The sequence below is a fragment of the Cryptomeria japonica genome, chromosome 4 (assembly GCF_030272615.1).
Source record: "Cryptomeria japonica chromosome 4, Sugi_1.0, whole genome shotgun sequence".
Lineage (NCBI taxonomy): Eukaryota > Viridiplantae > Streptophyta > Pinopsida > Cupressales > Cupressaceae > Cryptomeria > Cryptomeria japonica.
Window position 1 is genome coordinate 232,408,812 of NC_081408.1, and position 144,179 is coordinate 232,552,990.

A 144,179-nucleotide genomic window follows, 5' to 3' on the forward strand; every position below is an offset into this window, starting at 1 on the left:
AAGTGAGAAAGCATAATTAATAAGATAAATATTCAGTACAGAGCTAAGGCGGATCAGAAAAGGAGAATAAGAAATTTCACATTGGAGAAGTCATGGTTCATTTGAGAAAAGAGAGGTTTCCAATTGGAAAATATAATAAGTTGAAAATGAAGAACTTTGGGCCATGCAGAATCATGAAGAAGCATGATTTAAGAAATGTTTATGAGGTAGAGTTGCTAAGTGGACTCAACATTTCACCTATTTTTAATATTTCGGATTTGATAGTATCATGAAGGAAGTATTGAAGATGAAATAGTAGAAGCACATTGGAATGTTCCAGCAACTACTTCAAACAAGGATGAGATAGAAGACATCTTGGATAGTCGTATCGGTAGAAGCACAAGAAACAAGCAGTATGAGGAGTATTTGGTCAAGTTGAAAGGAATCATTGTTGTTTAAAGCAGAGGTTGACCATCTTGGTTTTCCTCTAAACACCTAAGATGTGACAAGGTCACTTCTCAAATTACCCGGAGTGTCTGATGTAGGAGTATCCAAGGTGTAGGGGTAATCTTGCATCATCCAAAGAGAAATATTGTATTTTCTTTTTTGTTTTATGGTTTTTCGTTACTTTTCTTGGAGCCCATTATGATATTTGCATTATATAAGACATATAGAAGCGAAAAATAGCCAAAGTTAGTCACACGCAATTTTCAAGACTTGCTCATTTGAGGTCATATGGACATCAAAACAGGTCCGAATGAGCGAAATTGAAAAATAAGATGATTGGTGAAAGAATCATCTCAATACCCTATACGTTTTAAAAGATATCAAAGTTTTCGTCCAAAGCAATTTTTTCAATGAAGCTTAAAACTCAAAATTGAAGACCTTAGAGGACCCAAAAGGTTCAAAATCCAGACAAATAGATCTTCAATGTATATGACATTATAGATCTTTTCACGAGCTTTCCAACAATATGTTATAATAGCGAATCGAACGTCTGAGTCAAAAGTTATGTTTCTTGAAAGTTGTGCCACCAAAACTTAGTTTCAATGAAAATCCACCTAGGTAGGAAAAATGAACTAATGGACCACTAAGTGCCAAACGGAAGAAAAGTTGCACTTTCCAAAACATTCTAATGTGGTAATAGGTTCTATATAAAGGGGTGAACGAGGATTACAAATAGATCTCATAGTGCAAATTGTGGCTCTGCCTTGTAGATTTATGTAATAAGAAAAGCCCATGTGGCTAAAGCGTGTTATTTTATAAATGTTGTAATTCATTTCCTTGAGATAATATAAAGCATATGTTTCTTTCTAGCATTTTCTGGTTATTTCTCTATTGTTGTTGTATGTTTGGGTTTGTAAGGGGAGTACCCTTCATCAATATAGCAGTAAACAAATAGAGTCAACCATAAAATAATTAAGATTGTAAAATTTTAAACAAAGGATGTCTTCCTCATAGATGGTTGATAGAATCCATGAGCACCCCCATTGTTCATCCTTATGTAGGTTAACCTTTTTGTAGAAGTTTGTATTGGTGCTCCAATTCTATAGTCTAATCATATGATATCTCCTACAACTATGAAACTATTATTAGTACTAGTGTTCCTAGTTTAGCTAACAACTTGAGAATTATGACCATTTTTAGTGGTAGATGCTAGGGATAACCCATCTACTCTAGAATCATTTCTACTTCTTTTCCTTACCAAATTCTAGAATTGGTTTTGGGAGCATCTTCTCATTCTAGCCAAAGGGTGAGGGTAATCCCTGTCATGTTAACATTTCCAACATGAGCTTGTATACCCTGGATGTATTGTTCCCCTGCCTAGATTTATTCCTTGTACTATTAGTTTAGATTTTTGCTTAGGACGGCATTTACCTTTTAGCATTCCTATTGGTGATTCTAGCTAAAATGATCATGGTTGTTTTGGTAGTGTCAATTTATACGTGTGCATGTGTGAATGCATATGTGTACATCCAAGCATGCATGTGTGCATGTCTGCATGCACATGTGCATGTTGTACATGCATGTGTGCACAAAAGCATGTAACAAAGTTCTATCCATATATTTTGTACTTATAGTTGTAGAATTCGTTAAAATAAATATTAAAATGCCCACCTAATTAAAAAAATTAATATTTTATAATTTTCAAGTTTATATAAATATATAGAAAGTATGTAGATAGATGGACACGTTGACTTTTCCTGCAGGAATTTGCACGCACCCAGTAATATTTTTTTTTACAAAAATGGTAATAACTTCAGAGAAAAATTTATGTATCTATTGATGAGGAATTAAGGTGTTCTCTAAAATAACTGCATTCTAATTCCAATGCTAGAAAATTCAAAAAAAAAATTTTAACCATAAAAACAAATATGGAAGATCCATATATCTAAATAAAAGAGAATATGATGAGGTCCAAACTCCAAACCATTGACAGCATAAAATGAGAGATTCATTATCTGAATTGTTGTGTTCTACACACGAGTTTGACATAACACATATATTTATTACATATTATTTTACAATATTCACATAACAACGTGTAGTGTGCACATGCACACACACACACACATATTGCATATTATTTTACAAATTGAATTCTTCAAACTTTAATGTATGTGTCAAACCTATCATAGATACATCTATCACTACCAAAATTATAAAATCAGATTCTTAGAAACATCTAAAAACCTTGGAGCAAATTGAAATCTTATTAGATACTAATACTAACCTTCAGTTGCAATGATTATAGGGCATTGTCTGTTATGCAACATTTAATTCAAAAGTAACAGCAATATCAACTTCAAGCAATTTTTTTCGCCCGACCATGAGAAGCTAATGTTTCATCTCTTCTTGAATTTGAACCCTCTGGTTTCTTGGCCCACACGGGAGCTCGATCTGGCTCATAACGGTAGTCATAAAAGAGCTCTTCACCAGCTGCAATTCGTTCCTTGGCAAAAATGCCTACCCTATGATCTCCAGCAACCATGATCACCTATAACATTAAAAAAATGTTAAAGTAGCTGCAGGAATTCCCTCCATGCCATTACAAGCTTCCTCGTAGAGAACTCTGTAATGTTAATCTGCATTGTCAACATTTCATACCTTTGCATAGCAATTTGGATTTGGTGAATGATTGGCAAATTTCAACTTGTCTCCTTTCCGATATGCATCGAGAACAAACTGAAGACCCCACAGAAGAATAGCAAATTAATTCCACAAGTATACAAAACATATTCCACCCCCATTAATCAGGGAAGTAGTGCATAGCATAGTTCAGAGACTAAATTCGCCCAAAACATGCAGACCAAAATTTTGACTCCAACTTGGGATTTGGCCAGAACTCAGCACATCAAAAATACATACATTCATAAAATAAACTAAAGAAAAAAAAAAAGGTGTTTAAAAGAATAAGAAATGAATTTAATTTGTGCATAGATAGGAAAATTGTTACAAAATTGTTCATAAACACAAGAAAGAAAGAAAGGCAAAATGAAAATAAAGAGGGAAACTTTGGGGGAAAAAATGATTTTCTGCTAGCTGGAGAACTTCTGGAGAAAATTCGGAAAAACTATTGTGAAAATAACTATCCTGAGGTATTTGACTGACAAGTTGGCAAGTTAACATACTGAATTTTTAAGCTATGGTGCAAGGCAACCGGTATAGCCAAAACTGGCAAAGCTTACATCTCATGGGCCAGAACGAAAAAAATGATGATTACTAAGAAAAACCCATATAATTACCATGCACATTACAAATTCCTTAATGAAAGAAAAAATAAATGTATAGATCTGAAAAGATGGTAGAGAAGCAGATTCTCTTACAATACAAACATCCCATCTAAAACAATCAATACAAGATGCACATAGTATAAATGCTGTATTCATGTTTGGAGCTATCGCTAGAGCCACAAATTTTGATTAAACTGTAAGTATGTCATGTAAAAGTACAAGGAGAGAAGCATGTGAAACGATCGCACCATAAAACTTGTTTTCTATGTCTAAGACTGACTTGAAGAGAATCAAGACAAAAGGCAACTTGAATAAGTTAAAAATCGAAATTGCACAACTTGCCTGATCATTCAAATTAAATAGGAATGAAGAATCCTCACGATCATAGATTTTTCCACGTTTGTCAGCTTCTTTATGTGAAATCAATTCTCCAGTATACTCTCCAAGGTAATCATGTTTATTTACAGGATTCTGATCAAAACAGACACTTTGTTCAAAAGAGTACATGTATATAAAAAAAATACAAAATATTTAAGAAAAATTCATCTCTATATTTGCAAAGAGGTTGAAGTTGCATTTGAAGGAATATACCCTTAAAAATGCACCCCAACCAGCAACATCGGATTTTCCAAGCAGCACCTGACACAGATTTTAATTCATGAGTTCAATCCTGATATATCACCAGCATTGACCATTTGAAAAGTACATAAATAGTACCTTTGGCATAGTTAATGACAAGAGCTTAATAGGGAAGCATTTTCAACACTAGATACAAATGACAGATCTTTCCATGTAACATGTAAGTATTTGAATTCCTTCTCAATCACCATCTTCCATCACTAAAATGAGTCCTTATCCTAGGAACACTTCATGGATTATCATTAACACATAACCATGATAGAATACCTAAATACAAGGCAAAGGCAAGAGGGAAAGTTCTCACTCGTTGCTGTTGCTTCAGGAGAAGCTTCATGTTTCTGCATTCATAGTTATCTCCTCTCTGAGGTGGAACACCAAAAGATCCATCTCCACAACTGAAACATATTCAAATGGACAAATCTGATAATTGCTGTGTGAAAAAAAGCATGCAGAAAACCTAATAAAGACCTATGTAAAAATGAACTCCTACCCTGAAAGGCATGAAAGACAAGAAATTCTACATACAAGTGGCAGAATGTAAAGTGAAGGAGGTAGCATTACATTAAATTTCAACAAAGCATTATCATAAAGAAGCTTTGCTTTTTGATACAAGATTGTTTCAGTACATGTAAACAGTCAGTTCTCATATGATAAAATTAATCAATACACTTATTGACATGTCTTACTGACTTACCCATAATCCTTTACACTTCATAAGACATGCATGAGATGTTCAAGCATAGCATGCATTTGAAAGAGCCAAAGTGGACAACAATGCTGAAGTTTGAAATCTTTAAAATAAATTTCCATGCATTCACAATGCTTTCTACCATTTTAAAAGACATTGATATGGCATCTTCATCTTTCTACTTTAAATCACTTTTCAATTGAATCAATCAATAAGTCACCAGTCTCTCTGAAATACCAAAACTTATTTTGCTAAAGATAAAGGAATTGATTTCACAGGATAGAAATATGCTTAACTTGAAATCAAAATAATAAAATATATAGTTCATTAGTAAATAATAATACCTGACCCAGCAATTCCGACACACATCTGGATCACATTCACGTCCAGCAGCAAAACAAGGGCACTGCCGGCTTCGGCATTGACTTTTTGCACAATGACATCCTCGGAAACGATTTTTGCAACTTTTTGAGCAACTACAAACACAAAGAAAAAGTTTATTTTCTTAAAAACAATGTAAAATGTTAAGCATATAAGAAATAATAAGCCAAGTGTATGAATGAATTCAACAGGTGACAACAAATGCTTGGCAATTACTTGTTAATACTAAACATTATATAAATTATTGAATTCAGAATTCTAACAAAAAAAATATATTAACATATATCCTTCAAAAATAAACCATTTAGAAATCAAAACAGATCGTGCTCATATAGAAAGGCAAATGAAATCATCAGTACATCATTAAAAAATAGCTTATATGCCCTGGACTCTAAAGATATAAGTCTATCCACCAATCCTAGATATCAAACTTGCAATTGCATTGTTGAAAAATTCAAAGTACAAACTGCAGTCTCTTAACACAAATAGGAGTACAATCATGGAAACCAGGCCTACTCTGGATCTACTATCTAATGCACAGAACTGAGAACCTAAAAATCTTCCCCAGGACCCTGATGGTTATAATTGTTTCTGTATGTGTACCCCTGATTGTTTTTTTGTTGGATTTGTTTGCAATTTTGAGAGAAAAAAAAGAAATGAATAATAGATAGTTTGCTGATAGGAATAGTTTCAAACTTCACTCATTGATTTTTTTCATGAACAAATTGCAGGATTACAAAGTATTGAGATTGACAACACTAAAGAATATGATAACAAAATGTCTTCACATTATCGCTTCACCATTCACAATACAAATTAACTTAAAATGGAGCAACTTTCAATACATACAGACCTGTAGCAGCAGGTATATGTAAGTAACAGTCACCTTATAATTCTAATTTCTGATAACTTAATTCAGCTCACTTATGTCAAGGCATAGAGGTGGCGACCTGCTCATGGAAGCTTTCGAACACCACACACAACCCCTCCAAAGTGCCCAGATCAATTTCTTACCATCCAATATGCATTAAATTGGCTCTGAAATGACTGAAACTTAAACAAGGGAACCCTACAGCAGCAACTGAGTGCAATATTGCACAAGGGAGACTTAGCTGTGAAGCTGAAAACTCACTCTTTCTTGTCAACAAGACCTGCATTTTGCTTTCTCACCCTTCTATCAACCTAGATGCCTCCAGTGATACACCTTGCATCCACATTTATTAGCCCAACAATCTGAAAATGAACACATGACACCCTAGGAAACTTGGCTGCCTGCTTGTGGGGCAACTCTTCTTGGATAAATTAATACCATCAGCAAACACTCCAAATTTACCTGGGAAATAGTCACCCAGCTGTGAGAAATTGTTTCAAGTAATACCTAGAAGCGAGAACTTAACACCCTAGGAGATACCATTCAAAAAGAGGGTCAACCTAGTGGCTGGAAGTGTACAGCTGTTTACTCTCAAAGAAAACTGGTTTAGATTATGCGGAGTAAACAGGAATAGAAAATAATATTATAAAGCAACACAACATAACTGTTAGGTCCTGGAGACAACTGAGGGGGGGGGGGGTGAATCAGTTGTCAAATAAATTCAAACCAAAAACAACTTAACCAACCTTAATGCTTAATACCGGTAAACCAAACTTTATGCCGGTAAACAGTTTATAAGTTAATTGCAGTACCGGTAAAGATTAATGCATGAAACAGAAAGACAATAACATCCACAACACTTAACACCAATATTTGTACATGGAAACCCTGTAAGGGGAAAAACCACGATAGGAAACCTTACCCACAATCAGATGATACTACTGCAGATAGTATGTGTATACAAATGGGGTCTGCACATGCAGAAAGGCCAAGCACCTAGAGCTCACTGCTCAAACACAAATAGGAGTCACACTGACTACAATTGGATGGTTAAATCCAATAATGATGTACTACTTAAAATAGCATCTTCATATGCTAGATTCAGTACCGGTGTAGTTCAGATTGCCTTCACAAAAATCTTGCTTCACCTTCAAATGATGTCTACGTGTATAGCTCTGCTTAATCTTGCATATACCTTCTTCCAATTCCTTTCCCTAATCGCATATCGATCTTACGAATAAGATCTTACATATATACCATAACCTAAGACCAATTTTAGTAGGTCGGCTCTAAAAGATATTACAATAAAATAATTAAAAGTAACCGATGCAATATCCGATTCAACATGTCGGCTTAATGCATTTACAATAACAACAAAATCATTTCCAAAGCGTGTCGTGCTGATCTGGAATAGATAGGCCTGCCGGTGCATAACCTGGACCTATTTGCTGGTAACAGCAAATAGGCATATACGAATAATCCAATGAACAAATCTCCAAGATAAAGTGTCCAAACGACGTCTTCGACATAACCAAATGTTTTCCAAGTCATTCCAAGTGCCGGTGAACAATATATCCTACTGGTGTACCAGATACCGGTGACTGTGCATAAAGTCACTTGCTTGCCGGTGACCATTGTCAATTCTCCAAGGTGCCAGAGTTGATAAGTGTTAATAGGTGTTGACATCAATGACAAAACCATATCAATATAACCAAAATACCAACAATAACAATATCAATACGAGTATATGGCCAAAAAGATACATCATTTATTTCCAAAATGTAATATGCACATCGCATTAACTAGTTTCCAAGGAAACAATGAAGTACATATATAGTACCTAGCGGTTGGTTAAGATTACCAACCGCCAAGAACTGCCAATAACTACTCAAAATCAAATGTCATTACATAGCCAACTATAACTTTATTACTTAATCAATCATTATTTAGTAACTACAGAAAAACTGCCAACTATATCAGTCCCTCCAAAGAGAAGTCATCTTCCAAACGACAAAAACATACTTGGGCCTATGTACAACAACAAATTACTGAGAAGCAAGGTGAGAGAATGTCCTTGGAGAAGTAGAGGATGCTAGAATGGATGTAGCCCCGGAGGTGGAAAGCCTCTAGCGAAGATGTTGCACTTGCTCTGTACGAAGCCTTAGATCGCATTTTGCCACCAACTATCATTCCCGTGACCTCTTCACCACTTGCATTGCCTCCATCAAATCCTTCTTGAACTCCTCCAACTCCCGAGCCATAACTTTTTGGCGCTCCTCCAATTCTGCCAACATGACATCCTTCCCTACCAAGATAGCATGTTGCTTCTCCTCACACTTTGACAGCTATGCCTCCAAAGCCATATGATGCTCCCGCTTAAAGGTGGTGAGTTGTGTCTATTGAGTAAGATGCTCCTACACAAGTGCTATCTGAGTAGATAACTCCCGCATAGTCACCTGAACTGCCTCCACCTGGGTGAGTGCATCTGCCTTCACTGTCTCAACTTCCTCAAGGGAAGTGTGTGCTCTCTTCATCCAATAGAAAACATCCCAAAAAACAATTCTCCATATTGTGGAGTGTAGAGAGTACTTGACCATGCTTACCCACTATGGTGGGCCTCGCTAGATGCCATGCCTCCTGCATCTCTAAGGTCTCCATAGCAAGCCATCCATAAGAGAACTCCCTCTAACAACCTAGCTTCATAAAGCTCAAAATCTTCTCCGCTTCATTAGCCACCAATGGCGCATGCCCAATGTCCATCTGTCATGACAGCTCTACCACCTCATGTGTAATCAAGGCAGTATCCTCTAGTTCAAACAAGTATCTCTGCATCGTATATCATGAGGATTTGGTTTAGAAATCTGGATATGCATGCCTTGTGTCTCGTCCTTGCTTGAACCATCTAAATCCCCACCTACCGGTGCCTTGGCCTTAGCATTGACCAACTAGGAAACAATGGCAATCTCCTATGTGGTAGGGCCACTAGGCTCATCTACTTGCATTGTCTCTAAAAGCTCGATAACATGAACTGTTTGCTCCCCTACCACTACTCCATGCTCCATCTCTCCTGTAACCACCAAGTGCACGGCTTTCCCCTCTTTGATTGGCAAGACCACCAAATCCTTCAATAATCTAGGAGATGGCAAAGGAGGGGGAGTCGGTGTCTCCTCGAACTGGCTGAGTCAACTATCCACCCTTGCATCTACTCCTTCATGCTTTGATGGTGTGGTTGTGGCATCCATGGCGACTACCTCCATGGTAGCAGCAACTGGCACCATGGTGGGTGTGGCAATTGTGGCAGGTGCGGCGGCAATGGTAGGTGCAATAAACGGCATTATTATCCATTTCCAGGTTTTGAGTATTGCTGCTATTATTTGGGATCAACTAATGTATCATAAATATGACTTATTTAAACTCCTGTACTCAGTTTTAGCTACTGATAATTATATTCAATTAGTCCATTTACAGATTTCAGACTACTATTGGGTCATTTCATGAAGCTGGAGGGTCTGATTTTCTATTCCAGTAGTCTTGACAAGGTATGACAGCCATTAACTTATCCGTGTATATTTGATTTTGGATACAAGAGAGTTGGGAAGAGATCTGAAGTTTATTTACAGCAAACCAGTCCACCATTACCAGTCGTGCCAACCTTTTGAAGCATCTTCTAGACAATGAGAACTTAAAGTAGCATTCACAGATATTTTGATGTCATTTTTAGCTTGAGTAATGTTTCATTTCAAGCCATTATATTAGCTAATATAGTTACTTTCAAAAGTCATTGTGAACTCTGAAAAATCAGTTTTGTGGCTTGTATTTCAGTTTTCATGCCTATTGTTTGACAGAATGTCTCTTATCAATTGATGGCTATATGTTTGTTATAATTCACTATCAGTTGCTGTCACAATTGTATCTTGACATTATATATGACTAGGAGTTGCAGATTCTCCAAAAGTTCAGTGGCTCAGAAAGATTTTCGTTCTTGGATGGGTATTCAGGCTACAATCAGATCTTGGTCCAAGAATCATACCAATACAAGACTGCATTTACTACTAAGTGGGGTACCTATGCTTATTGTAAAATGCCCTTTGGGCTAACCAATGCAGGTGCCACATTCCAAAGAGCAATGGACATGGCTTTCAAGGGTGTATTAGCAAAGTTTGTGCTTGTATACCTTGATGACATAACTGTTTATTCGAAGCATACACCTGACCATCTTGGTCATCCTGAGCAGGTGTTCATGAAATGTAGGGAGTATGGTGTGTCCTTGAACCCTAGCAAGTGTGTGTTTGCTACTGATCAAGGAAGATTGCTAGGACACATCGTACCCAAGGAGGGTTTGACCATTGATCCAGAGCGAGTGGAGGCTATTCTTTCTATTCCACTCCCCAGTCACAAGAAAGGATTGCAAAGTTTCCTTAGTAGAACAACTTTGTGAGGAGGTTCATTCCCAACCTTGCCACCATGGTAAAACCCCTCACTTCCATGTTGAAGAAAAACTTGGCTTTCAGTTGGACCAAGGAAGGAAGGGCCTGTTTCAAAGAAATCAAACAAGCAATTGCTCAGGCCCCTACCCTTGTCAATCCTAATTATGAAAGGGATTTTATCCTCTATACCTTCGGAGGAGAATCCAGCATTTCAGCTGTCCTAACACAACTGAACGATGATAGGTTGGAGCAACCTATTGCTTTCTTTAGTGAAGGGCTAAAGGACTACAAGCTTAAGTATAGCTATGTAGAAAAGCAAGTCCTCACTGTTGTAAGGGCATTAAAAAAGTTCAGACACATGTTGTCCAACAACAGGATCCAGCTCTTAGTTCCCCATGCAAGTGTCAAAGATTTCCTTCTAGACAAGGACATGAGTGAGAAGAGGGTTGGGTGGATAACCAAGGTCATGGAGTATGACATCAACATCAAGATCACCAAGCTTGTAAGAGGCAAGGGCCTATGCGAACAGCTTGTCTCATCTTCTGAGACTACTTCAGAGGTCGCCCTTGTGTTACAAGAAGATCAACCAACTGACAACAACACTCAATTAAGTTGGGTAAGTGACATGACCACCTTCTTAATGGAAGGTAGATACCCCCAAGGTCTGGACCGGACCAAAAGAAGACACTTCAGGTTATAGTCCATTCCCTATAACCTACTGAATGGCACTCTTTTCCAAAAAGACCCCAATGGAGTCTTACTAAGATGCATCGAGCAAAACCAAGTTAGCAAACTGTTAGAGGAATTTCATGATGGCTCTTCAGGGGGCCACTTCTCTGCAAGGACTACGGCTATCAAAATAATGAGGGCTGATTATTACTGGCCATCCTTATTCAATGACTCACATAGATGGGGGAAGAATTGCAGGAAATGTGCTCTCTTCTCTGGGAAGCAAAGATTAGCTGCCCTACCTCTTCATCCCATCCAAGCAGATCAACCGTTTGCCCAATGGCGTTTAGACTTCATTGGCATGATAAACCCACCTTCTAGTGCCGGCCATAAGTGGATCTTGGCCGCAACAGATTACTTCACTAGGTGGACAGAGGTAGTTGCATTGAGGGATGCCACTAAGGCCTCAGTGTTGGAATTCCTTGAGGGAATTGTGACAAGATTCGGTGTTCCCTTCACCATCATATCAAACAATGCCAGGGCATTTGTTGGAACCCAAATCAGTTCTTGGGCAGTTAAGCATGGTGTATACTTGAAGACATCATCTAACTATTACCCTCAAGGTAATGGCTTAACTGAATTTTCCAACAAGAACCTCATCGAGATAATTAAAAGAACAATTGAAGACAATCAGAGGGCATGGCATATTAAGTTGACAACAACCTTATGGGCTGACAGGATCACACCCAAGAGGGCAATCAATAACTCCCCTTTCATGCTAGTATATGGGAAGGAAGCAAGACTCCCAACTTCCCTAGAGTTACCCTCTCTTGAACTAGCACATCAGCTAGAATTGATAGAAAATGATGCCATGACAGTAAGGCTAGAAGAGCTCATGGAGCTAGAGGAGGTTAGAAATCGGACTATGCATACACTTGAGACTCATCAAAGACAAGTCAAGAAATTTTTTGACAAAAAGGCGACTAATAGGGTCTTCAAAGAAGGAGATCTAGTTCATAAGTGGGATGCAGACAGAGCCAAAGCTGGGCGACACTCCAAGTTTGATGCTATCTAGAGTGGCCCATATGTCATCACTAGTTGCAAGGAGGCCAATGCATTTCATCTCTCTAGGCTTGATGGCGAAGTTTTTCCAATCCCAGTGAATGGGATTCATCTCAAGCCCTGCTTCTGAAGAGGGTGTTGATAACTATATAAATATTAAAATAGAAGTTGTTTTGCTTTCATAAGTGCTTATGCACATGCCGCATTCTCCTTAGGGTGTGCGCTCTAGTTTTCAGTTTTCCTCCAAGTGATGGCACGCACAAGTTTTGGGTCTTTTCAATGACTCAATGCCCAATGGATGCTCAAGGCTTCTGGACTTCATGCTTAGCAGGCAAGCATCCCGCAGAAATCGCCAAAAAATGTTGTCATTTTATGACACCCTTGGTCCATCAGTGAGAACCGATCAAAGATATGTTCCATGGACCAGCGCTGCCCCAACTGATCAAGGAGAGAAGAATCATGAAGTGTAAAGTGTTTCCTTGTCTGGAGGAAGTTCCTCCCTTGGCCTTTTCATTTTCCCCGGAAGCCCCAAGTTCTGAGGTTCTTTTCTCTTTGCCCTTGTCTCTTTCCTTCTTCCTTTTCCGGAACTCCAGAACCCCGAGGTTCCGAAGTTCTTTGCCTTAGCCGCATTTCTTTCCTTCTCCGTAACTCAGGAACCCCGAGGTTCCAAAGTTCCCTTCCTTCCCTTAGCTTTTCTCCACTTCTCCAGAACTCCGGAACCCCGAGGTTCTTTCCTAGCTTAGCCCCTCCTCTCCTTAGCTTTTCTATCTTTTCCCCCCGAAACTCCGAAACCCCGAGGTTCCAAGGTTCCTTGTCCCTTTTCTCCTTCCCTCTTTGGAACTTCGGAACCCCGAGGTTTCAAAGTTCCTAGCCTTCCTCTCCTTCACCTCTTCTCTTAAGTTTCTCCTTTAACCTGAACTCCAGAACCCCCAAGCTCTAAAGTTCCCCTCCTCTTTAGCCTTTCCCTTTCTTCTTCAGAACTTCCCCAAAACTCCGGAACCCCGAGGTTCCGAAGTTCCTTCCCCTTTTGCCTTCTCTCTCTAGTTCCTCCAGAACTCCAAAACCCCGAGGTTCCGAAGGTCTTTCCCTTCTCTTCTTCTCTCTATCTCGGAACTCCGGAACCCCGAGGTTCCAAAGTTCTTCCCTTGTCTTCCTCACTTCGGGAATCCAAACTTCCGAAGTCTCCGGGTTTCCTTCCGGATGGCGTGATCGACACTCAAGGCTTTTAATGCTCCGACAGCTTGGTGACTTGTACACTTTCTTTTGTGGAGCCACAAGGGTGCATTAAATGTTTTGGCAAGGTTTCCATCAGGAAGGTACAGGGCCATGCTAGGTGACTTATGTCATGTCTGACTTTGGAAGGTTAATCAATCTATCCTTCTCAGGATTGCCTTTGGTGGTATGGCTAGGTTGCTTGCGTGTACAAGCCAAGTGCATGCACTTCCCTGCACTTCCAGACTGACATGCAGGGGTCATGATCACCATTGTAACCCTTTTTTCTATATAAGGCTGTTAAGCCTCATTGTAAAAGGTTCTCTCCCTGCTGGCTTGAGCTTTCTTGTGCTCTTCTCTTCTCTTGAAGACTTGTAATTATTTTTGCATTTTTGCAACTGTAAGATTGGCTTTTGGCCTTATGATTAATTGAAAATCTCCATTCTTGCCTTCCTTCAACTTATTTATGATGTGCATGTGTTCTTACCTCCATTATAAGTGTATGTTTGTGGTTTCCTTTCATAGGTATGCTGTGTTAACTTGTTTTCTGAGTGTGACTTTGTGGGAAACCTTCTCCCCTCTTGACACTTAGAAAATTCTAACCTCCACACATGCGTTTGGATCACTCATGCAATTGAAGTTGGTGCATCTCTTGGGCTTTTCAGTTGATTCCTTGTGCTATTTTAGGTGGGGAGAGAAACAATCTCTTCTTGGTGCATCACCTCCTTTATTTCAAGCATTTCTATCTTCCCTTTACCTCTGCAAATTGTTAGGATAGGTTTAGAAGTCAGTTTTGAAGTGTTGAGTTGGTTCAACACTTGCACCTAGATTGAGAAGGAAGTCAACCTTCTCCGGAGATTCAGCCCCCCTCGTGCAAGGTCTCACACTTCGGGGTTGTTTCCATGTTTCAAGAGGTTGCTGAGTTGATAGCTTAGCAAGGGTGCAAGCTTTTGTGATAACAGTAACATATAAGTATAGGAGGGGAAAGAGATTGCTAGAAGTTAATTGATAATATATAATTTACTGTTTTGCGGACTCCATCACCAGATTTGAAACACCTTATCCAGATTGAAGAGGCTGGAACCTGCACCAGAACAGGGGAGGTTAATTTCCTTTGTTTGTACTGTTTAGGACAAAATGTAAGTTTGTAATTTTGTATTTTCCCTGGTATCGTAGTGCAAAATGAGTCATTTTAGTGCTGTTCTGTCTTTCATCTGTGTGAGATTTGTCTGTGAATATGTGGAATTCAGACCCTTGCATTAGTTTTAAAACATAGTGTTGATATTGGGTTTATTCTGACTTTTCCAACCTGTCTCTTGTTGTAATGGTAGTAATGAAAAAATGGTGATCTGATTGTCCATGCATGTATGTAGTGGAAATATTCTTTGGTGTTTGTTTCAATTCCAGCCTTCAGTAGGGTGGAGTGAGTCACCTCGGATGTATTTGCAGCAACTATAAAACTTGTAATGATCTAGTTGTTTTAACTACAACAAGCACAAGGAAACAAGCTAGAGTAGTGGAAAAGGAGTCATTTAAGTGCTGCTACCAACTTTCATCTATGTGAAATTTGTCTGTGAATGTATGGAATTCAAGGTCCATGTGTCAATTTTAAAATGTTGTGTTAATATTGGGTTTATTATGACTTTACCAACTAACCTGTTTCTTGTTGTAATGGTGGTGATGAAAGAATGGTTATCTGATTTACTGCACATTTATGTTGTGGAAATATTCTTTGGTGTCAGTTTCACTTGCAACCTTGAGTAGAATTGTCTCTGTCATTGGATGTACTTGCAGAAATATAAACTTGTAATGATCATGTTGTGTTGCCTACAACGACCATAAGGAAGTCATTCTTGTGATGTGTGATGACTTGCAGCAACTATTGTGTTTGTCTAGTGTCTCAAGTGTGTTAGGGCAAGCTGCAAGTAAGGATCTGTTTAAGGCAACATTTTGTTTATGCTATGCTATGTGTTGGAACTGCTAGTGAGGAGTTGTGCAGCTGCATGTGTAAGGCTGGCTGTAACTTGCAGGTTAGAAATAGTCTTGCTTTTGTCTTACAGCATGTGGGTTATCAAGCATTTGTGTGAGGCTGCTTGGTTGGACTCTTGCTAAGTCAGGTCTCCCACCTCAGCACCATGTCAAAGGTTTGAGAGGAAGCATACTCCAATCCATCTGCAGGCTTCCTTCCTGAGTAACTCTGTAGAAAATGAATTAAGAAGAAAAGTATGACAGTTTCCTAAAGAATTTGTTTGTGCTCAAAATCAACTTATGGAGCTCTTGTACTTATTGTCAAAGGAAGGATAATATGATATGTTGTGGGGGGGGTTACCAAGGTTTGAATAAGATAACCAGTAAGGATAGAAAAACTCTTCCACAAGTACACATTTTGTTTGACTGGATGCCTTGAATAGACATATCTAGTATTAGTAACATTGTTTTATTGATATGTGAATGCACTCAAATGCAGTGTGTCAATAGCAGGGCAACAACTTAGTGTCCATCAATCCATCACATGCCAATGAGTGCAATTTCCATTATGTTTAAAAATTGTCCAAGCAATCACGCAGTTCCTTTATAAAAGCCTACATGTAATACATAAACAGCAGAATGACAAATAAATGCTAATGATTAGGGCTAAAAATTGTCATAGGTGTTGGTGTCTGTTTTATCATCTACCAAACATTAGAATAGGATACCCGAAGGTATTCTATCCTCTCCTGAAAATTCACTACTGATTCCAAGGTCTATATGTGCAAACAAGCAACTTTAGTGGAATAGCTTCTTGGGTAGTGTATGCTGAAAATCTCAAGGGGACTTACGTTTAACAACTGTCTTGAACAGCTGGACTTAGATGGATTTAGCAATTTTGGACAACAACCTCGGACACATCAATCTGAGGGAATTTAAGAAGCGAATGTTTGGTCTAGACAACCTTGTGCCTACCAAAATCGCACGAAAGATGATAAAGAGCGGGATCGTGCACGCTGCTGGTTTTCTCCCCACCATGCAATGCACTGAATTAGTGGTTGAATGTGCTAAAAATTACAACCCCACTAGTAAGGACATTGTTGCGCCTGATGGAAAAGTGTTGGCGAACATCAGTGATGAGGCCATCAAAGAGGCCTTCAGGACCCCAGAGTATCACAACACGGTGTATGTGACAAAGGACGAAAGTAACAGTCTGTATCAGGACCACCTGGAGGAATATGATGCCATAGTCAACCATTCCTAGCTGGACAAGCCAAGGAAGGGCGCCTCCAAACTTCAGAGGAAGAGCCTAGTGCGAGCATACTTCAAGGAGGACATTGGAGACATGATCGTCCTGCTCAACAGAATAATGGGAAATCCTCTGGGAGCCCCATTCGAACCCTGGATGTATTATTTCATTAATGAAATAATGAATGGAGTAAAAATGATAGACTGGGCCAGGATGATTAGCGACAACCTAGATAGCCACCTGAGGAACCTAGAGGCGAATAGGACTTTCTTCATGAGTTCGTACCTATTTTATTCCTTGGCCAGGACCTACAGATACAGAGGTCTCACTTGCAGAGGAGAAATAGGGAACAAGGAGAACCAGTTTCCAGTGTATGATTGCTATCCCCAGCTCCACATGGAAGAGAAGTTCCATTTTAAAAGAGTGAATGATACCTTCTTCATGCACATCACTCGGACATTCCAAGGTGGACTGCACTAGAGACTCTCTCAGGAGTCTATGGACTTTATCAGTCGATTCGGGTATTGATATATCCAATATCCAAAGTTCACTTACCTCCGAATTCAGGGATTCTCTGGGCCTCCCTACATGCTTCCAACCTACCCTACCAACCGAGTTGTGTTACTCAAGGTTGTTGTTAATGCATTAGTAGCTTCTGCAAGATAAGACTTTCCTAACCCGTTAATCTCCTCTATTCTGTTTTGGTTTACTCATCTATGCTATTAGATTATCTGATTTATGCTTTCCGAACTGAATATGTTTATCAGACTGTAACATTGATCATGACTATGATATTGACATTGGATAAAATCGACGACTTGCTTAACATAGTTAAGCGTCGATCTAAATGCTATCGAGCTAGTAACCCGATAGCATATTAATGTCGATTCATTTATGAATCGGCATTAATATACTATCGGGGTATTAACCCAATAGCATATGTAATGCTATTAGTTATCGGGCTTGTTTGCTTTGATACCGATTCATTATCGGGTGTGTTTATATCGATTTGTTATCATTTACAATGGCACTGATTAGTTATCATAGACATCGAGTGGATTGGTTGACATTTGTAAGAGTCACGACCAAGTGACATCTTGGTTGGACATGTCTTTAAAAGACATGTCCGATCAAGGTGCCACTTGATTGTGACTACCTTACTATATATGCATCATTCAAAAGAAAGGGGATGACATTGAAATCGATACATGTTCATCCTCCATACCTGCAGCAAAAGAAAGACAACAATATTATTGTCATAGTCATAATACCAAAATCTTAAATACACCATCTTCCATATAACTTGTTCATTAAATTGGAAATTGCAATAACATTTACATGGTATCAGAGCCAAGTTGATCGAACTTGAGGCTATTCAATTTTGTGAATAATTTAAGAACAAGGTTATATACTACATCACATTTCTCCAATGGCCAGCGCTATCAGATTCGAAGACAGACTCGGAGGTGGCGATGATTTTTCAGCCAGGAAGTTCAGAATCCAGATGATCTTAAAGGAGAACAAAGTGGATTCATTTGTTCAAACTAAAAATGACCAACCTGACAAAACAACATGGATTGAGGGAAATGAAAAGGCCATAAAAATAATAGTTGATGGGGTGAGAAACAACATAATGCCCATCATAAGAAAACATCAAACAGCCTATAAAATGTTCAAAGCATTTGAAAGCACATTTGAGATATCAAATGCAAGTCGAACTCTGGCATTAAAACAAGAAATACATCATATCACCATGAACAAGGGGGAGACAATCAATGCCTACTTTATGCAGATATCAATTCTAAGAGATGAACTAGCAACTTTGGATTACGAAATCCAAAGCAAAGAGTTAATTAACACTCATTGCTCTAGATGGGTTGCCTAGTGGATGGAGTACATTCGTCCAAGGCATCAGTGCAAGGTCCAAGAATCCTAAGTTTGAAAGATTAAGGAACGATTGTCTCCAAGAAGAATCAAGATTGAACAAGATGGGAATAAAACAAAAGAACATAGACAAAGACCTTCAAGTTCTAAATACTAACACAAATAAGACAACCAAGAAGAAGCAATTTAGGAAGAGGAAGGGTCATCAAGGCAAGAACACTTCAAAGAGAGACCTATCACATATTCAATGCTATAGGTGCGATAAGTTCGGGCACTTTGTTGCAAAATGTCCAGTGAGAGCCAAACAAGCCACGTTTGCCAGAGCAGGAAAATCTAAAAGAGAAGATGACTCCCAGAACTATGTCCTCTACTCAGCACTTACAAGCCATGCATCAAATAAGTCTAACTCCTGGGTGATCGACAATGGCTCATCCAGACACATTAAAGGGTTTAGGGAAGTGCTAGACTCCATGACAGAGGATGATGATGAGGAAGTAACCATCGGAGATGATTCCTCACATCCAGTTAGAGGAATTGGTTCTTGCACCATCAAACTGAAGACAGGCATATCATTGCAACTCGAAGGAGTACTATATGTCCCCGGCATCAAGAGAAATCTAGTCTCCATATCAGCCCTAGAAGATAACGGATACAAAGTAACCTTCATGGAGAACAAGGTGTTGGATTGGCCAAAAAATTCTTCCATCAAGAAAGCTAAAGTCATTGGTCAAAGACAAGGCTATTTGTATGAGCTGTACATAGAGCCTAAAATCTATATCCCCACTCCTAACATAGAAGAAGATCCCACTCCTGAGCTTCAGAGGAAGAATCTTGAAGAAACTATAGGTGAAACTCCAATCCTACCTAGAGAAAACCTCAAGAAAAGACCTCTATGGGCCACCAAGACTGTAGCAGAAGCTCAGAAGTTTGTTGCTCCTTCGGGAACCTTCAGGGAAAGCAAAAGACCTAATAAATTCACTAGCTATGTTGCTCTTATGAATGATCTCTCTAAAGCTGAACCAAACAACGTATCAGATGCACTTAAACATCAAGTATGGAAGGATGCCATGTCTGAAGAGTATCAGTCCGTTGTGAAGAATAATGTTTGGGAGATCGTTCCTAGGCCTACTAAGAAATTTGTTGTTTCATCTAAATGGCTTTTTAAAATCAAACATGGTGCAGATGGCAGTATTGAAAAGCACAAGGCCAGATTTGTAGCTAGAGGGTTCTCTCAAAGGGAAGGAATAGATTATGAAGAAACCTTTGCACCTGTGGCCAAATATACCTCAATAAGAACAGTACTAGCCATTGCAACAGCAAAAGGGTGGAAGGTGCACCAAATGGATATTAAGACAGCATTTCTTAATGGTGAGATCTCAGAAGAAGTCTACCTAGAGCAACCTGAAGGATTTGAAATTCAGGGTGCAGAGTCTCATGTGTGCAGACTCAAGAAAGCTCTCTATGGGCTTAAACAGGCTCCCAGGGCCTAGTATGAAAGAATTGACACCTATCTCTCTAAACTAGGCTTCTCTAAAAATGATGCAGACCCAAATCTCTACTACAAACAAAATAAAGGTGATATGATAATATTGATTCTATATGTTGATGACTTACTAATCACAGGAGAAGATCACCTCATAGATCAATGTAAGAAAGATTTATCTAAAGAATTTGATATGGACTTGGAACTCCTTCATTACTTCCTAGGTTTGGAAATATGGCAAAATTCTGAAAATATTATACTAAACCAAGGAAAGTATACCTTGGACATTTTGAAGAGATTCGGAATGCATAACTGCAGACCTATGACCTCTCCCATGGAAACAAATTTACATAAACTTAAGGAAGCATCAGCAGAGTCACAATCCACTGACCCTACTCTCTACAGACAGATGATTGGGTCTCTGATGTATCTGGTGAATACAAGGCCAGATATCTATTATGCGGTCAATACCTTAAGTCAGTTTATGTGTGAGCCTAAGGAAGTCCACTTGATTGCAGTGAAACACATTATGAGATACTTACAAGGTACTCTAAACCTTGGTCTCAAATATGAGAAAGTCGATCTAGACCTACACGGATTTACAGACTCAGATTGGGCTGGGAGTGTGACTGACAGGAAAAGCACTTCAGGGTGTTGCTTCAGTTTAGGATCAGCCATGATTTCTTGGATCAGCAAAAAACAGTCTTCTGTAGCACAGAGTTCCATCGAGGTTGAGTACATTGCAGCTTCCATGGCTGCTCGAGAGGCAGTATGGCTTAGGAAGTTGCTTGTGGGACTATTTGGTGAACCCATGAAACCCACTGTCATCCACTGTGACAACCAGAGCTGCATAAAGCTTTCTATAAATCCAGTATTTCATGACAGATCTAAGCATATTGAGATTCCATACCATTATGTATGAGACATGGTAGACAAAAATGTGATCAAATTGGAATATGTTAGTACAAGAGATCAGACTGCAGATATTCTGACCAAACCACTTTCCAGAGTGAAGGTTAATCACTTCAGAAGAGGCTTAGGTATGATAGAAAGGTAATCTGCTTTGTAAATAAGATGTTTAATGTGTAAACTTCTTTTGTCATATTGAGACATTCTGGGTTTCACCCCCTGTGTTCATATCTAAGAGGTGACGATCTCTCAGATTATGAACACTTGTATGCAGACATCATAAGGTGACGATCTTATGATTCTCTAAACCAATTATCATGTTGGATCTCTGGTATGTCATGGATGTGCCATGATGGTGTTGTGATAAAACATTTGTATAAAATGTTTGTGACTCCTACCAATAGAGTTTGTAGTGGCTGCCATCCAAGTGCTTTTACCAGCCATTTGTCCACCTCTCCATGCTGCATCACCTCACCAACAACCTCTATGCCTCACCTAGGAGTTCTCCTCTTTGCCTCTCTCCCTAGTCTTTTGGCAATCAATGGACCATCCCATGGCCCTAGACCATCCCTTTGGCCCTTGATAGACCTTCCTTGTCTGCCTTCTTGCAGCTAGATGGACAAGCACCTTGCAACCAAAAACTCATCAGCAAAAACCAAATAACAAATCCTTCATGGCTAGGTCCTGGTGTGGATTGCCTCCTTTGGCACTCTATCCACACACTCAGGCTCTTCTAGCTCTGATACCAATTTGATGCAGAGCATCATGAAAATCCATAGAACCTTCATTCAAGGGTAAACTTTAAACTTGAATCAAGAGACATATAAAAAGATAAATCACTCTTCTCAACTTCAAAACAATTTCAAAGGTTATATTACATCCTTAAAACCCTTCATTCAATATTTCAGATCATAACATTCACCATAACATGAGAGAACAAATTCTTTATTGCCATGGAATACCCTAGTTTAGGGTTTCATCCCTTAACAACTGTTTTCACCAAAATAATCACAAAATATTCAATTCTTAACCAAATAAAGTAAGACCAAAAGCACTGGAAAGAAGATTCAGAGACCTTTCCAACACATATATCCTTCCTTCAATATTATCCCTCATGTGACCACACCAAATGCTACAACCGGATTGTTTGTGCCTTCACCAATCTGCTTTTCACCGTGAACTGTAACAAACAGTCATCCATAAAATTTTACATATTTATCATAAAGAAAATCGCTTCGGTCAGAATTTATATTACGGAGTTATACAAGTTCTCTCAAAATTTCAACCAGATCCAACGGTTGAATCAAAAGTTATGATCATTTTTCCAAAACTGGGTAACCCTTGGCAGGGTTTTGACAATCATTCAAAAAAAAAACATATCTTGCTAAATACTCCACAAAAATGCACAAGAAAGGATTCATCTGAAAGATATTTCATCAATATATCATTAAATAACATCTATATATAAAAATTACATCAAATGTGATCCTCCATGGATCTATGACAGCCATAGATTCCTTAAAACCTCATGACAGTTTGAGGGTTTGATGGATAATCTTTGTCAAATCCCCTCCAAACTGATCTCCCTTCTTGATTTCGACCAAACATGGTTTTATAAACCATTTCCAACTCCTTTCTAACTTCTCCAACCACCTCATAACCAATGTATTTCATTTTTACACTTTTGTTGCACTTTCTAGCAATATTGCAACTTTGCAATTTTTACAATTTTTGACATAAATGACTCTAACTCTTACATGGACACTTTTAAAACTTCAATATGGACCAAATATGATATCTTTGGACAAAATGGCTCATTTAGCCTTACATATTATGATTCAATTGACTCAAATAACCTTAATACATTATGAATGACTCAAATACAATAAATTGTTCATATTATGACTTTTGACCTCCTGGTATGCTTGTGTGCTTAGGTGCCTCTGCACCAAAGGAGTTGGTTGGAAGCTCCGTAAAGGTCACAGGGAAAAAGATTGGAGGTGAAAGAAGGGAGTCCAGTGAAGGCCAATCCATCCTAAGCGTCGCTTCTATTATGCCCGATCAGAATGCAGCTGGGGAGCAGGAGATGAATATGTCCATGATTGATGATGAAGTGAGAGTGCCTTCTCCTTCAGTTGAGGAAGTTATGAAGGAAGTTGTCCAAAGTCCGAACAGAAAGCAAACGGAGGCACCTGCAGTCTTCTTGGATGGCATACTTGCAAACCCAGGAGGGACAGATGATGAATTTGACCAGAACAACCTTGGAGCAGTCAACTATCCCGAATTGGCTAAGGGAAAGAATAAAGGCCAAGGTCCCCAAGGAGGCCTATTCTGAAGAAATTACAACAGCATTTCTGGAGAGGGTAAAAGAGCCAGCTGTAGCCAAACCGCCTAAGCCTGCCAGAAAGTTTTCTTTAATCCAGAGAGACAGTGCAGGATACAGGACAGTCCAGATAGCAGTGCCTAAAGAGGGAAAAACTAGGGACAACGTCGTTGCAGATGACTACAAGATCACTACCATAGAGCTGGGCAAGCCCACCTAAGACCAAGAGGTCCAGTATTTCGATGACTCTTGTAACGCTCTGAAGGCAAGTTTAGCTCAAGAGAGAGAGAAGAGAAAGAAGGTTGAAGAAGAAAACCAGAAATGGAGAAAGTATGTTCTCCATCTCACCAAGCCACTTAACCATGAGATCTCGGTTACCCCTCCACATCCTCTTCAACAGGAATCGATGAAGGATTATGAGGATATGAAGGGTACATTCACACAGGCCAAGGAGTGGATTTCAAGAGCCTCAGCACGTGCAAATATACTGGTAGAGAATTTAGTGTCAACACATGAGTCGGCCTCTTCACTTGTCAGTCGTATACAGGACTTAGCTGCCAATTGGGAGGACGTGGAGGAAATTCAAGATGAAATACTTCCCCATCTGAAGGTTATCTAAGGTTTGTCGAAGAGAAGTCTGGTGGATGCAGGTGTCATACAGGCTGGAGATAGGTATGACTTCAACACCTGGTATTATGCCTTGGTCACTCGGATTGAAGTTTTGAAGAAATCCGAGACCAAGTGCTTTGAGACAGAGGAGAGTGTCAGAGAGATTTTGAGAAAGGCGTTTCTTGTAGCATCCGAGATTTGGAAGAAAGAGAGTATAAGGGAGAAGCACTTGCAGGCAGAGAACCTGAGAGCCAAGATTCAGTCAAGCTTCTTCAAGGATTCAAGGATGATTGACAAGGGTGATCTTTCAAAGATTGCAAACTTTCTCTTCATCGATGAAAACTTTCTTGCCCAGGTGGTTGAGTGGGAAGGCATCCTCGCCACATCCACATCATCGACTTCCAAATTAGCAGTTTGCCAAGTGTCACGATGGAGGAAGTCAAGCTCATTGTGTCCAGGTACATCGAATCTAAGAAGGAGGATAATAGGTGCTCACCCCAGTGAGATAAGCAGTTGTGCCATGTGTCACTTTCTTATTCACTCAAACTAATGGTGTTTTGGGAAACCCTAATTAGGGTTTATTGCTTTTAATCTTGGCCCTTGATCACTGTTCGATTTCGGCCGTTTATTTATTTTTGAAAACTATATAAGGCTACCTCCTCTCATTTGGAGGGTGTGAGGTTTTTGATGTATTGTTGCGTAAGGTCATTTCCAGATAATATATTGCATGTTCGCTTGCTTTGTAATCCCTATTGTTTGAATGATTTGCATGGTTGCAATTTCCTCAACACTTAGAATTAATTTAGATTTGCTTTCATTGTTGTTAATTTGAATGAAGGATTTTGATAAGTGTCAAATCAATGGTGTATCTCCGCTCATACTTTTGGTGAATGGATGATTTCCATTTCACCATGCAAAGTTAGTCTGAGCCCATCCTCTATGCACCCCAACATCTTAATCATAAGCACAATCCATTGAAGATTGCACCGGCTTTGTGTAGTTGTCCCTAGTGTGGCGAAGCAAGGTTTGGTTTCTCGAGGGCACCCAATTGATACCGTCTCCGGAGTTCATAGGATTAGATTAGTCTTCCTAAACCCTATCTCTTTTTCCCTTTTTGAAAGTCTAAATCCCCGAAAATCCAAAAAAAAGAAGAGCCTAAAATTGCGAAATCCATCTAAGGCTAGCCGTTCAAGACAGTTGTTAAACATAAGTCCCCTTGAGATTTTCAGCATACACTACCCAAGAAGCTATTCCACTAAAGTCGCCTGTTCGCACATATAGACCTTGGAATCAGTAGTGATTTTTCAAGAGAGGATAGAATACCTTCAGGTATCCTATTCTAATGTTTGGTAGATGATAAAACAGACACCAACAATAAGTATGTGTACTTATACAAGAAAAAGATCAATGTTTCTAAGTTGTTACATTTTTATTTTGATCTAGCTGATTTCACACTTCATCAAATAAGTTTCTGATTCTTAACCAGTTGACTCCAATTTTTAGTCTAGTCCACCATCTAAATATTTTCATGTTTTAATCTATCTTCTAGAAGACTCAATCCATCACTGTCTCACTTAATCTTTCCTTGTTCTTGATCTATTCTGCCATTACAGTTCATCTTTTATGCTCATCCAAAAATTTATTCATGAATCCATAATATATATGTTCTCAATACTTCCTGCACTTATAATACCACACCGAAATATAATCTTAGAAAAGGAGAACTCCAAATCAATTCGCAATAAAAATAACTTAAATGGACTATATTGGAAACTCAGATAACATGTACAATAGACAGCATATGTATCCTCAATGAAGACTCTTAACACATGCCATCCAAAGAAGTCCAACTGTAAATGTCAACAGGAGGCACTTAAAACCAATACCAAACGGAAAACAAATGTTAACAAAAAACCGAAATCAAAAAATCAAAAATACTTTGACTATGAATGGCAATTGGCAAGTCATTCAATTCAATGTATGGCCACACTTGCACATACACAAACAACTTAGAGAACTTCAAACCCTAGTAGCAAACACAATAAATCAACATACATGTATAATGAGGCTAGTTTTGGGTTCTAAAGGAATAGTCCCAAAATAGCCAAGAAAATATCCAAAATCCTAAAAGTTCTAACAATATAAAACATTTACAAAAAAATGAATGTGAGGCTAAAATTTCTATGGAGTTTCTATAGATCCCTAGGCCCCTTAGTGCACAGGAAATATTTAATCACAATAATTGGACCTAAAAATCAAATAATGTTATAATAAGATAATGTCATCATAATGAAAACAAAAACTGTATTCTTGTAATGTCCCCTTATGGAAATTCTTAGAAGTAGGGAAATATTACTTACAAATCAATTGCAAGAGACTTCTTCTAATCAAAAATCTTATCGAACACAAAAATCCTTAATAAACCTCATGAGAATGTGTAATGTCCCACCCCAGGTGGAACACTGTCACTGCAACCTGCCTGTTAATTTTAGTTTAATAAACTATATTATCCTGTGTCTTTCAAAACTAGACAGAAGTTGCAGAAATGTGTTTTGATTTGAGTTTGTAGTTTTGAGAGAAAAAACAATTGAATAGCTTTGCAAATAAGGAAGCAAACTGAAACTTATTAAGAGATTACAGCCAAGCTTACAATTTCAATCAGATTGCTGCTGTAAACTATTTCACTAGTTCATAAGGCAAAGATGCTATTACAAATAAGAGTCTTTCAAATCACAAACATACCCAGTAGTTCCTTGTATCAAGGTAGTTAGCAAGCTGATTTGAGAGTAAGCACACAACCAAGAAGCTTACTCAGAAAATAAATTACAATAGTATAAAAATCAGTCTTCTTCTCCAATCTGCTAGCACATAAAGGTCTGATATACGATCTTGTGTTGGCTAATATACATTGTGACTAGCCCTTGAGTTGGGGCTGTTTAGAAACTCCACAATCCTCAGCTGGTACGGCCTGTTATAGGTCTGATTTATGTGTACTCAACTCTTAATGACTGCTGCAACCCTTGTTTACTGATTGTGTGCATTGGTAAAGTGATTCTACTAAAGGGTGGCAGCTTAGAATGGAGTTTGGGCTGGAAATGACCCTCCAAAGTGCTGCAAATGTTGTCAGCTAAGCACACAAGCACCTCACTCAGCCAGCATCAAATAAACTCAAAACAACTGATCCAAATGCCTCTCCAATCTGTTGTAAAGTCTTCTACACATTGGTATGAAGTTTTTGATAATAAACTAAACAAAAGATGATACTAAATCGGTATTTTTTGAGCTTCTTCTACCTAGAAATGGTACGGGCACACAAGCAGGTAGCTCACTTAGATTTTGCTGCAAACAATCCTAAACGTTGATGCCCAATGGAGATCCCTGATCTGAAATCTCTCTTGCCACCCTTGAGAGATGTTTCACCCTTGCAAGTAGCTGAATCTCATGGAGGTTATCCTCCCCATAAGCTGCTCTCTTGGCTGGTCCAAGGACCCACTGCAAAGCAGAAATATTTCTTCATAACATGCCCTCCAAAATGACTCCTCAAGCCTTCTTATTCTTTTCCCTCCTTGGGATCCCCTAATTTGGGTTGAAACCCTAACATCTCAATGTCCATTTATAATATGACTTTTAACTTCATATTATTTCCCATTTAATATTTCCTCACTAATGATATGGCTAACTTAGAGTTATATGGTTTGTCTTATGTCCACACCTTTTATCTCTCTCTTCCCCATTCACTCTCTCACTAGATTAATCACTTAAGACAATTGATAACTTAAAGCTCTAAGTGCATTTAAGTGATCCCAAAGAGAAGTTATGAAATTCATTACAACTTAACTTGAGTGATTAAGCTTAATGCTCTGGTAAGTCAAGAAGGAAACCTCCTAACACATTTTTGTGAAGACCAACCTGCTTGAGTCCTCTATCCAACCTGTTAGTCTACGAGGACCTAATAATAGACTAACCCTGAAAACAGAATTGGCTAAGGAGGGGACATTACATTATGATAATTATGATCTGCTATATAGTTATATCCAATTATACAATTGATATCAATATGATGTTCAAGTATTATTTGATGTGACGAGAGTCTTGATATACAAATCTGCAATGTATAACCCTGAATGATTAAAATGGAGTATCTTGCTGTCTCTGATATTTCTTTGAACATTATGCAACGGAAATCTGATCTGTATGTTACTTTGATCTGCAATTAGGGAGTTATCTCTGCTATTCCTGATATGGCGATGTGCAATATGCTGTGAGCCTTCTCCTTGTTACTTGTAGTGATAATGCTATAATGATGTCTCTGATTTTGCTATGAATATATGCAAGTGTGATGGTGCTGTTCCAGATTTCTGACTTTGAATATATGCAACCTGAATTTATGCACGAGGCTATTGCTCCAAGAGTGATCCAATACTAGATGTAGATGCAAATTAAAGACAATTCCATGATGCCTCTGACTTGATGTTGGATACTCCTTTTACACCTTTATCTCGTAAGGTCATGCGCCTTTTGGAATAGCTATTTCTTGAAGGGTCATGTCTTGTTGTTTAATGACCATTGTTCGTTAACATAGAAAATTGGCTTAATGATAATCATTAATGACACCCCCTTTAGATAATTGCCATCCTTTGTAATATCTTAGTCATAATTAATATGAACCAATGCTATGTTTGTTTGACTAACAGATCATATAATCGGACTTCCTCTTATGGTAACATTGATATGGATTGCTTAATGCCTTCATTGATTCTTCCTTGGCCAGCGATATGAATTTCTTGGCAATATATATTACTCTTTGGAAGCATCAATAATAACCTTGCACAATCAGATCTGGAATTACTAATTAGGATATCCAATGTTGTCACTTATTATATTGCTTTACCAATTTCTTACTGTATGTTATAATCATCCTTTGATGATCAAACCGATAAAGCTTCCACCCAAATCAATAATAATTGGTGGGTGAGTATGATGATTGTTTGACCATGTTATACTTGCTATCTCCATTATCTTCTCTTTGTACGATGGATGTTATGGTGGTGAAATTTTACTATGATAAACAATCCCACACAATCAATCTTATTATCCATTCTTCACTTGATGCTTTATGAAGATGCTTTGAGAAATGACTATAATGTTTGTTTAGATGGGGACATCACAATTCTCAAGTTCTTAAATCAGTTCATTCTATCGTTAGCATAAACCTGTATATAAATTCCCAAATCTTGGCTATGTTTGTATTGTTTAATGAACTTGGGTGGCAAAGACATGCCAAAGTACAACACACTAAGCTACTTAGAAATTTTATAAATTACACAAAACCAAAGGCGAGAAAACTAGTAACTTCCCCTGACTTTGTCAACTACTCTTCATGACCTCTTAGCTTACAAGAATTGAAACACCCAAGTGTCTTCATTTCCATCATTTTTTAATATAGAAATAATATTATAAAGATATCTAACATTGCTACTCAACTCATATTTATAAGTGGATACTACCTTATTTCTCCTTTCTATTTTTTCAGAATACTTCAAATTAGACACTCAGGAAAAGCCAGAAAACGAGGAGACTAAAGGATTGCAACATTGATAAAAATTTTCAATATTGACTTCCTAAATGGAAAATTCTTAAGAGTTGAGGACATGGAAAGCAATGAAGGGTGGCATTAACAACAATACTAATGTCAAGGATGTATTACACAGCAAAGTTAAATATAAATTAGAATACATATTTGCAAGGTACACTTTGACAAGACCAACAAAATGATTTGATGTAAAAGATGTTGTAAAAATCGTTGCCATCAACATTACTATCATCAGACAGAAAACTTAATATACATAACAATAAGATTCTCATTATAAAAATCTCTGGAAGGATTTTATCAATTGATTTTAATGGAAGAAAATGTTTACTTTGAGCCTTTCAACCGAAAAAAAAAGACAACAAGAAAAAAATCAGTACAAGTAATAAAAACCTCATCCATGTATATTGTGACAGTAGTTTTCAACTCTGAAAATTCAAAAATAGTCTTACCCACAATATTTTTCACAACAGGTTCCACCCCGGAGACAAGCACATTGCTTTCCACATGTTAGTTGGCAACCACATGGAGTATATTGTTTACAGGGCTGTCCTTTCCCATCTGCCATTCTTTTCCTGATTGAAGGATGGCCTGCGGACTTCCATGTGTACTTTAATCTGCGCACTCTTCCTCTCCTCCTCCAGAATCTTGATCTTGTACGAACTTCTATCTCCTGCTGCATGCTGAGATTAATTTTCCATACAAATAGAACCAGGACCAGTCTAAAGGTCAATAAACATACAAAGAATGTGGAAAATTTAAGGATAACTTACAAGTGTATCCATACAATCAGCCTTCCCACTGCCATCAGACCGAAGAGTTCGTAAATCACCATATTGCAGAATAGACCCATTGCGGGACATGTATTCAGCTACCTCTGAGCATGTCTTAAGACCACTTAGCAAGTTTCGTGATATCAGGCAACTACAAAGAAAAAAAAGAGTAAGGGATGCTTTCCCAGCAAGGTGAAATAAGCAATGTGAGATTACAACCAGTATTGAATCTATAAAAGCTCAAATCACTTGAATTTTTAATGTTTGAAAATAATAATCAACAAATATAAAAAAGGCACAAGAAAGATTTGGAAAGAAAGCAATAAAGAAATAAAATTAAAGGGACAATGAAGTAACAATATGTAAGCGACGTTAATACCTATTATGATTAAATATTTTGGATAACTGTTAACATGATGAGAAAAAATCATTTTATACTAAAATAGAATGACAATGTTATTACGAATTGAGTGTTTCCATATTAAACTCTTGCAATGTGCATCTAGAACGAACTTGACATTAGATCTCAATTTTATTTTACTCGATGGTGTATAATCATGTAAATACTTTATTTTGTAATTAACCAGTTTCAAGATGCTTTGCTTGAACTTCTCAATGAAAATAGCTACAAGATTTTCACATATATAGGAACTTATAATTATCTTCCTATCTGCATTATAAATGTGCATGAATTCATCCATTCAATATTTTAAAACATGAACACACTAGAAATGAATTCGTAACTGAAAAAAGGAATTGAGAAAGAAATTCAAAGTAAAGATATAAGATGTTCCATACATCTTGGGTGTTAACAAACAATAGTTTGAGTTTGCAAAGCTCGGCAAAATTAAGTATTTTTAGGTACTAATTTGATTCTCTTAAAATGCAAATGTGCCTCAACTAATTTTATTAGGAAGTTGAGACTCGACTTGATAGGGAGAAAGAGTTGAGACTCGAGAGATACAAAACAAAAGTCACTATAGTTCTCAATTCCATCTTGCTGTTAGTAATAACAAAATCAATAGCTCTCAACTCAACTGATAGGGAGAGGTAAGCAAAAGCATAATTATGTTGGATTTCTCATTCCATAGAAGAGAAAATAAGATCTTCAAATTGATTACTTGTCCATTGTGCCATAGTGCCACGTCCCCTTTTTGACCAAAGATAATCAAGTCATCTAAGCCCATTATTTTGTTTTCTATAGGCTTATGGGTAAGGTGAGGGTAGTAATTTTAAAATAATAACTTAAGTTTGTCCAAGTTACTTTATGTTATAACATTTTAAAGGACAACTTGTCTTTAAAAGAATGTATTGTTAGGGAATTGGACCTAGGGGTATTCCTAGAATTTAAGTTAGTCCTATTATTAAATGAAAATTATTGTGAAGGACAACTTCAATTTTTATTTTGTATGGGCTGCCTAAATGGGGAACAATAAGGCCATTTGGAACTTTTGAGAATATTTTATTATTTATCTATCATCAAAGATGGTAATTACAAGCTTAAATTAGGAGAGAATCTCAATAGCGGAGTTACAAACTTCAAATAAAATAGTGGAGGCGTACAAGAAAAGAAAGAATATTCAATTGTTCCCTCAACAATGTAGGAGCTACAAACTCCAAGATCACATGTAAAAACAAAGATGCCTTTCACAAGAGAGTATGTAATATAAAGAGCTTGCTTAAATATTGAAATATGAGACATGATCGGATGATGATCAATGGGGATATGTTACAAATGTACTAGAGCCTTGCTTATAAAGGCAAGTTGTGTTGTAGTATGACCAACATGACACAAACATTAAATGACCTAGGACAAGAAACAAATAAAAGTCATAAAGATGGGATATGGATAATATCTTATTCAGACAACTAAAATTTCTAGAAATAACACTTAGGACCTAAGTTAACATGTGAATAAGTCCCTACTAGGAATTTACTTGGTACAAGACATTATTCAAACTATCCCACCCCCTTAAGTGCAACTTAGGGGGAAGAAATTATTATTCAAATGATGCAAGAAGCAAGCATGAGTCTCGGCTACAAGGCGATTTTAGGTACCCATGTACAAATGATCTCTCACATACAAAGGAAACGAGAAAAACCACTAGGGACAAAACCATTGTTCCACGACCATTGGGGACGAAGAGACGGGGATGCGGGGATGGGCTTCAGGGAAAGGGGGACAAAGGGAAAAAGTTTTAGGGACAGGTTTCAGGAACGGGGGGCCTTGGGCCTTAGGGGGAACACGTTTTCGTGGAACACTGGAGAAAACCCCTCTCCAAAAGAGAGAATGCAATGAAAATCATGTATAAGTGATAGAATGAATGATTTATAGAGGACTCATCAATAACCCCCAAGAACCACATCCATCATGAAGATACAATCAATATCCCCCCATAAGAGGGAAAGAGAGAGACTATGTAGCTTCCCCCTCCCACCCCACAATGATTTATCTCCTGGAAAAAGGGTAAGTGTTTGAGGACAAAACATGATCCAATGTTGACAAACAACTTGTCTCCCCTTAGGAAGAAACAATTTAACCAAGTTCAAATGCAGGAACACTTTCGATTGAGGATAAGAATTGAAAGAGAGAAGCATGAAGCAAAATGATGGTGTCTCTAAAAATTGCTGATGTGTCTCCTTGTCCATGAAAGATGATGACGCCACAATCCAATTAGGTACATGTCCAATCAAAGAAGGTCTGATGTCGAACAAGCTAATTAGTGATGGTTTGACAATAGGAGTGAAATGGCTATCATCAAAGAGAAGATATAACCCCTCAAATGTGTCCTCCAAATCTAAAACAAAGATGATCTTGATGAACTAGAATGATGGAAGTCTCATACAATGACTCTACACAAGGAATCACTGAAGGTGAAGGTAATTTAACAATCTTTGAAGGAAAATTACGAGCTTAAAAGGAAAATTACGAGCTTAAAGCAACTTTGTTTTCATCTTCTAAAGTTTCAAAGTACTCCAAAGAATCAAACTCCTGAATAGTATCACAGTCATAGGGCATCCTTTCTGAAAAGTGAACAGGCACAAGACAACTTGAAACATGATCATCTAGGAATGGCTAAGCATCAGGATCTCCATTCTCTCTCAAATTTTAGTCCAAAGAGCATGAGGACACAAAATCAAGAATAGACTTCAACGTGTCATCATTAGCATGCAGTGCTATAACTCCTAAGACATGCTCTCTCTTACAATTCCAAGCAAATTTCTTACTATGCGTACCAGGATGGAGAACAAGACCATACAAATGTGGCAAAAAATGAAGCCAATGAAGATGTTTTATGATGCCATCTCTCCATTATTTATAGTTTCCTCTTTTTAAGATGATCAGAGAAGGATGAAATGAAAAACCCATCACAAACTATGAATTTCTCCAAAATTACAAAGATAGAAACCCTCAACATGAAATCTAAGTTACAAATTCAAGTTCAAGCTTGGGTTCAGGTATGTGAACCCAATTTGTGGGTTCGAGCAAAAAAAATTTTGCCCTTAAGTACGTGAACTCGATTCGTGGGTTCAGGCAAAAAAAAATTCGCCCTTTGGGTTCGCGGGTAAGTCCGTCCGTATATGTATGCATGTATGTATGCATGGATGTATGTATGGATGTATGTATGTATGAATGTATGTATGTATGGATGTATTCATGTATGCATGCATGCATGCATGTATGTATGTATGCATGCATGCATGCATGTATGTATGTATGCATGCATGTATGTGTAAATTGTTAGGCGGCAATTAGGAAAAAGTCTTAAGTTATAGTTTATGTTAATTTTGTTATGTGTGGAGTCGGTCGTGTGGGTTCCTGTGTGAATTATGATGGTTGGTACTTTGGCCAACTGCCAAGTAGTATATATTGCCATGTAAGGGAACCCCGGCAATAATTATGATGTACCAGTTTTTGGAATGCAATAAAGGAAACATGTTTCTGCCATATTGTTGTGACTGTTAATGTTAATTTATATTCTGAATATAATTGAAGTTACTGGATATATGTTCTGTGTGTATTTCTTGTTTATTTCGTGAACTTGAACAACTCACCATAGGAAGTAAACATTTTGGCATTGTTACCGATTCAAATTCTGGAGATCAATATGGCGGCAAGCGGTAACCACTAATGGGCCGACCATTCGAACAACAATTGATAGTCACTGAAGCTGATACGCATGAAGAAGCCAGACAAGCGGAAGTACGAGAGGATCAACTGACGAAGGATTTGGTGGAACTGTGGGATGTTTCCGTCACTCAGTACGTGCATAGGGAAGCTCGAGAGAGAGCAGTCCCTGAGGGCACGATACGTGAGGAACTCAAAGTAAATTCTATCATGTTTGATCTTCCTAGGAGCCTTCCTAGACTACTGGCACAGAACCTCATTGGACAGCAAGAGCAGAGGGAAGAAATCAGTCGTGAATGTTGTTGGCAGCAAATCCTGCAGTAGTAAGAAGAACGGAGCCATAGGGAAGAGGAAGAGAGGGATATGAGCAGACGTCGTACCCCTGGCAATTAATGCCCCTACGTCCCAACAAAGACTGACGGCGTACTGGTACCAACGGAGAGGTAGGAGAGGGGTTGGTAAAGAGATCCCTACGTATCAGAGAACAAAACGAGCGGAGACGTCAACTAAGGGAGATTGCTGAAGGCTCAAAGAGTCCAGAAAGGCAGAGCAAGAGTCAAATCGTGAGTCGGAGCCGTAGTCGGGAGAGGCAAAAACCGTGTACGTGGGACCAGTTGGTAGAGGTTGCGAGCAACCTATCACTGTCGAACGTAGCAGAGAAAGATCTCGCCAACCAGGCCGCTCACTCGACATCGAGTGAAGAAACCGAAACTCAGTCTGAGAGCAATCCGACTGTGACAAAGAGGTTGCACGAGACCTGCAGGGTGAGGTTGCCAAACTCTTTGAAAATAATCTGTATGGAATTGGGAATTTGTCTCTCACAGAATAGTCAAAAATAGGAGGGCAAGAGCCAAAAACCCCAGGAAGGAGGGACTATAGGAGTGAGGGTGACCAAGGTGTCGAGAACAAAGGGGGACGCGTAGAAAGCTCACGTACAGAGCCGAACGGTCCAATCTAGTTGAATGCATACCGTACCTTCCAGACAACATATAACACCTTCCAAGCGGCACATAACACCTCCCAGGCGGAACAGAGCACCTTCTAGGTAAAAGCAATGGCACACAACCAGAACACTCCAAAGAGACAGAAACTTCCAAGATTCATGGGCGACAGGTCAGAGGACCCCGTACGGCACTGCAAAACATGTGTAACCATATGGGAAGTGAATGGCCAAGATGACCAAGATTACTTGTTGAAAGTGTTCCCAGCCACTCTCCGGGGGATCGCGATTGACTGGTATACGGACCTTGATGCCCAACACAAAACAAGTTGGAATGCTTTGAAGAGGGCCTTCCATGAGGAATTCAAGCTCCTGAGGGGTGATAATGAGATTGTGGCCGAGATCTATAGTACTAAGCAAGGGAAAAGTGAAAGTGTCCGGGCCTATAACCGTAGGCTAAAGGAGTTGCTAAACAAGATGGAGAATCAACCAGCCGATGGGTTGAAGAAAAGATGGTTTGTAGAGGAACTCGTATTGTCCCTTAGGAGGAAGATGAGGGTGGTCCCTCCACCGTCATATGAGGAGGCTTACAACAGGGCAATGGATATTGAAAGTGAAAGAAAGACATCAAAAGGGAAGAGGAAGGTGAGCGACGACAATGGTACGAATGAAGATAGTGATGGCGAGTCCAAGACCGTACAGGTCCTCCATAGGGATATGATGCAGATGATGAGGGAGTTGAAGGCCAACAAGGAGAATGGCAAAGAGGGTAAAGAACTCTGGTGTACCGACTGCAAGGTAGAAGGTCACACTAAGGGGACATGCCCACGGAAATCTTTTTGCGACATCTATCAAGTGTTGGGGCATTCCATCAAGGAATGCCTGTACAATCTAAAAACGAGGAGCACACAAGTGCTCCTCAACGAATCGAAGCAAATCACTCCGCCAGCACACCACCCAAACCAGCAAACCCCAATGCTTCACCAGGGGGCTATCACAACAATCAGCGAGGGAACAATTGATCAATACCAACACGCCAAGGAGTAAAATCCAATACGACGCAAAAGGGCGACCTATGATTCAATGTCGCAAATGTAATGAATGGGGCCACTTTGCTCGAGAGTGTCAAAATGGGAACAACAATGACGGTTTGTTGTGTAAGTGGTGCGGTCCTGGGAACCATGAGGACACAAAATGCCCAAAACAGAAGGGGGTAAATATGCTAGATGTCAAAGAGCCAGACGAGGAGGTACTGGCAATTACAAGATTACAGAGCAAAAAGGCTGTGTACCCTGATCCCTGTACGAAGAAAGAAAGGCTCCGGGAGGCAAAGGCTGATGTTGAACGAGCAATGGCAAAGGAACGACGGGCCTCACATAATGCTGCTAGTACCCCACTTCGGTCAGAGTTTGAAAGAACTATAATCAAACAGATGTTGCAAGCCAACGTACCTGTACAGGTATCTGACCTTCTGCAGACAATGTCGCAATTGAAGATGACTCTCACAAATGTAGTCGGTAATAACACTATCGGCCAGGAATGTAACCAGCCGACAACGAAATCATCTAGCAAGTCTGCCACGAACCCACAGGCAGGAGAACTACTTGGCATGTTTGTTGCGGATCCCATACTACTTGTTGTGAGTATTGGCCGGTGGCCAGCAGTAGTGGAAATGGAGATCATGGGACTGAAACTAACGAATACCATTGTCGATGGCGGCTCTGGAGTGAATGTACTACCAAAAGAGACATGGAGGGATCTCGGCAAACCAACCCTCTAGCCACCAACATTCCACCTTGTCGGTGTCGACCAGCACGGCATCAAACCCCTAGGAACGCTCATGGCACAAAAGGTTGTGGTTGGCACACAACATTTCTTCCTTGACTTTGTGGTCATCCCATTGGAGAGAAAGGCCTATGATGCCCTCCTCGAAAGAGGTTGGTTGATCATGGCGAAGGCAAATCATAATTGGAAGAGAGGAACACACTCTCCATTGAAAGTGAAGGGTGTAAAAATGTGATTGACCTGAAGAACCAGGAGGTAAGCAAGGAACTAGCATCATCTGATTCTAACTCGGATGACTCGCATAATTGGGAATGGGATTCACAAGATGACAGGGAAAAGATGGAACCCAACGACGAAGGGATATTACAATTGGAGGGATGCTCAGAGGACGAAACTAGCTCTTTGGCCGGACTCTTCCACTGGCAGATGGAGGACAACGAAGTGTTTCACCGTGATTGCCACATAATACAGATATGTGAGATTGAGGAGTCAAGTGATGCTACGTAGAACACAACTTTCCCTCTAGAGTACGGGGAGTACCGTGAGGATGTCGCCCGGGTGGATAATACACCTATGCACCAGTTTGAACGGGATAAAGCCATCAAGTACAAAGAATCCAACATCAAGAAAGTCAACTTGGGGGATGGTGACCACCCAAAGGTGATCTTGGTCAGGGACGACTGGAACCTCGTACTGAAAGCAACTTCGCTTAAAAACATTTCTGGAATACAAGGATGTGTTCGCATGGACGTATAGAGACTTAAAGAGAATAACTCCATAGTTGTGCGTACACAGAATATCCCTAGTACTTGGTGCCCAACCCATACGGAGGAGGCCATGCAGAATGAATAAGAATTATGCAGCAAACGTGAATGAAGAAATTGAGAAGATGTTGGAGGCTGGCATCATCTTTCAGATGGAAACCAGTGATTGGGTCTCACCAATCATTATCTCCCTAAAGAAAGAAGCAAATCAGATCAGGATATGTGTTGATTTTCGCTGCCTAAATGTTGTAACAATTAAAGATCCCTTCCCAATTCCGTTCACTGACAGTATTTTGGAACAGGTGGCTGGTCACAAGATATACTCATTTCTGGACGAATTTTCCAGATATAACCAAATCAGCATTGCAGAGGAAGACAAGCTGAAAACAACATTTATAGTGGAGGACAGAGTATATGCGTACAATCGGATGCCCTTTGGCTTGTGTAATGCTCCTGCCACCTTCAAGCGGATCACATTGCACATTTTTTACGGGAGGTCGGTTGGAAGCTTCAACACATTCCTCGATGACTAGTCTATCAACAATAAGCAGGAAACCCATTTGAATGCACTCGAGGAGTGCATAGAGAGATGTTAGTGGGCCCGGCTGGCCCTGAATCCCAAGAAGTGTCGATTCATGGTACTGGTATCACAAAAGCTCGCACCCTTGCTGAGCTATCAACTCAACAACCTCGTGAAACATGGAAACAACCCCGAAGTGTGGGACCTTGCGCAAGGGGGTTGAATCTCCGGAGAAGGTTAGCGTCCTTCTCAATCCAAGTGCAAGAGTTGAACCAACTCAACACTTCAAATCTTACTTCTAAGCCTATCCTAACAGCTTGCAGAGGAAAAGGGAAGAGAGAAATGCTTAAAATGAAAGGAGGTGATGCACCAAGATGAGAGATGTTTCTCTCCCCACCCAGAGATGACACAAAGAATCAATCGAAACACCCAGGAGATGCACAAACTTCAGTTGCATGAATGACCCCAATGCATGTATGGAGGTTAGAATTTGCTAAATGTCAAAGGGGAGAAGATTTCCCACAAGTCACACTCAGAAATAAATTAACACAGCATATATGAGAGAAGAGCCACAAAACATACAACTATGATGAAGGCAAGGAAACATACACAACATGCATAAGTTGAAGGAAGGCAAGAATGATAATTTCAATTCATTCAAAGGCCAATGGCCAAACTTATAGTTGCAGAAATGCAAAATATACAAGTCTTTAAGAGAAGTGAAAGAACATAGAGAGCTCAAGCAAGCAAGGAGAGAACCCTTTACAATGAGACCTAACAGCCTTATATAGAAAACTAGTTGCAAGAGTTGTTGGAGCATTAAAAACCTTGAGTGTTAATCACACCATCTAGAATATTGCAAGTCGGAAGGAAGTTGGGAAGACTTGGGCTTGGAACTTCGAAACCTCAGGGTTCCGGAGTTCCAAGGAAGGGAAGAAGGCAAAGGAAAGGAACTTTGGAACCTCGGGGTTCCGAAGTTCCGGGAAAAGAAAAGGGCAAGGGAAAGGAACTTCAGAACCTCGGGGTTCCGAAGTTCCTGGGAACTGGAAAAAGGGGCTAAGGAAGGAACTTCGGAACCTCAGGGTTCGGGAGTTCCAGGGAAAAGGGAAAAGGCAGCAAGGAAGGAACTTCGGAACCTCGGAGTTCCGAAGTTTCAGGAAACTAGAGAGAAAAGGAAGCAAAGGAAGGAACTTCGGAACCTCAAGGTTACGGAGTTCCAGGGAACTAGAGAGAAAAGGAAGCAAAGGAAGGAACTTCGAAACCTCGGGGTTCCGAAGTTTCGGGGAACTAGAGAGAAAAGGAAGCAAAGGAAGGAACTTCGGAACATCGGGGTTTTTGGAGTTCTTCTTGGAAGATTCAGCTAAGCCATTACCCTAAGGGTAATAATTGGATGATGTCTTCAAGTATACACCATGCTTCACTGCCCAAGAACTGATTTGGGTTCCAACAAATGCCTTGGCATTATCTAATATGATGGTGGAGGGGACACCGAATCTTGTCACAATTCCATCAAGGAATTCCAATACCGAGGCCTCAGTGGCATCCCTCAATGCAACTGCCTCTGTCCACCTAGTGAAGTAGTCTGTTGCGGGCAAGATCCACTTGTGGGCAGCACTAGAAGGTGGATTTATCATGCCAATTAAGTCTAAACCCCATTGTGCGAATGGTTGATTTGATCGGATGGGGTGAAGAGGTAGGGCGGCTAGTCTTTGCTTTCCAGAGAAGAAAGCACATTTCTTGCAATTCTTCACCCATCTATGTGAGTCACTGAATAAAGACAGTCAGTAATAACTAGCCCTCCTTATTTTGATAGTTGTAGTCCTTGCAGAGAAGTGGCCCCCTGAAGAGCCATCATGAAATTCTTCTAACAATCTGCTGACTTGATTTTGCTCGATACATCTTAACAAGACTCCATTAGAGTCTTTTCGAAAAAGGGTGCCATCCACTAAGACATAGGGGATGGACTGCAACCTGAAATGCCTTCTTTTGGTCCTATCCAAACCTTGGGGGTATCTACCTTCCATTAAGAAGGTGGTCATGTCACTTACCCAATGGAATTGAGTGTCGTTGCTAGTTGGTTGATCTTCTTGTAACACAAGGGCAACCTCTGAAGTAGTCTCAGAAGATGAGACAAGTTGTTCACATAAGCCCCTGCCCCTTACAAGTTTAGTGATCTTGATGTTGATGTCGTATTCTATGACCTTGGTTATCCACCCAACCCTCTTCTCACTGATGTCCTTGTTTAGAAGGAAATCCTTAACACTTGCATGTGGAACTAAGAGTTGGATCCTGTTGTTAGACAACATGTGTCTGAACTTTTTTAATGCCCTTACAACAATGAGGACTTGCTTCTCTACATAGTTATACTTAAGCTCATAGTCCTTTAATCCTTCACTAAAGAAGGCAATAGGTTGCTCCAAATTACCATTGTTCGGCTGTGTTAGGACAGCTGAGATGCTGGATTCTCCTCCGAAGGTATAGAGGATAAAATCCCTTTCATAGTTAGGATTGACAAGGGTAGCGGCTTGAGCAATTGCTTGTTTAATCTCTTCAAAACTGGCCCTCCCCTCTTTTGTCCAACTAAAAACCAATTTTTTCTTCAACATGGAGGTGAGGGGTTTTACCATGGTGGCAAGGTTGGGAATGAACCTCCTCACAAAGTTGATCCTACCAAGGAAACTTTGCAATCCCTTCTTGTGACTGGGAAGTGCGAGAGAAAGAATAGCCTCCACTCGCTTTGGGTCAATGGTCAAGCCATCTATGGATACAATGTGTCCTAGCAATCTTTCTTGGTCAGTAGCAAATACACACTTGCTAGGGTTCAAGGACACACCATACTCCCTGCATTTCATGAACACCTGCTCAAGATGACCAAGATGGTCAGCTGCATGCTTTGAATAAACAGTTATGTCGTCAAGGTATATAAGCACAAACTTTGCTAATACACCCTTGAAATCTTTGAAATGTGGCACCTACATTGGTTAGCCCAAAAGGAATCTTACAATAAGCATAGGTACCCCACTTAGTAGTAAATGCAGTCTTGTATTGGTCTGATTCTTGGACTAAAATTTGATTGTAACCAGAATACCCATCCAAGAATGAAAATCTTTCCGAGCCACTGACCTTTTTTGAGAATTTGCTCCATGGAGCGAAGGGGATAATGATCCTTGAGGGAGGCTTTATTAAGGTCCCTAAAGTCTACACATAGTCTGATTTCCCCATTCTTCTTCCTTACAGGGACAAGGTTGGCCACCCAAGAGGAGTGCTTAATAGGGAAGATGATATTGGCTTCTATGAGCTTGGTCAACTCCTTCCTCATTAGTGGCTCAATCTTGGGGTTTATTGGCCGTTGCTTTTGTCTAACTAGCTTTGCATCCGGATTTAGCTCTATAGTATGCTGGGCTAAGCTAGGGTCAAAACCCTTCAAATCTTCATAGGTCCAAGCAACTATGTCATCATATTTTTGACAAAGTTCAACAAAGGCCTCTTGTTCGGTTAAGGAACATAGCTTGCCCAATTTTAAAGACCTACCCTCGGCAACAACAACTAGCTTGTAATCACCCTTCTTTGCAACCAGGTTCATCTTCTTCTTCAATTGATCATCCGAGTTGAAAATGCCTTCCAAGGTAACTAGACCTTTAGGCAACTTGTTGGAGTTGAGCTGCATGATTTGATCTCCATACTGGTCTTGCAGCCTAGACTACTTTTAGCAAAAAATTCTACTTCATTTTGCAAGAAATTAACAATCTGCTGATGACTTTCGAATACTTGCCAATTTGCCTGATTGTCTGGGACAGCAGGCCTCACAACAAGCCTGATGTGTTGCTGCTTCTCTCTTGCAACATGCGTTGGTATGTCTAACTAAGCACCAACTGCTACAAGCCTATCAACATGCTTGTTTTGACTTCTAGGAACACTCTGGATGTTGAAGGCCTTGAATCCTTCAATCAAGTCCCAAACCCTGTGTTTGTATGATTTGAGTAGGTTATTCTTTGTTATACTTTGAGCTCGGATATGATTAACAACCAACTCACTATCTCCAAAAACTTGCAAAGATCTGATCTTTCTATTTTGTGCAAGTTGAAGACCTTGGATCAAGGCTTCATACTCGGCGACATTGTTGGTGCAACCAAACTGAAGCATGAAAGAAAAGAAGTATTTCTCTTGCTCAGGAGAAACAAGCATCACATCGGCACCTGCACCGTTCTTGTTTCTTGAACCATCAAAAAACATGCTCCATAACCCCTCTAAATCTCCTTGTGTCTTGATAAGGTTAGGGATAGGAATATCCTCCTCATGGATACAATAGGTACCAAGCACAGTCTCTTCAGTCTCAGCTAATGGATCAAATTGAAAAGCATTGGCCCATTCATCCAGCAAACAATCTGGAACCTCTTGCAAAAGAGTAGCAGACTCAGGGATAGTACACTCCTCCCCCTCTTCGTGCAAAGTGCAATTCATGTTTATAGGGATGGGGGTGTAGGGCTCAATGTGGTTTTGCACAATGGGCTCTACCCTTATGGTAACCTTGGTACCATACCTTGTTTGAAATAGCATGTGGGACCAATCAAAAGACAGGTATCCACCTATCTTGGCGGTGAAGTCTCTAGACAGGCAGATGGCACAGAAGGCAGGGAGGTCGATGATTGATACGTCTTGCAAGACAATGCAACCAGGGCATGCATGCAATTTTAACTTCAATTTTTTAACAACCCCTACTGTCTTAATAGAAGTGCCATCCAATTGGACCACCCCTTTAGTCACAGGTTCATATTCTATGCCAAGAAGATCAGCTACCTTCTTAGGCATGATTGAGCTACTAGCTCCTGAATCTATCATGCAGTTGTGAACTAAGTTATCTCCTATGATTAAAGAGAGATAGAAGGGGGGAGGCTTGCTGATCTTGCTTGAATCTTCCTCCATGGGTTGTACCAAACTGGTGGAAACTACCCTCCTGTTGACTGCTGCCTCATCACCTGACTGGTTGATGTATTTCAATGCCTCCTTGAGCAAATCCCTTTGAGATGGGATGGAAAGGGCCTCCCACATAGTGACATTGAGGTTGGCCTTCTTCATCTGATCTACTATGTTGAAAGGAACACTAACTGATTTTGGAGGCCCCCTTGAAGCTACAAGGTCTACCTTTTCTCTTTGGACGACTTGGGCCTCCTCCTGCCTCTTGCTCCCTTGCATGGTATTTTGGCTTGTATCCTAGACAACTACATTGGGCGTTGGATCTTGGGCTAATGTTGAAGGTGAGGCAGCTTCCATGGCTCTCTTCTTTGACCTTGTATATTGTAGCATAAACTCATCGTTTGTTTCGTTCATACCACAGAATTTTGCCTCCTACCAATTGACAAAGGTAGAATCTCCTTGCAAGTAAGCCTGAGTGCCAACACTAGGCTGATTTGGGTCATATTGCTGGCCAGAGGGGGTTGGCTTATTCTGCACCACTAAAGCTTGGACAAACGCTCCATTTTGGCATGCACCTTGGTTGTCTGGCTGATTGCATGGTTGACACCAATCTTGCTCCTGGGCAAGGTTATTTTGCATTGGAACCATTGCCTTTGAGTTGCTTGCAGCTATGGGGTTCACACTATTCAAAGGCCTAGCATTGCTCCATTGGTTTTGCCCTTGAAAGGGTGGCCTATTCTGCTGATAGTTCTGATTTTGTGCTTGGTAAGGTTTGCTATGATGGGCTTGTTGCCTCTTTAGTGTCACCAACTCATTGCCAAAGTTTTGTAATAGAATCTTGACTTCATGGAGCTCATTAGAGGACGTAGAGGATGTGGATGGTTGACCTGCGGGCGCCATGGGGATAGGAGCCAAGGTGGGTTGTTGAGTACGAGCTTCTGGGAAAAGACGCGTTGTAGGCCTTGGAGCTATCCTCCCGGCCTGTATCAAACAATTTTTTGCCCTTATGGTTATGTCATATGCACCCGGTAGAGAGGCTCCACCCATTGATTGTATCATGACAGCTATATCGTTGTTGCGAGCTCTAAGATAATACAAGAAAGCATGATTTGGAGATGGCTTCACTAGAGCAAGACTTCTATTCCATGTCTTCTGGAATCTGAAATTGAAATCTCTCATGAACTCATGGGGTGCCCTCTTAATTGTAGTCAACTGCTCCACAAGTGATAGATGATCACTTTTGTCCTCAAAATAGTTGCACAACATCTCCCCCAATTTATCCCAATTGTGAATGGAGCTAGACAACAACCCTCTATACCACTGCAAAGCATTTCCTTTCAAAGATGTGGCTAAGAGTCTGATAGCATGCAACATCCCAATTATTTTATTTTTATTTTTAAGGCCAACAATAGTCATCAACAAGAAGATAACCCGTTAAGGTTAGAAATCATAAACTAAAACATGCTGGGAAAGTAACCCTTCCACTTTCTGATCACCAAGTGCCCAATGTGGGAAGGTGAGAGCATTCGGTGTTGAGGGGATCATTAGCTTAATTAACTGATAACAATGCAATGCTTGGGTGGCAAGCCAGCCCCTTCCGCTTATCCAGCGGGAAAGCAAGAAAACTTGGCAGAGAACCAGCCAAGTGAGATACACAAAACTACGAATCACTCAACCGCAATATTTCAGCGGGAGGACTGAAATTATATAACAATCTCAACTCGACCGCTTATGCAGCGAGAGGACCATTACACTTAGATATACTCGACCACTTATGCAGTGGGAGGACTGAAATTACAATTTGCTTGATAATAGGTGGCAAGCCAGCCTCTTCCACTTTTCAGCGGGATGAGAATTACAAAACAGAACTGGTTAGTAGTACTACTACTTAATCTTACAAAAAATAGATGATATGAGAAGAGAGTAATGCTGATTATCCCAATAGGAACATGAATTTCTGCTAATATCAAATCTGCAGGCTGGAATTGCAAAACCAGCACCCTAAGGAAACTCTAAAAAGCTCACAACTCTCTCAATACACATCCAAATCGCCCAAAATCAGTCCCAAACCCACACTAGACTAACTGCGATGACAACCAACCAAAGACATGATACCATAACTCCCTTATTCATTTTGCATGCATCCCAATGCACTTCAGAAACCCACGCCTAGCTTAGGAATTTCGATTTTGTCTAGAAAATTCAAAGCTCAACTAAAGATGCCACAAACTTACAGTGTATATCGCCAGTACGGGGAAGGATGAAAGAGCCAATACCCATAACGGTCAATCGCTTCAGCAAAGAGGTGTGATCGAAAATGCACTTCAGCCACAGGCAAACCAGCAAGTTCCCAAAATCGTTCCAACACCAAAAATGACTAAGACATGCTCTGAGAATATAGTAGATTACAGCACACAGCTAGGTACTATGTTTCAAGTACGAAACCGGGAAGCACTAGGGAGACGCACTCCGAAGCCTCAAAAGTTCTATCGCCAAACTAGCAGCATAACATTGCAAATTTTCAAGATATCCAGAATGGGAGCCCAAGGCTCTTATTTATAACTTCACACCACCAAATTCAAATGCAAATTGCTTCAAACTCATCCTTCTCCATTTGCATTTCATTCCATCTCACGTGGACCCCAAGAGTGGCGCCATCTCACAAGTCAAACCTCACGCCAAAAAGCAAGGACCACGATTTTCACTTGGCAAACATTAGAGATGAAAATAAAATAACATCTCCCTTATTAATTTTGACGTCCCCTTCTTAGACATAAATTTCGCCTAGCACTTAGGAGATATCAGGCATTATTCCCAAATTCAATAAATCAGTAGTAATTGATCAAATTAATTAAATATTAAACCTTAGGATAAGGAAATAATATTTAATTGTGTCACATATGACTCCCATACTGATTACTGTCAAAACCAGAATGAAACTGAGCCAGGAAGACCACTGAACTGCTGCAGGATCAGGACCCTGTCCACTGCCAAAAATAGAATTATGCCATACTGCCACTTACTAAAAATAGTAAGTCATGAACTATTGCTCCGAAAAGCATGATCTTCGCACCCAGTGACAAAGCATGGAGAGCTCAGTAGGGCAGTATCACCAAAATAGCCATTCCCTGACTTACTAAAAATAGTAAGTTCTCGCCTCATCGATGTTGGACCCTTATTCTTCATTCCACCTAGCCTACGGGTCTCAGGAATAGGCTAATGGACCACTGGGAGGTCATCAACGAGAAGGGGACATTACATAGCAACATCATCCTAAGTGCCATTATGGACCGAGCAGATGTTTGCAATGTCCTAAATGCGCTCAATGGGGGTAGTAGTTGTTTCACCAATGAAGTATGGTATACTCTTTAACGCAGCCATTGGTACATCATTCCATTGAGTCAGAATAAAAGGACTCCCTCCATTGAAGGTAACAAAAACTTGATTTCTGGCCATGTGAAACAATGGTCTATTGATATGAGTGGTGGGAGCCCTAGATAGTAATGGTCTTGCAAATGGAGGGGTAGAACGAGACCTAGGAGATGGAGTGTTTACAACCCTGACCCCCCTGACTAGTGACAATGAAGGTCTACCTCTCCACCTTCTAGAGCCTGAAGATGAGAGTTCTTCAAACTAGAAACTACCTCTAGAAGACGCCCTTGTATGAATTTTGGGCATGAAATCCAAAGTTGCAACAAGTCATGAACAAGAGTGGACCTGTGAGCAGGCACTTCGGAACCTCGGGGTTCCGGAGTTGAGGACCTAGGCACCTCGGAACCTAGGGGTTTTGGGGTTCCGAACTTGGGAACTTTGGAACCTGGGAGTTCTAGAGTTCCGAAGTTGATGTCTTGGGACCCTGAGGGTTCTGAGGTTCCATAGTTAGGAACTTGGCGTGAACAAAAACTAGACTTGTGAGCAGAGTCGCCAAGTGCTTGAGAGATGACTACCTCTAAAGGCTGAGACGCTAAGAACGGCACTGAATCATTAGCATGTATATCGAAAGTAAGTCCCACCGGGCGTGCCAAAAACTATTATCACAAAAGCTTGCACCCTTGCTAAGCTATCAACTCAACAACCTAGTGAAACATGGAAACAACCCCGAAGTGTGGGACCTTGCGCAAGGGGGTTGAATCTCCGGAGAAGGCCGACTTCCTTCTCAATCCAAGTGCAGGTGTTGAACCAACTCAACACTTCAAATCTTACTTCTAAGCCTATCCTAACAGCTTGCAAAGGAAAAGGGAAGATAGAAATGCTTAAAATGAAAGGAGGTGATGCCACAAGATGAGAGATGTTTCTCTCCCCACCCAGAGATGACACAAAGAATCAATTGAAACACCCAAGAGATGCACAAACTTCAATTGCATGAATGACCCCAATGCATGTATGGAGGTTAGAATTTGCTAAATGTCAAAGGGGAGAAGATTTCCCACAAGACACACTCAGAAATAAATTAACACAGCATATATGAGAGAAGAGCCACAAAACATACACCTATGATGAAGGCAAGGAAACGTACACAACATGCATAAGTTGAAGGAAGGCAAGAATGATAATTTCAATTCATTCAAAGGCCAATGGATAATTTCAATTCATTCAAAGGCCAATGGCCAAACTTATGGTTGCAGAAATGCAAAATATACAAGTCTTTAAGAGAAGTGAAAGAACGTTGAATAGCTCAAGCCAGCAGGGAGAGAACCCTTTACAATGAGGCCTAACAGCCTTATATAGAAAACTGGTTGCAAGAGTTGTTGGAGCATTAAAAACCTTGAGTGTTAATCACACCATCTAGAATATTGCAAGCCGGAAGGAAGTTGGGAAGACTTGGGCTTGGAACTTCGGAACCTCAGGGTTCCGGAGTTCCAAGGAAGGGAAGAAGGCAAAGGAAAGGAACTACGGAACCTTGGGGTTCCGGAGTTCCGGGAAAAGAAAAGGGCAAGGGAAAGGAACTTCGGAACCTCGAGGTTTCGAAGTTCCAAGGAACTGGAAAAAGGGGCTAACGAAGGAATTTCAGAACCTCGAGGTTCCGAAGTTCTGGGGAAGAGGGAAAAGGCAGCAAGGAAGGAACTTCGGAACCTTGGGGTTCCAAAGTTTTAGGGAACTAAAGAGAAAAGTAAGCAAAGCAAGGAACTTCGGAACCTTGGGGTTCCGGAGTTCCGGGGAACTAGAGAGAAAAGGAAGCAAAGGAAGGAACTTCGGAGTGTTCCGAGGAAAAGAGAAAAGGCTAAGGAAGGAACTTCCTCTAGACAAGACAACACTTCACACTTCATAATTCCGCTGCTTTTCTCTTTGATCAACTGGGGCAGCGCTGGTCCATGGAACAGATCTCTGATCAGTTCTCACTGATGGACCAAGGATGTCATAAAATGACAAGAAGTACCACAAGGTAAGCTACTAGGGCACATTGTGTTCAAGGAAGGGTTGACGACGCACCCCAACAAGGTAGAGGTGATTGTGAACATGGAAAGTCCAGTGGATGTCACGAGAGTAAAATCCTTCCTCAAACATGTCGAGTACTATAGAAGATTTATTAAGAGTTTTGCACAAATCACTTGTCCCTTGGACAAGCTCATGAGAAAGGGAGAATCGTTCGAGTGGGGAACAGAGCAAGAAGAAGCCTTCAATGAGCTAAAATCCCGATTGGCGAGTGCACCAACCCTAGCATACCCTGACTGGGACAAGGAGTTCCATGTTCACGTGGATGCCTCCAACTATGCCATCGGTACCACTCTGGCATAAGTAGGCATACAGGGATTAAAATACCCCATTTTCTTTGCCAACCGACTGCTTTCTAAGGCTAAACGAAACTATAGCATGACAAAGAGGGAGGCACTCGGGATGGTGTACTCCGTAGAAAAGTTCCGCCACTACCTCCTTGCGACACCATTCACTTTTTATGTGGACCATCAAACCTTGATGTATTTGGTAAATAAGCCAATAATCCAGGGACGAGTAAGCCGATGGCTATTATTACTTCAAGAGTTCACCTTCACCATCGTAGTACGGCCCGAGAAGAGTCATGTAATTGCTGACCAACTGTCAAGGATCAAATCCGGAGTACCCGTGGAAGGAGTAAATGAGGACTTTCCAAACACTCACTTATTCCAAATAGCAGTACTACCTCCCTGGTACGAGAGCATTGGCAAGAACCTGTCCACCTCGACATTCCCACGAGACATGCTGCAAGGGGAATGCCATAAGCTGGCATTAAAGAGCAAAACCTTCCAAATGATCAATGGCCTACTGTACAAGATGGGACCTGACCAGATCCTGGGCATATGCGTGATGGAGGAGGAAATTTCGAGTGTACTAAAAGAAGCTCATGACGGGCTTGCGAGAGGCCACATGGGACCTGATGCTACCGCATGAAAGGTACTATTGGCAGGGTTGTGGTGGCCAACCTTGCATAATGATGCATGAGAATGGGTTGTGGGATGTGATACATGTCAGTGTACGGGAAAACCACTGAAGCAGGATTTCATGCCCCTATTTCCCTCTCAGTCACAGGAACTATTTAAAAGATGGGGATTGGATTTTGTAGGGCCTTTGAAGGTGAGTAATATGCACAGATGTCGGTACATTGTCGTGGCCACCGAATATCTCACCAAGTGGGCCGAAGCGAGAGCTCTCCCAGACAACACTTCCATGACTACGGCAAGGTTCCTGTACGAGCAAATTGTGACCAGGTTTGGGATTCCAATTCAGATTACAAGTGATCGAGGAGTTCACTTTGTTAACCAGGTCATTCAGATGATGACGACAGAATTTAAAATCTTCCACAATCTATCCAGTCCGTACTATCCACAGGCAAATGGTCAGGTGGAAACTACGAACAAGATACTCGTATCCATCATTTATAAGTCATGTGGAGTGGAACAGGAGGACTGGGTACAGCGTCTTCCCGTGGTACTCTGGGCATATTGTACAACATACAAGGTGACGATGGGACACACCCCGTTCCAACTTATGTACGACAAGGAAGTCGTGGTGCCAGTAGAGTACACCGTACCAAGCCTACAAATTGTTGTAGACAATTGGCTAGGAGACGAGGAGAGTCTGAATGCTCATCTTATGAACCTCACCAAGTTAGATGAACATCGGATGATGGCGCAATGGGCGACAGAAGTGGCCCAATGCCGACGGAAGTTCAAAGTTTGTTGGTTGGGGCCCTATAAAATCAAAGAAGTGGGGAAGAATGGAGCAATAAAACTTTCCACCCTGGATGATAACCCAATACGCGACCCATAAACGGCTAGTACGTGATGAACCAATTCTATCAATCAACACGCTGGGGTACGAGACGAAGGGGGACTGGACCATTGGAAGGAGTAAGGAAGTAGAAGAAGATTTTGTGGTCGTTGCAGAGCCTAACAGACATGACGAAGATTGGGCCAAACCACTCATGTTCATAGAAGAAAGGTTGGTGCCAAAGCAAGTCGAAGGCATCGCAGTGCCTCAAATTCATAAGCAACTAACGAATGCATATTTCAATGATCTGACCGTGTGGATAAGGCTCACCGAACATTGGAGAAGAAGGGCCCCGTATGGAGGACCTTGTGAAGGTTACATTGCATATGACATTGATGAAGAAGTGGAAGCAAGAAGGAAGGAGGAACTCATTGGAAAGGAGGAAGAACCAGTCGACTTAGAAGAAGAAATAGACATGGAGGAGTATAGCGCAACTCTCGGACCATGTTTGTAAATTGTACTAAAGGCTGAGGATTTGTTTGTAATAGCATCACATCCTAATGAGCAGGAAGCAAGCCCCAATTCACTCTACCGGGTAATCCCTAACCCTGCGGACCCACCTCAGGTTGATGGCGAAAAGGTGACATGGTACAAACAATACGTGGGACGGTATGTAGACAAACGCTACAAGGGAGTGGGACCGGCAACACTACTTGATAAAATCTAGGACCTAGAATGTGGGTACGTGTTGCTCAGAGGAATGTTACAGAAGGCCACCGTATGTGTGCATGTGGCTACATGACTCTAAAATTAGAGTGAGACCTGAGGGAGATCCCACTGAGTAAAAAGGAAAATGTAGGACCTGGAAAATGAGAATGATACTGAAGAAGGACCGAGCAAAAAGATAAGGGAAGAAGGAATTGGCAATAGAGTAACCCTGAGGAAAGGGGTGAAATGTCAGGTACAAAAAGCAAAGTTGCTAAAATGGAAGAAGACAGTACGAGCTCTGGAAGAAAAGGTGGTATAGGGAGGCGACAAAAAAAACACCCAGAGGAAGCAAATTGACAAGCTCCAGGGTAAATTAAAGGTACAAAGGCTAAAATTTAAAACGTCTTCCCAAGTTAAAATGTTGAAAGAATATTTGAAAAAGAATCTATTACAGATAGAAAAAGCAAGGCAAATATTAAAAAGTAAGGGGGAAGGGTTAAGCAATATTAAAAAATTAAAACAACGGGGAAATATTATTTAGTAAAACAAAAATTACATGTGGTAAAAAAAAGAATATTTTATATAAAATTGAAGGTATATACCCTAACCCTAAAAGTGAAGGGATTTTATAAAAGCCTTGACCTGACCATTTTAAGCACATCAAGCAAGCGGAGAAGTCTTGGCCAAGCATCCGGCAAAGTGCAATGCGATTTACCGAATGGAAGGAAAGAGTTGAACCCATATAGGCACGTACAACCAAGGGAGACAAGATCGTACAGATCCGTAGAGCCCGTACAAACAAAATCAGCACAATCAATTGACGGCATAGGAAGGGAATCAGATTGGTCATACGTGACCGTACGACAATTGGGAGAGTGGAGCAATTGGCAGTCGTACAATCCCGTACAGATTTTGCAGGATTCCCCGTACGATTCTATACCATTAGGCAAATCTAGAATTTTAAGTTTGTATGGACTCGTACAACAGCTCATACAGGAGGCAAGAATCAACGCTGAGTGGTCAGGAGTGGATGGTACGATAGTCGCAACAGCTCGAAATTGTACGAAAGACAACCGTATGAGCATAAAGGGGATAGGAATTCATATGTTGCCAAGCAGGGGAGAAATCCGTACAAGGGTGGATGACACAAATTTTGTACAAACAAGAAAATCCATACGAACAGTGCCTATACAGCCAAAGAAAACCGTTCATTGGGATCCAAGCATCACCGTACAGCTGGGAGAATCCGTACACCAAAGACAGCTCGCAGAATTCAACTGATTGCGAAAACGGTTGCAGTAACGGTTCTGACAGCGAAGTGTACATTTGGCGGGACAGTTGGAAGAAGACAAAAAATTGAAGCTTGTAAAAATTGATCCCAGTATGCCACAAATCGCTTTTGGAAACCCCAGCGACAAAGGCAAAATAATTCACGCAGGGAATATGGCTACACCAGGAAGTGGCAAGGGGACGAAGATCAAGGCACGAGTGCAAAGAGACAAACTTGTGACGATACAATCTCTGACATGGGAAGGTTTGAATGGTAGCGACTGTCGCACATGGTGGGAAGAGACCGATGACGCCAATGTCAAGTAGAATTTGAAGAGAGCAAGCGTCGATAAGATTCTGGCCATGCCTGTATTTAACATCAAAGAATTTGAACCTGTGCTAAAGGGGATGGTGGCAGGTTACGACAGGCACACACACAGGTCGATGGTAAGATATGGTCGCTGCAATATGACCATTTCCTTCTCGGCCACAAAGTTTGCTAGAATATTTGAAATTCCGAACCAGGGTAGTCTGGTGTTCAAAAGGAAGATGACCCTTGAACAGAAACAACAATTGGTACGGTTGGTCTGCCGCAGAGATTTGACTCAAAGAGAACAAGATAGTATCTTGAAATCTGGAAGTAGTTGTGGTGTGAAGCGGACATTTTGGCGAATGTAGAATGGCGATGTATAATGGATATCACCAAGAGCAGGTTGACAAAAGCCAATAGACCGTCAGACATCACCGTGTGGATGTTGTACCTAATGAATGGGCTAAGGAATGGCACGGTGTTCAATTGGGCATCCTTCCTCTCTGAGCACATTCAAGAATGCCTAGAGCTATAGCATAAGGTCTTTTACATGTCGCACCAGGCCATTGCTATGTTTTTGGATGTCGTCCATACAGGAGTACTTGCAGAGAAGAGGGGCAACTTGCAGCTGCTAGCAAGAATGGAGTCGTACAAGCCACCCATGTTTTTATGGACACATTTGGAGACCATGACGATTGGTGGGGAACCGCAGAAGAAGCGATGGTGGCAGGATGTGGGACATTCCGCAAGTGCAGAAAGTGAGGCCAGTGAAGAGGAAATCATGGAGGCGTCCACTTCTGATGAGGAGAGTGGAGAAGAGGATACATTCCGAGTGGCTCCGATCGAGGCACGCACAGCGGCCGAAGTGGAAATTGCTAGAGACAAGCCAGTGGCCAAAGGAGTTCGAGAGAACAACATGGCGGTGGAGGCAACGATGGCAAAGAATCCTCCTACGTCGTTGGACATTGGCCAGGATAGCCAATCAACACCACGCAAGAAAGAACGGGCAAAGGAAGTGCCATCACAAGTGATTGATGTGGTGGAAGTAGAGGCTTCACCACCACCACCACCTAGGGCACAATCTGGTCTGGAAGTAGCAGTGACACAGCTAAGCCCCACTCGTACCGATCATCAGGAGCAAACCATAGATTCATGGCTATTGAGGACTCTTGGGGTAGGAGTGAAGGAATTGCAGGAGGTACCACTTTCACCTAGCGGGAATGGCAGAATGGACACTGACGGAGGAGATTTGAAGAGGGAGAGGATCCGCAGATGCACCAGAAGGCATTGGAGGTGAACAAAACAGTTCAGGAACATATGGGAGGAGAGGAATCTTCCTTTGCTCATGGAGAGGAACCGATACTTCGGTTGGCAAAGCCCAACCCAACGGACCCACTTCGCACCATGCAGCAATACGTGTCTCAATTGGAGGGAATGGCGAAATTCTTGAATCATGTCAGCCACATTGTGAAGGATGTGGAGTTTGGACATGATCCCAGGGTGGCTCGAGTGGCTAAGCGGCAATTAGGAATAAAACTCTTAAGTTATAGTTTATGTTATTTTTGTTATGTGTGGAGTCGGCCGTCTGGGTTCCCGTGTCAGTTATGACGATTGATACCTCAGCCAACTGCCAGGTAGTATTTATTGACATGTAAGGGAACCCCAGCAATAATTATGATGTACCAGTTTTTGGAATGCAATAAAGGAAACATATTTCTGCCATATTGTTGTGACTATTAATGTTAATTTATATTTTGAATATACTTGAAGTTGCTAGGTATATGTTCTGTGTGTATTTCTTGTTTATTCCGTGAACTTGAACAACTCACTGAAGGAAGTAAACATATATACATATATATACAAAAAGTTAAAGAAACATACAGAATTAAAACTAAATTGATAGTATGATAATTCTTCATTAATCAATGCTAAATACCAATTGATAGTTCAAAATTGAATTGGAAGATGGAACAATGCAAAATGGCGGAAGAAAAACAGCAAAAGGCAATTGAAATGCCTAGGGCGAACCCGGACCCAAACGTACCCGATTCAAGTGTGGGGACCAAAACTAGCGAACCTAGTAACATAGAATGAAACAGATACTCCCAAATATGATCAATACTACAAATGAAGCCTTCCCAAAAAGGCAAAACCTCTCCAAGAGATAGTGTCCCAGTGATCAATGACAATGCCATATGGAAAAAAACTTGAATAGAATATACTTGGGGCTGAATCTAGAAAAAGTACACGGGCACAAGGCATCCTGAAATAAGATCATCTACGAATGGCTGAGTATCAAGATCATATATCTTCCAATTTTTTAGTCCAATGAACATGAGGACACTAAAAATGAAGAATAGACTTCAATGCATCATCCACTGACAAATTTCTTACTAGGTGTACCAAGAGGGCGAACAAGACCATACAAATGTGGCAACAAATGAAGCCAGTGAAGATATTTTATGATGCCATCTCTCCATTGTTTATAGTTTCCCCTCTTTAGGGTGATCAGAGAAGGATGAAATGAAAAACCCATTACATAATATGAGATTTCTCCAAAATTACAAAGATAGAAACCCTCAACATCAAATAGAAACTCCCAAATATGATCAATACTACAAATGAAGCCCTTCCAAAAAGATAGAACCTCTCTAGGAGACAATATGTCCAAGTAATCAGTCACAATGCCATATGGTCAAAAAATTGAATAAATATATACCTAGGGCTAAATATAGAAAAAGTGCATGGGGTCAATGATATAGCTCCTCAATACCTTTCCAACACCACAAAAGTCACAAAAATTGGAGATCATGGCAAAAAAGTTATGAGATCGGAGGTCCAAAATTGAAAAATTTGTCTTCAATGAGCAATAAAATTAACCTATAGCAAAATCTAGAAAAATCACCTGCACCACTGCCAAGTGCTCAAAACCAGCTTTTCATCAATATCTCATTTCCAAAATTTCAATACTCTAGCAAGAAGTGATGCCCCATTGGAAAAAATTGCCTATTTCGGGCTCTAGGGAATCAAATTAGGCCTCTTGGGGTCTGGTAGACAATCTTCAATATGACCATAGGGCACGGTGAAGTTTTCAAAAAAATGTCGCAAAGCGGTGACAGCGGTGACCAAACAGGCAATAGGTGGGCAGTGTTCACACACCTCCTGCACTTGGCGCTTAGCATTGGTTCTCAATACAACCATCCTTCAATGAATAAGGAACTTAAAGAAATTCTAAACCAACAAAAAATAAATTTAATTTAATTAAAAGTCGACTGAACACCATACCAATACGACACAGTGACCTGACTTCTGTAGTGTGTAAAAATCATACTTGATGCAATAAGGCTAACGCAAGATTAGAATGTCATAAAATTAATTGCTTTTTTTGTCAACCCATTGGTGATACCTGCATACAAACCATACAAAAATGTGAGACCTATGAAAAAACCTCTAGTGCCCAAGGTCAAGGTGCCAAATTTTGACGATTCGATAGGTGTTCCGTGTTCCTAAGGTTCTTGGGCCTTCCAGATGCAATGGCAACATCTGTTTTGGCCCAATGTGCTTCAAAAATTTAGCTACCTCCAAGATCTAGTAACCTCCTCCAGCTTGAAACCCATGTAACTTTGGCAAAAAATGTTGTATTTAAATGAAATGAAAGACAATCCTAACCTTCTTAGACACCCTAGACTCAATGGTGAGCTCAGATCTCCTCCAACACGCACCACAACCTAACCCCAAATCTGGTCTTCTTTTCAAACTTTTATGATTCTCCAAGTCACCATACAATGCAAGAGAAGAGCATACTCTACTAAAAACAACCAAAATCTTTCATCTAGCAATAGCTCTACCCTAAAAATGGTTCTAATTCTAATTCTGAAATGTTTTGTACTTGAAGTCACCAAGGTTTCAAGCTGATTTGGTAAACTTAATTCTCCTCAAATAATTGATTTTGTCCATCTCTATCATCTGTATATGTTTTATTTGATTTTCTTTTCCATCATTGCATCCTTAGCCAATAAACTTGGTATATGAAGCAATAAAATCATGCACAACTATCTCCTACCTTTTCTTAATGTGGCTAAGATTATTTTCCTACATCATAATCCATTTACCTACAATTATCCATCACATCTAACCCCAATGTCCTCTTCCTTTAGCTTCTTCACCATGCGATCATGCTAAAACTATGGTTTTGGACAATACCCCTGATTTAAAGATTCTTTTGTTCTGACTCATGCAGGAAATATAACTCATGTTAGTCCATCAAGATAGTATTTCACATTGCTATCTATCTATAACTATACATCAAAACTTAACCACAATTTTGCATACAATTTACTCAAGTTTTTATGCATGTCTTACATCAGTTGATGTCATACAACAACGCAAACCATGTTTAGTCTCTACTTCTAGAATCAAGATCTACTTCAATTATTGAACACACTCTTAATATCTTGCTGTAGCAGGTTCAATTTGTTTCCAAAAGGTTTTTCTTTTCTAGCCACGTTTTAAAATGGGCTCACTTGTTCTATATACCACTTCATAGAAATTTCTTGAGAGGGGTGCAAGGAATGATCACAACAGATGCATTTTATATGTCTGACCATTTGTTGACCAAACAGTTTCACATCTTGAATTTTATGATATTTTGTGGAGTCCTAATTTCCATCCCCACTAAACTTAGACAATTTTTCCTATCAGTCGGTAGACTCCACTCCTACCTTTCCCTCTAGCATCTATTAGACTATAAGATCATCCTCTTGTTGAATAGTATTTTCCATTCATGTGTTCATGTCGGTGCCCCCTCATAAGAACTAATAAACATGCCTTCACCAACTCCTATGCCTTGGAAAATCATTAGATTCATTACAGCCTGCTTGGGCATGCCATAATAGGCCTCACAGTGATGGTCTTGAGCAAAAGTGGGGGAGAAACATGTTCAAATCCTGAAAGGGATAGTATGTGACCCCATAGTCTAAGCACAGATAAGTGCACGGACTGATCCCATATGCAGATATGCTACCTAGTAATGGCTGGGACAATACATAGTGGATCTTGTATGCACATCCTTCTTGTTTCTAATTGTACCTCCAACAGGATTCAGCAATGAGAACTTCAAATTATTCCTTTTGCTCAAAATTGCTTGCAAACATCACCAAATTCTATTCTCTCTTTTTCTTTTTTCCAATTCCATGTTTCACATTCTATTTCCATAAAATTTTGGAATTATTCAGGCAAATTTGTTTTCCATGGTTTTGTGACATTAATTTTGCATTTGATAAATTTCATCTGGGTCTGACTAATGGTGAACAAATTTTTAACCAAAAGCATAAAGATTCTTATGAATAAGGCTAAAGAATACTGCTGAAATTGTACTTTCACGTGACAGAAACAGAAATTTTTATACATAAAAATGTCAACTAAACAACTGTAAGCACTTTCTTATGATTAGTTTATATTGATATAGTCTGTAGAAATAATTCATGCTGGAATATACACATTCAGAAATAAAACTAAACCATGCATATCTATTCTTCCAAAAAATTATTAACACTCTTTCCATATTATCACTGCTTTACAGTTCTCATTCAGTTGAAAAGTAAATTACAGAGGGCAAACCAAGTAATGAAAAGTAGTAATAATGAAATTAAAAAGAAACAAAAAGAAATGCTAACCTATTCTTTCCAAAGATCTCAATGCCTTTAAAATATAACCCCTTCTCTAATGCACTCCACCCATTATCCCAATGCTTATCAGCACTTATTTCTACCTTTGTATCCTTGTTGTAAGTACCCCGTTTTCCATGTTTCTCTACTGAAACAAATTGGATGTCATTTACAGATCTTGTTTCATCCCCTTCTTCATCTTCCTCCTTTATATCATGTGCTTGATCATCATCTATATTGCTTAAATCTTGTTTTCTGGATCGTTTTGTGACTGAAATAGTCCTGAAAAGTTTCTTTTGAGAGATTTTGGATTTACTGCTATCAGAACACCTTGTGTTTGAGCTGAAATTAACATCAGAAGGTGGGGTACTTCCACTGACAATAGTATCCATATCTGAAACTGCAATTGTTTTTTGTCTTTTCCTCATGGAAACTAATACTTCTTTAGCAGTTCTCTTATAATCTTTCCTTGAAATACCTCCACGTTTTATTCGTCTTTTACCTCTCCTAGAAACCTCTGCATGTTGCAAAGTCGATGCTTCCTTTCCAGCATTAGAGTCTCCTTGATTGCTCTCAGCTGTAACTTCTTCACCAGAACAAGCACCTTCAGTCATGACAGTTGTTGGCCTTTTAACACCTGTGCAGCTACTATTTGCACCTGAACCTTCCTTTGGAAAACATTCCATGAAGATATCTTTTCTAGTTCCACGAAGAGGCATCACCTCACAAGCATCAGGAGTAGAAGAATCTGCAACAGTGATGTTTTCCGTAGCTTTCAGTGCCTGAACAAAGAGCATATCTCCTCAGCAAGGAGGCATAAAACTCCAAAAAGGAACAGAATAAGGTTGGTTCCTACAACATCAAAATAGAAAAGCTAACAAGAAGTGCATGTTAAATTAGCAAATAGTTTTATCAGCAAAACGAAATTCCAAAACATACTACATCTCTGAGCTTAATCCAGACTAATAACAGTATATGCCTGACTAGAAAATTTTGCTGGCAGAACAATATTATCTGCTGGTGATTCTAGTGAATGCCTGAGGGTATGCAGCATATAAGTTCTGACGAATAGAAAGTAAAATACCAGTAAATAACAGTGGATCCCACATGGTGTTTTGTTGTCTTCTTCAGGGTTGCTCCATGGTGACTGTTTTTCACTCTGCTCCAAAAAGCCATTAATGTATTAAACATATCCAGATATACCAACAGAATGAACTATTAAAAGAATAAAAGAATTCATCTTACAGGTAAAACGAGACCCTGAGAACAACCATGTAACCGACAATCAAAAACCTGTGTGCAGGAACTTGTTAAGCAAACTTTTAATATGAGAGAGAGAGAGAGAGAGAGAGAGAGAGAGAGGAACTTGTTAAGTACACTTTTAATATAAGAAAGAGAGAAAGGGGTAACATTTTTGTAAAGAATTCCTGGAATTACACATAACAATAAAATATTATATAATTTGAATTGGATACTGAGGAGCGATACCTACCAAACAACGTCTGCAAAACAAGTTGTCAAAGGAATCCAAAGCAGCATCTAGATCCTTTCCAAGAAATATGTCATCACTAGAAGCTATATTTTCTGCAGTTGCTGCAGCAGTTTCAGAGTTCTTCACTTGTTTCTTCTTGTCTTGCTCCGTAAGAAATATATATCTTGCCTATATAAGATTGTTCCAACTTTGACTTACACCCCGTCAAAAGAAGCAAAAGAACAAAAGTAGAAATAAACAATTGACATGGCATTATAAAGAAGTGAAATTGCAGGAAACAGATTCATTAAGAACCAAAATTTTGTAGCAACTACTTCAAAATCATACTTATCACACCTATCATGAATAATAAGAGAGATTTTTTAATTGCCAGAAGTCATGCCATTATGATATACTGTTACACCCCTGCAGATTTTTTATTTTTTTCTAAGACTTCCTTTGTCCATGTTCCACAGAGCCATTTGTCATGTTTCAGTAAGAGCTTTAGATGTCATATGTAGTGCCAACTCTCATATGTTGCATATCCAATTTTTAGGCAAGGATGTTTGTCTTCAGGATCACCTTGTTCATTAGTATCATGCCATGTGCAAAAATAAGTGATGGTTAAGGTGATTCAAATATGAAAGTGAAACTTGCTGAGCTAACATGGTATCCATAAGCTGAAAATAATGCAGGACTACTGCAGCCATTTTAGATGATGATAAAGCCATTTGAAGGTGGGCTTGCCTTAGGAATATTGTTTGCATCCTTCAAAGTGGCAAATGTGTTTGGGATTGCACAATCAACATGTTGCACAATGGCAAATATATTGAAATTGCATGACCAGATGTTATACCACAGCAAACACAAGATGAATCCTGCAATAGGCTTTCAAAAGATGTCAAATAGAATATAACTGCACAACTGGGTATTTCATGGTGGCAATAAGTAATAAACCACATGATCAAGGAAAAATGAGTGACAGGGTGGAGCACTGTGTGCGAACCAACCATTTAAAGCATGATAAGTTAACACCATCAAGGACGCCGGCTGCAGAAAACAACTGATAATCATGCAATTAGGGTTAAAAAACATTGGCCGACAATTATTAATTAGGCAACACAGGTTCATTAGTACAAGATCATAAACAGTGCAACAGCATAGATTTAGATAGGATAAGAGTGTAAATCATACAAATAGGACTAGAGATGGCGTAGGCAAGAGAATTACACAATAGGTATTCAAGCAGCAGCCATCAAAAATTAAATCACCCCAGCATCATGTTCATCAGCAACTAATGCAAAATCTCACCCATTCAAGAACATGAAATCATACACCTAGAATGCCCAAACCAATATATGAGCCCATGAAGAGGCTCCTAGAGAAGAAATTGGAAGGTTAAATGATATGAGAACAGTAAAAATAGCAAAGCTTCTGTCAAGATGAGTAGTGGTCCTAGGGTTTTCATATACAAGGGTTAAATTCAAGGATTCCATGGCATCTACTGGTCATTTGTCAACCTCACAAAGATTTTAAGTTTGATCATATTTTTACCCAATGTTAAAGAATTCTTGTCATGTCCCCATCTCAATGATAAAAAGAGTTAATTAATGACCCAAACCCTATAATTTTTCCCGTAGGGCAAGGGATAAAATAAGAGAATAATAATAATAATATTTTAAGTGAGTCCAATCACTCTATTTTCAAAAGACCAACTTATATATTTATTGTAGGTCCTATGTAATGTTTAAATAAGTGTTTTTAAGTTTTAACACTTTATTCAAAATGTAAGGGGCCATTGGATGTAATTCAAAGGAATTTTAAATACTTGGAGGGAAAAATAAATTAAATAAATTGAGGGCCCAAAGTAGGTGTCTATAAAAGATACATCAAAGCTCATATCCAAGAATCCATTTTGTCATTTTCGATTAGTCCTACCAATTTGGAGATTGAATCATTCAAGGGCAAAATTTCTTGCTATTGGAGATCTAGAGGATGAAAACTTTCTTGGTTTTCCATACTGCATATGGAGATGAAAACCCTCATCTCCATTCAAGGCGATTCTACTCAAGGATCACATTTAGGCTTATTGATCGCAGTTATTCAATTCATATTTGCAAACAAATTGTGTAGTATTTGTCAAATTAGCATTCTTCATAATTTTTTGTAATGTCCCCTTCATATTATTTTTATTATTTATACTTTTTTTTTGGTATTTTCTGATTGTTTGAAACAACAAACAGAAACAGAAAACTGATAATTGAAAATAATGATGGAAAATACTTGACCAAACACTTCATCAGCAAAATTGGAACCAAATTTTGATAAATTCAATGACCTATACAAACACTAGGTCACTTCAAATGCTCAGATCAGATTCGAACATAAACTTGGAAACCCTCAAACTCTGATTTTATTGATTTTGCAATGATTACAAGCTGGAAATTTCTCTAAAATAAAAATCAGATTTGAAATTACAATTTGAACTCACATGGACCTTACTAGAGTGGTATGGCTGGCTGACCGAGTTAAGGGCTGTATGAACTAGTACAGCAGCTGTAAAGCTATGCTAGGATTTACCATGGCCAAACAAACTATTTTTAACCCTCCTTGCTGCGGTTGTAATGTAGACAGACCCTAGAAACACAAATTAGAACTCAAGTGCCAAATAAACATGTTAGGACTGTCCTCGCAGCTGGTACCTCCCAAATCAGCAATAAATATCTCAAAAAATGGTTCGCCACCATTGAAAAATAATATGATTTTTTGAACAATTAGGCTAGCTCCAAAAATAATGGCATACCCTCCAATGATGTCAACCAACCAATAACTAGTATGACTGACAACTCAAATTCAGCCCTTCAGGATGCCCAAGAATTTGCCAAAAATCTAAAACTCAATATATAAACCCTCAAATATGCATAGCTGATGAAATCTTGATTTTTGTTTGCCAAAAACACTATAGCAACATTGTAGCAAAATTCACATCCAACACAAATCAGCACAATCATGATTCCTAGATGGAATCACCCAATATTGGAAATAAAGTTTTTCATCCTTGATCCCAAATGTGGAATTCAAAAAGGTTTTTGTCCTCTCAAACCCCAAACAAACCAAAGGTTTTTGTCCCTGGATACCCTAAATTAAACAAACTGCTCAAATCTGAAAAGTGGATGCAAAGAGGATAACTTGATTGATCATGAAATGAGGAAAAGTGCTATTTTTATAGTTGTCTTTTTCAAGCCCTCCATTTATTTTTATTTTTTAAGTTAAATTTGATTTTTTCTTCAAGTATTAAATATACTTTTTATATTTAAGTGTATAAATTTTTTAAAAGAATACTTTTTTAATTTATTATTAAGGGATGGCACCAAATGTTTACTGCTCTATCTGATAAGTTAAATACATGAATTAATAATAGAGATGGCAATGCATATTAAATACAGGAGTGAAATATATCTTTATTTGCACGTGAAATTATTACAAAAAAAGACCAGATATGACTGGCATGGGATATCAATTGATCCGACTAGATCATACTACTTTCCTTGACAAAACACGATTAGTTAAGGACTTGATGATTGCTAAGAGGAACACAATTGTCAACCAACCGATGCTTATAACTACCCGACACATATAACTACTCAAAGCCAACAAACACTTGAAACAAACAATTAATATATTGTCGGATAACCAATCTTATCAAAGCATAATAATAGACATTGTACACTAATTACACCCAACTTAAATATTATGTTGGATTATTGTCATTGATGTCAAAGGGAAAAATTAGTGGCATAATGATTCGAGAAGTTGTGCCAAATTTATGGCACTCAGATCGTCATTTCATTGATCAATATGAGAAACAATTTAATTATTAAATTGCATAAATATTTAATTATAGGTGTCCAAGTTGAAGGAGAATTATTTAAGGTAGAAATAATGTTTTATTTTTGACAACCTCTTAAGATGTGTTTTTTGGCCAACCCTACAAAGTTTGGCGCCCATATTTGGATAAATTTAAATGTCTCCAAGTGGGCCGACCTCCCTTGAGTCTAGAGCACATTTTTGTGGCAAATAAAAACAATAAATTGCCAGCCGACCTTGTCAACAAGACGTAACCATCGGGAAGACGTGCTTTATGGGGTATAAATAAAGGTTGTTTAATAGACAAAAAATATATATCATTTAAGCGATTATTTTCAGATGTATGAAGGGCAGAGTCAAGAGAATATTACAGCAGATCTCTATTATTTATGTGAGCAGAATTTATGAGATTAAATTACTCTAATGTGTGAAAATTCTATGGTGAAATTGTGCAATATTTGTAAGTATATGTTGTAAGATTTGGAGCAGATATAGTGCAGAACTTTGTGAAGATATGTTTCAGATTTGTGAGCAATCATTGGAGACCTCATTGCGGATCTGAATAGAGGTGTATTGCAGACTTGAGAGAAAAGAGTTTTAAGGCAGATTTTGTTGAATTGTGAGCAGTTGTTGAAGATGATTTAGAGAAGAACCAAAATATTATTGTCATATTGCATTTTGTTGATGCCTTCTATTTTGCGAGATTAGAAGGTTGGTGCCTCTCACTCAAAGAGATTGGTGTTTCTTGCTGAGTTGGTGCTCAGTGGAGGGGATTGGTGTCTCCTATGGGTTGGTGCCAATAAGCTTGTAAAAATATATATATATTTTCCCATGGTTTTCTCTCACAAGGGTATTGTTGTGACGTTTTCACACATCGCCCCATTGCAAGTGGGGACCCCCTACTTTTTAGGTCCTCTTGGTCTTTTGGTTGTGTTTCTTTGGGTCTTTTCGCAGCAATCCCTTCGATCTCCCCGGTCTGCAAATGTTTTTGAATAAATTTGAGTGAATTTTTCTTAAGTCTGGAACCTGTTTTGCCTATTTAGGGTTTTGCCCTTTAGACTTAGGTTTGAGGTTTGTTCCTTAGGGTTTTTGAAAATCTGAACGTTGCAATGAAATTAGAGCCCTTCAAGAAAGCTACCAGTGAAATTTGAGCGAATTCTAAGCACTTACTATTTTTAGTGAGTCTATTTTCAGTAAGTTTCACTACGTCCTGGATTGACCTAATTTTGCCAAAAATCAAACTTACTATTTTAGCAGTTTCTATTTTTAGTAATTTTCTATTTTTAGTATCATCCTATCCCAATTTGCCCTAATTTTGACATTTTGAAGTACTAACTATTTATAGTAAGTCTATTTTTGGTAGGTTCTTCACAAGCAAGGGTCCCAGCACTGAAGACTAAGCATTCCTGAACATTTCTAAATCCGGAAAGTTTGAAAAAGAAGGCAGTTGATCGAAAAATGGTTGTGTGGAAATCATTCCAAAAGTGGAAAGGCATTGAAAATCCTCCCAAGGCAAGAAAATCACTTCAATTCCAAATATGGTATCTTGATCCGGAAATGAGCAAAAATGACTAAGTCAAGCGAGAAAGTTGAGAAAATCCTTCATCCTGACAAGGCAACAGCCAAATCAAGAGGGGCGCTAAAATGATGTCATGGCACTGTAGAATTGGCGTTCAAGAGGGAAAATGGGTGCTAGAATGGGGTGGACTGTAGAATTGGCCTTCAAGAGGGAAAATGGGCGCTAGAATGGGGTGGTGGGGAATTTTTCCTCCACCCCCAAAATTCCTTGACCATAGTGTTTTAGTGCCCAAGCTGGGGGGTGGAGGAATTTTCCTTCACACCACCTTTTCCTGCATCATACCAAAATTCCGCCCAAGGCCAGTTCAGGGCACCAAACAGAGATGGTAATGGAATTTTGTCCAAGGCATAGAAATCCTCCACACCATAGAAATTTCACCCAAGTGTGCATCACGGTGCCAAAGTGAGGGAAGGGAAGGATTTTTCCTTCCAAGGAGAATTCCTCCACAAGGTTATTCTAGCGCCCAAGATTAAAGGTTGAATTCCAAGGCATGGAAACTTGAAGACAAGGATAAGATTGAAAAAAGAAAATTCCCCTCGGAGAAAAATTTAAAAAATCCTCTTTCAAGCATGAAAGGTCGTCCGAATTTCAAGATGATGGCAAATTTGGCTAAGTGAGAATTTTCTATCTCTTGGACCCTGAAACTCAAATTTGAAAAAATTCCTAAAAAATTGGAAATGTTGAAAATTGATGAAAAATCTCCCCTCAAGACATGATGAATTCAAAAAACTCAAGAAAATTCTTCCCGGACAAAATTCTTTCTCCAAAATCAAGAGGTACAGGAATCCTTTAGAAGTGGAAAAGATTGTCAAAATTCTTCCAAGGTAGGAAAATCGTCCAAAGTATCTTATATAAGCCCGGAATGGAAAGATTCTTGTCAAGGATGGGTCAGTGACATGCAAAGAGAATATTCCAAAAAATTATAAAAGTTCCTATGACAGCAGGGTCCACTTGCATGGTGAAAATCAATTGAATGCATGGTAGCATGGTGGTGCATTCATTGCTGGAATATTTGACCAAATGGTGGTTGAGTCAATGCATGGGGAGATAATGGAGCATTTATTTGCATGTAGCCATCACATTTAGGAGATGATGGGGCATTTATGGCACCATGGGCGTTTTGCATGGAGGCATAGTTATTGCATTTATGATTTATTGGGTGAGCTTGATGGATGATGGTGCATTTAATGCACAAGTGGACACCATTTTTGGCACGCAATAATTAATTGTTAGGGGGTATAATGGGCATTTAATGAATATTCCCACCTTGTTGCATCATGTGTGTGGAATCTTTTAGGGCAAACCCTAATTAGGGTTTTGCATGTAATCATGGCTTGAGGCCTATATAAAGGGGGTGACGCCTTCATTTGTAAGCAAGGAGATTTGTATGAAATTGTAGCGATAAGTTATTGAGATAATAACACTGAAACATTGTTCTCTAATGGTGTCCACTTAAGTTATTTTTTCAAAACTTGTATGGTTTCACCTTCCTCACTTAGAGTAGAAGTAGAGTAGTGCTTTGATCTCAATGGAGAATGTAATGGTGTTTGATGAATTTCCACAGTTCATGCTTTTTGCATCTTGTTGATTATAAATTGCAATGTAAAGTTAGCCTGAGCCACCAAATTTGTTCTAAGTTCGATTGTGGATAGTCGTTTGGATTGCACCGTTTTGGGTATTCAAATGCACTTTCTCAATGTGAAAATCCTTCAACATTCTTGGAAGATTGCACCAGTTCTTGTGGAGTTGTAGTCAATCTTGGTGAAGAAAAACTTGGTTTATTTGGAATTCATCGACTAAAGCACTATCTATTGATATCACTGCCCTTAGGAGTAGATTTAGATCCTTCTAACCCTTTCCCCTTTAAATTTCAGTTCACTCGGAGCAGAAGCATCACAAAATTGTTATATCTGGTGATAAAGCTCCAGCCACAACAAAGAAGTGAAAGAATGATCCAAACATAAGTCCCCTTGGATTACCAACGTATCACATCAAGCCAACTGAGTCACATCCATTGCATAATCTGAACCTTGGAGTCAATTGTTTGAACTTATTGCAATCTTAGCATACAATTGAACTTTGATCAAGAGAGAGTAAAGTGACTGCTGGAAATCTTTATTTTGTGTTGCGCATGGTCACAAAATGCACGTCAACAGGTATCCACATAAAATCGTGTGTGCATCTTGGGTTCTTATTGCTAGATCTTACTTGTGATTATTAATTATTTTTAACCAAAAAAGGGGACATGAACTATATTTTATTGGTTGGATAACAACGCTTGGGTGCAGCCCTTGTTCTACACCACCAAATATAAGTCAAGACAAATATTTTAAGGCTGTCGCGACCTTATAACTTTGGAACACAACATGGTGAAAATAGAGTGCAACATCTTTGAGACATTTTGGGAGTTGTCATACACCTTCTAGACAATATTTATGATGTTGAAATAGTCATCGCAACTTGTAAAGGTACCACACCATAATACTACATGAAATTTGGAGTTTGCTGATAATTATTAGCAAGTCTGATTGTGCTATTGTAAGGAAATCTGTTGGTAATATTTCATAATATACTATTTATCACCATTGAAGGAGATTATCTAATAATATAATATTCATCAGCATTAGAGAAGATATGATATTGTGAGAAAACTGTTGTCTGGCTGTATAGGGTTTATAATTAGTCTAATGTTTAGCTACCACGGATTCGATCCAAGCATAGTAATTGTCCTAGGAATTTATATATGTTGTTCACAAAAAATTAGTTACAAATCAACTATCATACTTGAGCATTTTGGCACATGAAATTCAAATCTGTTCAAGTCTTCCATCGCCTAATCAGCGGTGGGAGGACCTAAATCAATAGTCTCCAAGTCATATTCTTCTATCGTGATCTCGCCTTCAGGCTTATCTCCTCTCGGAGTGGCAATTTGTATCACTCAAGATCCTGTACCGTCTCTTGTCATCTTTGACATCTTAGTTGCTTTCTTCTTTTCAGCAGTCTCTTGAGTTCTGTTCAGGAAGCTATCCAAGTCATAGGATCTTCCTCTGTTATTATCACCTCTTTTGTCAATCTCTCCCTAAGCCATGCTGGGATAGCAGATTTCTCTTCTCCTACTTACACTTCATTGAGCTATTGATCTTCTCGGGGTGGAGAGGTTACTTCTTCATCTTCATTTTCAAAGTCCACATACACATCTTTGCATGTTTTGTCATTGATTTGCTCAAGTGGAACTGAATTGTCTTGACTTAGTGATTGCTTACCCTTGTCTATCTTTTCGCATATGCTATTCTAGATTTTAGACTCCATGGATTCATTCACTCCATGTTCTATGCTCTCTCTAGGCAAGTGACTTTCTTGGCCAGCTACTTGATTCATCTCTACTTTGTGTAAGGAAGAGGTACTAGTGGAAGGGCGGCCTGAACCTAATTTATGCTTCTTGTTTGAAGGCTCTTCCTTGTGACTTTCTTTTCTCTACGATCGTTTGGAGTGAGATGACTGGGTGGCACTTCCACTCACGCTTGCACTTTTTGTATCTTCATCAAAGGATTTTGTTTCTCCCATTAATTCAAAAGTCAACTGTGTATCTTGGCTCTTCAACTTCTAGATCTAGATGTCTACCCATCGTTTTGTATATGCTAAGACTAGCTTCATCAAATCTTTCAAATTGGTGATCTCCACATCAATCCAATTGACCTTCACCTCCTTGTCTTTCTTTTGCTCATATATCGGTTGAAGGCATCTTCCACTATCTAGCGCTTGATTTGGAATGTTGAAGACCTTGCATGTCCTGACGATGTCAATTGAAAGTCTTGAGCTCATTCTTCTTCTTATCTCGGAGTCATCTTGAGCATTCATGAAATGATCTTCCAATTGTAAATTGTGTTTGTGCCTTCCTCGATTAGATCTTTTGATATTGTTGTAAGGATCAAAGGTATCTCTAGAGAAGTATGGAATAAGAAGGAGAGATTTCAATTCTTTTTCTACTTTCTCTGCTACTTGTGAGGACACCAATAGACACACCTCCAATGATTGCCCAACTAAAATGGGAAAAGGGATTCTAATCTTGTGTCAATTCTTCTACACTTTGTTATATGTCATTAACTGCCTCACCAACTCAAGCAATAGTACCTTGTCGGTAGGATATCACGGTAGCATGTAGGGCAGACAAGAGCATCCTTGAATCCTTATGTAGGTGAACTTGGGAAACAGAATATACCAAGCACCAAACTTCTTTATCAACTCCTTTGCTTGTGGGGACAACCTTTGATGCATGATGCCTTGCAAGGTTCTTGTCAAGAGCATAGTTAAAGCATTGTTCACCCTCCTCTGATGTGCTCTGCTAGGATAGTGCATTTGTGAGTATGACTCGCACGCTCTCAACTCTCTGGCTCCCATTCCGACTAGACCTCTATGCATTAATCCTACGTACTCATGAGCTCTGGCAAGCGAACATATGAGATATGAATTTATGTAGCACATCCTGGTTCGTGCAAGTCACTTGAGTTGTATGTCAAGGTTATTGTAATAGGCTGCCTAAATTGAAGAAAATAGTGACTGAATTTTTTGTGTTCACTGTGGACTGCATCACTGCTCAAGGCAGATATTTCTGAATTTGTAATATTTCCCATCCAATTTATTCCAAAACCTTGCTTAAAGAATTTTAACAAACAGTTGGCATGCATATACCCACGTACTGATTTTAACTTCTTCACTTAATGTAGAGGTATGAGTTTGTTGAAACCTGGTGCGTTTTTTATTTGAAGCATGCAATCATTCCAATACACATACAAATAGCAACCAATGCAATTTTAAAACTAATAGCAGTTTAAACTATTACAATGGCATAAGACGGTCAGCATTGACATTAATGTCCATCTTTCCAAAGATTACAGCTATCTTCTAACTCTACGAATAATGCAGCACCAAAACAAGCTTACATTAACCACGCCAAGGACAAGTAGAACCTGTTTGCAGCATTGTGAATGAACAATGACCAGTCACAGAGATGGCAAATACTGCAGTTCGTGCCCAGCTCTTCTCTCGTGTACACGTCCAGCCACTAAGTTGTTCGTGAAGCTTGCACTACTTGGTCAACTTAAACCATAGACTCTTGCCGCAATCCACACACAACACCCTGCAGCTCCAATGTTCAGGCCACAGGAAATCATGGCATCATATCAGCTGCTACGTCCCAGTTTGAATGAACAGTAGCCACGCTTAACTAATGAGAACCTCTGGTGTACTGTGACTGCATTACGCAATACAAGACTCCTTCCAATTTTGCACTCCCTGTGATCAACCTCAGCGCTGTGTAATGAAGTTCTCCAGACATTATATTCTGCAATTTCTCCCTTCAGCAAAGCTAAATTAGTTCGAACCGTCCTTTCAATATCCTCTTATTCCTTCAACGTATTCTTCAGCCAACCAATAAACTCCTGCAAATTTCCCAAACTGAACTTCAACCCTGTGAAGTTAAACATGATATTCAATATCTGTTGTTGTTTTTTAAATTTCCTAGGCCTGGTATTGCGCAGGTGTGGGAAATGTTGCTAATGAGGGATTTCGTCCCCAAAAGCCATAGGTTTTCAAAACTGATTTCCAGAAAACTCAAATTCCAAGGATTTCCCAATTTCCAGGATGTCCCAATCTGCATTTAATGCTTTCATTTATAACTCTCATTGGGCTCATTTCCCAAGAAACCGCGAATGTGGGATAAAAAACTTCTTTTTAAATATCCCTTCTCTCTTAGGTGAATAAAGTGTACCTTTTAGAATTAAAGTGACTTTATAAATAATGTACTTCAATTTAATAGTCACTTTATTAATTTGAACTCCTTTTTTCCTCTGAAAATGCCTCTTTCAATAATATAATAATATTTTGACACTTAAGGTCACTGTTTTATGCACCCAAGATTTAAAACCTTTCGCCCCGGTTCCAACGAGCTATAACACTAAGGTTGGAATTAAATATTTTAATTAAATTTAATCAATCTTAGTAAAATAATTAAAATAACTCATTAATGCACCAAATTTGCGAAAACGTGTCAAAACACATCAGAATCAAGTTCCAATCGCACCGGAGTGATCCTGATGACGAAATATAGCAAACAAGGCCAATCAGCCGACTTACTAAAAATAGACAGCTTCTCCAAGATTCTTAGAGACCAATCCAAAGGCCAAAAATCACTTCAAAAAGTGGCGTACAACTCTACGAAACCAGTTGAACACATCGGAAACATCAGATTACTCATCTGAACAAGCTGACGTGAACCCAGAGTGTCAGCTACTAAAGCTTGCTAGAGAACCTAAAAAACTGGGGACATTACAGTTATTGCTTATAATTCTTGCCCAATTGATTTTCTCTCTTCCAATTGATATTATCTCCATAAAATAGAACATCCAATTCTCGAACTGGGACGCTTGAGAAATTCCCATAACTCGGTTGAGCAAAGTGATTAAATCTCTAAATTCTTCCTTGACATCAATCCTGTGAAGCTTGGCGGGTAACTTAGATATGCTAGGACTGCACTTTAGTAACCAATACTTGTTAATTATGCCAAGGTATTTATCGAGATCATCGTCATAGAATGCCTGGGTTGCTTCCTTCCTTTTGTAAATCATGTCGTTGGATTCTTGTATGTGGAAAGCTTCACCAATAGCTGTCTCAAATAGATAGGCAAGTTCTTTGCCATCAGATGCTACTACTGTTCTTTTATTGGCATCATAGTGTTTGGCACACTCGACAATCAACTCATTGCATTGTATAGCCGGAGGGAAGTCTGCTGCTTTCACTATCCCACTCTTGATCATCATCTTCGAAAATCCAAAAGGCCTGGTGGTATATAAGGGACCTTGGAACTTCTTGTTAATTTGCCCAAGGTTGGTGTCTCCTACATTGCTCCAAAACGATGTAATCTTGGACTCCAGCGCCTCTCCTTTTGAGTCTTCCTTGATGAGGGCCTGCCATGTACTTGTTCCGATCTTCGGGGCTGCCATGCTTTACCTGCAAGAGCTGTCTAAGTTGGGGTTTTGGTATGATTACAATGTCAACAATGCCAAAAATCCCTCTAGGTTAGTAATTCCTTTCAAAAAGGTCATAAAATCATCGAAATCATTGATGAATTACTAAAACCCAAGGCATAGATATAAACCCTAGACATATCTAAATCTGGAAAAAGATCATCTAATCAAAATACATTGCATTCAAGCATACTAGGTGATCGAAATGTAATAAAAGAAGCATCTTATGAATGAATTCTCTTAAACATGATTAACCTAAAGTTGCACCAGCATCTGATTTTAATAAAAATGATCAATTAAAACCCAATTCAGACCTGCAAACAAGTTTAGAACTGGCTGGTGATCTATAATTTTATCTCCAAATTGGCAAAATAGCCCTTATACTGATGCGTTTTCACTGTGACAATGATGTCAAATGCTGATGTTTATCTGATTATTGATGCAAAATCACTGTTCTTGTGTGTTGATCGCTGTTCTTGATGATGTAATGTTGCTGATGTTAAGGTTGAACTTGTTGACCTGAAAGCTATGATTGCTGATGCTGATTGTAGGTAGCACTCACTGATGTTTGAATGTCAATTCATCAAGCAAAATCGTTAAGTGCTGAAGCTTGATCAAAATCGCTACCAATGGTGAATAAATTTGCTGTCCTAGCAATGATGATCTTGGTAATATTTTGCTTGGAGTGGAATCACTGCTTCCTTGATCAAAGTCGCTGCCTGATTGAGACCACTCACTTTATCAATTGTATGTTGATCAAATGAAATGATCAACGTCGTCTTTATAGTGGCTGAAAGGAATGCAATTCCTTATCACAAGGTCGAATTGTGCCTTTCATTTAATGTTTTGTAAGTTTGATTTCCAAGGAACAAAGCCAACTTGCCTTATCAATTCAAAAAAAACGTCTCTCTTCATTGTGGGGCCCCTTTCTCAAGGTGGCACGGAAACTTAAGTGCCTCTTCCTTTGCCTTGAATGCAAGATTGCACTTTTGCTTAGGTAACGGAAGTGCTCATGTGGAAAGTCACACTTTTGGACCCGTACTGGAAGTGATGGGTTGCACTTTGAGGAGGCAACTGGAAGTGGCAAATGAAAGATCGCACATTTGAGTGGATACTGGAAATGATAGTTCGCACCTTGGAGAGTCAAGTGGAAATGCCAATGATAAAGTTCATGCTTTAGTGGGGATACTGGAAGTTCGCACTTTTGAGGCCCGATTGGAAGTTGCAAGGTAAGGTCGCATTTTTAGACTATCACAAGAAATTTGCACATTTGGAAGGCAACTGGAAGTGATTCGTTATAGATTGATCAACTTGCTACCACATTCACTTCCTTGACTTGATATTGATTAGGGTTGTGACAACTTCCTGGCAATGTGCTGGCAAGATTGTGATTGTCTTGAAGCAATGGAAATGCACAAGGCAAAGTTCGCACATTTGGAGTCCAACTGGATGTGTCAAAGCAAAGTTCGCTAATTTTAGCTCAACTGGAAGTTTGTTGAATTTGGGCTCAACTAGAAGTTCACAGATTTTGGGCTCAACTGGAAGTGACCACAAAATAACAACTTTGTTAAGTCACCTTGCCCTGAGCTTTTTCATGATAATTTGGACTCCCTATCTTCCCCAAAGTATTGACTCTCTAAAACAATTTGCCTTAGCCAAATCTATCATTCATCTCTGATTAAGCAAACAAAAGATAATTATCAAATGGAATGATCAGCATGAATTATTCATTCCTAAAATGTTGTGTAAAATCAACTCAAACTTATTCCTCCTAAAGGATCACTACTAGCAATCTAACCTAAAACCTAAAACTGGAAGCAAAAGAGGGGGTCCCCATTTGAGATGGGGCGATGTGTGAAATGGTCACAACACAAACTGCCCGTGATATCTCCCATGTTTCTTCGTCCACTAATTAAAGATTCAGGACTGCTAGTGCTGTTGTTCAATGACGATCCTTGGTGGATACCCAAGATATTTGAATTTGTCTCACCCTCCAGGACATGGGCAGGCTGCCACTGTCTTCTTATCTTCCTATTGTAATATCCTCTCTCATTAACTTTTCACAGGCTGGCAGGTTTTACCAGCTCTGATACCACTTGTAATGTCCCTTGTAAGACTCTTTCTAAATTATGTAATTTAATGAGACAATTATGGCTATGATCCTGATGCAAATTTCAGTATAATGTTTCAAGAGAAAATTGGTTATCAAATCAAATATAGATTTAACATATAAAAGTCTGGTGATATATATATATATAGGCAGAAGCTTCTATGATTGCTGTGTTTAAGAATATGTCTTTGATCTTCTATTTATAAGGTCGCTGTGCCAGAAAGATTCTTTTGTAACATGTGATTAAATACTATTTTTCTGATAAAAGAATCAGAATTCTGATCACTCTTCCCATTATCTTTCCTTGTGATCATGTAATCTGGGCCATCTGCTAAACCTGCTCGTCTCCTGCATCTTCACCTTGTAAAGGGGCAGGTATATACCACCTCTTACTCGGTTGTTAAGGCTCTTCTGACCACTTCTAAAATGAATTATGAATACAAACAAACTCCCATGCTTTGGAAAGACTTGTGAACACCCTTATGTATTCTGCAATGAGATATGTTGTAAGAAGTTGCATCTCAACTTCCAAACCTTTGCAACCATTGACGAAATCGTGCCTCTTCTTTACAATTAATTTGTCATTAGTTAACTAACTAATGAAGATTGCAATTTTCCTCCTTGAACATCAATATTATAGAAGATAATCTCTTGTTCAGGGGTCGACCTGGAGTACTCTCTTGACAGCGATTATGTTGAAGGATATTGCTTGGTCATTCAATATGTATTGTCTCCTTATGGACAGTGATTTGATCTGTTTCTCCCCTCCCATTGACATCAATCCTATATTGTAAGCTAATTAAGATGGAAATGTCTTTGGCCTGCCACACCATTGGACCATACAATACTCTTTTTCTTGTTTTGTGTTAGAAATTGGATGGGGTCATCTCAAGTTACCCACTGTAAAGATAACGAAGAGTAATTAGCAATTTCCAAACATGTGATTCAGCTGTAGAAGATCCAAAACACCATCAGTTTTATTAGCCAGAAATGAGACGAGAGTTTTGTTCAACCTACAGGGAAATGCCCCTTTCAAGAAAGAAGCCATCTTGAATATCTGCAATCCTTGGGTATATGAAGTCAATAATAATGAGAGTTAATATAGTAGCTCTCAAGGTAAGGCATACTTACATTAGCGTGTCCTTCCCATTGTTATTTGCACTTTCAGAGCTTAGTTCTGTACATTTTATGTCTTTTGTCCTTGTTTTCTGCGATGTATATTTCATATGAATTACTTCATTAGATAGTTTGTCACATCTATCTTTAGGTTCTCGGAATAAAATAAGGCATTTTGGTATCATACTATGCTTCATGTCCATAACTAGCTGTTATGTAATATAAAATAATAAATGTGATTATTTTAATATTCAAAATATGATTGGTGGTTGTGCACAGGATGTTCGGCCTGTTTTCACCAACCAACTTGCCTGTCACAGGAACCCTGTATGAGCATTGTCTTTGAGCTGTCTTGTATTCACTCCATATTGGAATTATGGAGCTATAGTATGTTGCAAATGTGCCTAATGAGATGAATTTCATTTCCATTTATTTTGAGACTATCACTAAACTATTATGATGTTCTGTTGATCTGCACAATGTGATGTGTACTTCACAAATATTGTATACTCCTTCGTGTTTGGAATTGTTTTCTCTTTGTGCTTCACGATCTACACGCTTCACCTTTATTTTGTATTTCAAGTATGTTTTATTTAATTTTTCCAATAATTAATACATACATATATATTTTCTTTCAGTTTTCCAATATTTAAAAATTAAAACATATTTCTTTTAAATGATGTCCTTGGATGAATACAAATTAAAGGTTGTCGTTTCCTACAACAAACACTAGAAATAAACATCCAGACCAACATTTTATGTGTTGTATAATGTATGTGAGTGCATTATTACCTCAAGCTCAGAAGGTTTGGCTTCAATACACTGACCAAGGCTTGTGAACACTGCCTGGGATTGCCCATGCTCCTGTATTGTCATTCTGCAATGACACGGATTGAAAGAAACATAAAAAACTGAATGACTAGAATAGGAAAACATTAGAAAAATAGTCAAAGTATACAAGAGTACAAAAACTCCCCAATATGATTATAAAACATGTTTATCATTTCTCTAATCATTTAAAGCAATCATGCCCATAGCTCACTATAAAATGAGGAAACTGTTCAGCTAAGAAACCCAGTCTGAGCATTATTTATTCTGCCAAAATATGCCTGAGAAATGCACCAAAACTTGTCCAATATTTTCCTGCCTTATCATGGCCACTTTAACACAAAGCATGCCTGGTAGAGCTTTAACCAGGGTCACCATCATGGCACAGTTTTGCCTTACCACTAGACCATGGCCCACTAAATACAACATATTTACCATACTGCTTTCAACATTTTACTGAGGTAAACATAAAAACTATTAAATCATTTCATGACCTTTTAAGACAGTTTTGAAAGAAGATTAGTTCAAGAGATACTAGAATGTATTTAAACGAATGTACAATTTCATCTGTACCAGAAATAAACCCTGTGATTTAAGCATAGTATCCTGTAGTTGAATAACAGATTTTGAACCATGACATTTTTCAGCAAAACTTTCTGTCTTACTACCCACAGAAAACAATTCACCATGTCACACAACTCATTCAGTTTCGTGACATACTGCGAACCCCAGAGCTCATATGACTCTGCGAAAGACATTAAACCATTCCTCTAAAGGATAATGGCTCAAACACTCCAATTAATCTCCTTGCATTCTTGTGTTGGACCAAAGATTATATCATTCTAGCTGTCAAATTGATCCTTCATGGATGTATTAAATTTTGTTTTCTTTGCTCTATATTTTGTAATTTGGTTTATAAGATGCAGTGTAGCACTGGAAGTAATTGCAAATAAGCCAAAGCAAAACCAAACAGCAATAGGAACAGTTGCAAGTCAAGACAGAGCCTAGTTGCAAACAAAACCCATCGGTGAAATAATGGTAAAGCAAATGGTGATGACACACATCATAACAAAATGGAAATATATCACCGTTCAAATTGAGTAAATGAGAGTAGAAGGGGCCCTCAGCCAGTTGCATACAAATGAGGGCCACTCCCTAGGCACAGAATACAGGCACTTCACTTTCTTTGGATTGTTTCATTAAAGTTTGCTCATACCTGGAGATTACACAGGGGTTCCCAGAAGGATTTGAACCCGGTTCATCGTCATAGTAACACTCCATCAATACCGCTCAATTTAGCACATTGGACTTTGGAAACACATACATTGTATCCAAGTTTGCAAAGGAATAACTTAGATATTTATCAGAAACAGAGTAATAACCATCACAAATCAAATTTATTCTCCAATAACATATTGAAGAAAATTATTTAGTGCAGTATTGTGGTAATAAACATTTTTGTCCATATTGCATTAAGTTACTGGTCCTAGTATGGGTGCAAGTACAGGTAAGGGTATCGGGTATGATGGTATGGCAATATAAAAACAATAATACTCATAATTACGAATAAACAAAATCTTTAAAAAGCTCATTCATAATTTGCAAAAATGAAAATGCTCGTAAATTCATAGTTCAATGATTTTTCAACTTAAAATGTCAATACACAATGAAAATCACAATCAATATTTAATAATCAATCACAATCAATATTTAATAATCTTCATATTGCTCTTCATCAAAAGCATCAAAGTCAACATTTGGTTCAAGTCATTTGAAACAAAATCAATTGGAATGCCACTCCCACTATTTGCGCCGCATGCAAAAGCTGACTCATCTATAGAAACTTCCACACGCTCAGCACACTGAAGACTTTGATTTGAATTCTTTCTCACTTCTTCATTGTATTCAAGTGTCTTATGTGACAAGAGATGAAGGTCGGAGTGTACAAAGACCAAATCCTCAAATTTTTTTGCACTCAAACAGTTGCACTTAACCAAGAGGATGGAGAGGTATGTACTCCAATTTTTCTTAGTTGAAGAACTCACAACCTATTGAATTTGCATACAACATTTAGTATTATAAGACAAAACATTAATTATTAAATTATAATATTATAATATATAGCATTATAGCGGCAAGTAAAAAATGAGAAAATCAAAGATACATACTTTAGAGAGAATTTTAATTGCAAGAGGCTGCAAGTAAATAGAGTCTTGGCCATGTATGAACCACCATTCATGAGAATCTTTCATGTACTCATCTCAAAGAGCGCAAACATCACGATTCTTGAAGATATGAAGTGACCAAACTCACTCAAGACAACACTTTGGATAATCCACATCTATAAATATTCTTCCAAATGTAATCTTGTAGCCAGTAGCAACCTCTTCATCCCTATATGGTAGCACCCTTCTCAACAAGGAAAGTATCACTTTCCCATAATATTTTGGGGACAAATGAAATGCTAAGAGATGTAAGGGTGTGTTCATCTTGTTCCAATGATCAATGATGATCTCTACACACTTTTGAAAAATGTTTACATTGGGTCATGTTCCTTGGTTTCTATTATGGTTCTTAGTTTTTCAACCATAGAGTCCATGCCATCATAAATTTCACCCAAACATGGGCGATTTGTATCAACATAACTAATCATGTTGATGATGGGCTCAATGAAACTCAAAACATATTCCACATTGGCCCACCACTCATCATCTAGGATCAATACTTTGACCTTTTGGGTTGTCTCTGACCCTCTATAACTGATTGCCTCCATAGACTCCAAAGACTGTTGATGACCATAGCACTCAATGCATCTTACAACTTTACAAGTTGTCTTAAGACGATTGTGTGAGATGCAAATCAAGTTTCGACAACCTAACATTTTATAAAAAAATACATGTCACATCAAAAATATAAAATTAAAAAATACATTTTAAAATGAATTAAAATTACCTTCAACAACTCCAATTTGGAGGTGGTCCTAAAGAAGCCTTGTGACAATTATTCACAAACTTTTGAATGCAATGTCCCTTTTTGGGATCACCATATACTTTGCCCTAAATTCACAAATCCAGAATGAAATAAGGGCAAAACATAGTTAGGGATATAATCTTCATTTAAAAATAAGATGAGATAAGCCTATTTTTTGAAAACCGCAATGAGATTGGACAACAATGTAGATATAATTCATGGAATACATCCAATTCTAGGGTTGGGATATCTACGCAACCCCCTATCAACAATTACATGTAAACTCAATCATAATGAGGGTTGAGTTGGAAGACATGATGAGGTGCCCAAAGTATCCTCTACCCTAGGCCCAACAACAAGACCTTATCCTCTATGGCCTCATGTGGTCCTTAACCGATGGTCCTTAACCATCATCATGAGGTGGTGTACCTAGTGAGGGCTCCCCTCCATCATATCAACCTCTCACCTCTTGAGATTGATTCACTTCAACAATAAGGTGCCTTTGACCCTCATCTAGACATCATCCAATGCCTTAATGATTTTACTTTTTGTATTTGTGAGCCATGGGGGAGAAGAGGAGAAAGAATGCGGAGAGTGCCCTAGAAACCATCTCTTCCTAGACCCAAAGACCATACCCTTTGTACTCCTTTGGCCTCTATGGGCTCATCTTGTACCACTTTGAGGTGGCATATCTAGAAGGATGCTCATACACCGTACCTCTCTAGCAATGCTCTCACACCCTCCTCCACCATTGTGTATATATTTAATATATGATATAAGTGATGAAGACACCAATGTACAAATTATGATAGTAATTGGCATTTGCTAAGCCCATTCATCAGATTGATATTCACAGTGTCATTAAGAACATTATATTGTGTTGTATTGTTCGTCACTATTTTATTTTACTTATATTTTATCATATGTCATTTCAGTATTGTATTACATTGATACTATTTAGCAATATTGTATCAGATTCTATTATCATTATCTTGCATTACATTAACAGTATTAACTGAGTATCATATTATATTAGCAGCACCTTATTATATAATCATATTGTAATATACTTACCGTATTATTGTACTAACCATATTAATGTGTATTAGTAGTATTAATACTGAATTATATTAACAATATTACATTGTATTAGCAGCATCAATATTGAATGGTATTAATTAGATTTTATTGTTAATTGTTTTAACCATACTGAATTGTACCAATAATACTAAACAGCATCATACAAAATCACTACCAATCTGCACATTCATACCGTAGAATTTCCCAGTCAATATGACTGCTGTTATTTCCTACCGTATCTTCCTCTCCTTATTATCCCGTGTGTGTGTAATTCTGGAGGAAGGGAGGGTTGATGGTATTTAAAACAATTGACTAGTTGTGACTTTTCCAAAGAGGCACGATCCCTTGGACATGTCTCTCCCTTCCAAAAACAGATTACGTGCCCTACCATGATTTATGGGTCACGTCTATTCCATCCAAATACAGATCGGAACCTCATGATGTATAGTTATATTAAATAAAAATATCAATTATAGAATTAATAAACAGTGACATTAATAATAAACAAGGATAATAATAAACAAGGTTGTTAATAATAAGTAATAGATAAAAATAATAATTATAAGTGAATGGGAATATTTAAAGCAATGAATATATATATATATAAAAGGGTCATTACATCGTATCTCCTCGGCCTCAATCTAGATTTCTTTGACCCACTCAATTTCTCTGCCAATCTTTTGTAATATCAAATTGAGTGCGTGGACTACACATGATGTCCAAACAATATAACCATACGTACCCTTCACTATAAAACCAACTATCCTACAATTTTTAACAGTCTAATATGACTTGGACAACATTTTTGAGGCCCACCATTTCAATAGATTCTATGAGGATATTGGTAATGAAACTTGCATCCTTCACTTGCACCTCACAATCCAATGCCAACAAAAACATTGCCCCTTTAGGGGACACTACTATGATATCGATCAATGATCTATTTTTTGCAATCTTTTTGTCCATTAGAAATGATGGATACACTTCTTCTGGGCCATGTATTCTTGATTGCTCTCAATGATGCCTCTACCGATGTTTTCTCCTTCACCAATAAGGTGGTTTGCACATTTTCATACCAAGACTAACATAATCAAAGGTGTATTGGCAATAATCATCACCATATACCAACAATACAATCATCTAACGAGTTTAAAGGAAGCCCATTGCTACAACTGCAATGAACAATACTCTCATCTACAACCTCCCTCACTTCATTCTTTAAGGCCTTTTCCAATGGACCACTTTTACATGAGACATTCTCTTCTCTAGAAGTTGGTGGCGCTGGCAATGGCATGAAAGGATATGAGCCAACTGGTTGTTATAAACCACTAGGAGGTTTGTGCAAGCTTTTCTTGGCTAGTGTTTATTGCTCTATTTGATAAAATGAATATATGAATTAATAATAGAGATGACAATGCATACCAGATACAAGAGTAAAATATCTCTCTTTTCGCACGTGAATTTATTACAAAACAAGACCAAGGATGGTCAGCCAAGGATCAGAGTGATCCTGCTAGATCATACTGCTTTCCTTGGCGATACACAACCAAATTAAAGGGCCCAAAGGTTGCTAAGAGGAACACAACCATCAACCGACCAGCCCTTATAACTACCTGAAACTAGCAAACAATTAATACATAATCAAATAACCCATATAATCATAACATAATAATATCATTGTACACTAACTACATCATCCCTCCTAAAAGAAAAATTCATCTGGAAGATGACAAGTAAACATTAAGTAACATTAGGGAAGACTTTCCAAAATAATGATGATAGTGTAGACAGAGACTTGTGGACAAACTTGGAAGTGCAATTTGTAAACTTGGACCATGGGAATAGTTGGCAAATCAAATAATTCGGTGGGGAAAAGATGGTAGCCAAATTGTTTTATCATCTTTCCCATTTCCATCCAGATTGTTTCACAAGTTATACAATGTCATGCAGGACCCTCTCATCTATTACTTGTGAGTTTTGGGAGTTTCTACCTCTCGACGTTCAAACTTGCTAGGGGAGTCACCATAATTCTTCCCTAATGCGACCCTAGTGATTGAAACCTAGTTGCTGAGTTCTGATTCGTATATTTTGGCGATTTTCTTAGACTCTTAGCCACATAATAATCTAGTACTCATCCCACCTCAAAGTTCCGCATACTTGGGTTGCCCTCAGAAACTTTTTTAATGTTCCCTTTCTCTAGGATTTTGAAGCTCAAATCCTCAAACTATTGGCTCTTCTTTGAGTAGTAGATCTTCAACACATCGAATAGTATTTTTGTATGTTTCTAACAGCAAGTCTATTATCTCTACTTCCCATTCTTCTTCCCCTGGCGGCGATCCTATGCAATGTCGCCCTCTGATTTTTAACTTTTTTGTTAAAAAGAGTTGACAAATAAACTTAACAACCTCAACTTGCAATTGATATTATACCACTATCATAAATATGTTAGATCATTGCTCACGAACATTGGTTGCTAATACAGGATTCAACGAGGCATATACATTCAAAGATGTTTGATTAGATAGGGATAGTTCTAAGGAGTTACAACCTAAATAACTCAGCATAGAAAACAAAGGACAAATCCTCAAAGGTTTGATATGAATTTTTTGCAAGTGGACAGGTCTGATTTTGGTCCAGGACAGGCTACTACAGCAGCAAATACCTTGTCACTAGTCTCCAGCAACACCACAAACACCCACCAATGATCACCAACAAATATATCATCTTCCAGAAAATCAAAACATGCTCAGAATAGCAAAAGGAGCATTATTTGGGTCTGCAATGTTATTCCTGAGATTGTTGTCAGTCCACAACAGCAATCTCCCACCAGTCTCAGGACTGTATAGTTACTTAAAAGCACTCCAACTCCTAACTCCCACCCAAACTCACAATTCCACCATTCAACAAAGAACTCAAAACTTCTAAATTGAAATCTGCAGGTCTGTCTTTTCACTTTTCAGTCATGCCTAGGACTGTGATTCAACCTTTATGGATCAACAAACCTTCAAACATGGTAGCCAATTTATCACCTAACACTATACTGTTCCAGCAAACCTTAACTATTCAACCGCAAAGAGAAAGAGCAATGAATAGACTGATTTCACCCAGCACACATTTACAGACCAGAAAATAAGCACTTGAGGGAGACGGGAATTCAAAAATTCTTGCCAATGCTGCTCATTCTATACTAAACCACTTGCAATCATTGATTTAGGTCTGCACACTCCTTTTCAAGGTTTTAATCCCTACCAATACCCCAGTGCTAGGCACAAAAACTCACATGCCAGATCAGAGAATCTGTACAGTTATCTTGAATAGTACAGCCCCATTTAGAAATTCAAACCCTGACAATAGGTATCTATAAACTTAACCAATCTAGTCACCCATAAGTGGGAAAACATTTGGTTCAATACCCAGATTCATTAAATCAAAAACTCAATCTCCATCAACATAAAATAGTGTATGGCCTGCTTTGGAAAAAGTGTTGGTATTTTGGTATGGTTTTGTCATTGATGTCAACACCTACTAAAAACTAGCACTTTGGAGATCCAGCAACATTCACCGGCAAGCAACTATTGCACAGTTACTGGTATATGGTTCACTGGTAGGATATAATGTTCACCGGTACCTGGAATGATATGGAAGACACTTGGTAATGTCGAAGACATCGTGTGGATACTTTGTTTTGAAGAATTAATCATTGGTATATTCATATTTGCATATTTGCTTTTACCGGCAAATAGGTCCAGGGTTATATAGGGTTACACCAGCAGGTTTATCTTTTCCAGATCAGCATGGCACGCTATGAAGATGATTTATTATTGTTGTAAATGCATTAAGCCGACATGTTCAATCGGTTATTGCATCGGATATTATATTGTATGTAAAATGTTTTTATTGTAATATCTTGTAGAGCCAACCTACTAAAATTGGTCTTAGGGTATGGTATAAATGTAAGATCTTATTTGTAAGATCGAATGTGGAATGCGAAAAAGAATTGTGTGAAGGTATATGCGAGATTAAGCAGAGGTATACACGAAGACATCATTTGAAGGTGAAGCTAGGTTTTTGTAGAAGCATATCAGCATTACACCAGTACTGAATCCAGCATACGAAGATGCTATTTTGTGCAGTACATTCTTATTGGATTTAACCATCCAACTGTAGTCAGTGTGACTCCCATTTCGTGTTTGAGCAGTGAGCTCTAGGCTGTTGGCCTTTCTGCATGTGCAGACCCCATTTATGTACACTTACTATCTACAGTAGTATCATCTAATTGTGGGTAAGGTTTCCCACCGTGGTTTTTCCCCTTACAGGGTTTCCACGTACAAATATTGGTGTTATGTGTTGTGGATGACTTTATGTTTATGTTTCATGCATTAATCCTTACCGATATAGAAATTTACTATTAACACTGTCTACCGGCATATTTAACTGGTTTACCGGTATTAAGCATTAAGCTGGTTAAATGGTTTTGGTTTAAATTTATTAGACAACTGATTCACCCCCCCCCCCCCCTCTCAGTTGTCTCCAGGACCTAACAAAAAGAGGGTAGATCAGCCACAAGAACCCTGTAAACATTCTCAAAAACACACCAAAATCTCCACAAAATATCAAAAATCAAACCCCATAGACCATCAAAATATCTTAAATATTTTCATTGCTCTTTGAGAAAACTCAAACTCCAAACTCCATGAAATCTACGTTTCTTGTGTGAAAATACCGAACCAGCAAAGATGGATCTTTCACCATCAAAACTAGTCCATATTGACAAAGGTTTTTGTTGTCATTCTATGACACCCTTGGTCCATCAGTGAGAACCAATCAGAGATATGTTCCATGGACCAGCGCTGCCCCAATTGATCAAGGACAAAACCAATGGAATCATGAAATGTTAAGTGTTATCTTAAAAGGCAGTTTTGGGCTTTCCTCCTTTCCTCCCTTTCCTCCTTTCCTTCCAAACCCTGGAATCCCGGAACCCCCAGTTTCCAAGCCCTCCTTTCCTCCTTTCCTTCCGGACCCCGAAATCACGAAACCTCGGGTTTCCGGACCTCTTTTCCTCCCATTCCTCTTTCCTTCTGGACCCCAGAATCCCAAAACCCTGGGTTTCCCAACCTCCTTTCCTCCCTTTTCTCTTTCTTTCCAGACCTCCTTTCCTCCCTATTCTCTTTCTTTCCAGACCCTGGAATCCCAGAACGTCTCCCATTGCAACATTTTCCTAAGGGCCCGATGTCCGACTTGCGACACTTCCAAATAACATGATCAACACTCAAGGCTCTTAATGCTCCACCAACCCCTACGACTTGTCTACTTTCATTCATGGAGCTAGAGGGGCGCTTTTAATGTTTTTTGTAGGATTACCATCAAGTGGAGTCGAAGGCCATGATTATTTATGCTTACTTGATGGCCTTCATGTCAAGTCTACATACTCTGACCTTGGAATGTCAAACAACCCACCTTCTAGAAGTACTCTTCTTGGGATCGCCTTGTCAAGGTATAGCCAAGTTGCTTGCACGTACAACCATATCAAATCTGTGCACTTCCCTGCCTTCTTGAACTGACATTCTTCTGCGCACGCCAAGGTCAAGGCTCCCCCCCCCCCCTTGACCATTGGTCTCTCTTCTACAACCAGTTTGCTATATATAGGATGTTAAGCCTCATTGTAAAGGGTTCTCTTCCTGCTGACTTGAGCTACTCTTTGCTCTCTTCTCTTGAAGATTTGTATATTTGCTTGCACTTTTGCAACTGTAAGTTTGGCCATTGGCCTGAGAATGAATTGAAATTATCATTCTTGCCTCCCTTCAACTTATGCATGTTATGTATGTTTTCTTACCTTCATCGCAAGTGTATGTTTTGTGGCTCTCTCTCACCGTCTCACGTATATGCTGTGTTAACTTGTTTTTGAGTGTGACTTGTGGGAAACCTTCTCCCCTTTTGACATTTAGCAAATTCTAACCTCCATACATGTGTTTGGGGTCATTCATGCAACTGAAGTTTGTGCATCTCCAGGGTATTTCGGTTGATTCTTTCTGTCATTTCGGAGTGGGGGGAGGAACATCTCTTATCTCGATGCATCACCTCCTTTCATTTCAGCATTTCTTTCTTCTCTTTTCCTCTACAAGCTGTTAGGATAGGTTTAGAAGTAGATTTTGGAGTGTTGAGTTGGTTCAACACCTGTACTTGGATTGAGAAGGAAGTCAACCTTCTCCAAAGATTCAACCCCATTGCGCAAGGTCCCACACTTCGAGGTTGTTTCCATGTTTCACGAGGTTGCTAAGTTGATAGCTCAGCAAGGGTGCAAGCTTGTGTGACAACAGTTCCCATCCTCAATCAACCTTTGGAGAACTCTTGTTCACTCCAACATCATCTCGATCTGTGTGCAACTCTCAATCAGAAAACGAGAGCCAAAATACCCTTATATAGGATTGGAGGGAATCAGGGCAATTTCAATTTTCAAATTATTTTACTTTCCCTCAAACAGGCCCCTATTTACCCTGTGGGGTGTGTTATTAATATTGCATATCAACAATCAGATGATAACCATAGGATAGAATAGTAACCAGAAACTCAGAGTAAAGCTTTCATTAATGCCAAAGTGTCTAGTACAATAATCATTCTCTACATCCGTGTCCCCAACAACAAGTACAAGAGCATATATAAAGACACGGTCGAGGGTTGCGGTTACCACCCATGGGGAACCGTCGTGCAACGGACAACTACCCTCGATGACACTAACATACTTAACCAATGTAGCTTAACAAGTAGTACAGAGCCCATTTTACGACCAACATCATCCCCCCCCAAAGAAAAGTCGTCTCCGGACGACAAGGACAAAAATCCGGGACTAACACAACCAAATGGGGATGAAGTACACTATATACAATAAGAAAATCACTGAGAAGAAGGGGTTGAGGGGGTGTGCCTGAAGGAGGTAGTTGCACCTCCGATGAAGAAGATGCAAGAACTATTGACGCCAGTCGATGACGCCAGTCGAGCCTGGAACTCATACACCTGCTACGTCCTCGCCTAAAAACCCTTTTCTGCTACTATTGATGCTCAAGTGCGGATTTCGCCATTATTGCTTATGCAAGCAGTTCTTTTTTTCCTTGACATCACAGTCCTCCTGTGCCAAACTTGTCTGCAAAACACGCTTTTCAGTCTCAGCCTCCACCAACTGCTACTCAAATGATACTGTCTCCCTAGCCAATTTGTCCTCGATAGCCACCCGCATTGCCCTCTCGGCATCCAACTCCTAGGTACGCTAAGCTAAGTCTCACACTACTACTGCCTCCAACCTGGTGGTTAGCTCCTCCCGAGCCCTCTGTGCATCCACCAAGGCAACCTCACGTCCAGCCGAGACATACTTCGAGTTCCTCAAAGTGTACCATTCATGCCTAGAAGTGGCCACAACCCTCTGGCACAAAGGCTAGGAGACGCCTCAAATCCTCCATCACACTCCCCAAAGGCTGATAACTGAACTGAATAACACCCTGGTGTCGTACAACTTTGCGTTCTTGCAATGCCTTCCCTCAAACTCTGTTTGTTCGCAACCTCCAAATCCGTCTCCCTCTACGGCTTATGGCTTCCCTGCCAATGCTTAGCTTCAGACTTCTTTCTCACAGTACAGAACAACCCCAACACTTACTATGACTTCTTTGATGCCCTTCACCCAACTCAAAAAGTGTGTTGTGGCTCAAAAATAAACTGGGGGTCTGGGGGCAGTGCCCCCAGCGGGGTCTAGGGCGGCGCCCCAACGGGGTCTAGGGGCAGCGCCCCTCGCAGGGTCCGAGGGTAGCCCCTACCACCAACACCAATTTACAACCTTCAAAACCACACGGAAGTCCATGGCGCACATCATTTTTGTGATATTTTTAAGATGCCAAAAACCTTCTTCTCCACTCTAATTTTTTCAGCGTCCTGGCTCCAAACTCCATTGAATGATTTTTCAATCTGGTCGTCGTTTTTTTTTTTTTAAATTAAATGCATGCTTGTTTGAATGTTGGAGCATTTTTCATTTCATGTGCCATCACCACCGTTTATCCCTGTCATGCCATGGTATTTTTCCTTTCACCCTTTTTTTAAACCATCATCGTCGTCGCCGTGCTCCTTCAGGCCTACGATGGTATTCCACCGCCGGTGACCTCCGTCGACGGTGGTGCACCGTACGGTGTCCCACCGCACAGTGGTCTCACCGTGGTGGTTCCACCGTACGATGGTCCCACCACCACTTTCAAAAAAATATTCGTAATCCTCCATCTACCAGTGGAAGAGCCTATTCAATGACCCCATCTCATCCTCAAAGCACTCTCCTAGTTTGAGAATCCCTTCGTCGTTGGGCTCCATGCAGCCCCGTCCTTCGTCCGTCAGGTCGCCTTCTCCTTCACCCTCCGATTCCGAAGATGATGCCAGTTCCTCACTAACCAACTGCGTCCCAAGGTCTATGATAAACTTCCTTCCTCCATTCTCCATAGACAATGTGTTCTTCTTCCAGTTGTGGGTGGCTTTGGCTGCCACCAGCCACCCTCTCCCTAAGATCGCATCATACCCTTTTTTCTTTAGTGGGATTACCACGAAGTCCAGTATGAAGGGTTGCGCCCCGATGGTAACTTGCTTATATTCCATGCTAATCTGCTCCCAGCAGATTGAATGTAGATGGCCACAGCGTTGGCTTCCACCAGGTTTCTTCTGGAAGAACATTCACTCCCGATCCACCATCGACGATGGTATCGGTTAGAATGGTGCCAAGGATACCCATCTCCACAATGGTCGGGTTCCTTCCAGTGTTAACTGTTAGGGTTTCAAGCAGATCCGAAGCAAATATGGACTAACAATTATATGCAGATTTAAATACAAAAGATAAAGAAATAAAACAGGACACAGATAACACAGAGATTTAACGTGGTTCACCCAGAATGGGTTACGTCCACCATACACAGTCGTCCAATCTTTCTTATTATCCAACAAAAACAGTACATCAACCTTACAATGCCTTAAGCATCCCAGCCGCTTATAACATGCATTTTTAGGGCAACAAAAAAAGTCGGCCTTTTTAGGGTTTTATTACAATGTCGGTTTTCATCAACGAAAAACAGCAAAAAAAAAATTCTCGGGGGCTATCGCCCCCGAACCCCTACCAGTACTTTGTTGATCAATCGCCACATTTCAACAATCTCCCACTTGGAGACTGATACTACACGACACCACTGTACATGCAACATCTGCTGGATAAAACACTAGGACTCGACTGGTATAAATTCCACAATTATCAATCAAGAAGACCAACAGAAACTGATGAAGAAATCAGCTTCTCCTGTGGAACTGCCTTTGTGAACATATCGGCAGGATTCTCACTTGTGTGACTCTTCTCAAGCCGTAACTGACCCTCCTCCAAAACACTACGGATGAAGTGGTACCTGAGCTGAATATGCTTTGTCCTTGAATGAAAAGCAGAGTTCTTCGCAAGATGAATGGCACTCTAGCTATCAGTATACAATGGGCTATCCTCTTGTGTCTAACCCAATTCCTCCAGAAAACATTGCAACCAAATCATCTCCTTGCTGGCTTCTGTAGCAGCAACATACTCAACTTCAGTGGTTGAAAGTGCAACAACCTTTTGCAGCCTAGAAATCCAACTGACTGCAGTTCCCCCTATAGTAAAAACATACCCTACAGTACTCCTCCGTGAATCAATATCACCCGCCAGATCAGAGTTAACAAATCCACTTAGAGCAGCATTAGATCCTTTGAAACATAATGCCTTCGTAGTAGTTCCTTTCAAATACCGAAGAATCCATTTCACAGCATTCCAATGTTCCATACCCGGATTACTCATAAACCTGCTCACAACTCCCACCGCATGTGCAATATCTGGCCTGGTGCCTGGTGAGGATACGTGCTGAGTGTACAGTACTTTGCTGATTAGTCACCACATTTCAACATTAACTGCCAGCAGCCTGGGATCTATTGCAGACCCCCCAGTAACATCCGTGCGGTGGTTGGTATTGGTGCGTGGTTGGGAGAGATTATTCAGCAACGTCGTTTGTAATTGAGGCATCATCTGGAGGAGATCGTGTACCTTCACAGGCACCTCCAGTTTTAAAATTTGATTTAGTAAAGCCTCCTCCACCTCCGGTCGGCTGGAAGTACCCGTCGTACCCTTCGCCTTCGCCCTCTCTCGTATCTCTTTCTCAATTTCTTCCCGTGCTTCCCGTACCCTTCGCTTCTCCGTCTCCAGGACTGGGCACGTTGCTTGTCTGGCTTGGGCACGAGTTACGGCCAGCACTTCCTCTTCTTTGGTTTCCTTGATATTGAGCAAGTTAACGCTGGACTTCAAGCAAGTGGCATCTTCGTGGTCTCCCGGTCCGCACCATTTACACAAATATTGTGTGGCCTCTCCCTTCGGGCAGTCTCAGGCAAAGTGCCCCCATTGGCTGCACGCTCTGCATTGTATCATCAGTCGGCCTTTGGAGTCATATTGGATCCGGCTCCTTGTATTGTTATTGTTGTTATTGTTGTTTCGTCCTCCCCACCGGTTATCTCGGTAGCCTCCCGATGTTGCATTGTTGTTCGCCTGGGAGCTGCCGGTACCGCCCGATGTAGTTGGTTGTTCCTGCGTAGGCAATACTTGTTGGTTTCATGTTTTCATGTTGTAGGGGCATTCCCTGGTGGGATGCCCCATCAACTAGCATATATCACAATAGGCCTTCTTTGGGCAAGAGCCTTTCGTGTGGTCGTCCGTCTTACATTTCGTGCACCAAATCTCCCCTTCGTCAGTCTTGCTCGTACCTCCCTTCATAACCTTCAGCTCTTTCATCATCCTCAGCATGTCCTTTTGCAAGGCTTGCACCTTTTTGCCGGACTCGCCATCGCTGTTGCTTCCCTCGGAAGAGTCATCATCCTTAGACGAGCTATCCTTCTTCTTGGATGTCTTGGTCTCGCTCTCGAGATCCATTGCTCTATTATATGCATCTTCATACGAGGTTGGTGGAACAATTTTCATCTTCTTCCAGAGGGAGTGTTTTAGTCCCTCCATGAACCATCTCTTTTTCAACCCATCCACTGGTTGACTCTCCATTTCCCCAACAGTTCCTTGAGCCGCCGACTATAGGCTCGGACCATCTCCTTCTTGTTCTGCTTTGTGCCATAGATTTCGGCTACTATTTCATTGTTGTCTCTTAGCAACCGAAATTCTGTTTTAAATGCCTTCTCCAATTTATCCCATGTGTCAATCTCAGTTTTGTCCATGTCAGAGTACCAATCAATGGCAACTCCTCTTAGCGTGGTTGGAAACTGCTGCACCCAGTCATCATGATCGATCACCCCATTGGCCAACCAAATTGTTTCACATGTACGGCAATGCCGTACGGTATCTTCCTTGACATCACCCGTGAACTTTGGCAATTTCTACTTACTTGTCATCCCACTGTTGGGTCTCACTCCTACAATGCCTTATGTGCTTGTACCTAGTGATCCTCTGCCTCTCCCTCCTGCACTTGACCCTCCACTCGTGGGTCCTCCGAGGAAGGTTGCTGACTCCGAACCAAACAAATTGTCTCCCGTACGGTACCCTTGTGCTCCCTCGGCACCTTCAGTCGTACTGTCACCTTCGGTCGTCTCTCTCCGATTGTCCTCTGAAATGGACAAGTTCTTTAGTAGGTCTCTGGTAGCGTCGATCAGGTTTAGACTTCGCCTTGTTTGTTCCACCAACTCTTCGCGACTTCTTACCCTACGATGGTATTCTAGCGAACTGTAGAGTTCTCCTTCGACACCCTCTATGACTCCTAGGTTCCCTTCGGGCAACCCTACGACAGTGTAGAGAGTGTAATTCTCTCCGTCTATCTCTGCGTCTACAACCTTCGTGACACCTCCTGGGTTCTCTTCGAGCAACCCCTCGGCCGGTTGTCCCTCGACAAGCTGCCTTAGCCTACGCCTTCGTTCTATCTGTTGTCTGAGATTCAACGCTCTTTGTGCCACTTCCCATTCGTCACTTTGTATCTTTTTATTTTTGTCCTTATTTAGTATATTGGGCGTAAATCACTTCCGTACATAGCAAGCACACACCATGTACACAAACAAAAAAAAACTTTTATTATTTTCCCTTTCGGCCACAATTTATGTCAACATTGTGCCAGGATTATTACAGTATTGCTTTATTCCTCCCGGAGCTTCAGGGTTCGATTTCCCCTTCGCCTCTTGTCATCACGCTCCGCTTCCCAACAACTATTGTTTTCTTCGTACTCTCGAAGGACCTATTGGCGTCGCTCCTCACGGGCAATCTCCTCCAGGCGGGTTCGTTGTGCCAGTGATGCCCGTGCAAGCAACCGGGGGAAGTGGTTCATCAACCAATTCGCTGCGGGGCTAACTTCCAGTGCAGTCCACACGACACTTTTTGGGACTTCAGCCTCCGTGGCCTCTCTTCAAACGTAGGTCTCGATGGCCGCCTGAAGCAAGATTCAGAATTCCCTCGTTGCAATGTCCTCTCCGTCGTAGAGTTCCGTTTGTGCGTCGTCGGCCTCTGGGTTAATCTCACCAACGGATAGGCCCATCGTGTCCGTACACCATCCGCTCCTTCCTTTCCCGAGTATGTCTAGGCAACGGTGCCAGATGTTTACCCCGTGGGGTGTGTTATTAATATTGCATATCAACAGTCAGATGATAACCATAGGATAGGATAGTAACCAGAAACTCAGAGTAAAGCTTTCATTAATGCCAAAGTGTCTAGTACAATAATCATTCTCTACATACGTGTCCCCAACACAAGTACAAGAGCATATATAAAGACACGGTCGAGGGTTGCGGTTACCACCCGTGGGGAACTGTCGTGAAACGGACAACTACCCTCGACGACACTAACATACTTAACCAACGTAGCTTAACAAGTAGTACAAAGCCCATTTTACGACCAAAAGCCCCTTTAGCATTTTAAAACAACTTAAGTCCCCATTTTCCATTTCCCTAGGCATCCAAGTTGGGGACATAACATCACTTTATAATATTTAAACTTTATAACTTTAATGCAAATATTTAAATAATTCCAAACACATTTCAGTCCTGACAAAGCACTAGTAACTGAAACTGAACATGTCGAGACATAATTGATGCTAAAGAATGAAGCCCTATGTCGAACAAGAACTTACTATAAATAGCAATGTGCTCCAAGAATTGTGGAAAACAACCCAAAAGGCCTAAAATGATACAAAGAGTGTCACCACAATCCTAAAAGCCAATTGAACTTCAAACCATCACCAGATGCCAAGAAAACCTGAAATTGAGCTCTCCAAGAACATTGGAACTCTCAACTCACCTAGAAGTCTTTGGAAAACCAAAAAACTAGCTAACGCTCACAAAAAGGTATAGCGTAAAAATGGGGACATTACATTATACTAATGATTTCTCTGCTTGATCAACAAGGTCAACATATGCTTTGCCTGAGAGTAGTCAGTGCCTTGCTATTTTTTCCAACTTTGCCTTCGTGTATTTTTTTGTGGTGAAAGTCTTTTTCTTTTCCCAACTACAACTCCAACTTACACTTCAGCGTTTACTTCGTGGTCAAGATGGACTCAAACTCGCAATTAATAAACCTTTGGTTTCATCAACTATTCCCCTCAACCTTCTTCTTCGTTCCTTTGCTCAATGATCCTTAAAGATCACTAATCTCCTGATCTTAACCATGTTGTGGTCTCCTTCGCCTTTATTTCTATCCAAAGGCATGAATCTCTTGAAATATCGTGATTTCATTTAAGGCAACAATGCCAAGTATTTACTGCTCTATTTGATAAAATGAATAAATGAATTAATAATAAAGATGAAAATGCATACCAAATAGAAGAGTAAAATAAATCTTTATTTGCATATGAATTTGTTACTAAAGACCAAGGATGGTCAATCAAGGATCAGAGTGATCCGACTAAATCATAGTGCTTTCCTTGATGATACACAATCTATTTAAAGGACCCAACAATTGCTTAGAGGAACACAACTGTCAACCAACTGATGCTTATAACTACCTAAAACTGAAAAACAATTAATACATAATCAGATAAACCATATTATCAAAACATAATAATAGCCATTGAACTCTAGCAACAACAAGAAGAAATTCTCTTTTCTTCGATCTATTACTTACCATGTCAGAGTCCTCTCTCTTTTAATATAAGGCAATATTTAATGCTTTGGCAACCCCTTTTATTTGACCCATAACAAGCTCTTATTCCCATGCAAGCAATTGTGCAAAAGTGAGCTTCCATTTTAGTATGAGCTCTTATGCTCATTTTCACATTGGCTACAATGCCAATGATAACCACCACCACCAAGAGGTTGTTTAATCATTGTCATCTATCACCAAAGAGGTGACAATGCATCAAATTTAAATGAAACTCTCTGCATTTGGAGCAACTAAACTAGAACTACCAGCCATTCTATATGAACCTAAAACAAAATAACATTACAAATAAACAACCCTACATCTTAAAAAAAAGTTTGGCATTATAACCCCTTATTATGCATAAAAGAGTTCAAAAAAATATTATAAACTTACCAAAAAAAGTATAAAAACTCCAAAAATCTTTTAAAAAAAAAAAATCAAAACTTGAAAAAAAATGACTCGCTCACTTTTTATGGTTAGATCTTCTCTGTGTAGCTATTTCTCCCCCCTTGGCATGGCTTTAACTCGCCTATATCTCTCACCTTTGGAAAAAGACAAACTAATCTTCAACACCTAGCAATGGCAGCTTGAAAGAAAAAAATACTATTTTAGTCTTTTGTGTGTCAAATGCTTTTTAAATTGTTATCTTTTGGTTTTGGGGGCCCAATTGCTGTAGCTCCCCTTGGGTTTCCCCAGGGTACCACCTGCACCTATATGGATCAGGATTGAGTATGGTTATAAAGTCTAACTGAAGAGATAATGTTAACCTTTTTTACAGTAGGCTTTAGAGCAACATGGAAGTCCTGGAATGCCTAAACTTTAAAGACAATTATTTCAGCACCCACAAGCTTAAGTTGGAACGAAGAACATTATAGCATATAAGAATGATAAAAATACAGAGATAAAAAAGAGCCTATATAGAATACAAAAAAAATAGGCTAAGAATAGAGAACTCAACAGGAACAGTCAAGGGAAAATCACAATCATTAAAAAACCCTTTTAAAAGTAGTAAGCTGGCATGTCCCTCAAGCAAATACTCAACTTAAAAAATGATCAAAAGAATAAAAATTACTGTCCTACAATCTGAAATATCAGAAGGCTAAACACCTTTTCAAAAAGAAAAATTTCAAATAAATTTGTTCACAAAAATCACTACATATGGCCCTGCTACAAAACATAAAAAATACAGGAATAAATTTCAAAATTTGTCAGCAGAGTGTGGTTTCATGCAGACTCGCCAGTCAAAGAAACCCATCACAAATAGGAGAATTTAAGCATACACCTTGCATTATTCTCTTGAATGAGAATCAAAAGGAAAGTTTATAATTTAAAAAATCAACAATAGAGCTATAATTGCTGTTGTTTACATTTCTCCCTCCACAAATCAGAAAACCAAATACTTAGAAACAGATCAACAGAGTCTCCACATGATTTTTATAGGATATTTAACAGTAAAATTATATGCAAATTAGATTCGCAATCACCAGTAAGCCAATATTTTCGCAGATTCACAATCACATTCACTTGTTACATTTTATCCCTTTAATCAATGTCCAACAGTTCCTTGTAACTCACTAACAAATATGAAATTCTAGAAGCTAATACCTCTAAGCAAAAATAGCTAAAAATACATATTATTTCAGGACCACAACTTATCTACTCACCGTAAAACAAAATCATCCCCTTCAGTAAACTCATGTCTATCATCTTCCTCTTCAGCAACCTCCTCCTCACTATCACTACAAACCAATGCTTCATTTCCACATTTGTCATAGTAAATACGCCTCCTTCCAACAACTGACTGATCATCTGCCATCCTTTGGTTCCTACAATACACAACAAAACTTTAGGGTAAACAGAAAAACCCTAATGTATAGTGCTAGAAACCTATCAAGGGAAAAAACGCCTATACTCATGGAAAAGTGTCGTGTGTGGACAGAGAGAGAGAGAGAGAATCTACAAACAAATTATACCAAATCTTTTATTTAACATTATCAAAAAACAAAATACTTAATTAAATGACTATTACATCAAAGTGCAAGTAGATTGAATAAAAGGCACCTAAAAAGCCACATATACAAATCATTTTTGTTGGGGCATATGCCCATGGACCATTACAAGATTAAACTTCATGTCTATTTTGAGCATGTCTGCATGCTCAACTTTCACTTACGATAAACATTTTTCAATTTTTGCCGTGCTCAATACCAAACTTCAATCAATGAATCACATAACTCCTTTAACAAATTTATTTACATGGTAAGAATAGAATTATCTCAAAGTAATTGTTTTCAAGATAGAACTATTTTCAATGCATTTAACATACAAAAAAAAAGGGATAAAACTGAAAAGCTATTTACAGATTATATTTGATATTCCCAGATCTATATGGTAACATGTTGCTGTCATTTTAGACTGAGCATGCTTTAATCTCTATAACTCCAATTCTCATCATTAATGCAGTAAATCATTCCACTAAGGTAACCACCTCAACACTAGCATTAAACTTATGGCCTTCAGGTATAAAAGGAGTTTGAGGAAAGGATAAGTAAAAGGTTCAGTAGTCCTTCCTATAGTAAAATTAACTTCTTTTTTTCAAAATTCATGCAGCCTACATTTTTTCTCAAAAATCACACATCCTTCAGATATAAAAGGAGTTTAAGAAAATTATAAGTAAAAGGTTCAGTAGTCCTTCCTAAAGTAAAATTAACTTTATTTAATCACACATCCTAATTATAACACTGGATACAGAAAAATTACATAGAGATGTCCCAGATGAAAAGTCATCTCCCAACAAAGTCACAAAGGCTGATAGCATTATTTATTTCCACCGATTTTGCAAAGAGTTAACATCTATTAAAAAAAATTAATTCTAGCCAAAATATCATCTGTCACGTTTATACTAAAAGCAACAGGAAAACTTGTTTAATAGATTACTCACAAATCAATGCTTTGCACTATGCCTTGTTATGATAATAGTGAGATTGTTTACTAAAGACATCCATTTGAGCCAATTGAACTAAAATTAGTTCATTTTGGGGTATTGCAATTGCTATGACCACTTTGGAATATAAATTTCAGAAAATTAAACATAATCATGCACTATAAGCGTCATCAGGTTCTTGCCAAATAACATTGCTGAAATTAGACAGGACTGTATTGTCACCTAGACATACAAGAGCTCGCAAATGTTTTGCATTAGAATGTTAATCAAGAGTATGGATATATTTATAGTGAAATCCAACAAAAGAAATGCCACCATGGTCAACAACAAATTAAACTATGAAATAAAATGTTCTACCATCTTAGTAATAGCAGGAGCTATAGAACCTTAGTCCACAACCTGATATCTATAACTATGAAAAAGGTGAAAAAAGACATCAACCATTCTTTCCTCAACAAGAATGCCAAGAAATTGTCTCCTCCGTAATAAAGAGATCATTCCCAGAATTTATGGTGATACTAAAAATCACAAAGACAAAGTACCATTTTTGGCCACTTGTTGACCACTTGTTGATACCGCTGCCTCTCCAAATTATAACTTGGCCTCATTCCTCACTAAGAAAATGAAGCCACTTGTAAGGAAATCTAGTTCTTTCATCCAAGATTTGTCCGGTTATTTTTATTTCATAATGACCAACAAAGGTTGAGAGATGAGGAAATGCTTGTGAGTTTCAATGTGATTTCCTTGTTCACTAAAGTCTCAGTCAATGTTAATTATTGAAATTGTTAGAGTACTAATAGTGAGACCAATTCAATTGTTGAGTTGTGCCTAAAGTTACCTTTCTTCACTTTCAAGGGAGTTGTTTATGACCAATCTGATGTGGTGGCCATGGGGTTCCCGCTATCACCTATGATAACTAATTTTTTCATGGAACATTTTTTAGAGACTGCCCTGAACTCCTTTCCACTAAAACCAAGTTGGTGGAAACGTTATATTCATGACAACCTAGATTGGCCCCATGGTCTTGACAAACTTAAGGAATTTCACGCTCATTTAAACAACAATATGGAAAGCATTAAGTTCACTACGGAAATAGAACATGACAATAAACTCCCATTGTTAGATATTCTCCTCTAGAAAACCCACAGCTTCCTTGGCTTGATAAGTTTACATAAAATCCATTGACACAAACCTTTTACTTCATGTGTCTTCACATCACCATCTTGCCCAAAAATTCAAAATTTTATAAAACCTAGCTAATAGAACCTTTTGTGTTTATGATGAGGAACACATTGATCATGAAATCTATCATCTAACTAAACTTTTCAACTTTTCAAGGTAATGGGTACAAGAATAAGCACATTGTTGGAGCATTCAAACAATCCAAAACTTGTCATGAGACTCACAAAAGAGTGGAGGATTCACTAGATAACCCAATGGCTTACCTTCCATACATTGAGGGCATATCTAATAAGATTTCCAAAATTATGTAGAATAGCACCAATTGTTCATCTAAATCACATAAGGTAGTTAAAAATCTGATCATGTTGTGCCGTTTTCACACATCGCCCCATTGCAAAGGGGGGACCCCACTTTTCACTTCGAAGCTTAGTGCTTATTTTGCTTTGTTTAGTTAGCTTGGCAATAATTTTGTGATTTATAGCCATTGAGTGACAGAGTTTTGTCTTGTTGAAATCCAAGGGGTTAGATTTTGTTGATGTCTTGAGGTCCATGAGAGTTTGAGTGAACAACAAGGAAGGAGGTTGTGAAATTTTGAATTAAATAACAATGCGAAATTGAAAGTGTGAAATTAAAATTACAAGAATGAAAATTATTAGCAAAAGTGAAGTTCTAATGTAAGTTATAGGATTGCTTGCAATTTCGCTTGGAATTGCAAGCATCTCATCATATTTCGCTTTGAAATGTTAAGATATTGACAATTTTTGTTACAAAATGTTGCATTCATTTGTAAACTTGATTAAAATTGTTAAAATCTCTACAAATTTCAAAAATGTTAAAATTTTGCAGTCAAAAATGTTGAAAAATTGCAACTTTGCAAATGAAATGCTACATAATTTCTTAAGTTGTATCACAAAATGTTGATGAGGTGATAGCAAACAGAAGTTGTAAAATTGTTGAAGACCCCTTGAAACCCACATAACTATAATCTTCTTGCATTTGCTTACATTGGATTTGAATCATAACTATAATCCAAGAAATTTCGTCTATTTTCAAGAATGATTGCGTGGAATGGTGGAGAAAAGATGGATATTCAACAACAACAAAGAATTCAAAGCTCCAAGTCATGTAAGGAATGCAAAGATGATGGAGAATGACTAGGTGGAGGGAAGAATTCAACAATGCAAGAGGACATCAAGATGCACAAGTACAAGGCAATACAGCAAACATGAAGACATACAGCACAGCAAACATTACAACATGGGAAGACTCAATATCATGAAGAAAACAAGTTCAAGATGCACAAGTACAAGGCAATAGCAACATGAAGACATACACCAAACATTACAACATGGAAAGACTCAATATCATGAAGAAAACAAGTTCACAAAAGATAATCTTACAATGATCTTGGATTTCCAAATCCAAGATCAAGGGATCATGGAACCCAACAATGTGAAAGAAGGCAACATCAAAATCAAGGTTGCTCAAGAGCATGAGAGAAGACGAGCAAAGAAGAGCATTACAACATGAAGGATCACATGATGATGAAGAGCTCTACAACTACTACAAGGAGATCAAGAATCAAGGTCAAGAACATTCAAGGTGAAAGATTCCAAGGTTGAAAGTGGAAATGCATCACAAGAAGGTGAATTCTCGAATGTCAAGATTAAAAGTGAAATGTGATCAAGAAAAGAAAGATAGTTTCAGAAGAGTTAATCAAAGTTAGAAACTTGATCAAAATTATGCAATTTGGGAATATGAACCATCACAATCAGTCAAAAGGTTTGATGATGTTGACTATCATGAGATATCTACATTGAGGTGGCGCCTGATCACCATCGACCAATCCAATGATTCCAAGTAGACATGTCCAAGTTCAATGAACTTGACTCATCAACAACTACACATATGGAGGGCGCTAAATTCAATATACCTAGCCTCATTTGTCATTGGTCCAAATTCAAGGGAAGGACATGTCCAAAATGTTGTAATTTTTTCATTGGTCAATGAGGTGTTAGTTGTAACTAACCCTAATTAGGGTTTGTCTTGAATTATCTCGATTCTCGACCATAGATTTTAAATCAATCCTGGCCCTTAAATTGTAATTGGGATGTCTATAAAATGCTTGACCTTCTCATTTGTAAACGTCAATAGTTGATAGAAGCATAATAGAATAGTTCTTCAACAAGTAGGAGTAGAGTAGGAGGAGGAGAAGAAATTGTTGCCAAGACTATGTTGAAATTAATACATAAGTTTCATTGAAGATATGGTAGATCTTTCTATTGTGTTTCTACATTTTTCATGCTTTCTTTCTACTTCTCAAAGTTAGTTGAAGTTCATTGATTATAATGGAGAAATGCAATGATATGTGATGAATTCCTTGGTTCATACTTTTTGTGGTTTGTTGATTGTAAGCTACAGTGTAAAGTTAGCCTGAGCCTAATTATTGTTGCCAAGTTTGATTATAAATGTTCATTTGGATTGAACCAATATTAGGTATTTGGATGAATATTTATGATACGAAAATCATTCACTGCCTTTGGAGATTACATCAATTTTGTGCAGTTGTTATCATAGCAAAGCAAAGCTTGGTTTAAGGAATTTGTCTATCCAAGCATCATCCATTACTATCATTGTCCTTAGAACTAGCATAGATTCTCTAAACCCTTTCCCTTTCGATCTTTCTTTGTTTGAGAAAAGTTAGTTTTGAAGAGTTCCAACTGTTCAGCAAAAGCGTAAGTCCCTTTGTGATACCAGCATATCACATCATTTCACTAACACTATCCAATTGCATGTCAAGACTGACTAAAGAAACCTTGGGGTAGCCTTAATCGATCACAATATTTAGCATATAAAGTTTCCTTATTCAAGAGAGGATAGAACACTTAGTATTTTATTCTGTGTTTGAGGTGTCTTAAAAACCACATCAACAGATCCCCTCCCTATAAAATCCATGGGAACTTTTTCTCAATTCTAGGGTCTCTAAAATAGATTGCTCCTATGAAACTCCTTGCATTGCTGAAAAAAGATGCTCTATTGGCATGAGGATCAAAGAACATAGTGAAACCATCAAACATGAATGCACTATAAAATTAGCTCTTCCTAAACATTCAATCCAAATTTCCATACCAAACACCAAATATTCTAAGCTATGTTATTAGTTTATCTCAGTTTCAAGGAGATACACGTACCAAATGGGGGCAAGTAGAGTCCCAACCCAAGGTCTTCCTTGGCATGTCCAATAAACATCATCAAGACTATGGTTACTCTTTAAATACGTTTGAGACATACCCAAGGTGTATCTGTTGATGTGTTTTTTATGCACCTCTAACATAGAATAAAATGCCAAGGTATTATATCCCCTCTTGAACAAAGAAACCTCATATGCTATGCAACGTGATCAAATGAGATGACTCCATGGTCTACAATGCAAACTATGCGACTTACTTGCTTGGAATAGACCCAGTGATATGATGTGATTTTGTTAGAATCACAAAGGGAACTTACTTTTTGCTTGAACTCTATTGGAGTCTAATTGACTTGGAAAATAAAGATAAAAGAGACAAGGATTTAGAAAGCCTAGACTAATCCTCAAATTAATGATGATGATTAATGTTACTTAGATAGACAAACTTCCTCAAATCAAGCCTTGCTTCACCATGATGACAACAACTACATAAGACTAATGCAATCTTCTAAGGAAAATGGAAGATTTTCACATTGCAAATACATCACTCAAATAACCAATGCAACTTGAACAAGTATCCACAATGATGAGGTTCAGGCTAAATTTACACTGTAACTTACAATCAGCAAACCACAAAAAGTATGAACCAAGGAATTCATCACAATATCTTCGTAGCATCCACCGAAAATCAATGAACTCTAATTAATTTTGAGAAGTAACAAAAAACCATGCAACATGAAGAAACAACACATTGTATCCACTATGCTTCAATGAAAATCTTGTATTAGATTCAACAAGTCTTGGCAGCAATTCCTTCTTTCCTCCTACTCTACTCTTCTTCTAATTATCTAGCTACTAACTATTAACCTTTACAACTGAGATATTTGAGCCTTATATAGAGAGATCATTACATTTCAATGGGTTAGATCAATTTACGATCAATGACCGAGATTCAACTATAAAACCCTAATTAGGGGTTGTTACAACAAACTTCCTTTGACCAATGAGATAATTACATTACACGGGACACATGTCCTTCTTTGAATTCAAGAATAGGTTAGGTATATGAAACAATATTTGATGAAGCATCATGTATCATATTCTCCATCCCTTGAATGAGTTAGGTTCATTGAACTTGGACGTTCTAATGTGGCACAACTTGATTGCTTGGTAATGAATAGGATGCCACTTCACCTTACACCTTGTATATCATCACAAAGAGGTGATTGTGCTAGGACAATATCTCTTGATACAAAACATTATCTAAGCCCGGTGTGATGATGGTGGGGGCATATTCCCAAATTGAATCATCTTAGGGGATCAAGTCCTCTAACTTTGGTTAACTTTCTAAAACTATCTGACTTGGATGTTACTTGCACAATTTTACCTTCTTGCTTGGGAATCTTCCTTGTTGTGATGTTTGCACCTTGAACATCCTACATCCTCCTAACAACCCTTGGTCTTGAAATGTGGAACACGACCTTGATATGACTGAGTCCTTTATTTGCCTTTGCTTGACTTGGATTACTTATTCCGTGACCTCTTCAAGCCGCTGGGATGTCTTTCTCCATCATTCATTCAATCATTCCTTGCACTAAACAGGTCTGGAAATTGATTAAAATCAGGGTATATGTCTACTCATTTTTTGGGAAATTCACTTCTTTTCACAAATTCACCTTGTAGTTCTAATGTATTCCACAACTTGATTCAATTCTCCTCCAAAGTCTAATTTAAAACTCCTTAATCCTTGAAATTTGCTTCAATTCATACCAATTCTGCACTCAATCTGCCTTACTCCGCATTTAATTTGATGTGGGAATGGATTATTTTGATTTTCCATTTATATGTACTTTATGGGGGCAAATTGCTTTCTTCTCAAAGAGGCTGGCTATGAGAGGCTGCATTGTTTTGGAGAGGAAACCCCAAGTTGGCCTTCTAACATTATATCTCTGCAACTCGGATCTGATTTTCTTTTGTATTTTAACAAGGTCGGCTGGGCTAGTCATACCTTTCAGATCACAAATCTTTTGTTTTGTCAAGTTGGCCAGCCTTAAGCTGATTTTGTGTTGTCTTAGATATGTATAAGTATAGGGTGATTTTTTCATTTCCAAGCACATTCGACCTGCACTGCAATGTTAATTTTGCTCTGCACCTTCTAAGTCTGATTTGCACCTGATCTCCTTCACAAAATCATACTAATTTTTGCTCAAATTCGCACAGGTCTGCCTTTATTCACTCAGCTCTGCTTGCTAGGTCGATCTGAGTTTGCTCTGTATGTTGTGGAATTGAATTGTGTAGGTGAGCAAATGAAATGCTCACTCCTCCCATATAGGTGTTCATGTTTGGGTCACACCCCTTCACCTACAAGGCCAACCTGACAACTTCCTTAAATTTGAAACATTTCAAATTAAACCGGCCACCTTTTGGAATTTGTATCAACACTTCTTATCTTCTTCCAGCATGCGTCTCAATCAAGTAATAAAAAGGCATGAATTTTCACAAGTCATGGATAAATTTCCCCTCATCCACAAAAGTCATGGATTTCATGGAATGAAAGATAAAATGAGGGCATCACCAAAAAGTAGTGGATTTCTTGGACTCAAGGATAAATTAGAAGCATCATCAAAAAGTTGTGGACTTCTTGGACTCATGGATAAATTAGAGGCATCATCAAAAAGTTGTGGATTTCTTGGACTCATGGATAAATTAGAGGCATCATAAAAAAGTCATGGATTCATTGAACTCATGGATAAATTTCCACCCTTCTCCCTAAGTCATGGATTTTGATGTGTGAAGGACAAAGTGAGGTCTTCATCAAAAAGTAGTGGATTCTCTCTTGCCTTGGATTTTCTTGATTTAATATTGTGGAATTTTTATCCTTGAACATGAGAACCTTTAGCTGATCCCTTGTATGACTTGGATCTCCCTCAAGTTGTGAGGTTCTTCCTTATATCATGATGCCACATTGTAGAGCAATCCTTAAATTCCTCTTCATACTATTGTTTGAGTTCCTCCAAGGGATGAAGTCCCTCGTTCCACGTTCCATGTCCTTCATTCCTTGAATCAAGCCTGAAGAGACAAAGAAAATACTTTGAATCAATATTGTAAATGAAATCCTAAGTTAGTGGAATACAAAAAATTGATGATAAAACAATGAGAATTGAACATCCTGCATTCCAAATTCACTTTTCATGAGAATTAGCCTTCAAGAATGCTATGAAACAAATTACACCTCAAAATATCCTAAATTTCACCTCATAAGTCCTTCTAAAACCCTTTTCATCCATCGTTTTCCAGTAAAATAGACCTTAATACAGTCTGAGTTTCATCCTCAGAAATCTGGAAATAGCACTTTCAATCTTGGAAAATGAAGCCTTCAGGTCTGTATATACATGATTTCACTGTAAATAATGATTGGTAATCTCTTCCAATAGCTATCTCTTTGCAACCTCAACCATCAACACACTTGTTGTCATGAAGACCTACTCCAATTCAGGACTTGCTGCTGGTAATTTGCCTTTGAAATCACCTTTATTTCGTAGATTTATCGGACTCAAGGATAAACTTTATTAGTCCAGCTCTCACCCAACTCGAGCATCAAGTCCCTTTTGTCATGGATTTTGTTAAGTTGTGGATGAATTGTACTTTCCATCATCAAGTCGTGGATTCTGCCTGGGCATAGATTTTAGGAGGTTGTGGGTTTTGCTTTGTTGCGGATTTTTCTTGGTCGCGAATTTTGCTTTGCCACGGAATTTACTTGGTCACAGATTCTGTCAATGCATGGAGAAATAATCATTCATCCACAAAGATCGTTGATTTTGAGTGCCTAAGGAAAAATTCTCCTTTCATCAACTTTTGCATGGAGAAAGTAACACTCTCCTTTCCATCTTCACTTTTCCTCCATTTTCATGTCTCTCACTCTTAGACTTTTCCTTGAGATTCCTAACTTCAAATCTGGAATTTTAATCCCTTCAACTTCATTTCATGAAATCTTCAAGGAAAAATACACTTGATATCTCTCTTCACTCTTGACAATGACCTCACCTAAGCTTCGACATCTATCCTTTAAATCTTCTCTCTAGATCATCCAACATCAACTCAAAGAATTCCTCATAAAATGGACAACTCTTCCTCAACCACATCAAGGATTGATCAAAGCTTTCTTCTAGATTGACAAGACACTACAACCTGATAAACAAGACATCACCCTTCCTTAAGAGTTGGGAGACAAAAACCATTGCCAAGCTAACCAAACTACACAAAACACCTAATCTAGCCAGCAAAAAGTGGGGGTCCCCATTTGCAATGGGGCGATGTGTAAAAACGTCACAACAGTATCCACACTCCAAGGATGCAATGATGCACCTTGGGCTATGAAAACAAATTATCTAGATGTCTATAACGCTACCACAATTTTTAGAAAGAAATAGCTTTTTGAATGTCCATTAGCTCTATGCATTTTCTTCTCATAAATATTTGGCCTGTCAAATCCTCATTTTATTTCCTAAGAAACAACAAACCAAAATATGGGACGAATGTTGTTCAATAAGTTGTCAAGATCATCTCTATGATTTGCTAGCTCACCATAGTCATCTAGTTGCAACAAGAATTTATTACACAAACCATCAAACTGAAAGTTAACAATAGTAGAAGTGATGTTGAGTGTTTCCATGAAATGCTCATAGGAGCATGGAAAGCTTTTCGACATTATAACCACCATGTCTTCTTCCATTGTGCGACCAATAATAGCTCAATGATCACAAATGTCTTTGAACTTCATCAAATGATCCTACAAAAACACCTCGACCATCATAATCGAGGACAAAATATTCTTAAAGAAAAAGGCCCTATCTTTATCTAATGTCTCATGCAAATCTCGCAAGTGTTTTGAAATCTCCATAGAAGATTTGCCTAAAAGTAATTTTGGAAGCATTTCATCTATTACTGATAATTTAATGAGCATAATGGCTTCACAATTACGCTCATCGAACTTGTCTTGGTCTTTACCCACAACTGTTGGCCAAGTTTCAATACAAGGACGATTTGACCAAGGCACCTATATTCAAAGATCATGAGCATCCTCTCTTTCTAGGTGGTGTAATTTCTGCCAATGAACTACCTTTCAACATGATGTTGGCCAATGAAGCCATCCCACTCACAATCAAAAATCATGGAAAATGAAGAAACTTGTTTTTGTTAGACTTGTAGGTCAAGCCCAAATCAATACCATAGCCACAATTTTATAAAAAATTGTCAAAAACTCCAACTAAATATAGAAAAACCATACTTTTATTAAAAAAAATCAATAAAAAATTCTAGAGAATTAAATAAAAAACCCTAGCCATAAAAATGAAGCACATTTATAAAAAAAAAGAATCTGAAAAAAGGTGACTCCAAACCTTGAGCATTTGCTAGAAAGTGATAGAAACCCCATGATTTCAACAACTAGATTTGCAAACCTATCGAAATGGTATGAAATGAAAAAAAAAAAAATTCATCCCCTTGTTTACCAGGTTGTTGCATGATCGGAAAATAGTAAAAAAACCTCAAAAAAAATTTAAATCGACAAAAACATTCAAAAAACCATCGACTACCAAGGAAACCTTCATCAAAACTTCAAAAATGTATTAGTTCAATAAACCCTTGCGCAAACTTATCTGAAGGTGGACACAATTTTTCCACACAAAAAAAGGCATAATTTTCAAACAAACACAAAGCACCGATTTGCAATAGAAAGTCACAATTTTATGAAGAAAACCCTCATGATTCATACCAAAAACAGGCACAATTTGAAGAGATAAAATATCGTGATTCTTAGACCCGAAAAAATCCATGATTTTTATTCAAAAAATTCTGCTAAACAAACCCACGAATTTATTGAAAAAATATGCCAAAAAACTTCCAGGAAAAAAGTTGTGATTTTCCTTCCTTGGCTGATCCCTATGATGTCCTTTGGTAAATTCTCTACCACAAACACACAATCGTGTTCACTTATCTCAAGATTTCTTCAAAACCCAAGCTCTGATACCATATTACGGAAAGTAAAGACAGAATAATTACCAAGATATTCGATATTAACAAAGGAGTGAAAGTCTATTAAAATAAGAGTAACAAACGATTTATACGATAAGGATAAGATCACCAACAAAGATAAGCAGATGACAACCAAAAGAATAAAGAATATTCCTAAAGTCTATCCTAACAAATTAATTGACCATTATAACTTAATATTACAATATTATTTTAATGACACTCAATCGTACCAGCATAAACCAACAAACAAGAAAAATTCTAGTTGTTTATCAGAACACCTCTTCTTTATACCTGTCAAGAAAGATCCATGTAGTATAAGGCGGTATCCTTTCCACAAATGGAAGCTTAATTGCTCGAACAATACTCTTGCACCCAGAGCTGCTTGCATAAATAATTGTTGAGGATGCACTAGAACCTTCTTCTTGACAATTTACATTTTCCTTGTCTCCCAACATATGATCAGAATCACTTAATTTACAGTGAGCACTTTCTATTCTCAATGTAAACATGTCCTTATTACCATCCTTCTCAATCGCATTTGGTACCTGCCTGGTATCTGCAAGTGACTGAAGGTAAGCAGTACATGCTTTTAGTTGTATAGCATTGGATTCTATTTTTTCCTGCATAACCAATCAAGAAGTTGATTAACGAACTAAAAAATGCATTACAGTACAAATTAATATTAGCATCAAACTTATTTCAGGGCTTATAAACCAATGCACTACAGAAAATATAATAAGTTTACATCTGAATCATTTCTCATAATCAAATTCCACATACTTTTACATGCATAGATCGATTAGCTTGGACTTGTGTCTTCAGCTGGTCTATAGTAGAGGTAACAATTGCAACATACTGATTGATTTGCTCTCCTTCCTCTATTTTCTGCAAAAGATTAAAATTGTATTCCTTTAGTGATTGCATGATACAAAATATGGCCTACAGAGATTTAGACATCAATTAATCCTGTCAATACCAATTTAATCTATGGACGATAAAAAAATGGAGGAAATAGATACACCATAACGCTGTCAACTATCAGAATAGTTCAATAAATATTATATCAAAAATTTGCCTAACCAAATTGTTCAGCATGCAGTAACTACACACCTTGCAGTCTCCACCATCTACCTTAGGTGATGACCTTGAAACAGACATAGAACTAGTGTTCCTTGAAGTCATTTTCTACAGCCAAAAACCTGGTAGACCCAGCATATTATAATAGTTTAGTATATCATTGAAAATTGCCGGAGTAATGAATAGTAACTGCCTACACAAACTGAATTCAAATGAGTTTAACTATGTATGGCTAAGATCCCAAAAATGTATGTCTCTGATTCAACAACCACAAGAACAAGAAAATATAACAAACTGAGCTTTGTCTCTAAGGCAAATAATGTAGAACATAAAGGAATATATCCAGGGCAATATGGGAAACCATGGCTTTAAGCACCAATAAATGGACAAATAGTCAAATATACTTGTGAGATTGTCACAACTTCATAACAAAATTGACCAGGCAGAAAACAATTATAATGAACGACAGAAAGCAAAACTATGCAAAATGTTACAGCAATTCTCTATCCAATGTGGATGCTCTTCACTTTATCATAATTATCAAACAGATTTTCCACAGACATTACAAACCCACAGAAAGGAGAAGAATCAAATGTTAAGAAGGAAATATTCAGGATTTGATTAACTACAACTTCATGGACAAAAGGCAGTGACACAGAAAATACAAATAATACACATGCAGAAACTGAAATAGAAATAATAACTATAAAATAGGAACTTCAGTTGCTTATGAAACTGATGATAAAGAGCAGTTTAGTTCAATCATAAAAAAAATGAGTAAAATACAAGTATGGATGATTACATACCGATCACTATACTATGTTCTCACTTCCATATGAAAATATCAAAAACAGAGCAAACATGTAGTCAATTCCAGTTATATATGTAGCTGCCTTCGTAAACGAATTGTTCATAAGAAGAGTATATATTAATCAGTCTCTGATGAAAGTCCAAATAGGTATTCATCATCATCACTAAATTATGCATCAACAAAGCTTGTATGAGATATATATAACTGCTCTTAACAAAAGCAATCATCAACAAGACACAACTATTTATCTAATAAAAACAAACTACAACTAGCGGTGCCTTCTTATTGGATGTTTATTAGTAAGTCATTCTCGTCTCTTCTCAAAGTACAAGATTCAATAGAAGATTTATAGAATATGACATAAGGGATCGCTACATACTGTAATGTCCCTTTTCTGAAATAGGATTTAATAATAAATAATAATAACGTTTACGTTTATGGCCCTATACCATGCCCCAAGAAAAAGGAACTGTGGATAGAATTGGAAGGCTTCTTCACGCAATGTCAATCCCCCTACATTATCCTAGGAGGAGACTTCAATGCAATTCTCAGCTTCCAAGATAAAAGGGGGGGAGTTAACAGAATGAACCAATCACAGATTTATTTCAGAGAATGGGTGGATTCAAACAACCTAATGGAAATAGAATCAGGCAGTGGCATCACTTGGAATAATAGGAGACTAGGCTTCAGCCATATTGCAGACAAGCTAGATAGATTTTTCTTCCGAGGGAACCTATCCACTTTCCCTTTCAGCTTGAAGGGATCCATCTTCCCCTACTCAGGCTCTGATCACTATCCAGTCCAGTTATCAATCCTCAGAGACAAAAAGCCAATGAAATGCCCTTTTAAGTTCAAAAACATGTGGATGAAGGACAGCAACTTCTTTGATCTCATTAAGAAGTGGAGGCACGAGGAGCAGTTTACTGGCTCTAAAATGTTTTGCTTTGTTTCCAAAATGAAGGCCATTAAACATAAGCTTCTACATGAATAGAAATCACTTCAAGGATATCTTTACCACGAAGCAGGAATCGGAAGACAAAATTGAAACAACTTCATGAAGGGACACTTCAGCATTGTATGAACTCGATGAATATCAATCAACTCTCCAGCCCTGGATGCCTCAAGTGCAGCAATAATACTCCTCTAAATGATCGTCCTAGTCTCCTCCAAGTCTCCATGCCACCCCTAGTGCCTATACAACCAGCAAGGAAAGGTTTGGCGGCCAGCAAGAAGATAGAACAGAAAACAAAACACACTAATCTCCTCCAAAATCAACCTCCCACAAATCTTCTCCAATAGTTACGTGCTCAAAATTGAATATGCAAGCTAACAATAAAGCCCAACTGTGATTCCTAAAGTAGAACCACCAAAACTTTTCCACATTGGGTCTCTCACCAATGTAGAAGATGTTCCTTGCAAGGGTTTTCGTCCTGGCAAAGCCATAGGATGAATAAGTTCAACTAGCAAATGTATTCTCCAAAATATCAAATCCCAACATAACAAAATGAGCTCGAAAGACTCACTTTATAGCCCTCCAAATCCCACACCCAGAAAAGAAATACTTTTTAAATTTATTTAAACTTCTTATGTCTCCCATAAATGGATTCCCAACCCAATAAAGTCATTTATTTAATATTTGGCACTTAGAACTTAATGATTTTAACTTTGGGCACCATATAGTCAATATTTAAATAAAGTAAATAACAATAAAATAAAATATTTAATTTAACTTCATAATTTATCGTTATTTAAATTAAAAGAATGACCATATCAAATATCAAAATATCAACATTAACTGCATCCACCAACAAATCTGACAATGTAATGACCACCTTAAGTTATTATTTATGAATTATGAAAATTTAACTCATAAGAATCAACTGCAAGACACTTCTTTCCTCAGTTTCACTGTAAATACTTGTAAATACGGATAATCAATGCAATAATGATTTGATACACAATGGTTTACACTCATAATATGATGATGGAAAGTCCATATCAAGGCTATCTCTGTTTTAGCAATTAGGTGTATCCAAAATGATCTTGATCAATAGATAGATATATGTATATGCAATGCAATCAATGGATTATATCTGCCCTTCCTAATATATTTGATAATGTTTATGCAAGATGATCTCTGATCTGCAACTCCGCTATGTTGTGATATGTTGCTGTCCCTGATCTGAAACTATATGCTTGCAACAATGATCAATGGTGCTATTTCTGATTTAGTCTTTGGAGTTTGCAACCTGATTATTCCAAAGGCAAAAGCGTGATTTGAGCAGATCCAATACTGGATACAAAAATAAGAAAACAAGACAAAATCACCCCCTATTGGGAATGATATGAAGTCCCTTTAATATGCAATGAGAGGGTGTGATGGTGAAGAGTTGTATCCTCCTTCCTTAATCATGTCTCTTCATAAGTGTCTAATTCGTACTCATATATGGACATTAATTATTTGTTCTAATCATATTTCCCCATGAATATTCGTTGTTAGCACCGATTGTATTTGCTACCTTTTAAGTATAATCGCTGTGTAATAATATTGTTAGGCTGCGATATGTTATGCTTATGTTTCTATACCCTTCGCTTGATCGCTCTTAACAAGTCTTCCATAAATATTTGTTATTTCATGGGCATCGGTTACTTAAGCTTAATCGCACCTTTCCCCATGAACATAAATTATTAATTGATGATCATTTGTTCACCTCTTAACAGGTATTTTATAAGATCGTCTTACTTAATCTTGTCAGATAATTAATTATCCGATTAGTTGATCATCGTCTATAACCATGTCTTGCTGATGGTGGTGATCCATATTCTTGACCTCATCGCACAATGATAAGGATGAATGATCGACTATGATAAATACGCTTATGTGTAGTACCCGTATTATGATTCATGAGTATCATTACCTTTCCTTTGTATGGCAGATGTTTAAGGGTGATGCCGATATGGATTTACACATGATTGATAGGGGCTGACTGGCATTCACTGATCTTGACAGAGATATGGACTTCTTTGATAGTATGTATCATACTTGGTAAACTTGGCACTAGTTGGATTCATTGGCATTCTCTGTTCTTACTATAACTGTAATGAAGAAATGATCTCCTTGTATGATCATACTGTCTGATTATGAATCCCTCATTGGTTATGCTGATCAATGTGATAATAATCTTGATCATTGTCATCAAAACATTTGGTTTCAATTGCATCAAATTCATTATAAAGATAATACAAGGAGCTTTCTCTTAGTTGTTTGGTTCTAGAGATTTAGCATTTGGATGGGGATATTATAGACAACTGGCTTAGTCGGTGTCTAGGCTGACTTACTAAAAATAGGATGTAAAAACTATCTAAAACCTCTCCAGAAAAGGGTGTTATACTAATCTCAACCGTCTGAGCTCAATGGAACACCTGTCACTTCCAAAAACTATATCAAACTGTCATCACGAGTCCCCTTACCTAACTCATCTAACACAAACAAAAAAACAAAAGTTCATACTAACTAAAAATAAAATAATCTACTACAAACAAGATTTTCAGAATTGGCACATCCGGAAGGAGAGGAACAGGAGGACATTCAGAGAATCTTGTCTTTCGGTGGAGGAGGTGATTTTCAAAATCAAGGTGGCAATTGAAGAAGTGATTAATGGCAAGCCCCCCAAAGTTAAATCATTCAGGTATTGCAGTTGGGACAGGGATGTGGAACGCAATTGGTCACTCAAGAACTGGGGTTTGGGGTGCCCTCCAGTTCCCAAAACCAATAGGAAGCTAGTTAGATGGATTCCTCCACAATGTGATTGGGTGAAGCTGAATTTTGATGGAGTGAGCAGAGGGAATCCTGGGATTTCAGGTATTGGTGCGGTCATTAGAGATTCCTCGGGACAATTGATGGGAGGCTTGTTTGGGTGTTTGGGCTTTGCCACAAATAATGAAGCAGAGATAAGAGCATTGGCGGCTGGATTGAACTTATGTGTTCAAAAAGGGTATGACAAAGTCATCATTGAAGGAGACTCGCAGATTATCATTAACGGTGTCTCTACATCTAGCTTTCAAAATTGGAAACTAGGTAAGTAGATACCTTATATTAATAAGCTTCTGGGATCTATTAACTCTTTTGAACTCAAACATACTTTTAGGGAAGGAAATAAGGTGGCAGATCTTTTGGCCAATGTTGGGATTGATAAGGATCTTAGTACAATCATATTTGACAAAGAGGATGCAGACACAGTAGTTTTGGAAGCCATTCTAAATGAGATCCCAGATTTGAATCGTATGGGGGTTGGTTAGACATTGATTGATGTTAACGCCTCTCGCGCACCAAACCATAGGTGGCATAGCTGAGTGATAAAAGGGAAATTAGAACTGTGTTTCGGCTCCTCGTGATTCCCAATCTACAGAAAATGGCGGTGACAAGTACGAGTTAGTCATACCTATGGCAGATCGAAGTATGTGATGGCAGGTAAGAGAGCAGTGCGCGGATCCCATAAGATTTCTTTGGGATGGGAGTTTGGATGTTTCCAGTAGCCTGCATTCTATTTAAGGAGGAACAGGATAGAGACGGATGTATTACGATTGGATAGCCAAAATGTCACCTTTTGTGGGTTTGAGCTGTGTTAACTGTGGGAACTCTCTAGAGCGACAATGCCTCAACCTGTTTGTGCTGGAGGAAGAAATCTGTGGGGCAATTATCTCCCTGGTGGATTGTTCCTTGAGCTTAGATCGTCATTGGTGTGATGGGCTTGTTTATGGAGCGGTAATCACTCCCATAGTGGATATCATGGAGTCACGGGTGGAAAGTGTCGGTTTGATGCAAGGATTTGTTAACCCGGTGAACATCCATGCCGTGGCAGATGCAATTTTTGAACTACGAGAAGGGGCCAGGGAGAGCATCCTGAAGTTGTATTTTGAGTCTGCCGATAACATTTCTTCTGCATCTGATACGGAGGAATTGTCGAGATATGGGCAGGAGTAGTCCGATGGTGATGATGCCGAGGAAATGGATGCAGAAGGAGAGAAAGAGGAGGAAGCATATGAGGGAGAGGATCTGGAAGAGGACAAAGAAGAGGTGACAGACTCGAACAACGGAGAGGAAGAGGAGGTTGATGGAGAGGCGGCACGCAGAGTAGAGCAGAGAAGAAAGGCCCTGTTCGTGAGAGAGGCTTGGTGCACTTTCAAGGCAGGTGTGTTGAGCGGCAACCTCAACAAATTCAGGAGGTTCCTGGATTCGGATGATTGGTGACTTTCGGAGGGGTCAACTGACAATCTCCTCAGCATAGGGGATGCAATGGTGGATATTCTTCGCCTTATTAGACAGAATTAGGGAAAAGGATACTGGTGTTTGGGCAGTGTGGGTGTATTTGCCGAAGGTTTTTTGTAGTCAGGGTCTAATTGCAATTATGCTATCTCCTTAGTTGAAGAGATTTTTGTATTGGATATGTATTAGCATAACTATGTATTTATTTTCTTTTATTAATATAGGGCGGTATCCCCACAGCTGATAGCACTTACCTTAAAAATAAAAAAAAATTAAAAAAAAGATTTTCAGAAATAAAAATATACAATTTCAAGAAATAAATAGCTAAGCTTCATTGAAAACCACAACTCAGATTGGATGAATGTTATCAATACAAGGCTTGAGTTGATAAAGTCTGTTCTCAATTTACTTGATAAAATTATCGACACAAGTTCAACAGTAAGTTAACTTAGAATTACAGTTTCTGTAACATAATAATAGTATCAACTCTCATTGAGAATATCATGTGCCCAAGGCACTTATTTATAGGTTACAATAAAAATGCTTCAAGGGATTTGAGAGTAATAATTATATATACCAGAAAAGAAATGATTTAAAACAACCCTCTCCAAAGGCTGTAGAAAAAGCAAAAACAACGGATTTTTAAAGCAAATCTTCTAATACAAGAGATAAAATAAAATCAACAGCAGCCTAAAATATATGCCCTCATCCACTCTCCAGAAATATAACATCAAAATAGCCACTATCAGAAATAGACACTAATTAAAATAGCAATCTGCATGAGTAGCCGGTCTGATTTTGAAGCAGCTTTTGATCCGAAATTCAACTAATCTTCTGAAGAATACTGAGTCCCTAGCATGATGATGTGCCAAACACTTGAATTTGAAACTCTATTGATCTAATCTAGTCACATTGTGAAAACCAATGCCTAGAGTTTTGACAAATTTAAAAAGCCAGTGTTGAATTTCTTGAATGAAGGTGTGACAAAAACCCTTATAACTACAAAAATATGTTCAAAACCTGATCAAAAACCATGGGCACAACAACCACAAATCTGCAACATTCACAAAACCCTAGTAGCTCATGTGGTGTCCTAAACTTGCTCGAAGTACTGCATTACTTTTCCGCTTCCTGAAGAAAGTGTGAAAACTGTGATTCCTTTTGCTAAAAAGTTGCTGTGACAGCTGCTGCTATAGGTGATCAAAAACCATGTTTTGCTATCTACAGAGCTCTGAAACCCTGCCTATTGCACAAAACCTCTTCATTTCTGATGCATGCTTCCATCCCATCCCTGCTAAGGTGCTTGTCTCCATTTAGGACAACTTCACAACACAGAAGCACACTTTACAACAATTTACATGTATTCCAAGTGCTGGGAAAATATATCAAATGGTTGCACCATTGGAAACGTGTGCCTGGGATTTTTGGGCAGAGTTATTGTTTGTCTTTGCCATTCCTTTTAACACTTAGATGGAATTTCAAATGACTTTAGCCATAAGTGGAATTTATATGACCTAAACCAATGACTTTAGCCATAGTGGAATTTATATGACCTAAACCAATGACTTTAGCCATAGTGGAATTTATATGACCTAAACCTGTTTTATCATGTTGGCAGAACATTTTGTTAACTGAACGAAGTATGGCACATGCTCCATCCACACTAGCCACTTTTCTAAGTTTTGGAAGAGATTTGATATGGTTTGGCCATAGAGAAAGTGCATCCAGCTTAAGGGAGGTAGAAACTGTTTACTTGGTGCCATCGTTGAAGATCTAGGCAGAGCGGTTCATGACTAAAGCCGCTCTCCATGTGATAAGTGAAGATATTCAATGGTTGAACCCCATTAAAAGTGTGCCACTTCGAGTGAATACCTTAAAATAGGAGAAACCTGTTATGTTTGACACCTCTTATTGCTGCTTGGCAGGAGTTTGCATTACTAATACCAAGGCGGAAATACATTCATTTATTTCCATTGTCTCCTACCATTTCGACGTGGACCTCTGAATCGTACTTGCCAAGAGGGAGAGAACAACTGACTTAGCCATCCCTCCCAACCATTTTGGTGGAACTTTTGATGACTTAGATCAGTGGAGGAGCCCTTTACTTATGCCAAATGCTCCTAAACAACCTTGAAGTTGCTGATTAGCTCTTGCTTCTGCCCACCATTCCTTGCTCCTCTGTTGCCTTCTCTAAAATAATCATTTGCTTCTAATTGGGTTTGTGAGACTGATCATCACCCTGCAAAAACATTAGTTGAAGCACATAGATCGTGACAAGATGAACTTGCAAACTGACCAGGTAGACCACAGTCGACTTTGATTGACACAAAAACAATGATCAATTCGATGACAAATGAGCAAAAGGTAAATATGAAAATTGAGTTTCATAGGTATGCTACACAACCAGATAAAGTTTTAAATGAGCTTCCATTTTATAGATACGCAAAGCTTAATTTATTCAAACTAGGTCCACGGGTCAAAATTTATGGAGTACAGAAATTGAACAATATATAAGGTAAAAAGTGACAGAGTAAAATAGTCCCCTTTCTCCCCGAGGGTATTCAAATACAAATTTGAGGTGATGACCTCAAAGATCAACTTCAAAAAAACCTTCACCTTAGCTATTTAGAAGAAACAAACTCGCAGTGATCTAAATATTCTGCTTCCTAGAATATTTCTCATGAGCTAACTGCTATCCTGTAGTCTAAGTATAGTTAGGTGTGCTGAGCAGAAAACACCTGGACCTTACCTTTCCTTTTCCTCTTCAGCCTTAATTTCCTCAGACTTTGAACAAGAGTACAGAATTTTCACATCAATAGTGGATTGTTACAAATTTTTCACGATGCATTTAGTGAACAGAGGAAAATATGTATAGAAAAAAGATTGCAACTCTTCTCTGTTACATGCAACTCGCCATGATAATCTAAAAAACAATAATGATACTAAAATTCGGAAGCGTCTATGCAGCCACCTAAAACGCATTTGTTACGAAGGAGACACTTAGATATTCTTTAAACACTCCCCTTATACACCATGCGTTTTAGGTGGCTGGATAGACACGGGTCTAAAATTGAACTTAACCTCACCAGGTTTTCACAACAAACGAGACTGTAACGAAAATTCAGAAGTAGGATTATGTTTTACAAAAACCTGAAAAGATTTCGAATCGCCTAGATGTCTGACGATTCTTGTTGCGATTTGGCCCACGTGAATTATATCACTGCAAGATAAATTGTATAAATAGGCTCGATTTATCCACCATGCCATGAATTACATTGGTCCAAAGCCCTCGGACAAGAACAAGAACTCAGCAAGAAGATGTACAAAGGTCTTTTCCTACGACAAAACAACAGCATTTTAAAGGAGAATTGGGAGATTGTGACTAATATTGATCGAAATACAGGAAACCCTACAAGAGAAATACGGTGGGGCTAAGTACAAATTTGAAATGTATGATTTTGTCGCCAGATAGTGGTATGGCTTCTGCACGATGGCTAAGAATACTGTCCACTTTCCAGATATCTTTCTTCTTTTCAAACGAACTGTATTTCTTGTCTTCGTATTCGTTTATGAAAGACGTGTAGCCACGTGGTATCAATCAGATTTGAAGGGGCGTTTTCTTCGGGAAATACCTACGAGGTGTGAATCGTAATTCTTGAATTATACGGAGAAATTGGTCCGATTCGTGGTATCTTTATGCGGGAAAGAAGTTATGCTTCGTGGTTTTGATGGCCGTATTTTTCCCCTAAAATATTAGGAAAAAAATTATTAGCTTCTTTAGGAATATTCATGTATCTATTAGATATATTTTTTTCTTTCTCTTAGTGATAGAGTTAAAATAAACTGAATTGTAGTTTAAGGTTAATTTTTTATTTGCTCTTTTTGAAATTTTCATTTATCTATTTTTAATCTTCACATTGAAGATAGGTAATGCATAAATAGATTATTATTTAGTTTTTAATATATTTTTAATTTATTAATTTTTTGTGATAAAGGGTCAATTATATCAATAATATAAGAGTCATACTCAAACATTAATTTGAGACTCAAATTTCAACTTTATTAATGTTTTGTTGTTGCTTGAATGATATTGAACATTATTATAATCATCATAATAGTCCTTGTTTATTTTTAGGGGGAGAGTAAACTAGCACTTGCACCTAATAGAAGGTTCAAGCAATACGGTGATAGGAAAATGAAGCTAAATTCAAGAGAGAGAAGATATGATCAATCTACTATTTCAACAATTAAATGGAGGAAAAAATTATGGAGATCAATTAAATTTAGTGTTTTCTTTATACATTGAGTAACAAATGTATAGAGATTCTTGTGAGCTAAAGAGGTCCCTTGATGAAATGTCACTTCTCTAGACTCATCTTCAAATGATTTTAAATGCCCTTGCCAAATCTCACGATGAAAAAAAGTCTACCAACTACTCTTCAAATGAATGACTTTGATCTAAGTATTGTTTTTCTCTAGTAATAATACACAAATAATTTTCTTAAAAAAAAAGATAGAAAAGCCTGAATTGAAGATGAAAATCAATGTAATGATTTTTTAGCCCTCTAACCAATTCATGCAACATATCTTTGAAAACCACCTCCAATGGTTGCATATGAAGGAAAAAAAAGGTTATAAAAAAACAAAACGGAACAGGAACTTGAAATTGACACTAAATATTGTCAATTCAAATCCTATTAATAAAGAAGTAGTTCTAATGGGCATCTTAAAATTAAGAAATTAAAAAAAATTAAAAAGCAAACTTAAAACAAAATCGAAATAAAACAAAAAGACCTCAATGAAAAATAGAAGGGGTTAATAAAGGCTACACAAAATTGCCCACAATAAAAAGGTTCATTAGTTTTTTGGAAAAAGATATCTGCATCAAGTATGACTATCCTCTCATACCCCATGAGACTCTAGGTATACAAGCTATTCAAAGAAAGAGCAAAGCACTTGTCATAGTTTGTCTAGTTCTTGAAAGGATTAGCAGTGTTGTCTACAAATTCTACTCAAGCTTCGCCTTCACACCTACATATTAATCAACAAAATCTCTCCATTTTCAACTTTTAAGATAAGATTTTTCTGGCAACCAAGAAAATTCTAGTGAGTGACTTCTTCAAGATTTTGCACAAAAAAAATTTGAAGAATATTTGAAATCGATTTTGATTATATGGACACTAACATGGACTAATGCTTTGATGTTCTTTCCATGAGTATAGAGACAGGTCCACACTATCACAAGGAAGAAAACATCATTAGAGAGAGGAAGTCTAGTTTTATGAATCTGAAGGCAATGATGGAATTCACACACAATCAATAGAAATAGTAAAATATTGGTTCGAAGTTTAAATGTTTGCAAATAAAGTTTTGTTTACATTTTAGAATCAAATTTTCTCTTATTAACAATGCATTTTGTTAATAAAATAAATAAAAAATAGTGGAAAAGGAATCTAGTGAGAAGATAACAAATAATTTAATAAGATAGGAAAAGAGGAAGTGATGCAAGAAATGGAGTTGCAAATGAGTGAAGATTGCACCATTGGAAAACTAAAATGCACTATGTAGTGATAACAAAGATTTAAAAAGGATAATAAATTAGGTTTAATTTAGTTAAGCTATGTATTAGTGTGCAACTTTCCCGCTCTGCCTGTGTTTGAATTTGAATCCCCGCATGTCCGTTGCCCCGGGGGAGGATCCTTCCTCCCTGCAACCTAACCCCCCTCCCAATATTGTTGTCGGTTCACATGTTCCTCATGAGGCCCCAGTGTCTGCCTCTGGGACCCCACTGCCTCTAGGTACTTCGGAGAAGTTTGACAAGAATGGAGTTTCTTGTGGTTCATTCCCTTTACTACTGACAGAATCTGGTTAGAAGGATGTGAACATAAAAAAGGTTAACCTTGAAGAGGGTAACAAGAAATCCCCTTCTATCGAGTCAGAAAATGTTTTCGGTCAGAAGCATGCGAAAGTGGACAAAAATGGGTCTAAATCCAACTCAAAAAGTGCCCGTGTTGGCTCTTCAAATATGACTCTGGAGACAACCTTAGCTAACTTTATCCAAACTGAGGAGGGGATGGAGATTAAGCTACCTGATAATCTCATGGATAAAATTGCTTCATCCCTACATCTGGCGCTCGTTGGACAATTCTTCTCCTTCAGACCATCTATTGACATGGTTAGATGATGGGCTGCTACAAGGTGGAAGTTAAAGGGAAGTGTGGATATCTCGACTCTGATGGGAGGTCTCTTCCTTTTCAAGTTTATTGCTGAGGAAGACTTGATATTTGTCCTATCAGGCTCTTGGACCTATGGGAAACACATTTTAACTCTCCCCAAATGGAAGCCTGGTTTCAACCCCTCTGTTGAGCTCAATCGTATGGCCCCTATTTGGGTTAGGCTTCCTGGCCTCCCGCTGGAATTTTGGGATGATCAAATCTTCTGCTAGATTGGGAACTCCTTTGGCAACTATGTCACTGTTGATTCGGTCACCCTTGCTAAATCTAGGTTAATTTATGCCCATTTTTGTGTTAATGTTGCTATTAACGAAGCGTTAACCAACTTTGTGTCCCTCAAATCAAAATGGGGTAAATGGTCTCAGTCCATTGTCTATGAAAATGCTACTCTTTTTTGCCAGAAATGTGCAAAGAAGGGGCACACTATTGCTGACTGTAAAGCTCCATCTACTTCTGAGGCCAAGCTTAAAGATAATATTATTGGTAATGATGATCCAATTAGCCCAAGCGCTCCCTCTTCTTCATCCCCTATGGGGTTGACTAATCCATGTGTGATGTCTGAAGACTACCCCCACACAAACAAGATCCTAGACATTATCAAAACTCCTATGGATTCGGTGAAGATGATGAGGCCAGTGGAGACTCTTTAAGATGGGGAAATCCCCCCGGTGATTGGCCTATGTTTATCCCCCAATCCTTCCTCCTCCCCCTCACTGATTAAGGATGATGTTCCCCACTCCCCTCGCCTCATGGGTAAATCCATCCCTTCACTTCCCCATTCCCCCAATATAACTTGTGATGTGAAAGTTCCTAGCTTTTCACCTCCATCCCAGTCCCCGAACAGTTCGGTGATTTTGGAGGATTTATCCAAGTCTTTCCTATTGACATCTAATGTGAAAACCTCCCTACCCTACCTTCCTTCTGCAGATAATGAGGATTTGTTGACACAGAAGTAAAAAACTAGGACTAAGAAGGCGGATGTGGGAAATGACAGCAAAGTTGGAAGACCAACTGAGAGAGTGTTGAGGCAGAAAGCTATGGCAAGGTATATTGCAAGGGGGCGACAGTTGACCCTTGATGGAAATAACAAAACTAAGAAATGAAGTTCCTCTCCTGGAACATAAGGGGACTCAATAGCCCCCAAAAGCAAATGGCCATAAAACAATATATTTTAGAGATGAAGATTGATATATGTTTAATTCATGAAGTCAAAATGTCCTACCAAACCTTTGCAATGACTGTTGGCAAACTCTGGTTGGACGCGACATTTCTATATGTGGAGGCATTAGGGGCATCTAGTCAAATTGCTACCCTTTAGAACCCCATACAAGCTCCAAGGTAATGTTCATGTTAGCTCGTAGAACTATCTGGCGATAACCTTCCAAGTTGGTGATCTCTGCTGGAACCTGTTCAATATTTATACTCCCAATTCTAGGATGGGAAGGCGTCTGGTTTGGGAGGAAATTGTTGATAGCATCCTTGAGGATCCAAATTCTTACTACATGTTGGCTGGTGATTTCAACACCCCTCTCTACCCTTCTAAGAAATGTGGTGGTCTTGTGGATTATTCTGATAGTATGGGGGATTTGGCCAATCTTATAAATGCTACGAGTCTTTTTGATTTAGACCTCCAGGGTGTCCCCTTCACCTGGTCTAATAATGGGAAAGGGAATCACCTAATCCAAGTCAAACTGGACAGATTCTAAGTCTCTGCTAATTGGGATATTGGTCACAACTCCTACCTAAGGGCCCTCTAAAGGATTACTTCTGACCATAGCCCTCTCCTCCTCCACTGGGTTGATAGACCCCCTTTGGGTCCTCCCCCTTTTCATTATGAGATTATGTGGGCCTCCCACTCGGATTTTAGAGCTCTAGTTAGGAGGTGGTGGGCCTCCTCTATTCAAGGGACTGTTGTGTTCAGGATAGCTGAGAAAATGAACCTCATTCGACGAGAAGTGAAAGGTTGGAACAAAGCAACTTTTGGTGACATATTCAAGAAGAAGAAGGATCTATGCTCTAGGCTGGAGTAGATTCAAAACATTATGGCCTCTGGTGATCCCCCTCACTCCCTCCTTATTGAAGAAGAAGACTGCAGAAAAAATTGGAAGGAAATTTTGTCTAAGGAGGAAATCTATTGGAAGCAGAGATCCAAAATCCAATGGCTGAAGGAGGGAGACAAGAACTCTTCCTTCTTCCACCGCTCAATTAGCATTCACAAAAAAAGGAACATGATCAAATGTCTAAGGGATGACATTGGACAGGAGATCATGGATGAAGCCCAAATTGGTCAATTTGCCACTGACTTCTTCATTCGTATGTATACTGAGTTTGGAGGAGGAAGTGAGGCTCTTCAAGATAGACTTCTGAGTAAATTACCTACTACTATTGGTGAGGAGGATAACTGCCAGCTTCTTTCACCTATTTCCTTAGAGGAGGTCTGGTTGGCAGTCTTTGCGATGTGTGCTTATAAGACCCCGGGTCTAGATGGCTTCCCCTCGGCTTTCCTCCAAGAATATTGGGACAATGTCAGCTTTGATGTCACTAGAGTTGTGAAGGATTTATTTAGGACTGGTAAGTTGTTGAAAAAGTTGAATAACACTTTCATTGTTCTTGTTCCTAAGTCTCAGGACCCTAGATGCATGATGGAGTTTTGACCTACAAGTCTTTGTAATACTATTTATAAGATCATCTCTAAGGTCTGATTGAATGCTTTCTAAGTTTATCAGCCCCTCTTAAAAAGGCTTTGTCCCAGATCTTCAAATCTTGGATGCGGCCATTGCCACACATGAAATTATCCACTCCATGGATAAAAGAAGATCTTCTAATATGGCTTTTAAACTGTACATCTCAAAAGATTATGACAAATTCAACTGGGGTTTCATGTTTAAAACTCTTTTAAAACTGGCCTTTGATCCTAAAATTGTTGATTTGATTCGAGAGTGTGTGTCTATGGTTCAGTTTGTTGTCTTGATCAATGGGGTTCTTAGGGGGTATTTCAAAATGGACAAAGGTATTAGACAAGGGGACCCTCTGTCCCCATACCTCTTCATTATGGTTGTTGAGGTTTTGGGTAGAAATTTCCTAGATATGTTGGTCAATGGGAAACTACAGGGTATCAAGGCTACTACTACTATTCCCCCTTTTGTGATCAAGCAATTTGTGGATGATACCTTCCTATTTGGTAAATCCTTTGTGATAGAGGCTAAACACTAGAAGAACCTACTTTTTGACTATGCCTCTACTTCAAGTCAATGTATCAATTATAATAAAAGTAGCCTTTTCTTTTTCATCACCCCCATGGACTTATAGTAAAAAATTCTTAATATTCTTGGGTGCCATTCTGCCAATTTACTGGGGACTTACCTGGGTCTCCCTCTCACTGTTAAAGAGGTTACTCCTACCTTCTGGAATTCTATCCTTGAAAGATTGCAGAAGAAACTTGCAGGTTTGAAAGGTAAATTTCTTAGTAGTGCGAGGAAACTCCAACTCCTTGCAACTTTCCTCTAGGGTATCCCTATTTACTTTCTCTCCCTGTTCAAAATTTTTGGGCGCCATGGGGGAGAAGCTCGAGAAGATTCAAAGAACCTTCCTCTGGATGGGTTTGGAAGAAAAAAAATGCCTCTCTCTGGTTATTTGGGATATTGTTTGCTTGCTTAAGACCATGGGGATCTAGGTATCATAAAGATAAATGTCTTGAACAGGGCCTTAATGGCCAAAGTGGACTAGAACCTAGTTAAAGGGGAGACAAACTAGTGGAGGATACATGGCTAGAAGATAAACCTCTAGCTGAAACACACTTCTGCCAATTAATGAACACTCTGAAGGACCATTTTGGTAACTATATTGTTGGCTACATTATGTCGGGAGGAGGTAAGAGGAGAAACATCTCTCTGATCTTTTCTAATTGGCTCGACCTATTGCCTAGGGCCCTTGAACTCCAGGACCTCATGCGCATGGCACAGATACCTCTATCCCCACATGAGGATAATTTCATCTGGAAGGGGACTCAATTTGGAGATTTCTCGGTCAGATCTACTTATAGATAGCTCTTGAGATTCAGTGGGGATATTGAATGTTGGAAAAAGATCTGGAACCCGCAACTTATTCCAAAGATTATTTTTTTCTAGTGAACCCTTATGCATGGTAAAGTTTTGACTCAGGATAACTTGAGAAGAAGGGGTTTCCAATTACCGAATAGATGCATCCTTTGTAAATCAGAGGAGGAATCTATTAACCATCTCTTTATCCACTACCCCTTTTCTAAACACTTGTGGATCGTTACCCTTGATAAATGTGGCCTCCAATGGGTGTTCCATGAAGACATATACCAATTTGTGAATGATTGGTCATATCCTTCCCATCACCCCCTAGTTATTCAACTATGGAAGCAGATCCCTCCTCATATATGTTGGAGTCTTTCTAAAGAAAGAAATAACAAAATATTTAGGGATGCTCAAACCTCCTCGGATAATGTTTTTAATAGCTGCTTCAAGATGATCATGGACAGTATCTTAGTGACTAGATGGAAAACCCCCTTCAACCCCCCTAACCCAACTGATTGGAGAATTGTTGAACATTGGAAAATTCCCTCGGAGTTTAAGTTGTTTAACAACACTAAAAAGATCGACAGAAAAAGGACCAAATGGGAAGCCCCAAGTCCCTCATGGCACAAATTAAACTTTGGCGGGGCAGCCCACAATAATAGGCAAGCGAGAGGTGGTGTTATACGAGATCATCAGGGTGGTCTTATTATTGCCTTTGAATGAAGCCTGAGGAATCATATTGTCAATCAAGCTGAGGGAATGGCCCTTTTATGGGGAATGAAGTTTGTCGCTGCCATAGGTATCAAACAACTTGAAATTGAAGGGGATTCAAAAATAATTATTGAGGTTGTCAAGGGTAGAACTGCGGCGGGTTGGAAGGTGGATGTGATTCTGAGGGATACCAAAGTTCTTGTAGCTAATCTCGACAACTTCACTATCTGCCACATTTATAGAGAAGGAAATGTGGCTGCTAACTCAATGGTTGTTGTCAGCATGCTACAAAAGGGCTTATGGTGTTAGAGGAGCACTGGACCACTACCAATGATCACCAAGGAGATCTTGGAGAAAGAAAAGACTAAGTCTTAATGTTGATCTCCCTCCCTCTACTTTTCCCTTTAATCAATTGTTATCTGATGAGGATCATAAATTATAAAAAAAATAATTTGAAGTCGAATCCCACCAATTGTGGGATGGATATGCCACGTAACGTCATATGGCATAGTCATCATTCCCAAAATAATTTGAGAGGATTAATTAATATTTTTATCTACTTGTGGAGTACCGATATTAGCAAAGGCAATATATTTTTAATCATCCGAACTATTGACAGTGGTAGTGATGAAGGCAACAACTTGTCTCGACTAAGTTACATTAGGTGGATTGATGGTTTGCATGAGCAGAATAGATCTCTACGTTGGGAGATCTACTCAAATGTTACTTGTAATAATCACGGTGATTATTACACTGGTTTATATCAAAATTTGTTGGGTCTACTTTTGGACTCTTCTTTGGCTATTGAGCGACTCTATTTTCACCTTGGTGTGCTTCTCATTTCTACTACTAAACTAGAGGAAATGATAATGGGGGATGACAGACTAAGATTTGAACCGAATAAAATAGATGATTTCAAAGCTATGTTGGCAGTTTGGTTTATGTGCATGGAAGGAGGTATTGATAAGTTCATGGAGAGTATGAAAGGCAATGACGAGAGACTGTCTAAATAGTTTGTGGCTTCTTGGGAGGACAGAAGGGTCGCTATGGGTGGCATTTCTTTTGAAGTGAACAAGGAGGCTATAGCTCAGGTGATGAGCCTTTCCATGGAAGGTCAAAAATGGAAAAAGCAGAGTTGTATCTCAAACACCACTAGTTTGAACTAATTTTTTCGTGAAGGTGAGAACCTTGTGAAGCGGGCTGGAGGATTCAATCATGAGGAGCTTTTGTCGCCATGGGACGAGGTGTGCTACCTCATTATGAAATATTTCACTCTTGAAGGGCAGTATGGGGTTTTCTATTACTACCACCTCCCTTTTCTTAATAATCTTAGGAATAGGGACCTTATTTATACTCCTTTTTATCTATTGCATTCTATGGTTGCTAATGTGAGAGATGTTGTTGAGGCTAAGAAGAAAAACAAGGATTATACCATTCTCCACCAAGGCCTTATCCTTCACCTATATAACTTCCATCTAGCCCTTTGCCCTCCCCGCACGATTTCGGTTCAAAATGTGCTGGAAAACCAATCCCCACCCAAGACTGTTGTAAACCCTGAAAAAAACCCTACTCTCCTTCTCAATCCTGGCTCCTCCAACAAGAAATTCAATAAGCATGCTTGCCACTCAAAGGATTGAAAACCCTTTGAATCCAAGAAAGTGAGAATCCAACAAATTGACTCCAATGTGGAGATCACTGATGAAGCCAACACTCACCGTCGCTCTTTTAGATTGGCGTCCAAACCCCTTGAAAAAGAGAAATCCTTAAAGGACCCCTCCTCATCCCATGATATGGGGAATACTAACCCCTCTGATAATGCAGCCCCGTCTCACTCTACCTCAGCCCCTCATTCTGATAACTCTACCCATGTCTTTGAGAGCCCTAATGTTGTCGGGAATAATCATTATGTTATGTTGTCATATTATGTTTATGTTGTTGTCGTTAATAATGAGTTACGGCGGTTAGTTAGTTAGTCATCTCGAAGGGCAATTGAACGTGACGGTTGGTCGCACCCCTTCGGGTATTATATATTGCATACCGTTCCTTCGTAGTGGCATCATGATAGTCGTGTCTGATGTAATGTTATAAACACTTGATGTACATGGACTGTTGAATTAATATAGAGACTGGTTATTTAATATATTTCCATTATGTTCTGTGCATTTACTTTCTGCATTTAATTGTTTACCCGTATGTGGCAAACATTTGGCACTGTTGCCTAGACATACTCAGGAACAAAAGAAACGGATGGCGCACGGACACGATGGGCCTACCCGTTGGTGAGGTAAACCCAGAGGCCGACGACACACAAACAGAGCTCTACAACGGAGAAGACACGGCCACAAGGGAATTTTCAATCCTGCTCCAGGTAGCCATCGAGACCTATGTCTGATGAGAGGCCACGGAGGTTGAAATCCCACCAAGTGTCACGTGGACAGCACTGGAGGTTAGCCTGACAATAAATCGGTTGATGAACCACCTCCCCCAGCTGCTTGCACAGGCATTGCTGGCACAACAAGCTCGCCTGGAGGAGATTGCCCGAGAAGAGCGATGCCAACAAATCCTCCAACAGTACGAAGAAAGCAGTCGTCGGGAAGCAGAGCGTGATGGCACGATGCCAAGAGAAAATTGAACCCTCATAAAAGAACATTCTATAATTGAATAAGATGTCATAATATTGACACGAGTTGTATTTGACGAAATGAATTAATAAAGGCATGTTCTAGTTTACGTGTTGTGAATTATGGAATTGTATGGGAATTAATGCCCAACCTTTTAAATAAAGATAGAAATAAGAAAGCAGAAATGGATGAGTGGGAGGTCGCACAGAGGGCCTTGATTCTGGAACAACAAGTAGAACATAGATAGAGGCTGAGGCAACTTGCCAAAGGACGACCTGCCGAAGGGTGGCCCGAGGGGAACCAAGGAGGTGTCACGGAGGGTGTAGAAGCTGAGGGAAATTTCTACGTGTCACCAGAACACCGTAGGGTGAGAAGCCACGAAGAGTTTTTGGAGGAAACAAGGTTACAGAGGAATATAGTCGAAGAGACTCATGATCAGTTTAGAAACTTATCCCTTATGCCACGAAGTGAGGATCACCAAAGGGAGCCAGGAGTGGGTGTGGGTGAGAATGGAGGGGAGGACAACTGTATGGTTGTAGGTGCCACACACAATAGGCAAAACACTGTACCTCTAGTCACCCACACATGACACACCACTAGCACCGGAGGGAGCAGCGTAGGGGCACAGACACAGCCACAGCCACCTCCCAGAAGACAACCCCCATAAATGGCGGGCAAACAGAAGTTGCCTAAATTCAATGGAGATGGCAACGATGACCCCATACGACACTATCGTACATGTGAGACAATATGGTCAGCCAACGGGGTAGTTGACAAAGCGGATTGGGTGGTGCAGTTCCCTGCCACCTTGAGAGGAGTAGCCATTGATTGGTACTCTGATGTGGATAAAACAAAGGTGGGAACATGGGACGACCTACAGAAAGCTTTCAAGATGGAGTTTCGACTCCTTCGAGATGATAATGAGATTGTGGCGGAGATATTAAGCACAAAGCAGGGAAAGCACGAGACAGTGTGAACATATAGCCGATGGTTAAAGGAGTTACTAGGGAAGATGGAGAACTAGCCGGTTGATGGACTAAAGAAGAGATGGTTCGTGGAAGGGTTGCGATCATCCCTGCGGAGAAAGATGAAAATTGTACCACCCACTTCATACGATGACACATACAACCGCGGGATGGATTTGGAAAGTGAAGACAAAACATCGCGGAAGAAAAAGGAAAAGTCCTCTACAGAAGAGGAGTCCTCGGGAGAAAGTAGCAGTGATGAATCATCAAGTAAGAAGGTGCCAGCTCTTCAAAGGGATATACATTGTATGTTGAAGGAATTTAAGAACATGAAAGGAAGCACGAGCAAAAACGAAGATGTCTGGTGCACTGATTGTAAGGAAGGAGGTCACATAAAAGGCACCTGCCCAAAGAAGGCATTCTGCGAAATTTGCCAGATGTTGGGACATGTCGTCAAAGAGTGCCCCTACAACATGAAAACAAAAGGGAACCGATTATTCTTTGCGCAAGAGTAACCTTCACTGTTAGCGGGCATCGCCCAGCCACAAGCCGATGCCACTACATCAACCAGTGGCTATAGAGGTAACCTAAGAGGAGGGAGAGGCAACAACAACAACAACAACAATAGAAGGAGCCGGATCTAATACGACTCCAAAGGTCGACCGATGGTACAATGCAGAGCATACAGCCAGTGGGGGCACTTCGCCCGAGACTGCCCGAAGGGAGAGGCCACACAATATTTGTGCAAATGGTGTAGACCGGGAGACCACGAAGATGCCACCTGCCCGAAGTCCAGCGTCAACTTGCTCAATGTCGAGGAAACCAAAGAAGAGGAAGTGTTGGCCGTAACCCGCGCCCAAGCCAGACACGCAATGTGCTCAGACCCAGAGATGGAGAAGCGAAGGGTACGAGAAGCACAGGAAGAAATTGAGAAAGAGATACAAGAAAGAGCGAAGGTGAAGGGTACAACGAGTACTTCCAGCTGACCAGAGGCGGAGGATGCTATACTAAATCAAATTTTAAAATTAAAATTGGAGGTGCTTGTGAAGGTACACAACCTCCTCCAGACGATACCTCAATTATGAATGACATTGCTGAATAATCTCTCCCAACCATGCACCAATACCAACCACCACACAAATGTTCTTGGGGGGTCTATAATAGACCCGAGGCTGTTGTTAGTTAACACTGGAAGGAACCCGACCATTGTGGAGATGGGTATCCTTGGCACTGTTCTAACCGATACCATCGTCGATGGTGGATCAGGAGTGAATGTTCTTCCAGAAGAAACCTGGCGGAAGTCGGGGAAGTCGACGTTGTGGCCATCTACATTCAATTTGCTGGGAGTAGATCAACATGGAATCAAACCCATCGGGACACTGATGGGCCAACAAGTTACCATCGGGATGCAACCCTTCATACTGGACTTCATGGTAATCCCACTAAAGAAAAAAGGGTATGATGTGATATTAGGGAGAGGGTGGCTGGTGGCAGCCAAGGCCACTCAAAACTGGAAGAAGAACACTCTATCTATGGAGAATGGAGGAAGGAAGTTTATCATAGACCTTGGGACACAGTTGGTTAGTGAGGAACTGGCATCATCTTCAGAATTGGAGGGTGAAGGAGAAGGCGACCTGAGGGACGAAGGAGGCTATAGGGAGCCCAACGACGAAGGGATTCTCAAACTAGGAGAGTGATCTGAGGATGAGACGGGGTCATTGAACGGGCTCTTCCACTGGCAGATGGAGGATTATGAAATGTTCCAGAGCTACAGGCTCAAAGTAGAGGAATCAACACAAGTAACAGAGGAGGTGTACCTGCCAGAATATAGAGAATATTGGAAGGGAGATGCCCCAAACCTTGGTGACGTAGATAATCCCAAGATCATTCATGTCGGCAATGATTGGAACCCTGTGTGGAAGGCCGCAGCCTTCAAAATATTTATTATTCTTCTTCTTCTTATGTACGAGAAGGAGACCATGGTCCCTGTAGAATTTGTGGTTCTAGGTCTTCGGATGGCCATTGAAAATAGACTTGCCACCAACGGGTCCAAATTGAAACCCTACCACGAGAAGTGCGCAGCAGACCCGAGAGGTCGGAAGGACACTTGAGAGTCTGGAGGGGAACCCGATAGGATTGGAGGGGAACCCGATAGGATGGAAGGGGGCCTGAGAGGCCGGGCAGGCGACTCGAGAGGTACGGGACCAAAGTGGGAGACTCTAGAACGAGGCAAACTGAGAAAGGGCGATCCCAAAGGCATGAAACTAGAGCCGAATCTGGACGCTTAGAAAAAAATCCGTACAATCAGTACGACACTAAAAAATAAATTAAAAAAAAGAAGAGAAAAGAAAAAGAAAACCACGGTGGAATCACCATACGGTGGAACCACCGTGCGGTGGATACCACCGTGCGGTGGATACCACTGTTGCCGCAAGGAATAAAGGCACCACGGACATAAAGTCACTGCACAAACAAACACATAGCCGTACGGTGGAGGGGTGTTGACCGCACGGGAAGGTGGTCGTACGATTGGAGGTATCAGTGTTGTTGTTGACCGTACGAGGAGGTTGTATGGCCGGGGTGCACTGCCCCAGACCCCCATTTTATTTTTGATCTACAATACACTTTTTGGAGTTGGGCGAAGGGCATGAGAGAAGTCACAGTAAGTGTTGGGTTGTCCCATACTATGAGAAAGAAGCTTGAAGCTCAGCATTGGTGGGAAGCCCTACGCTGTAGAGGGAGACGGATTTGGAGGTTGCGAACAAACAAAGTCCAAGGGAAGGCATTGTAGGCACGCGAAGTCATATGGCACAAGGGAGTTATTCAGTTCAGTTATTAGCCTGTGGGGAGTGTGATGGATGATTTGAGGCGTCTCCTATCCTTTGTGCCAGAGGGTTGTGGTCACCTCCAGGTAGGAATGGTATGCTTTGAGGAACTTGGAGCATGTCTCAGTTGGACGTGAGGTTGCCTTGGTGGATGCACAGAGGGCTCGGGAGGAGCCGACCACCAGGTTGGAGGCAATACTAGCATGAGACTTAGCTCAGCGTACCCAGGAGTTGGATGCCGAGAGGGCAGTGCGGGTGGCTATCGAGGACAAATTGGTTAGGGAGACAACATCATTTGAGTAGCAGTCGGTGGAGGCTGAGATTGAAAAGCGTGTTTTGCAGACAAGTTTGGTTTAGGCACAAGAGGACTGTGATGTCAAAGAAAGCAGTAATGGTGAAATCCGCATTTGAGCATCAGATGGTAGTAGAAAAGGATTTTCAGGCGAGGACGCAGCAAGTGTATGAGTTCCACGCTCGACTAGCATTCACAGTTCCTGCAGTTCTCTACCTTGGTTTTGTTTGATGTCATCTCTATTTTGTATTAAGTCATCCGGAGACGACTTCTTTTCTTGGGGGGGATGATGTTGCCGGGAATAATCATTATGTTATGTTGTCATATTATGTTTATGTTGTTGTCGGTAATAATGAGTTACGACGATCAGTTAGTTAGTCGTCTCGAAGGGCAATTGGACGCGACGGTTGGTCGCACCCCTTCAAGTATTATATTTTGCATATCGTTCCTTCGTAGTGGCATCATGATAGTTGTGTCTGATGTAATGTTATAAACACTTGATGTACATGGACTGTTGAATTAATATAGAGATTGGTTATTTAATATATTTCCATTATGTTATGTGCATTTACTTTCTGCATTTAATCGTTTACCTGTATGTGGCAAACACCTAAAAACCCCGAGAACCTGGATGATGATCCCAAGTCTCAGGCCAAATCCCCATCCCCTAACCTCAGGTTTGAGAAAATGGTGGTTATTGAGGAAGCTAGCAGTATCAAGGAGGAAGTTGATGAAAAGCTGCTAGATTTGGAGAATAAAGTGGATGCGTTGAACGAACAAGTGTAGGAAATTGCTAGCAGAGCGAATGTCGCCAAAAAAAGACTGCAGGATGTCACCAGATTCGCGTTGAATGTCATGCACAGTTCTGCGACCACTCTGTGTCTTTTTCAAGAAAATACCCAAAAAGGTAAAAAGAAGGAGGAAGAGGACTACAAAGACCTCTTCAAATTTCTCACTAAGGAATGGGCTAGGAGACTCCTACCCAAGATGAGTCATGGCAAAGGGAAGTAGGGATGTTAGCTACTTGGTGGTTTTTTGAGTTTTTGAATGGCTTTGGTGGCCTTACTGGTTATAGTTATGGTTATACTGCTTGTTGGATAATCTTGGACTTGTTTATCTTTGGCCTTGCGTGGCATATTTTATGGTTTACTATGACTCTTTTAAACTCTGTTAATATGGGTAGAAATTTTAAAGTTTTTGATAGAGGAAAGTTTTAGGAGGCTGTGATTTTGATGTTTCTCTTCTAACAGTTGCTCGTTTGTTGTTAATGTGATTGTATCTGGGTCAACCCCCTTGTTTTGGTTGCTTTTAATATCAAAAACATCAAGACAATGCAAAAATTTAGAGGGGAAGGATAACATAAACCTTATTCCTTTTCTATTATTATTTTTATTTAAACTAATATCTCGATCTTTAATATTGTTTAAAAAATTCAAATATGTTAGTATGACTACATAAAGACGTATATATGTATATGTACACACACAAAATTATTAATGTATTAAAAAATAGAAATTTAAATATATATTAATATTTATGTATGTACACACATATGTATGTATGCATGTATGTATATGTATATATGTATGTGTGTGTGTGTGTGGTATTTAAAAATAGAATTTTAAATGTATATTTGAATAGTTGTTAAACTATATTTTTATTTATTTTATATAATTTACTTATTATATATATAATTGATTTCATATATCTTTAAATTCATTTCCATTAGAATATGTTTCCTTAGTAATAACTTGAGCTTATAAATAGATAATAAAAAATATTATCTTCATGGCAAAATTCTAGACCTTTAATTGTGAAATGGTTATTTTTTAAAAGTAACAAAAAGAATAAGAGTTACGGGAACACGCTTAAAAAAACATAATGGCGCGTACTATAGAAAAAGCCTAAAATTAATCAACTTGGGTAGGAATTAAAGGGGAATATTTACAAAATTGGGTGAGGACAGAGCAATGATTTAATGAACGAGGATAGTTTTGAATACCTTGGTATGGCTTTATTTAATGAATGGAGTGCTCATCACCGAAGTCGATGAGTTTCAAACAATCCCAATGATACATATAAGGTATGAATTCATCCAAACAACACTATTTTTTAAGGAGTATTTCTGATAATTTTTACATGTTTTCCATCAAATATTTTCAGACGTGAGACAATTCTAGTTGCGAGCTTTCTCGTAAGAAAAGCCTATCCGCTAACTAAAATGAAAATAAATGTCTTAAATGAAACTCTCTTAAAATTGTATTGTTGACTTATAATTATCATTTTTTTTTAAAGACTTGCACTTAATATAATTATGCACTAAATATACTTAATTATATGTTTGCAACAATTGATTCACACTCATTGAGATAATGTGCTATTATCTTTTGTCATTTATTTACTTTGGTACAAAAAGTACTAGCAAGATTTTAAGTCATCTATAATTAATAAATCGTAGTTACTATCATAGTGCACTATTTATGCAATCTAATAGCCACTAACCTTCACTTCAATTACAATTTCAAATATCAAATCGATATGAAGCAAATACAATGTGGTCAAGCAAATTGTTGATCCAAAATCATGTTACTATGGCTCTTATTTGGAGCTATTAAATTCAAAATTGAACGTATTCTAACAACTCTATTGTCTTGCTCAACAAAAATAATTCTTATTTCACAATATTCATCTCCACTAAATGCACAAACTAATCAACAATAAGAACCAAACATGGTGTTTCTCTTGTTACATGGTATGTCTTGAAGGTAAATTGAAATTTCCATAACATTTAATCATAAGCAACCTCAAAACTAAGATTTTAGTTTTGTAAGAGATTTTATTGGTTGAAATAGGTACTTTCATTTTAGAAGTATGGGCGAGGGTTCGGTTGTTAAGCTACCTAAAAAAGGCTCTAAATACATCGAAAATCATTGTTAGCCCAAAGTGGTTATTAAAAAATAATTAAGCAGAAGAAAGAACACATAGATGAAATAAAACAAGTGGATTAACAAATAATACATCACCATGTAGGAATTCCCAAATAGAAATGGATAAATTAGAAAAGTATGTTTAAGCAATGTTTAGGATTACTAGTGTGGAAAAAGCAAGTTGGTCAAAAGAAATCCTATTATGTCAGAGAATTTTAACCCTGCATGGGACCATGATAGAAAAGCTTACATAGGAGCATAAATCAAGTGGAAAGAAAAAATGTTGATAGCTCAATTAAGGACTAGCTTACATAATCTTAAGTGTGAAACCAATATATGGTCAATACATAAGAGGAGTGGGAAATAAGAACATGCCTATTTTCTAGCAAGAATATAGTGGAGAGAGAATGACAATGCATCACATAATGCTCAACCTACAATGACATGGGTATAATTTAAGAAGGCACCATAAGAATAGCCAATCTTAAACACCTTATTTAAGAATAAAAGTTGAGAAAAATTTTGAATTTTTTTAATCACGATCTATTGCAAAGATCTAACATCAAGATGATTTATAAAATTTGTAAGATTTGTGTTTCATTGTGACTTGGGGCAAGGTTTGCATGCTATTAATTTGTTGCCATTATTCATCCCATTGTTTGCTTTGGTCTTGTGGATGTTATTCAAATCTTTTATTTTGTTCATTCAAAGGCCAATAATGAATGAATATTTGTCATGAAAATTATTATTGCTATGCAAGGTTGATCATCAAATTTAAGTATTAGATCTAATGAATCTAGTCCCATCTCATGAAAAATCTACTAAGTAATTTACTGATGACGAAAGTACTCTATAAGTGAATCTTTGTTTAATCTTGATTATTTTAGTTTTTTTGATCCTTGTCAAATTGTTTTTAATTTAATTTTGTGAAATTTTTCTTTGGCCTTTTTCATTTATTGTCTCTTTCTTCTAGGTTTTTCTTGACTTGGGTAAATTCTACTTATTTAATTACTTCAACTTATAGTGGCCAAACAAATGAGGTTCAAAATTTTTGATCTCTTGATTATGGTAGCTTTGAAAAAAACCACCTCAAGATGTTTATAATTAAGGTATTTTATGAGGTGAGGATTCTACTGCCCCTTTTAATTTACTATTTTTCCACTTCTCAACATTGATAATTTTTGTAAACTTGGCTATAAAAATACCCTTGCTAGATATTTTGTGGGAAGGATTCCCTTGAAAAGCATGATGTATATGTAGTTTCAATATAAATGGATCCTCTATGGTGTGTGTCTTAATGTTGTGCAAAACCTCATTAAGGAATTTATTCCATTTTTCTTTAGAATGGTCAATGATGTTAATGTTTCTCTCAAGCATGGGTCGTAATTGTCAGGAAAATAGTGTCTCAACCTTGCAATTGCATAAAGTTACTACTTATAGTAAGTTAACATTTGAGCACAAATTGGTCCAAAATTTACCAAAGGCTATGGATTTGCTAAATAAGTATGTCGATACAATTTTGGTGCAAGATCATGTCTAGATTTATAAACATTAAAGTTTTAGTTTTTAAAAGGTTCAAAGACTATTTTCAAGGCATTAGAGGCATTTGGGTCAAAAATGGTCATAACTAGTGTTGTGGGTTATAGATTGATAAAGAATTTCATGAGCTTTTTGATGCTTCAAATGATTTGTCAATCAAAATCTTGGATCATAAGTTGTGGCCTTCAAAAGTTGGGTCTCCTAAAATACAAAAAAATAAAAAACATCTTGGACCCATTATTGAGATATAAAGGGCAGTTACACATGTTGGTGTGTGTTTTAACACATCATAAGGCATCCTAGATTCATCTCCTTCTACTTCCTCACAGTCAAAAGGAACAGGGCAAGCATTTATGGAAACAAGAGGTTCTTCACAATAATGGATACTTCACTCAGACTACTCTCATCACGTGGGTTCTACAAGGGAGAAATTTTTCTCATTGGAGTTATCCAAGGTACCTCAAATTTTCATTGGTGGTGATACACAAGTGGAAGTTGAAGGGAAGGGTTCAGCTGACATGGATGATGGAACATTTGAGAATTTTCTCTATGTTCCTAACTTAAGCACCAACCTTCTTTCAATCTACCAAATCACCCACTATGAAAATGGAAAGAAAGTTGAGTTTACACTTGATTCAGTTGTGGTCAAAGAACTTGACAATGATGCCTTAATAGCAGTGGGACAAGCCAATCACAACACGTGACTTTATTTATACTCCCACTTTGTGCCTCATTCTCCTTCTATCTCGTTGCTCACACATTCAAATTTAAAAAGTAAGCTATGGCATGAGCAGTTTGGACATCTCAATTATCACTATCTTCAACAACTAAGCTACAAGTACATGGTCACAGGTCTCCCTCAAATTAGCTTTTCAGATGGTGTATGTTCAGGGTGTTCCATGGGCAAGAATCTCGAAGAGAAGTTTGATAAAGGGAAGTCTGGGAGAGCTTTGGAAGCTCTTCATTTGGTTCATGATGATGTAGCAAGCCCATTTCCAGTGCCATCATTTAGAAAGTCCTGCCATGTCCTCACCTTCATTGATGACTACTCCTACTTCACTTGGGTCCACTTTATTATTCACAAGAGTGAAGTGTTTGATATATTTATAGCCTTCAAGGCTCATGTTGAGAAGCAATCAAGGAAGCTAAAAATGATTCTTCTCACAAAGAATGGACGGGAATATGTGAACAATAGACTTGAGGAATTTTGTACTCTTGAGGGGATTGGTTTTCATCACTCAATTGACTACACTCCATAATAGAATGGTGTTGTAAAAAGGAAGAATAGAACTCTTAAGGAGATGGCTTGCTACATGATTCATGCGCGTTCTTTTTGGTACCTCTTTTTGGGCAGAAGCTATCAGTTATGCCACACACATCCAAAATTGGGTTCCCCATAAGGCTTTGAAGGGCATGAATCATTTTGAGGCTTTGTTTGGTAAAAAAATGGTTGTGATACACTTCAGGGTCTTTGGGGTGTCCAGCATGGGCTCGCTTTCCTCCACATAAGTGCAAGGCATTAGAACCTTAAAGAGGGCCTTGCATATTTATTGGATATCTAGAGGGTGTTAAGGCATATAGACTTATGGATTCAGAGACACATGAGATATTCATTGAGAGAAGTGTTCACTTTAATGAAAGATCTCCTAGCTTTGCTTCTCATCCTCCTCACCCTTCCTCCATAGTGGAAAGTGATGATAATGATGAAGATGATGATTCCACCTCAACTCCAACTCATAGGCTCACACCTTTGCAAGGTCCACTTGAAGTTGAGTAAGCTCATCCTTCATCTCCTACAAGACCTCGTTGGGCTCGACAAAGTCTTGAGTCAACAATTTTTCTTGTTAGGGATCCTTTAGATACTTGAAGGACTCGGTCACAACATTAGGATTTTCCACATGCTTACATTGCTTCAACTTCCAATCCACGATCCTTTAAGGAAGTGTCAAGGGTTACTGAGTGGGATTCAATAATGAAGGAAAAGTACAGTTCTTTGATGGGGAACAACACATGGAAGTTAGTTCCTCTCCCTAAGGGGAGAAAGATGGTTTGATGTAAGTGGATCTATCGCACTAAGTTTTTAGCAGATGGTAGTGTGGATAAGTATAAATCTCGACTAGATGCAAAAGGTTTCTCATAGGTCTTTGGAATTGATGATACTGAGACCTTTGCACCCATGTCTAAGATGAACTCCATTTGCTTGACACTTGCTATTTCCACAACTCATGGTTGGTTTGTTCATTAGATGGATGTGAAGAGTGCATTTCTTCACTAGGATCTTGAAGAGGATATTTATATCAAGCAGCTATAAGGATTCATTCAGGATTCTTATTTGGTTTGTAGATTGAGGAAGTCTATCTATGACCTCAAGTAGGCCCCTAGGGCTTGGTATGCCAAGATGGATTCCTTTCTTCTCTCTATAGGATTCAACAGGTGTCATTCCAATCCAAATATGTATATTTTATGATAGGACGACTCTCATTTGTTACTTGTTCTCTATAGTGATGACTTGATCATTATGAGGAGTGCCTCATCCATCATTGGTAGTGTCAAATCTACTTTGCATGATAGATTTTCTATGACTGACTTGGGCCTTTTGCACTACTTTCTCAAGATTGAGATCTGGCAGTCTTCTTCTGGAATTACTCTTTCTCAACCCAAGAATGCTCTTGATCTTCTAGCACTATTCCACATGGTTGATTGTAACCCTGCACCGACTTCCTTTCTTTCAGGAGTCTAGCTTGAGGCTAACTATTGCACTCCACTTCTTGATGTCACATTGTATTGTCAGGTTGTTGGGATTCTCATCTACTTGACTCACACACACCCTAATATTTCCTTTGTGTTTGGTATGGTTTCATGCTTTATGCAAGAACCACATGAGCTTCATTGGAAATCTTCCAAATGCATCTTGCACTACATATAGGGTACACGTCACTTTAGGATTCTGTATGCAACATGCACAAGAATCACCTTGGCTGGTTACACGAACTCCAATTGGGTAGGCAATCTTGATGATCATAAGTCTACTTCAGGTTACAACTTTCATCTTGGTTCTGATCCCATTTGTTGGCAAAGAAAGAAGCAACATGCTATTGCTCTTTCTTCAACTGAGGTTGAGTATCGAGGTGTTGTTAATGTAGCTACTAAGGCTATTTGGCTTCAGAATATTCTATCAGATTTTCGCTTCACCACTCTAAGGCCTATAGTCCTTCATTGTGAAAATTAAAGTGTCACTCATATCTCAAAGAAATTAGTTCACCATCAGAGGACCAAATACATCGAGATCCACATGCACTATATCAAGGAGCTAATACAGGAGCAGGTCATTGATTTGCAATATTGTCCTACAATAGAGTAGGTTGCAGACATCTTTACCAAACCCTTCACTGAGGGTAAGTTTCATCAATTGTGAGCCCTCTTGGGGGTGTGATACATTTCATTAAGGGGGTCACTTGACTTCTCCATTCTCTCTTATGGGAGGGAATTTTTCCTCACTCGAGGTTTTTTCCTTCTCATTCTTCTTTGAGATTTCTTTTGTGTGTTTATCTCTCTTTCGGGGTATAATTCTTTCCCATTGGGATTTCTCCCTTTCTCCATTTGTGAGAGATTTTATTGCATTTGTACATGGGTACCTATCATGGCCTTGTGGTCGGGACCCATCTTGCATTCTTAGCTTGAGTCTACATTCCCCTAAGTTGCACTTAAGCAGGGGTGTTGGTGTAATTTATGTCTCGTATAATTACACTTTACTTAAGCTGACTTAGGATAATACATTTCATAGTACTTTGCATATGAGACACTTAGGGAATTTCATATCTAGGGAACATGGTTGTAGGAGAAATTCCACCTTTGATGGTGTTATCTTGTTATCACATTTTCATATCCACTTATAGTGGAATGATAATTAGACCTTCAGTGGGTGATCCACCTTTAGTGGAATTATCTATTATTTCTCCTACTTGCCCCTACCTACCCTTGTATCTCATTGGGCCACATGTCATGATTGTGTGCTCTCATTGACCTATGGCCTTGCCTTTATAAGAAGGCTCATGTACATTGTCTAGTTGATCAATTTTTGCATCTTGATGAGAATACAATTTTTTCTTATCTATCTTGTTCTCTCTTGCATTTGTGCAATTCAACTGGACTCTTTATCTTGGGTCGCTAGTCAATTCTTACAGTTGGTATAAGAAAAATCCATATTCTTCACAACAAAATGAAGTTGCAAAAATAATGAACACAACACTAATGGAGAAGGTTAGGAGTATGCTAAGTGGTGCTAGTCTAGAACAATTTTTTTTGGCTAAAGTTGTTGCCATTGTTTGCTACCTAATTAACATGACTCCAACATCATCTCTAGTTGATAAAATGGTTATGGATGCATGGTTGGGTCATAAGCCTTCATTGAGACATCTTAGAGTTTTTAGTTATGAGGCATATTCACATGTGTTAAAGGAGAAGAGAACAAGGTTGTAAAATGTATCTTCATCGAGTATAGTTATGGTGTGAAAGGATACAAGCTTTGGGATCCTATTGCACAAAATGTAATATTTTGTAAAAATGTTATTTTTATACAAACTAAGCCCCCTTTTGTTACATTACAACTAAAACAAACTAAACAAAAATATATGTGTTGGTTAACATATTTATCACCTAACTCTATACTCTCATGCCCACAAAGGCAACAAATATAATCACATTTGAACCAGTCTCTAACAAATACCTATTGATTGATTCTCTTCTTATTTTAAAAGGTGGCAACTACCTTTATCAGATATTCAAAAAATAACAAAAACATTCATAATTGCTTTTAAACAAAAATCAAATCAAGGAATGGATTTTAGTGAGAAAGCTTCGAAAGGCACACATACAACATGAATCAGTGTTTGAATTTTCAGAATTTTAAATAAATCAAAGATCACCACAAAAGTACTATTCACAGACAATCCTTTTGTAGTGATAAAACTACTAAATATTCACCATTCCAATATAGATCATCCACTAATCAACCATTCAATATGAACATAAGAAATCCATATAACACAATTCAAAGATCATAGATATCTGAAATCCATCAGTTTATCTTTCTATATTGAAATAAACAAAAAAACAGATAAGTACTTAAAAATAAATAAAAGATTTTTTTTGTTATGACAAGTAAATCAAAATTTGCCCAAAACATCCTAAATCCAGTTCATGTCCAACTATTTAAAGATTATAAAAAGGTAATGGTTTCTTGAGGACAACCATTTTAAAAAACTGAGTCTTTTAAAGGCATGACAACCAATATTAAGAAAACACAATAAAAATCATAACCGTTGCTCCAGCTCCAGTATCTTTGTCTTCAATAACTTCCACTACCCATCGATCTCGTGTTGCGTCTTGTCCTTTGACCCTTTACCTATATTCTTGGTACCTGGTGACAATTGTGGTAATGTTTTTACCCCGTAGTGTGGTTGTGATTTGCAACCTTGTTTTCCATTTTGAAAGCAATTTTTCTGCCTCGCCTAGGGTCTTGTTTATGCAATCGATCTTAACATCAAATGCTACTATGCATGATTGCAAATGGCTCATCTTCTTGAACGCTTCTAAGGAGGTGGTTTAAGGGTTTCTAATTTCTCTATGATAAATTTCCTTATAATGATTTGTCATCTCATTGAGCTCATGTACATTCTCCCCAAATTCATCCATGAGATCTACTTCCAAAGCATTGAAATTTATTTTATCTTTACTAGGTCTTCAAAATATTTTTCCAACATTTTATTGATGTCCTTTACATAATCATCATAAATAGTTACCATCCATTCCAATGCCTTGAGCCAAGTGGGATCAATCTCCTTAAGATGTTCTACTGATTTTTCTGTTACCACCATAGTATGGTTCATGGAGAGAAGTTTTGTGATCTCCCTTGCAAGTACATATGCATTGTTGTGATCTTTCCTAACTTGTTGTAACTTGGCCACCAATTCTTTTCTTTTACTTACCACAGTTACACAAAGTCGTTTGAATTTGGTGATATAAACAATACGTCCCTAATACAATTCATCCATCCATACAGTGGTAGCTTTGGCATATCCGAGGTTATTCTTAACCTTTTGCACGATGTCAGGATCAATTCCCTGCACACTCAAACTCGAGGCTTCTTCGGTAATAGGATTTACAATAGATGAAATAAAGACTTTCAAAGATTGTACCTGAGCCTTCAACTCAAGATTTTCTTTCTTTTGCTCTTTGGCTCTCCTGATCAATGCATTGACTAAAAAATTAGCATGATAAACATCTCCCTCTAGGGTAGATGGTCCCATATCCACATGACTGATTTTGTAATCATTTTTTATTATCTCATTCTCCTTCATATCCCTTATGGGATTTTTGATTTCTAATAATTGATGACCAAACACAAAATAAAAAATAATCCGGGACATCCTCTTAACCTTTTTGGGTATGCAGAAACTTTGCAGCAACAAAGCAACAATATCAATTTCACCAGTGGCAAGGGTGACACTTTTCCTTTTCTTCTCTACTTTTGTTTTTACTCAAGAAGGAGAAGTAGTTTCAAGTTTTGAATCCTCATTGACAATGCTCAAGGGTTATTCTGAACAGGAGAAGAGAGAATTTCCAACAGTGGAGGAAAGGAATTATCATCAATTATCTACTGATAGATGGCCTCAGATTCAACAAGTATTGATAAATG

The 144,179-nt window shown here is 38.8% G+C and overlaps 1 protein-coding gene across 4 annotated transcripts; it reads right to left on the bottom strand.

Moving 5' to 3' along the window:
* Positions 1 to 2,467: 2,467 nt before the first annotated feature.
* On the bottom strand, positions 2,468 to 118,931 carry LOC131027234 (histone-lysine N-methyltransferase CLF). 4 transcript variants are annotated; one of them, XM_057957241.2, is made up of 19 exons: positions 118,766 to 118,931; positions 118,477 to 118,662; positions 109,283 to 109,371; positions 108,953 to 109,057; positions 108,464 to 108,792; positions 96,491 to 96,652; positions 76,598 to 76,682; positions 60,133 to 60,300; positions 59,886 to 59,933; positions 59,725 to 59,799; positions 58,650 to 59,422; positions 30,451 to 30,601; positions 30,130 to 30,353; positions 5,385 to 5,516; positions 4,657 to 4,747; positions 4,305 to 4,352; positions 4,056 to 4,184; positions 3,088 to 3,165; positions 2,468 to 2,977 (listed from the first exon to the last, which is right to left on the bottom strand). In XM_057957241.2, the coding sequence occupies exons 3-19, from the start codon at positions 109,352 to 109,354 to the stop codon at positions 2,786 to 2,788; spliced, it is 2,862 nt and encodes a 953-aa protein (XP_057813224.2). In that variant the 5' UTR covers positions 109,355 to 109,371; positions 118,477 to 118,662; positions 118,766 to 118,931; the 3' UTR covers positions 2,468 to 2,785. The 4 variants fall into 4 exon arrangements, with proteins under 4 accessions (XP_057813224.2, XP_059075725.1, XP_057813225.2 ...); XM_059219742.1 differs by having other exon boundaries at positions 118,477 to 118,931; XM_057957242.2 differs by having other exon boundaries at positions 30,130 to 30,350; positions 118,477 to 118,930.
* Between the last annotated feature and the right edge of the window lie 25,248 nt (positions 118,932 to 144,179).

What these genes read in the sequence shown, in the direction of transcription:
- LOC131027234 (XM_057957241.2), bottom strand. Translation starts at nt 109,354, where the DNA reads ATGACTTCAAGGAACACTAGTTCTATGTCTGTTTCAAGGTCATCACCT. An exon ending in TGTTTTGCAGACGTTGTTTG is followed by an intron (nt 59,934 to 60,132) that starts GTAGGTATCGCT and finishes TCCTGCACACAG; the next exon opens with GTTTTTGATTGTCGGTTACA. An exon ending in TGTTGTGAAAAATATTGTGG is followed by an intron (nt 5,517 to 30,129) that starts GTAAGACTATTT and finishes TTGTGTTTGTAG; the next exon opens with TTGCTCAAAAAGTTGCAAAA.